We start from the raw sequence: 144,179 nt of genomic DNA on the forward strand, positions 1-144,179 counted from the left end.
GGCAGCAGGGCACCGCACCGGGCGCAGGCGGCAGCGAGCAGTAATCACAGTAATGGCAATGCAGTACTGGCGTACTAGCATTGGCAGACGTAGCGTGTAGTGTACCCTTTGATGTCGTTCAGTGATTTATCCAACCTTCCCCACTAACACTCGCCCCCCCCCCCCCCAAATAAATGTTCAGTGACAGCCCCCTAACTTTTCCACCGTGTACCCCCTACAGGGGGTGCCCTTGCGATTTCAGCTTTAGACACATGTCGGTAATGATATGTTAAGCTGTAATGAGGTAACTAAAATAATGAACTACCCCCCCCCCCCCCGAATTCTTTCCAACACCCTCCGTGCTTGGGACTCTGGATAAACCAACTGATGTCGTTGCGGGACCTGAAAAGTAAAAGGAACACACTGCGGCATTGTTGCACGGTTGACTATGAGGTAGACATAACGGCCGACTATATAAATATGCTATATTTCTTGTGACTGGTAGTACGTGTCGTTTCGATCGCCGTTCGTTTGTTACTATACCTCTCTATCTTCATTTGTGTTGCAATATATGTTGAAATCCTTGTCACCGATTGCATAGCGATAGAAGGAATTTTGTAACCTTCTGATTTTGATCATGGGTGTGCCAGGCGTCGATAGGATTTTCGTCAAGGAAAGCGGACTTCTGTTCACCTGGTTCACCTTCAGTAGGTTTCACTGTGGGCCTTTCCTTGGTTGTGAATATTGAGAAAAGTAAAGGAGTAGTACAGGTACAGGGCCGGCGTCTATACTTTCGCCTCCGGAGGTACAAGTGGGAAATTTGCCTTACCCCTCCGTATTCTTGATTGTCTTTCTCTCTTCTGTCGTCCTAAAGCGTCGGCCTCGTGGCGCCCCTTCAGCAGGGTGTCGGATCCAGACCATCCAATATATATAAACTGAGGTTTTGGATGGGTGATGCCCCCCCCCCCCCCCCTGGATCCGCCACTGCCCTTCAGGCGGGCTCAGTTGACAGCACGTGTGATAGGGGAGGAGGATATGTTTATTATAAAAATTATACCTATTTTTACACGGACATACTCAAATGCCGTTAAAGTGAAATGCAGTTCGACTCAACGGCAGTTGAGCAGCAGTTCACAGGCTGAACGGCAGTTCACTTCCCCTGCAGTTGAAAGCATCCGAACAAGGGTATTATACACCCTATCGCAGAAGCAGTCTTCAATTGTCATCGGAACCAATGGCCATCGAATATGCGCGCAGCGTGTCAACCTGCCACAGAGGGCATTGGATTCACTGCAGTTTGAGAAATCGACACGTTACACGCTTGGTGGTGTTACGCGCGTAATCCATGGTCATTGGTTTCAATGATCATTGAGGCCTGCCCATCTGATAGGGCTATTATACGTTTGTTACACGAAAATACTTAACTGCCGTTAAAGTCAAATGCAGTTCGACTCAACGGCAGTCGAGAGGCAATTCACAGTCTGAACGGCCGTTCACTTCGCCTGCAGTTGAAAGCGTCAGTGTAACAAAGGTATTATACCAATATCACACGGGCAATCTTCAATGATAATCGAAACCAATGGCCATCGAATACGCGCAGAGTGTCAACCTGCCACAGAGGGCATTGGATCCACTGCCTTTTGAGAAGTCGACACGGTACAAGCTTGGTCGCGACACGCGCATAATCGATGATAATTGCTTTCGATGATCATTGAACACTGCCCGTTTGGTGGTGGTGGTGGTATGCTTGCCGTACTGCCCATGTAGTGGTGGTCCTGGTGAAAGGGCTTGCCGTACTGCCCACGTGACAGGGGTATTGGCCTCACCAGCGCCTAATCAATGATCCAAGGTATGCTGACGTGTGCGTGATGTCGGCGTAGTTTAACGGTACCACACCTGATTGTCAATTAGAAAGCGTGAGGGTTCGATTCATGCCACCGGTAATCGCGGACAGCTAATTTGCTGCCGTCCTCCAGATGGAGAGAAACGAAAACCTGGCAGCGCACGAAAGCCCTCCCCCGGCTCCATCAGGAAATTTTCCATACAAAAATACAGGACAAAAATACTGGGGGCCTTCAACGTGTCCAAAATATTTGCCAAGCTTGTGGAAATTTTCAACCTTAGGTGAGATTTTTTTAAATAACTTACCTGGTGTAAGGGAATTCAAAATATTAAAAAAAAGTTAAAAACCGACCTGTTTGGTGGAACATGTTTAAAAGCGCTAAAACCCCAGTGCAGGGAAATAAAGGACGGACAGAAACATAGCACTGGACTGCCAAACCAAAAGATTTATTTCCAGAAAAAGCTCACCTAAATACCAAAACCCACAGGAGAACGTGGTCACAGGGCTTGGTAATGGTATTTAGGTGACCATACCAATACCGTACGCCGTGATGGTAGTCTTCAGCCGCCAGTGGAAGCAGAGGCGGAGAGTTTTCATTTTCCCAGGGGGGCAAGGGCGCACCGCGAAGTATGTACTCTGGCGGGGGGGGGGGGGGGGATATGTTGATTAAGAAAAAAAAAAAGAAAGGAAAAGAAAGCCAGATGGGGGGGATGTCGGCTTGTTATTCCAACAAAAAAGTGAAAGGGGGAAGAAAAAGGCAAAGAAAAGAAGAAAGCAAAAGAAAACAAAAAGAAGGAAAGAAAAGGAAAAGAAAAATGATGAACACAAAACTAAAGTTGAAGAATCACACACTCCGGCGGGATCCTATGATGTATGCAGAACTGGTATAGAAATAAGAGGAAGGAAGAACAGAAAAAACAAAACAAAAAGAAAAACAGAGAGAACGTAAACAGTGAACATGTGCACAACTGAAGGCTACGCCTTTGAAAACTGAGTGCAAAAGGAACAAAATGCACTGAATCCTCGGTGTTTGAGCCGAAATGCGCGCAATTTAATGAATATGGTCAACGAAATGGGGCAGCGGGAGTTGAACCCGCTCCCAACGGATATGCGTTCCGAAGATCCTACCGTTACACCTCGCAGCTGCTGGTACCTTTTCGACTGCTTCGTTTCATTGACCTGATTGCTTTGGGCGAAATTCAGTCTATGTGTTGTGTCATCCTCTGTGTTTCTTCGCCTCACCTTCTACTGTGATAATGAGTATGGTGGGCGGATACATATTTTACAAATTGCAAGATCAATTTTGGGGGTTGGTGCCTCTTCGCTCTTTTGACCCTGGCGCGCCGAGCCCCAAAGGTTGGTGTCAGTCTCTTAGCGGGACTTCCCGGGGGAGGCGGCGCCCCCCCTAGTTCATGTTCCGGGGGGGCAAGGGCCCCCGCGCCTATGAGTGGAAGCGTTCTACCAAGCCGTTAAGGTCACGGATCGGATGGTAGGCGGTTCCAGTGCGAAGGAAGTCTCCCAGTGGCGCATGCGTGTGACGGCTTATTGTGACGAGCTGCAGGCGATGCACGTTGGCGTCCTGATGCGAATATCCGCTCGGGTTCCCGGCCAGAGATACTGTGAAGTGATGATGAGTCTCATGGGTCGTACGGGACGGGCACCCTCGTGTGCGAGTGAGCGCAATGTGTCAAAAATCTGCCTTCGGAGGCTCACCGGAAGAAATTGTCGTGCGGTGCCATGTGAGACTTCACCACTGACAGGTACTGTCGCTGCAGCGAGGAGGATATTTCCAAATGTGTAACAGAGGATGGTGGTGGTGGTGATGCCAACGAAAGAGCTCGCCGTTGTCGACCTCACAGATGTGGGGCAACGTCACGACTAACGCTCTGTAGAGAATGTCCGTCCTGGGCCGACTTCAAAGGGAACTGTGCCGACATATGTCTGGCAGCGTATGAGGACAACCCACAGGAAAAACCCCAGACAGCACAGCCGGCACCGGGATTCGACCCCGTGTACGACTCCCAGTCTAGACGTGACATGGCCAGCACACTACCAATGAGGACGCCGATGAAGTGTCGTAGTTGTTCGTCTTCCTGCTGGTGTTTACCTATGATGTCAGCGTCGATCTTCTAGGGGACGTATGCCTTCTTTAGTGCAAAAGGCTCTGCCTCTAAGCATTCGCAGGAATGCTGCGTTTGGAAATCATACATGATGCTGTAAAACTGCGATTGTGATCATGTCAATATTATAACTGAAAAGAAAGATCTCGTAAGTTTAATACGAAATTTGAATTCAAAACTGCTTTCATTAGCCATCTCGTGGGACGTCTTGTTTGTGAATAAATGCAAGGCCCACGAGTTCCGGGGCTGGTATGGTGACGTTTCAGTTATGTACTCTTCTACAGTACGTACAAACATTGGGCTCCGGCTGCCTCTTACGTACATCTACGCGTTTTTCACTGTGGCTTCCAGTTGGTGAACCTCGCACCAGAACGCAGGGTTATCAGCCAAACGCCTTCTGGCACCACTTCGAAGTATTGTGCTTATGCAGTACTGGTAAGGTCCGTGCAGCGCGTTTCCATCAGAGCGCCTTAGTGGTCGTTGAACTTTTCTTTCTCACTTATATCACACTCACTTTCGGAGTCTCCGTTGTTAGCTTTGTACAGCTACACGACAGCATCTACAAAGCAACACCTGGTGACTGGTCAATCATTTCTGATTCTAAGAGCGGCCTTCAAGCACCACCCGTGGCCTCCAGTGGCCTTGTGGTCATAGTGTACTACATCATGTTATCGTACAATGCCGCTGTGGCAAAAGGCACACAATCGAGCTCCAGTGGATCCCCGGTCACATCAGCATTGCTGGGAATGATGCTGCTGACACAGAGGCACGTGATGCTCACCAACGAGGTCTCACGCAAAAGATATATTTCACCTCTGAGGATGCGAAACAGCCGACGTCGCTGCTGCACAGAATCGACCCGGACGTCTCTTACCGAATCCCTCCGCGGATGTCTCGGCCGCTCCAAACTTTGCTTCACAGACTCCGACTCAATGTCCCGTTGGCCAACGCATTTCTGTTCAAGGCATGCGCCCAACCTTCGTCGTTGTGTTCAACATGTGGTGTGCGTGAAGATTCGGAACATATTCTTCTCGAATGTGCGCGGTTTCGAACTGCACGTTTGCAACTTCAGAGATCCCTGGACCGCCTTGATAGCCGACCCTTCGACGTCGTGAAAGCGCTGGGGGAATGGCCCGCGATTCATCGTCAGGGTGCACAGCGCTCACTCAGCACCTTCGTTAAGCATAGGAGAGCTCTCGTCTTTTTAGACGTTTTTTTTTCTTTTCTCTTTACTAGACCTGGAGTAGCCTGTTCCGCAGTGAGCGGGCTCACATCTCCATTTTTTTTCATCCTATCATCATCATCATCATAATCATCATCAGCTGAAGCAGCAGCATCTACAAAAATACATCCGCTCAATGTTGAGCCGCCATTCCCTTTTGAGTTACACATTGGGAATGGAAATCCCATAGGCTCATTCTACATTCAAAGGATACTCACTAAACAAAGCTCCGACCCCTCAAGCTAATTACCAGGACGTGCACCAGCAATTCAAAGTAGTGCGCTCAAACCATGTCGTATGGTAACCGTTTGTGAAGCTTCGTCCTCCTGATATGTTTCGTCGAGGGGTTTACAAACACGGGCGAATCTCGTTCAATTAGACACTGACTACATTATCACGTCAAAGCAATCGGCGCTGAATTGGAAAAGGCCTAATTTCCGGCGATGCGCGTAAATTTTAGGAGCATGTTTGGGAGGCTGTAACCAAAGGACCAACGTGTGTCAAAGGGCGTTCCGTGAGATGAGATTTAGGAAATGCGATGCTCCATTCGCGCGGAGTTTACCGAAAGGCGCCATTTACCGAAACTTGTTAGCAGGGAACATGGTGTCGTAGGAAAGTGCACGTGGAAACCGAGTAGGTGAGGGAAGCGGGTATATTGTAAAGATTATCCCGTGGATGTTCGCTATCTAATTAATTAGCGATGAAGACCATGCGACGAAAGCCTTTCAAAGGAAACAAGCCCGGGTGGCACGAGTGTGGCTCGACCTTAGAGCAGACGCAATTGAAGAGGCAAAATCTCACGGCGTAATTATAAGCGTGGTGTAGGGACTTTCAATGCAACAACCACAGTCGAGGAGTCCGTGCAGCGAACAGGGCGACAGGAGTTGCAGGCATGGTGGACACTTGTTTAATCCGATAAACCACAACCGATAGGCCTCCTATCGGCTACATTCCTTCCCGTTTATTTGATTTCATAGGCATAACGCTCTATAGTTGCCTTCGTCTTCTCGTGCTTCGTCGTAGTTGAGGTACCGGACCGTTGCTATCCGTGCTGCTTTCAGCTTCCGTAGACGCAGGCGCAGGTGTTACCAGCGGGCTCTCTGTTATGCCTTCTGCCTGAGGCTGGTCTGCTGGAGCTGAGTCAGGCGGCTGCACCGTACTGGTCTAGCTCCCATGGTATCCGGATCGTTCTGGGAGCAGGAACAGGACATGTGCGTGAAACAATATCATCCGCATGCAAAAACCGCTCCTGCGTGGTTTTGAACCCGAACTGTGTACGTAGACAAGTCCTTTCTAACCAACTTGGATCGCTCGGTTTGTTCCCTCTTACTCAAACGTTGTCGCCTACTTCAAACTCCCTCCACGAAGTCCCATGTTGATGGCTTTGGCGTTGAGTAATACCTTATTCTTCTATCCACTTTGTTAGTTCTGGGTGCAAAATACTCAGTCTCGGCGTCCGGAAGAGAAGGAGCTCGGCCGGCGTCTTACCCGTTGCATCGAAAACGGAGTTTTACGGTATATGCGAACAGGAGCTGGTCCAGTCGATGTTGAATCGTCCCAGTCACTCCCGTGCATAGAAATCTTAAGGGAGAGAGGCTCCCGTGCGCTCCTCGTCCCGAAGTCGGCGTACTAGACTTCGCTTGACTGTCTGGACGAGTCCTTCCGCGTCTCCGTTGGAGGCTGTGTGGTACGGCGGTGTCCTCGTGTACTGCACAGCACTCGCTCTGAGAAAGGTTGATAATTCGTCAGACCATTGTCCGTCACAATTTGCTCTGAAAGTTGCGAAACTGTGCGGAGCTTTTCCACGGTGTTGGAAGCTGGTTGACGTCATGTACCGGACATCCACCCATTTGGGGCGTCAACAACAACTAAAACCCATTCCAAACCAGTTGTAGTATACAAAGTCCAAATGAATCCTCTGCCAACGTTTGGTTGGCCAACCCCACGACAAATATGACCATGTTTGTGCACCTAGAATACCAGTATTCTAGGTGCGGTGCACGTCTACCAGCGTACTTGACGCGCTAAGCGGCGTACGGCGCCGTTTGGTTCTACATTGCCCACGTTATTTTCTGGAGCTCGTTGGACAGCCTCGTTTCATAGTCTCGAATAGTCTGATGAAGTTCAGATTCTGCACGAATGCTTGTCACTGACACTATACAGGGTGTCCCAGAAAACGTGTCATTGAATTATAATAAAAAAACTACACCACCTAGAGTCATGCGGTCAATGGCATTTGTTCTTACTGGGTTTTTGCCACCTCCTCATGTGAATGTCGTGTAACGTAAGTTTAATTATGTAAATTTTTGCGAGCTTAAGTCGGAAATTTGCCTAGTAAAAGTCACGTTTTTACCCCACCAATGTGAAGAGCGTACGTCTAATTTAGTCAAATTAATGATAATTGACAGGGATATTCAGGAGCTATCCCGTCGGAAAAAATAGCCGAACATCATGCTCTACGGAGGTCGCACAGAATAGCGCACGATGAATTTTTCAGCGCAATCTTTGTCAGTCCGACGAAAGGAGGTTGGAAACCCAGCCCTCCCAGACATCGCGGAAAGAGATAAAACAGGCACGGCTTATCACGTTCGACTTTCGCTGGGATAATGCTTTCCCTCTCCCAATTTTAGGAACAGCTACATTTTCTACTATCACTCTGAGGGATGGCTTCGGAACCTCTTTTCGTCGCACTGGGAGCGATTGCGCTCAAAAAGTCATCGCGCGCTATGGTCCGGTGCTCCGAAAAGCATGATATTCGACTATTTTTTCCGGTGGGATAGCTCGTGAATATCACTGTGAATTATCATGGATTTGAGTGAATTCGGCACGCTCTTCATATTGGCGGGGTAAAAAAGTGACCTTTACTTGGCAAATTTCCGAGTTTAGTTCGCAAATATTTACATAATTTAAACTTGAGTACATGACATTCACATTAGGAGGTGGCAAAAACCTAATAAGAACAAATGCTGTTGACCGCATGATTCTAGGTGGCGTAGTTTTTTTATTATAATTCAATGACACGTTTTCTGGGACACCCTGTATATGCTCCTACCGTATAAATTTGATTCTGACTACCTCCTTAGTGGACTTTACGGCGTTTTTGTATTTTGTCTATTCTCGAATAGTCTTAAGAAAAGGGAAGTTGTTCGCTGAATACCTAGCACTAAGCCCTTGTTTCCTTTAGTCAACCACCTACAACGAAAAGCTGCATCTTTGTTGTACAACCAGTCACCAGGATTGGGGCGCGGTACGATGACTTACAGCGCTTCTCGTCTAGTTAGAGCAATCGGTGACTGTGAGGCTTCACACTATTCAACGATTCTTTGGCAAGTCTTTTCGTCGGTTGTCCCAAATCTTGTAACCCTCAAGTGCGTTTTCGGTCGTTTCTAAATGCGACCAGTCGCCGTACCGCGAGTTCCACCGACTGGGTTTCCATGGTTTTGATACCCGACTCGTTTGGGCATGGGCATGTGCCTTACCTGAAGAAGTGTCCAGTTCTAACGGGTATCTCCCCAGCAATGTCACAGCTCGGCCTATACTGTAGTCCTTTTAAACTTTGCTAAACTTTTAGCTGAATCTGTTTAATGAGTGTTCCTTGAATCGTTTCGCTTCATTCAGCGGCCAGCGAACGCGCATGCGCACAACGCTCAGCACGGAACGGGCTTCTGGAGCGGCGCCTCCGCTCCACTCGCTAACCGGAGCGGGTTTACGGAATTAAGGTGTCTCAGCAAATCAGGATCGTGTTTTCCATGGCGGTAGCCAATCACGAACGTGCTTTAAGCGGTGGTAGCCATGGAGACGAACCGCCGTCGTCTGCGAGTAGTGACTGAACGTCCCTGCGTAATATATGGGAAACCTTCACAATAAAGCGCAAACCGGTCCCATATCTTTCTCAAAACTGATTTTCTGGAAAGCGTGTTGTGTTTTTTGTCTACAGATTCAGGTCTACAGGTTCCAAGTTAGCTGCAATCATTTGCGAGTTCTTGAATTCGCAAAACGGCGAATCGCAGTTGCAGACGAATTCTGACTTTATATGTCCACGTAGCGAAGGAGGGAGAGGAGGCAACAAGTAGGCCTTCTGTCTCTAGGTGGCGTTGACCGTAAGCGGAGCGGGATGTAAACACATTCAGCTAAAACACTATAATATGCGAATACTTTCGCATATTAGACAGCTTCGTTCCTACCGTCTGATGAAATGAAGGGTGTACTGGTGTCTAACATTAGCAGATGAATATGTTAATATTACTCAAACCCCCTACAGTCAGAGTTTTGCATCGAATTAGGAAGTTTAGAAATATAGGAAGAACGTTCCCAATGCCAAAACCCATCCAACGCATTGCGTTGCCATATCCGTAGCAATGACGATTAAGCAATTTTTTTCCGCAGTATTTGCCAGTTTTTAATTTACTGCTTCCATCTTGGTAGAAATCTCCCGGCACGCGCCATTTGGCTGTGCAAGCTCATGTGCTCAGCAGCATCGACTTGGTATTCGGTTTCGTAGATATTAGTATTGAAATAACAATGCAGGCTTTTCCAATTACTTACCCCTACAGAATTGTAGAAAATATATTTGTCGCATTCTTTTGAACTATCAATAACTGCTAGATAACAAAAACTTCAGTGACTGACGTACATCAAATATAGCTTGGACTGCTATAAAATTAGAATACGAGTTCTAAAAATATTGAAAATCGAAGCAGCCAGCTTGTACAGTTGTACATATATGAAACGCGTGGTTACCAGCTTACAGTGCGTTTTTGCTTTCACGATTTGTGTTTTGGATTTACAATTTCGAATTGTACAGCTCACCATTGTGCCCTCGCCTGAGTCGGGGAATTATGTCCACTGAAATATATCGAATCAAATATGCTTATACTTATATTTACTTGCCGATTGGACCACTCAGAAATTCTCTCGTATGATCTTTTTTTAGAAACAGCAACACGAGCAGGCGTGTCAACCATCCTTACAAGTGCGAACCATTTTTTTGTCACACCAACGCATTCCTTCACTCCCTCCTACCCGCTCACCATCAAACTTTGGAATTCATTGCCCGAAGGAATCTCATCCATCCATGATGATCATTCATCCTTCAAATCGACAGCAGCGCATCACCTTACCTCGTATCGCACATAATCATCTTCTTATGTTGTATTTTCAATTGGGACGCTTGTCTAGACTGTCTGGCCTCAAAGCCACATTGATTATTCGGTGGTTGTTGTAATAATTTTCTTTTGTATTTCCTTCACTCATGTAATGCCTTCTGGCCTTTGGGGTTCTAACAATAAACAATAGACAAAGGGACTTCATACACAAATAAATCTGACACATGAGACAGCTTTCCTTTTTTCATTGATATCTTTATGCTTCAACAAAACATATAGAACATAAAAGATAGACCTTTAGAGTCCAAGTGTACAATATTTGACTAAATGTTTCAGTTGGCACAGTATTCACTTTTGTTCGAAATTGGTCATCATTTTGGCGTTATTACTTGATTGGCACAGCAGTAGCAGAAATATGACCCCGAAATAAAAAGTGATTGCTCACTCGATGCCTGCGGATATGCTCGTTTGTAGGTCAGTGTTCATGTTTGAGCATCGACTGAATGCGATATGCGTATGTACACTGCGTATGTAATATAATTATCATTTCGCTGGTGGAATGTGAGGACTAGATAGTATCCTTCGTGCGCTCTAATCTGACTAGGGGAAGCCATGGTGCAAGTTAGTTATACAAAAATAAAATGCATGGCACGTGAAAGATAAATTAGCTCTGTCCAAAATGTCTCCCGTAAACCGTAGGCTACGTTTCGTGATTATGTTTATGGTAAATAAATATTTGACGTCATAGTCTACTGTGACTAGTGGGAATATAAAAACCGTATACGTGCCTCTTCATTTTCTTCGACACGAGTGATGAAGGCATGGCTTTCTGTTCGACGTCTGGCCTGTGAAGTAGGTAAGGGCTCACTGTCCCTCATCAGAAACCGTACAAATTTATGCGCTTAATAAAATTATTTGAATCTGTAAAATAAACCTTCGTCCTTTTTACGTCCACGGAACGTTGCACAACATTGTTCAATGTTGCACAAAAGCACGCGCAAGAAAAAAGAAAACTGCATTACAAGCATGATGGGGAACTTGCCTCAAAATGTGACCTGTAATAGAATACAGAGCTGCAGCACAACAGCTGTCTGTAACAGAGGCATTGAGATACATCTGGATGATTATGAAAGTGAAGTGTTGATCTCGCCTTATAATATTGTGCACTCATATGCAGGCTTCATCATGTATTTCTCTCTCTCTTGAAGGAGCATTCTGACAACAACCAGTGTGTCCTTTTGTTAGAGAATGAAGCACAAAGTTGTCCAGGATAAAGGAAGGTCATCGTACTGAAGATAAAATGAACACAAAGACACATTGGAACCTATCTTGCCCTAAAATCTATCTAAAGATGTCTAAAGATAAGGGTTATCTAAAAGATCAAAGTTCATTCTACTGAATATACAAATCAAGCGGCGTATGTTTAGTCACCGGCAAAAGAAGAAAAAAAATATGCGCATAATATTTAGGTGCCGAAAATTGCTAGAGTGCTCCACTAAGCCACAAGAGTACTGAGCAGTCACGAATATATTGGCGTTTGAAGAATCGGTTCTGCCAACAACGAGTTTCTTTTCGACATAAAGCGACGCAATAATGAGCTATAATGTATCGCCTCTTCCTTCAATCAAATTGCTTTCCAATTTTTTAGACAATGCCGGACATGCCTGACATCCAAGACTGTTAGAATACGACAACGACTATCGTATTTAGTTTAGTTCTCTCGTCAGTCTCGTTAATTAAGAATTATAATTTATAAAGCGCTCCCGATATAACGATGTACGGATACAACGGTCATTGGCACTGTAATAAACGCACTTATTCACATATAACTTTTAAAGTTCGTTATGTCCGGGACGACTAGATCTAAAGCGGTCCGTCGCCATGAGCGCGCACTACTTGCACCCAGCAGTATTGTTACATTGCCGTACCAGTTGAAAGCTCTGTGAATTAGGTATTACTCGTCGGCAGGCATTAGCCCGCCCTACGCATCGACACAGTGTTCCGCACTTTTCTTTCTGTCCTGTGGAAGAATAAATTCATAGCCACTGTCCGCTTCTCCGGCCCAGTTCACTATAGGTCGTTCAAGAACTGAAGATTAGATGGTAAGGAACGAATGACGAATGCGAGGAGTTAATAGGAAGAGGTGAAGAACTACACGAAGAAACACGCCCCGTCTCACACCGTCGTCACACCTCGATGGGAACTATCCTTTCCTTCACACCGGCGACGTCACCACATGTGTCACTGATGACGCAGGGGTCAGTCTGCGAACACCCGTCCACTCGCTGCGTTTGGTCCGCCGCGTCCAACATTCCACTGTCTCCGTGGCAAAGCTCGCCAATGAGTGCACGTTTCTGGGCCATCCGTGTCTCAAGAGCAGACCTAGGCCTAACGTCGCTGCAGGACCGCTTAATGCGCACTTTCGTCTCTTTCCCTAACGACGCGCCGCAAAAGTAGGTTGAACACTCATCCGATTCTAAAGGCTCGTACCCGTTGAGGCTCGCGTTGAGCGAGAATGTCGAACCCCGTAGCCTGTTCAGAAACCCTCGGCTTGAAGCCTTCCGCGACCTCGTCGATGAACCACTGCTCTGCGCCGAAGTCCTGTTAAGGTCGTTCAGAGAGTGGCTTATGGACGATCTCCTGCGGAAGGAGGACGTCAGGAGAGGTTGCTCTTGTGAGAAGTTCGGTTGGCCCACATCGTCTGGTGACAGGTGAAGGTCGAGGTAGACCGCGGAGTCCGGGGTGATGTCTTCTGTGCCGCAGGATGCGTTTACGACGCCTGGACTAGTGTGACCGTGTGTGAGGTTGAGCTTCATATGGTGTGGGTCACAGAAGCGTCGCGCCGCGGTTCTGCAGATGATGGGAGAGACACTCCGGGCGCAGATTTTGTCGTGACGAGTTCTCAATCTGTAATGCATAAAAACATGTCGTTTGCACACCGACGTTGAAAATGCACTCGGTTTTACCATATGCGAAAAAGAACGTGCTCCTATTTTATGGCGTATATAAGAATCTGAAACGCACTCGACTTTTAATAAATACATCATACCTGGTGTCTTCCTGAAGGTTATGATGAGGGCAGCAAAATGGATGCCTGGCGTTGGCGCCCAAATAGAACGCCACGTCAAAGCTATTCGCCGCACTCTCTGAACTGCATGTGCTGCCAAACCGCCTGCTCCCTTGAAAATCCAAGACAGCACTCCCGGAAAGACCATCGTTCCTGGTAACGTTGCTCAGTTGGTCCGAAGACAAATCTGTGGTTTCCAGACTGCAGCCACTCATGCCTTTTGCAAGAGCCTGGTTCATGCAGCCGTGAAAGAAAGGTGACAAGCAGTCTTGAGCCGTGTCTTCGTCGTCGCACAGGGTGTGGATACTCGACCCCATGTGGGCCCTGAGGGAGTCGCTTTCTTCTTCTTCTTCCTCGTCAGTTACGTCGAGAGGTTGCTCCGGATCGTCGTCTTTACGGAAACGGATAAAGCCTTTCTCTTTGAACAACATCGATTGCGGACGAGATGACGTCGTCGAACGCCCTCCTTCGGATACTGATGTCAACGTTCCCACCGTTTTCAAAGTTGTACTTCTTCCATCTGTGGAAGTGCTCGGATTTCCACTCCTCGATTGCTTCGCAGACAGCAAAGAATGACTCACAGTCGAATTGCTCTGTACAATGGAGGGTCTCGGGATGTTAGTCATCGCAACATTATCGTCGTTTCTTTCAGCTGCCAGAATTGCTCCTGGGTTTTGAAAGCTCTGCGTCAACTCAGGACCGAGAGGATCCCATGGACGCGAGGAGTCGAGTGACGTGTTGAAGTTTTCGTTTCGAAATCCGTATTGCGCTGCGTATTGGTTCGCGTATGTTTCGAAATCAGGTACATCTTTGTTTCTATTACGCCTGAAGGCGTTGCACGGGTTCCAATAGGAAGGCGTGGTGTCGTCACTATTCTCGTGGTGTTTCGTTGGTTGGCTCGCGATATACAACATTGTCACGCACATGGCGATTTCTAAGATCCTTGAAGCGAAATGAAATCCCCACCAACACCAGTAGTCTGGCTTTAGCTGTGGAGGAACTCTGTAGATGGAAACAAGACCATAGGTTTGCAAGACTGTCATGACGAGCGCTAGTACTGCTGTAATCAACGCGACTTTAACTGACGTAGCAAGAGTTGGGCGTGGAAGTCTCCTAGGGAGTTCAGCTCCGTCGATGTGAAGCTTCGTGAAGGTTAATCGGATCATTTCACTCTGTTTCCGTAGAGCTGCCTTAAAGAGCTGCTGGAAGACATAGAAGTACGCGATGCTCAGGAGAAAGGTCCACATGAGGAAAAATACTTGACAAGCTAAGATCAACGTAATAGGTTTTGAGAAGAACCCAACGACGATGTCCGACGCAATTGAGAAACAGAAGTGAAAGACGACAACCGTGGCCAGGATACTAGGGCGCTGGACTTTCTGAGGGAGCAGGTTTACCTTTGTCGTGTTTAGCAAAGCCAGGAACATGACGGAACACGCCGATGACAGTGAAGGGTAGGCAATATTGAAGAGTAGGTAGGCCGTAACTGGATGATATTTCCCTGTAACATCGTAGGGATCGTACAACAGAAACACAGACCTGCAAGAAGCGGCTACAAGAATCATGATGTCGATAGCCACAAGGTAAGTCTTGTTTAACAGTCGGTCGGACCATCTGAGATGTATCAGACTGATTAGGCTGAACGTTCCGAGCAGAGCAAAGAGAGTTCCTAACAAGTACGCATGGTACTCCCAGGCAGCACCCCATTGTTTCTTAGCTTCTTTCAAGTTAGGGCCAAACTTCCAGAAGAATACGGTTCCATAAGGCATTTCCCGATATTTCTTGTTCAACGACGTCGACAAAGGTGGCACCTTCTTGACGACTGAGTCACTGCTGATCTTTTTAGCTCTGTCATCAGGATCAACACTCGGGCCAAAGTTCCACGGTGGATCATTTTGATGCGTTACCGGGCTTTTTGTTGCGTCTTCTATGCTGGAATTTGTGTTCTTAGCGACAGATTTCCTCTTGTCGGGTTTTAACGTGGTGGGAAGACGATTTTTACGGTTCCTCCCCCTAGAGAGGGACGATTTCCTTCGCTCGTTCCCTCCCCTACTACTTTTGGAGGTCGTCGATTCATCGATCAATGAAATCGTTCCCACCGTAGCGCTACCTTCTGTTGGCGATGTCAAGCGGCCACTTGTCGACAATGCTGCTTCTACTGTCGATGCCTTTTCCTGCACAGCGGGCAAATCAATAGCTGCCGTTGTAGAAGAATGCATTAAGATTTCCGTTAATGTCCCTGGTTGCGTAGGAGAAGTAACAGCTGTTTCTTCCCCGCATACCGCACCATGGCAATCCAGTGACTTGTTGGCGGTACGAGACAAGTTCTTCGTCGATATCACAGTCTGAGTGTCTGCGTCCGCCGTTAAGTTTACAGGCAAAGTCGAAGACGAATTAGCCAGCTGCACATCGACTTCCGTTTTCTCTCTCCCACCCACTGTTGGCACAGCAGACGCAGACTTTGACGTAACTTCCGTTGTCGTCTCGTCAGATCGTTTCTGTATCGTGTATTCCGTAGAAGGCGATGTCGTCGTGGACGTTGATGTAGTCGACGCGTGACTCGACATTTTTTCTGTCGGTGTAACCTCTTTGTTCGCGGGAGACTTCGAAAACCAAGAAGAGATCCTGGAACCCCATGCGGTATCCGATCCGCTGGGGCGACACAAAGTGACATCGTGAGACGCGAGAAGGGCAAGAAGGAAGAGGGCGTGTCTTGGGAAGCTCTGGAAGCCTCTCATGGCCGACGTTTGTGGCGTTTCGTCTTCAGCCAGCAGACATCACCGCTCCGTTCGGTTGGGTAGGGGCGACATTTCGACAGGGAAGCCAATACCTATTAGGCCCATTGGGGAGAGAAAGAAACGTCCACAAATCACCGCGAGGTCATTTCGGTGTTTGAAGAAGGCCGTGGGGCGATTTTTGTCCTGCGGGTGACAGGAACACGGGAAAGTACTCGAGGAAGAGCTCCTTCGTTGGAGGTAATGTGCGGTCGTACGCTGATGTCTTCCTGCAGGGAAAGAAAAGATAAGCATTAGTTCAGCTCTGAGTGTAAGCCAGAAAGAGAGACACATTTGTGGTAATAACACTTGGAAAGAATAGCGGGAGAGCGCGACTGGGATTTGTTAGTATTCATTAGCTAATGATCAGAACGCGTGGTAGAACAGAAAAGAGTGCATGGTGTATGGGACTAATACTTGTCAGCTAAGATGATCCTCGGAGGTACCGCCCAACACTTTTTTTCTGATACAGAGCACTGCTCTCCCAAGATACCCTCCCCAAGCAGGTTACCTCACGTTGTTTGTTGCTACAGAATATTATACTAGTCAAAACAAATTCAAATAGAAAATGCTGTACTGTATACTCTTAAACATTATAACCCCGTTTTGATCATCTGCTAAGAAAGTGATGCCGCAAGTTAGTCACGGTTCTAGTTCGTAGGGGTTCGAAGAAGATCGAACTTAAAAAAGTACCGTGTGACAAGAAGGACGTTCGACACGTTTGCGCATGCGCCGCGACCACATATATATTTGTCAGTTTTGACAATTTGTTTGACTTGCAAGAACCGACACGCTCCAATTACTTTACATGATTCGCATTCATTAATTGCCCCACACAGAAATAATCGTGTTTTTCTGCCCCTAGATTCCGCTACGGAATAGATAGCATATGCCCTGAAATGGTATCAAACCATTCGAACCTGCTCGAAACCGAAAAAAAAAAAAAAAGAAAACGAAGGTTCGTAGAGCTGTTGGAACCGCAAAGTTCCGTCACATTCCTGATAACAATATACGGAATACCTATTCAAGTAACTCAGGGCAATTCTCGTTGTTTAAGGAATACCTCCTCGTGTGCGACAACGAACGACAAAAAATTTAAAAAATAATTGGGAGTAGATTCACAAGTAAGGCGAGTCCGCCCACACTTGCGTGGCTACTGCTGCACGTACAGGTAGGACCGCGGATAATGTCGACCACTTGGGGTTGTTTAACGTGCGCAGGAAATCTCTGATACATGGTGCTGGGAACAATGTTTACCAACGAAAACAAATCCTTCATTGTCTCATGCGAACACAAACGTGCTTCTGCTTTCACGTTAACGGAGGACGGCCAGACATTCAGCCGAATGAATTTACTCCAGAAAAGACGCGAGTCAAGGCTATAACCGTTCCTCCGCTTGTATTACTTCGGGAAACCGAAAACTGCGCAAGTACCGTCATCTGCACCAGAACTCGTTTGGCTGTACCAAAAATGTTCTCCCCAATCTTCGGTCACGAACGGTCGACATGTCTTCCAGTTGTTTCCTCGTGCCATTTTTTGGCGCAGGCAGTCGTCGTTTTCTTCATCATATGGCGTGTTCTGCTTCCATTTGCACAATTAATCTCGGGATTTTCTCCCGCGCGCTTGCACGAAAAATACTCATCCTCATATGGAAGCTTTTCTATCTTTCTTCTTCTTCTTGCGCTTTGGCCTTCAAGCCCTTATCTGTGAAGTGATGTATGGGGCATGCGTCGGCGTCTGTGGGTTCTTTCGACAACACTGGCTTTTTCCTATTTGCTATGACCGAAGTGTTTGTTACTTCTGATCTCCTCCGCTATTTGTATTAATCCGGCTCTCGCATGTTTGCTGTGTCCAGTGATTTGTGGTCGACTATATCTGACCACCGACTGACAGTGAAAGAAATAAAATAAAAATAAAAAAGAACAAAGTAGGGAAAGGCGAATGTGAAACTGTTATTCCAAATCGAGAAAATAAGCTGAAATTGGGGAGGAAGCGATATCGCATCAGTTTTTCTAGCGAACGCCCTGGTTTTGCTAACTTGAAAGCAAAGCTTCAAGCCTTTCTGTTGTGACGCCAGAGTCCTCTCGCTTAGTGACGGGAAACTCCCTGCGAGCGCCTGGTAGGCATTTGCGACATGTCCTGTATGAGCCTGCACTCTCAAAAGAGAACTTACTGGCCTCGGTGGCTCAGTCGGTAGCGCGTTCGCCTTCTGATCCCGAGATCGCGGGTTCGAACACGGCCGAGGCCGCCAGCAACTTGGTGGCAGGGTACAAGTTGCTTAGACACGCCGTCCCGCGAGGGACGTTAAACACGAGGTGCCGTGTGATGAGCTTTCATCGCACGTTAAAGAACCCTCAGGTGGGCAAAAGCAATCTACAGACCGACCGCTGTGGCGTCGCTCATGATCTCAGTTGTCTCGCGACGTAAACACCCAATTATTATTAAAAAGAGAACTTTACCACATAACCCGCTCGGAGCCAACCAGAATCCCGAATAGCATCGTTCTCTCCCCTGATTTGTTGAAAACGGGAGGCGTACTTCTCTCTGCAACACTTATTTATTCATCAAGCCCCAAGGTCCTTGCGGACTTGTGCAATAATATGAATTGTTACAAAAAGGCGTGACAAATTAACATTACCAACACCGACCCTTTCTCCCGATTTGTTGAAAACGGGAGGCGTGCGCCTTTTTGTGGCACTCGTGCAGTGATATTAATTGTTACAAAAAGGCGTACGTCACTCGCTTTCCAGAAATCGGAAGCGTGACTCACAGGACCAACAGTGACTCAATCACAATAGTAGCTATCTTGCATAAACCGAAATTAAAGTTCAGAATGGCAGTTCTTTCTTGTAACGCGCTGTCACGCGCGGATGTCTTGCCGGAGTCTCTCCGCTCGCGGCAATAAACGTAGAATCGGTCTTTGTGTTTATTGCGACTAATTATGAACAATATCAAATTCAGGGTGTCGAACCGAACCCGAACCGAAAACCATACCCGAACCGTTATTTTTGCCGGAACCGAACCCGAACCGAAATTTTCATGACACTGTTGAACTCGAACCGAAGCAGAACCGTAAAAAATAATAGCGGTAACCGGTTCGCAACAAAACGGTTCGGACATAAAAGAAGTCAGCATAAGAGTTCCCCTCAATCCCTGAACGAGGACACATTGGTATCATCACACATCCATATCATGGATTTCGCATATTTTCAGCTAGCGGTGAAACGAGGACGTATAGTAAGCATACTTTCAGCGTCTTTTTTAACACGTTGGAGCGCAGCTGTCCTTGTGAGCGCCGCGGATAGCGCACCACGCACGCGGTGCGTCGTCTGCTCTTCTGAGAGGAGGCGTCACGCGGACGAATGAAGCAGGAATGGAGTAGGCCAGTTGCGTAGCTCTAGTTAGTTAACTAGCTAGTAAATTAGTAAAATAAATAAACCTTGGAGCTTTCAGCAACTCCCCATGGGTGCTACATGCTCCATTGCAAAAACTATAGAGCTATTACACACTCTGAATGAAAACCCTGAATCACAGCGGGATCTCTCACATACTCACGGGCACTCAATCAGTAGAGCGGGAAAACAAAATAGCACACTACAGATCTACGGTGCTGACACAGCGATACGGTGTCAGCAGTTCACACTAAAAGGGAGTTCGCACTTGGTGTTCACAATACAGTTGTGAGACCAGTCTCACTCAGGAAGGCTACCAGCAGACGGATTGCATTCAGTTGATTGCGCGAAGTATCCCAATAAGGACCCAATAAATGAGTCAGCTCCACTGGGCGGTCTGTCATGCGCAAAATGCCGGAAAGGAGTGACTGTCTCTCTGATCTGAAGTGGCAGCATTCCAGCAAGACGTGGCCGCCGTCATCCACCACATCACACTCGAGGCACAACGGAGGCTCAACCAGACCCATCCTGTGCAGAAGAGAACGGCAGAACGGGATGCCAACTCAAAGAGTCGCAGCAGGTCGGGGTACGACGCGAGGCATGAAAAATCTTAGGTTGGTCCATCTGTCGTAGAACACTCAAGTTACGGCTACTGTCTGCAAACCACAGTCTAGCTCTATGGGACCAATATGTGATTAAGTAAGCGCGCAACATTTCCCTTTACACGTGAGCAGTAAAAATTAAACAAGTCAGAAACATGAGATGTGGAGAAGGAGCATATGCAGAACGGTGCCTGTTTGATTGGTCATGGTTTGAAAAGTAAATGTAGTTCCGCTTATTGGTAGTACAATATGTCGTGACACGTTGCCTTTGTGTTGTGGATTAAGTGGTACACTAGGTTAAGTGTGAGCTAGGACACAGCAAGGCTGGCAGACTTATTTTCGACATGCTTCAGTACGGTTTCAGATCGATTCACGCTGCGAATGCAATGTGCCGGCAAGTACCATCGTCTATGTAATGCTGTCCATCTTATTACGCTTCCTTTAAGTGTATCTTGCTGGCACTGTGCGTTTGAAAAACGAGACTTTGGGAACAGAAAGTAGCACGACTACACCGCTTCATCACCGTGGGCTCTATTTGCAATAAGTGTTCATCCATTTATCCTTTCTCTCGCTAAAGGGAGTACCTGACCACTAAAAACGTCAGTGCAGACAACAGCAATACGCTACTAGCCACACATTTCCTGATAAAAGCAGCTTTATGGGAGATATAAAATGGAAGCGTTGAACTGGTTCACGAACCGGTTCGGGGCTGCGAACCGGTTCGATTTTTGGCGTGACCGAACCGGAACGAAATCCAAGCAACGCGAACTCGAACCGAACCCGTATTTTTTGCGGTTCGACACCCTGACCAAAATACTATAGTACTAATCTGGCGTAGTCGGTACATTATCAACGGGAGTAGACAGCGGTGCACAACGTTTGTGCATTGCTGGTGCTGGCTACTCCCTTTTATATGAACAATATATGCCATCAACAACAATACGCTTAGGAGTTGCCAAACCAACGAGGCATTCTATGTTCACGAGGAGAGACCATGTCAAGCAAGCTGCATTTGTAAGTATAAATGTGTAATTCACGAATGTTATCGCACAAGAAGTTCAAAACGACCCACAATGCATAACACCGGACAAGAAATCGGGGATATCGAGTCCACTTGCTTTCGCATCGACGTGAAAACAAAGTAGGGCTATGCTAATAGTTACGTCAAAGTCGAAGCGGATACGAAGCGAATAGCGTTATATGTATAAGCGAACCGAATGCAGCGTATATAAGTGATATATGGCATATCGGTCTTCGCATGAAGCTACACTCACTTTGCTTTATCGCCTTTCTTGTGATTACGTTTTTCGGATGCCGTGTGTTGCTCCGAAACTATTTGAATCTATTCAATTCCAAAGGGCCATCCCCTCAACTCGAAATGTGAATATAGAATTCCATATTCGATTTGGAACTCGAATCGAATACTACACAATTATTCGCTTCGGCATTCGAAAAATCTGAACGTTGGTACAGCCCTAGAAAAAAGGTATTAGCGTGAATAAGCTTGTATTCACTTCTCTTTGTTCTCGTTCTCTCTTTAAGACGAGATCATCAGCGATTTTTCCGTGTAAGCCTTCCTATCCCATTGAACGTGATTAGTACGCGCGCAGCACAAGTACACACTTACACGTTATGGCGGTAAGGGCAGGATCCCCGGGCGAACTCTGGCAACGTGGAACGGTGCATATGCGTGCGAAGAAAACCACGCTCCCGACTTCGACAAATTTAATTAACGATCCAGCCAATATTGTACGGGGGCTGTTGTTTCTGGCCTTTCTTGAGCTTAATGCAATTAGGTGAGGCACGTCTGTACGAGCACGTCCCCAGTATTGCAGCCGCTTTCATTAGCAGTGTGCGACATCGACGTGCGTTTTCCTTGCATGTGGCTGCAGGATACAATATAGTTATTACTCTGCTCGAGAGCGTTTCGTTTCTCTGATAAGATTTTCTCGTTCTCAGGGAGTTGCTCGGCTACGCTAACCAAGCAGTTGAAGCACTTGGGAAAGTCTAAAAAAGCAGTACTATGCCCCTGTCACACGGGAAGTTTTTCAACGATGATTGAACCCAATAACCATTGAACATGCGCGTAGCGGCACCAAGTGTGTAACGTGTCAACTTCTCAAAAAGCATTGGATCCAATGCTCCCTGACAGGTTGACATGTTGCACGCCTGGTGGCGCTACGTACCTGTTCAACGGCCATTGGTTTCAATCATCATTGAAGACTGCCCGTGTCACAGGGGTATTACACTCGTCTGATAACTGTCACCGGTTGTCACGTGGGTGAGCTGTCGTTCCGCATAACATTGTTCTCTCCCCTGATTTGTTGAAAACTGGAGACATACGCCTTTTTGTGGCACGTATGTGGTTCCGTTACATGTCACAAAAAGGCACACGCCTGGCACTTCTCGAAAATCTCGAGTGATAAATCAACTGGCGTTACTCTGTGCAATGGTTGTCCTGAAGGACGCTGTGTGGTGAAGCTTCGTTTTAACAGCGTAGGGTAACATTTCGGAAGTAACCTTTCCAACTAAGTCAAAGAACGTGCAGCGTCAGCACACATCCAGTCGGTAGACCATAATAGTTTATTCACGTCATTCATTACTCGCACAGTACTGACACACAGGGCTCCTATCGCGCGAATGATATCTCTGCCCATTCGACCTCTACACAGCAACACTCCAACATGCCCTAACGACGTTGCAAAATGTCCCTTTCACGGAAATCCCGTTTGAAACGTGCGATAACGATAAGCCAACCCCTCCAGCAATTCATCACTTCAAAGTGCCATTTAAAAGTTGCGGTAGAATTCCAGCGCAGACGAAATGTTCCCCCACTCTCTGGAAATAGAGGGACTTTTGGTGGCCATTAGCACGTTTGAGCAGCCATCTCCAACGGTGTGGTTTCCAATTTCATTCCTTCGCCGCTGGGCCCATGTCGGGTTTTCTAATGCCCTTCGCAGCTGCTCGGTGTTGAATGCATTTTTCTTTTTTCCTTTCGTTTTTCCCCCGTTTGGACATTTTGTTTCGCTGTCGTATTGTCGTCTGCTTTGAAATGCGTGTTTTGTCTCGAAAGGTGCCAGGAAGGGAAGAGGGAACCTCCTTACGAATTTATTCTCGGCCTCGTTACCGCACTGCTCTGGCGTATAATTTTTACTTGTTGGCTCATTTCGAAATCAGGACGCTGTTGTTTTTCTACGTGCGTTCAGAGGGCGCCAAACTTTGGGGAGCAAGTTCGAGAAAAACGCGCCGACCTCGGCTTGTCGTTCCTTTAACGAGACCCGGGCCTGCGAGCTGAGCTTATTGCTGCTTTCCGTGCTGATATCGTGCGACTTCCCTCTCTCTTTTTTTTAAACATTGTCTTCGAGTCGACTTTCGTGTTGTTTACGCTTTCTGATTAGTGGAAGAGGGAACTTCCTGAATATCAAGCTTAGCACAACAGCTGCAGTTCTTACGAAGAAAACTTCTGAAAAAGAAAAGAAAAACACGGACTAAAATAATACCACAAATATAAATATATAAACGGAACGGGAAACCTACATCCGGGAATCATGTTAGAAAGCTGTGGAAATCGAGGGTCGTGTCGTGTGCAGCTTCACTTTTTAATTTTATTCTTTACTCGTCTTCGATTTTGATGTTGCGAGCGCTTTCGACGTGTGAAATTCCGTCGCATCGAGCTATATCGTCATTTCGACGACGATCGGAATGTTTTATTTTTTCCCCTCTGTTTCCTTTCTCGGAGGGTGCGATAGAGAGGAAGGGCATTCGCGAGTGATATTAAAACGGTTGCCTGGACCAAATTCTTACAAACGCAGACGAGCTGCTTTGACGCCCGTGCAGCAGCTGCAGGAGAATCAGAAAGAACGTCCCACGGTTTTCGAAGCGTCAGAAAATTGAGTTTTTCCCGTTTCCGCTCGGAGAGATTTTATCGATATCTCCAGGAATAGCGTAGTGCGTCCAAAACGCAAGGCGAAAGAAACGGGCCGTTGACAAGCATGCACGGTCGAGGATTCTTATGGTAAACAAGTTGGGCGAAAGACCAGGTCCTCCGAAGAGAGCACCTTCTCATGACGATAACACTACGTCGCATAACATGCTGAAGGCCAGCCAGTGTTCAGAATGACATCATCTTGTGGAGTGGGGTGTCGTTCTGCTTCCTGATTGTGGAAAACGATATGCCTTTTGTGTAACACTGTATATATATACACACACACACATATATATATAGTGAACGTTGAGATAAATGGGAGACAGAAGACGAAAGTAGGGAAAGTAACAAAAAAGGGTTTATTAAAACTTAGAAGTTATAAAGTTAGGGGCGATGTCTCCGTTACGGCGGAAGTTCCGCCTTCTTCGCGCCTACTTTGCGGAGCTTCCGCCGTAACGGAGACATCGCCCCTAACTTTTATAACTTCTAAGTTTTAATAAACCCTTTCTTGTTACTTTCCCTACTTTCGTCTTCTGTCTCTCATTCTCTCATTTATCTCAACGTTCACTATAATTACGTAGCCGTCCGACCCAACTCCAACTTTTCAAGATATATATATATATATATATATATATAAAGAAAACGGATGTAGAATGAAGGGTGGAGATGCGTAGAGGGTGCGTGAGTTCGTCGGAGAGAGCAAAGTGTTAGAGTGGTCGTTGAGCAAGACCCGCCTCCTGCAGAAAGAGATCAATGTTTCTTGCTTTAGCGGAACGTTCGGCATAAGAACCACCGGGGTAGAGGATGCCCGCTAGCCAGAGCTGGATTGAGAGAGGTGGGCTTCGCGCGCCGAATGGTATTCTCTGCATTTTCGCAGGATGTGCTCGATTGTTTCAGGTTGTTGACAGTGGCCACAGCCGGCGTCACCCCTAGAGCCGATCTTGAATAGTTGAGAGTTGGCAAACACAGATCAAGTGCGTGGCCTATGCAGCATGGTCTGTATGCCTCGGTCACAAAATGGCGTACAAAACTCCTCGTCAGCGAATCAAGAAAGGGAGCGATGTCGTTCCAATACTGATTGACCTTGAGTGTGTTACGCGGACAAGATCCGTTTTTAGAGCGTAGCTGGAGTATTTGCTGTGGTCCTACTGCAAAACTGCTGTTTTGTTTTATTCCGTGTTAGCGGAGCGAAGCAACTGTGACTGTGACTGCGAGCGGCGTGCAGACGTGGACAGGCGGAAAGAGGACAGCAGGAAGGAAGGGGGAGAGGGCAGAGGGGAAGGCTGCTGTCATCGCAATTTCAGTGCGAGATTTCTGCATATCCGTCATCTCCATTTTTCGGCAACTGTAGCTCTTCTGTGTGCGTCCACCTTAAAGGAGAAATGAGGTGCCATTTAACGTGGTTGGTTTGAAACCCTATCCCACCTGTCAAGCTGTCCATCGGGAGTTCCCATGCAGCATAGTTTCTCTGTGCGGTGTATTATAAATGTATAAGTTATAACTGCGCAATCAAATTTAGAAAGAAGAAGAAGAAGAAAAAAAACAACAACAATCGGCCACGGACGGCCGACACGATCCTCGCGTGACGTAGGGAATGGAAAATTAACAATATTTGTAGCTTTAAATGAGCAGTGAAATTATATTTAGGCTTGCACTAGCAATCCCTCAGGGGGGGCTACCACACAAAACATTTCTGCTTAACTTATCTTGTCGCGGGGCAATTCAATTAAAAAAAAAAGCCCTGAAAAATCAGCCATGGGTGGAGCTGCGTGACCCTGCTTACATGACGTAAAGAATACAGTGTGACGTAGGAGCTGCGTAGCTAGCACCCGTGAGAGAGTCACACGATCGGCACTCCCATTGCGTTCCCTCGCCTCAGCCGCGTGAATTTGTGACGTCAACCTCTCTTGTTCTCTTACGGGCTCTGTGAAGCAGTTGAGAGGTTTCAAGATGGAGTGCAGATCAAAGACCTTTCCTTTTTGTGTAAGGACGCTTGTATCTTTCAGTTCATCACTACCACCATATATATCCGCGTTGTGTGTTCGTCGTGAAAACTGCCACATGCAATCCTTTAAGACTAACTTAAGGTGCCTAGTACACGTTGTCACGCGCTGCTTATAATCTCTACTACGCGCCACTCTGACAAATATGGCAAAACAACGAGAACTAGCGGAAACACTTTACCTACCCAGTGATCTCTTAATCCGCAGAAAATCGGCCACTGGACGAAGGAGTTACGCCCCCTGGCGATCATTCTCGACAGAACTCCACTATCCATCTTGTTTCAATCGTTTCTTTCTCTCTTTCACTGCGCGTCACGTGGTGTCTTTTGTGGCTCTCGCAGTTCTTTTCGCGACACCGTCCGGATTAGTCTGGGTATATTTTGGAAGGATTCTAAAAGTCTTATGGGCCTCTGCGGACCGCAAACAGGCAGAAAAAATGTACTCCTATCGCACATTAGGGAACGAGGCTGGGGACCCTGACGACGGAGGAGTGCCGGAACACGGTGGCTCGCAGAATTGACACTTCGGAAGCTCGTGCCATGTAGAAATAGGGAACGATAAAACGGGTACAGTCGTAGGCTTGCACTGGGACGGTTCACTTCCTGTCCCATATTTCGACTCCAACAAGAATCCATACGAGAACACATCGAGGCAGGCGGCGTCAGCTTACCGTAATCAAAAACTGTGGAAGCTGAGGCCTGCACACACACACACACACACACACAGACAAACACAACGCAAAGCCACCAACGCCTAAGAACATAAAACATGAAGTCCAGTTACACAAGTATTGGTTACTTCCTATTCTAATGTACTGTCTACATCTACTGCCTGTTAGCGCAGAGTTTAAAGAACAATCCAAGTAGCGAAAGTAGTGAGGCCGCGCGCGCGCGACAAGAAATACGACACAGACCTGATGTGATCCCATAATTTGTCGTTTCTTTATAATAATATTTGATTTATTATTTATTTGATTTATTATTATTTATTATTGCACGCTGTGCAATAATCGTCGTTACGAAGTTAGAGCCTGAATACCGTTAACGTGAAATTAAATAAAAGGCGCATAACCTTTTACGGCACCACGGAGTGAGCACGTTGCTGCCCTTCATGTTTTTTTTCTTTCTTATTTTCCTTCTTCCAAAGGCTAACGCGTGACCTAAGAAGAAGAAGCTCTTTCCTCCAGAGAGAGAGAGAGAGAGAGAGAGCGTGAAAGAAAGAAACGTCTGGCTGCGCCGCATACGTGACTTCGTTCCGAAATGACATTCCGGAACCACTGCGTCTCCAAAAACGTGAAATTGAAGCTTGTTGGCTGGCTCCCTCAATTTCGTTTTCTTCGAAATTAGATTATTTTCCGTACGAATTCCCCGCTCCGTGCCTTTTCTCGTTTTGGAACCCCCCCGTGTGTACCGCATGGGAGTATGTGAAAGTGAACAGTTCGAGAGTCTTCCGATCAAATCAACAACAGCCTCACTGCAGTAGAATTCCGTGAAGCAAGGCGTGCATCGGACAGGCTACGCGTAAGAAGTCTTTCATAATCGGTGGATCTGCAGACGCAGTTTAGAATGTTGTGCCATCTTTTACACTTTGCTTCCGAACCATACGGTATAAGTGAATTAGATGCGGGAAAAAGGGCTCAGACTATGCCACCGTGATTGGATTATATAGCCTTTTCTTCATGCGCAGTCTGCAGGCATAAGCAGCTCACCCAAGTGTAATAAATTTACTTAAAAAATTAGAAACGAATGTAGATCTATGTGAGCTCGTCGTAATAAGTTCACGCTATCACGGCAACTTCGTGCAGATAAGGTTTATCTAACGCTGGTAGGAAAACGCGTTAAAGTGCCGCTCCGGATTAAAAACAGATAATTTATTTTATTTCGTATTTTAGTCAACCTCGCTAACAGATTCAGTGCGCAAAATATGAAAGCCGTCAGTGAACATTACGAACTTTCATGGGTTTCCGAAACAACCCGCAAAACTTCCTAGTTTCGGTTTCTCCAAGAGCGTGTGACATCATCATGTGCTCTGGCGTCTATCTCCTAGCAACGGAGCAGGTATTTTCCTGGTCTCCGCTGTCCGCCCCACGTTGGAAGACGGCCAGTAGCTGCGGTGAGGAGACGGAAGGCGGGACCTCTGAGGAGCAGACGGGTTGCAAGATGGGTGGCAGATTACGCACATAGTGACAATATACTTCTCAAAACTCGAAATTAATTTTGCGATGCTTTGGCGCACAGAGAGAAATAATATTCTGGGATAATACTGTCACACGAGCTGTCTTCAATGATCATTGAAACCAACGGTCATTGAACATGCACGTAGCGCCACCACACGTGTAACTTGTGAACCCTGTTGGAGACCATTGGATCGAATGAATGCTCTTTCACAAGTTGACACGTTACAGGCTTAGCGGTGCTACGCACATGTTGAATAGCCACTGGTTTCAATCATCATTGAAGACTGCCTGTGTGGCAGAAGACAAGTGCTGGGTGTGCGTTAACACCGCGTTGCAAATGCGACTGTAAGCGGCGTACAGACCTGGATAGATGAACAGAGGACAGCAGGAATGAGCTGGAGACGAGGAGGGGGGGGGGGAGGGGGGCTGTTAGTATTCGTCTTGTGAAAACTTGAAGGGACAAGTGTGCCGACTCCCGCCTGGAAAGTGTGCAGGAAAACCCGAGGAAAACCTCAGGGAGCGCAACCGACGGTAGGAGGGGGATATGTTTATTAAGAAAAAAAAAAAAAAAAAAAGAAGAAGAAGAAAGGAAAGGAAAGGTCAGCCAGACAGAGGTCTGCTTGTTATTCCAAAAAAAGAAAAAGAAGATAAGGAGAGGAAAAACAAGGAAAGGAAAAGAAAAGAAGAACAAAAATTGAAAAATCACACACACGGTCACACAATCACAAGGAGCTGACAAGGTTCGAATCGTGGAGAAAGCGGAGGAGCGCAGTGGTGACGGCCCACTGAGTCGACTGAAGAACGGGACCCAGTAAGGTAGCCAATGTTATAGTGCTGTAGCCAAGTTGGCATACATGGCGACAGAGGACGTCACGGTGCAAAAGGTGTTGCCGGCAGTGTAGGGCGCAGTGGGGAATATCAGCCACCACGCCCCAGCTAGTACAGAGGGGAGTGCAGGCTTGACCCACTTCGAACAGATGCAGCGGTGTGCGGGCGACGGTAGGACTCCAACCCATCAACAACGAGCAGAATTTCACCGCATAGCCAACCGCGGTCTTAGTCAACCACCATCCCGAATGACATACTTCTGCCCCATGGTTTGTTGAAAGCGGTAAGTGTACGCGTTTTTGTGACATTTATACACAGTTATGTTGTCACAGAAAGGTATACGCCCCGCGCTTTACAAAAGGCAGGAGAGACAACGGTATATATCTATGCACTGGTTGATCTTCAACGTGTTATGCGGTGAAGTTCTGTTTTAAGATCGTACACTGTGCCATTTTGTGTACGGATAGACACCGAGCAAGATTATTCCCACTTCGATCTATCGCCACTGGTACCGACTCGTATTTTGCGCGAATTCTCGTTGTACACGACAATCGCACAACGCCGTTTAAACGTTGCCTGAGGAGAAGCGTAAAAGAATGCAATGTACACAAGTATCCAAGACGCGATGAAAACCTCGAAAGAAAGAAAGAAAGGAAGAAGAAGAAAAAAAAGAAGTATTGAGATTAAGATATGAAGAGTAAACATCCACTGGTAGGAGCACCAGTATCACAGTCCTCCCAGTCTGGCGAACATACACATTATTTCAAGAAATAGAAGAACGAAAAGCGAAAGAACATCGCTGTTTGGTCACGGTATCAGACGGAAGCAATTTCAAAGGCTTAGCCACCCCTCCTCTCGCGCAACGACTTGGAGAGGAGGGAGCAGAAATTGGCGAGATATAGCTCGCACTAAAAGTTTCACGCGGCTTCGTTTCGTTCCTACAGAAGGCACACAGCTGCGTCCGCTGGACATCGGGTGGCGGAAAAGTGTAGCCTGGAGCTATGGGAGAAATCGATACAGTTTTAGCGAGAACGCTAAACGTAACACATAAAACACGCGAAGGTCAGTGAAAAAGAAAACAGATGAATGGCGGAACTTCAAAATATCAGAAACGGTGCGGCCTCAACCGTTTGAAGAGAGGGGCAATTTTTCTTGCAGGTTGCTAGGAAGTGAGCTCTTGCGGTTTACAATGGGTTGCGGAAAGAAATGGGCGAGAAACGTGGGTGGACGTGATTAATAGCTGTTGTTGTAGTATTAGACGCTGTGTGCGATTGAAAGGCCCAAGAGTATGGCTTTCAAGAGTGCCAACGGAAGCGGCGTTACGGTCAACGTATGAGTGAGTTTCCCAACTCTACACTATAAAAACCGGACTTCACCGCATGACACGGTGAAGGCCAATCATTGATACCGCTATCAGAACCAATTTTTGGAAAGCGCGGGTCGCACGCCTTTTTTGTGACGATTAGCATAACTGTCAGAAAAAAAGGCTTACTCCTCCCGTTTTTAACTAATCGGGGGCTCAACGATGTCATTCGGGATGGCGGGCGTCTAAGATGAAAAGATTGACGACTGATGATGTTCGAATCTTGATGGCAAAATCGACACGGTCGCCGTGTGGCGCCTGTAAAGGGTACTCCGTTGCAAGCGTACTAATACTGCGGAGAAGCCCACTTGTGGCCCAACCACGTTTCAAGAAGTGCAGTTCCGAGAAGCGGCTATCAGTTCACGTCTTACGCAAATTATATAGTTTTTATTAGCTTGTCCATAAACAGCGCGATGGCCTTCTAATATGGTACAATGGTTTAAAATGGTAATGGTTAGAAATGGCAATGGTTAAATGGTTAATGGTAAATATGGTAAATCATGCGCTCAGACATTCGCTATATAGGCACCTAAGAGACAAATGTTAGTATGGCTTAACACAGACGTCATTCGAAACTACTATGTTCGTTGGAAATGAGTGCGGCTTCCAGTATACAACGCCGACGCAACTACGTCATGACAAGATTTATGAGTGCGGATGAATAGAGAAATTCAAGCCTTAACTCATGGCTATTCTTCTGCCCTGAACAAACGCTGCAGAGTAGGAATCCAATGATAGCACCAACGACCAGACTACCCGACGAAAGCGATTGCTTCGAAATTCCCACCTGCCACTTAACGCCGTCGCCAAAGACGTGTAGATAATGCCGCAAAGCTGCTTAATGGCGTCATCTCAACCACTCAGCGGTGAATTGCCAATTATTCGCTTCGCCGAGGCCAACCTACGCTTCGATTGCCTCCCGTGAAACAACTGTGGAGGCACCCACAGATGTGGAGGGAGCTTCTGCCTATCAGAAGACCAGCACATTTTGCAAAAAGTTGTCATCCAGCGGTGATCATTTAAAATTGCTCCCGTACTTTGCTGGTCCAACTATGTCAAAAAAAAAAAAAAAACGGAGAAGATGGCAATACATTAGTTAGAACGCCCAACACACACACACACAAAAAAAAAGGAAAGAAAAAGGAAAACGTTCTCGATTATATATCGTGTACAATAAACCATACGGAACTAGACGCGGATGATGATGACGGTAACGAACCGAGACTCATTTAAAATATACAGGTAGAACTTTGGTTAACAACTCAGGCAATACAAAAGAACTCAGATTAACATGAGCATGTGGACCTCGTTCCAAGTTCCACATAACCTCCGATATCTCGTGCCGCATTCAACTCTCGAAACCTGGATCGAACCTATTCTCTGCAAATTCACGTTTTCTAGAACAGGAACCTGGTGGCATTGTTCTTCATACTCGCCTAGGTTAACGTCAGTATCTCGCGTTCACAACATAGAGGGAGAGAAAGCGGAAGGAAAGGCTGGCGACGAGAAGAATGCTAGGTGAGAAGGAAAGTGCGATGGGATGCGGTACTCTTTAAGGGTGTATAAACCAAAGAAAGAAAATTTGGAGGGGCTCTCTCCCCATTGGAGAAGTGCGCAATGTCATGGGTGACCATTTACTTTAGGTGACATTTAAAGAATATAGATAGTTGATTTTATTCGATTAAGTTCATGTAGCTAATTATCAACTAGCTTCATTAATAAGTCAATGATTAAAGCTCTACTTCTTTTAACTCTACACCAAACCGTAACGCCAAAAAGTTGGATGAAATTTCTTAAGTGTCACCAACACTGACGACCGGACCGGAAAAGAGTTAATCCTGCGTCGAAACATATATAGTACATTAATGTTCATGTTGAACTATTGAGTGTAATATTGAACTGTGAGTTTTAGTTCACCGGAAAACGTTCACGGTAATGACTCCAAAAATGGCCGCCGTCACTTTGCTGATATTTGATTGGACAGCTTCCTTCATCATATCGTTTCCGTAGAGGGCTTCCTGTTTACCAAAATTCCCCAAATGACCGACCAGCTCGCGTGGCTCAGTGGTTAGCGCGCTGACCATGTCAATTCGAGACTGGGAGGCATCCATCCGGGTTCGAGTCCCGGTGCCGGCTGTGCTGTGTGAAGCTTTTCCTCGGTTTTCCTCAGACGCTGTCAGACATATGTCGGCACAGTTCCCTTAGAAGTCGGCCCAGGAGGCACATTTCCCCCAGAGCGGTAGTCGTGAAGTTGCCCACCTCTGTGAGGCAGACAGCAGCGAGCTCGTTCAGCACTACCACCACCACCATCCCTAAATGACCGGTACAGAACTATTCCTAACTGACACATCCTATTTTTACCTGACCATTTCAAAGCAGCATTCGAGCATATCCCTTCAGAGCCAGTAGTGTATCGTCGTACTCCGTCGCATTCAACGACGGTTTCGACCCATCGGCATCGAACAAGCGCGGCTCCAATGAAGCTGCCGTGAAAAGCCAATTATGCGCTTCAATGATTCGGAACAACCACTTTTCTCTCGTGTAAATGTAAGCGCCATTCGGGGAAAAAAAAAAAAAACTACTGAAAATACAGAAGGGAATTATATCTCTCATCAGCGAGCGCTGTCTGTGAGGTTGTTTCCGATTTCGTTGCCTTTAATTTCGTTATTTAGCCATTACGTCGGAACGCGCGAGTGAAGATTGATGTTACTTATTGCAATAAAAAAGCGAGCAACAACGACGGACTCCAATAAATAGGAAGTGGATACAGGTCGGATGCTAAGAAAATGCCGCCAAATTGAACGTATTCGTTTAGCCTGCGAAGCGGATCGATTAGACGAAGCTATTATATTTTCTATTTGCTTTATTTATTTTCTCTGAGTTATTACATTTTTTTTATTTTGCTTCTTTGTATCGAGGAGGCCTTACCTTTAGCAATAAAGTAAAAATGAAAATTGTGTTGCGAATACACCAAAACATTTTACTGTGTAATTCGCGTTCTGTGCCAGTCCTGCAATTGCGCTATCCGATCATGCGTTTCAGGCGCGGTAACAGTAGAAATAAATAACAGTAACTGTCGAAAAGTGCGGATTCGCATTAAACCTAAATCAATCCCACTATATTTACGAACTTATGTGCGTGTGTGGCAGACCAAATGATTCTCTCCTACTTCTTTCTTTTTTAACTTCATTTTGTACATTTGAGCTTGTACACTTCAATATCAAAGTTGCCTGAGAAGCTGCAAAACAGGTCAAGTATCGCCGAGTCAGGCTGTAACAAAATTCTGAAAATCTGTTTCGAGTTATACGTATCCTACGTACACCGGAGATATTGCGACTTTCTGCGCTCCCGAAGCCACGATGACTCAGCACTTTTCTTGCTCTTTCCAAAACGCTGTATCATGACGTTACATGATTAATCTAAGAGGAAACGGCAGCACTCTCGAAACTTTTCCCCGCGATGTCAGCAGTGCGAAAGTTTTGAAGGGCGCTCTCTCATTAAGCTTTCCTAATTAAGGGATACGCAGACAAGGAGGAGGAGATGGAGGAGGGCGCAACCGTCTGTCATTGCAATTAGGACTACGGGAAGAAGAAATGGTGCCAAAATAATATGTGCTCTGACACGAATGATTTCCTCGCTGGTTGTGACGACGATTTTTTTCTTTCTTTCAAGCACAATGTATGATAACACGCGTTTCGTCTATTTGATTGCGTCTAGTGCAGCACACTGATATGTCATCAGATGGATTGAATAGGATTGAAACAAAAAATAACATGGCGATCGTGGGGTGGGGGTGGGGGATATGTTTATTGAAAAAAAAAAGGGGGGAGGAAAGATTAGTCAGGCGTAGGCCGACTTGCTATTCCTTCAATAAAAAAGAAAAGAAAGAAAGAAAAGAAACACACATACACACAAAAGGGCCTTAGAGGCTGGTCGAGTGGACGGTGGCACGGAGAAAGCTCAAGAGGGGTAGTCGTAACCGGCCCCTGGTTATGCAGGACCGGGCCGAGCAGGGTGGCCAAAGTGACGTTAGGGTAGAATAGTTGTCGCAAGTAACGTTGGAGGATGAGTCTTTGTGAGAGGTACCGGTTGCAGGATGGGAGGCAGTGCTCAATGTCTGCTTCCACACAACAAGTTGCGCAATTGGGGGAGTTCGTCTGGCGCATTTTATACAGGAGTGAGGGTGTCCGTTCAACGTTCATTCGAATACGATAGAGGAGTGATTCTTCTGCTCTATTGCAACGGCAGGCAATAGTAAAGTCCTGCGGGGGGTCACGAATGCGAAACGGGCTGCTCCAGGTATTCCAGATTGATGTCATATCAATGACATTACGTGGGAGGTCCAAAGTGAGCAAAGGAGGCGTGTATTCTTATGTCACACACTGGAAAGATAGAACTTCACTACAAAACACGCTCCTACCTAACCGTCATTCAGAATATACTTATAGTCCTTTTCCCTGACTACATAGTTGAGAAAAGGAGGCGTACTGCTTTTTAGGGCACCTTGCATTCGAAGTAATCGTAACAAAAAAAAAAGGAAGAAAAATGTAGGTCGCGCTCTCTCGTCAAACGAAAAAACAAAAACAAAAAAAACTCTTTAAATATCCAGCACAAGGAGTAGGAAGAACGAGCCAGTTAAAAGACGCAGCCCTCATTTACTCCTCTCACGCAAATTACACGAGCCGTATTATTATTTCATTAGCCTTATGATTATACGCCATGTACTTACCCTTAGCAGCCTTAGGCATCCGTGGTAAATTGCGAAAAAGTAGCACGTAAGGGTCAACACAAATTCGTATTAGGAGTCGCCGCGACCGAAAGTCCTTGGCACGAGGCATGGACAAACAGAGCTAATTGAATCTCCGAATCTTTCATTTACACTGAGCGTTCCTCTATATCAAACAACCTGCTTCCCGGGTGCTGTAATGAGTCAAGTGAAGCGGGATGTGTTGAGTTTGCCGCTTTCCACCTCGCGGCTCCCGCGGCTAATTAGAATGTGTTTTCTTCGGATGTTCTCCTATTGCTCCGCTTGCTGTAGCTAACCAGTCTGATCAGCTAACCAGTTTTTTGTTTTGTTTTGCAATAAACCTATATTCCCCCCCCCCCCCCCCCCAGTCTGAAGCTATATAGGCTTAGGCAGTCGTGGGCAAGTTACTAAAAAAAGTAACCAAGTAGCTAGTGTGCAAAAATAGTAACTGAGTTACAGTTAGTCTTTGTGAAATGTAACTAGTTACAGCTGCATTTACCGCTGTAAAAGTAACTTAGTTACTTTAAAGCTAAATTTTTAAAAAGTCGAATGAATGTAACTAAACAATTTGCTTCGAGCTTGTACTGTCCAGAGTTACACCGTGTTATGAACAGAGGATTTCCTATGAGCCTATTCTCTAAGAGTATGAGAATTAGTCTAAGGCCATCCTGGCTGCGTATGGATCACATAATTACTCGAATTCCTAGCTGGGAAAAACGGCACTCTCGAGACAAAATGATGCTAGAGAATTGACGCGTGGGAAATATTGCAATATACCTGAGTAGCTTAGTTACAGTTACATTTTACAGTTACCTTAACCGAAAGCGGTAACTAGTTACAGTTGCAAGATACCTTTGTAGAAAAATAAGTAGTTACTGCAAAAAATATCTAGCACAAGAACGATGAAAGGTCTCGTCGACGTCCATGGAAGGCACAAACGGTGCAAAAATCCAACACTGAAGTTTTCAACTTATTTAATGACACAAGCTTTCATTAGCAGCCTACATTTCTTCAATGCAGACCGCTACATGAAAGCTTGTGTCATTAAATAAGTTGAAAACTTCAGTGTTGGATTTTTGTACCGTTTGCAAAAAATATCTAGTTAGAGTTACAATTTACTCGCAACCTATAGTTACCACCCAAGATTGGGCTAAGGATTCTCGCGAACTATTGCCTGATGTTGAGAGACTATGGGCACATTTATTCAATACAATACATGTTTTACGCATGTTATCAGTACAGAGGCCGCACGGCTGTGTTCACAGATGGTTCGTCTACGTCGGACGGCTCCTCCGCTGCCTTTGTCGTACCGGAAGAGTCACTCTCATGTGGGTTCCGCCTGTCACATCGCATTACGTGGACCTCTGCGGAGCTGTATGCCATCTTGTTATCTCTAAAGTCTGTCTCCAAATACCCTCCCCGCTCCTGGGTGATATACACGGACTCAAAATCAGCCCTGCAATTTGTAGGAACCATGGGCATCCGCGGCTCGTTGGCCCCGGTGATAGTTAGTATCCTGACGGCGCTCAAGGTTCACGGCGGACAGGGACACCGGGTGACCCTACAGTGGGTCCCCGGCCACACTGGCATTCAGGGCAACGAAGAGGCAGATTTGGCGGCTGCTGCGGCCCACCGTATCTCCAGAGCCGTGCCCATTATCCTCTCCAGCGGAGATAGGCGCTCCTACTTGTCTGCGTTGGTGTCACCCTTGGCCCACCAGCAATGGCTCCATGACATCACTCAATGGTCGCTCCTCCATGCAGTGGACCCGTCATTATCATTTAGGATGCCAGGTAGCTTCCCTTGAAACTTTACGACACTCCTGCGGCGTCTATACTGATAGCAGAGCCTCCGGAGCCAAGACGGAAACGAGGAACGACTGCCCGTGTTGAACGATTAGCACGAAGTGCCTCGTGAACGTTACTTCACGAGTCCTTTATTTTCATCACAACAGCAAAGCAAAAGAGAACAAAGTGATGATGGGTGAAACTGTGAATTGATGCAATGAGTGCTTACAACATTCTCCCCCTCACGCTCATTCGTCAATTCACGGTGAAATGGAAAGTCCACAATGTACGGCGCAAAAGTTGTTCTTGATTCCTGATACCGGTTTCGTCAGGTAGTCGGCTACCATTTCTGTAGTGGGGATAAACGATACCTGAAAAAGTCCATCTTCTATTTCTTTCCTAGCAAACAAATATTTGAGGCCGATATGTTTGGACCTTTGGTGTTGGACGGGGTTTTCAGAGAGCTTGATTGCAGATTGATTGCCACAATATAGTGCTGTCGCATCTTCGCATAGAGAGTCAAATCCCAGCTCACATAAAAACATCCTGAACCACTTCCCCTCCTTCATGGCTTCACACAGAGCCACATACTCAGCTTCACAGGTCGATAAAGCGACTATTCTTTGTTTCGTGGATTTCCAGGAGATTGCCGCTCCCGACATTATGAATACAAATCCACTCTGAGATTTTCCACATGCCGTATCTGAGTTCCAACTAGCATCCGAATACCCGTGAAACCGGTCGTTGTTCGCTTTGTACTGTAGGCAAAAACTCTTTGTCCCTTGTAAGTATCTCAACACTCGCTTTGCCATTTTCCAATGTTGGATGGTGTAGGACGTGTTGAATTGGCTGAGGTAGTTGACCGCAAATGCTATGTCTGGTCTTGTGCCCTGCACAAGATACATGAGGCTTCCAATGAGGCTTTGGTAGGGAACGTCCGGCCTCTCTTCCACCTTTTGTTTCTTGACGGTGTCTTCTTGGCGGGTTTCCATGGGCGTCTTAATAGGCCTGCATTCGTCCATGTGATACCGATGCAGTATCTCGTCGATGTATTTCGTCTGGCTAATACTAATTGTCTTCTCGTCCTGGTTTCGATGAACCTCGATGCCGAGGATTTTTGTAGGATCTCCCAGGTCTCTCAAACTGACTTTCTGGTTTAGAAAGCACAATGCCGTCTGCAGCACTTGTTAGCGAGAAGTAATATGTCGTCCACATAGACTCCAAGTATTGCTTTGTCTTGACCTTTTTCTTGTACATAGACGCACCTATCTGTTTCCAATCGTCGGTAATTTGCTGTTGTCAGTATTTTATCCAGTGTGCGATACCATGTTCGACCTGCTTGCTTGAGTCCGTATATAGACTTGCGTAGGAGGCAGACTTCCCGTTGGGCTTCTGTTGGATCCGTGCCTGGGGGTAGTTCCATGTAGACCTCCTCCTCCAGTTCACCGTGGAGATAAGCTGTCTTAACATCCAATTGGCGCATCGCCATGTTTCGTTCGTTAGCGAGTGCTAGCAATGTCCGTAGACTGGTTAATTTTATAACTGGTGAGAAAGTTTCGAAATAGTCCACGCCACGTTCTTGTGTAAATCCCTTTGCTACTAGTCTTGCCTTATACCTTTTGCTTCCGTTACTTTCGTTCTTGATACGAAAGACCCATTTGCTTTTTACCACTTTCATTCCCTCTTTTCTGGGAACCTTTTCCCATGTACACATCTCTTCATGGGATCTTAATTCTTCTTCAATGGCTTGTTGCCATTTGTCGCGGTCTGGTGAGGATAAAGCCTCTTCGAAACTCTGCGGTTCAATTGGGGTGTCGCTAGCTTTACGACAGTAGTCCGGCTTTGTTGGATCTACGGTCAATCGGTCCGGTTTTTTGCATAGTCTCTTAGACTTTCGACCTTCAATGTCGTTTTGCGAGTTCCTTATGTCAGGTTCGGGTGCGGTTTGTAGTTCTTCGTGACATATTGTCAATGGAACCGTACTGGAATCTCCAACGACACTTTGTTGCAGAAGTTCTGATCCTCGTCTATCTTCCCAAAAGAAAGGTTTCCTGCTGAAGAAGACTTGGTCTTTCGAGGGGTCGTACAGCCTATACCCTTTTCGGTCATCACTGTAGCCCACAAAGATGCAGGACTTGCTTCGTGAGTCCAACTTGCGTCGAAGCTGCGAAGGTACCGATGCGTTGGCGATACAACCGAAGATTCTAAAGTAGCTCACAGACTGTTTCCGCCCGGTCCAAATTTCCTCGGGTACCATCCCATCTAGTATTCGCTTAGCGCAGCGATTTCTGACGTACACAGCAGTGTTCATTGCTTCAGCCCAAAATTTTTCTGGCAAGTTTGAGTCACGTAGTAGCGTCCGCCCAGTTTCAACAATGGTCCTATTAGCCCGTTCAGCTAAACCATTTTGTTCTGGAGAATAGGGAACGGTCCGTTCGTGTATAATGCCCTTCTTCCTGAAGAAATCCTGTAATTGCTTGCCTAGGAATTCTCCGCCGTTATCAGTCCGTACGCGTTTTGTTTTGTTCCCAGTTTGGGTTTCCGCCATACGTATGAAATGTTCTATCTCTTCAGCTGCGTCGTCCTTGTGCTTGAGAAAACGAACAAATATTTTCCGGCTGTGGTCATCGACGATAGTGAGAAAAAATCTGCTACCGCCTACCGAAGCTTCGTGAAAAGGACCGCAAATATCCATGTGTACAAGTTCCAAAGTGTTGTCTCGTCGCCCTCCTACGTTCGGGAATGAGCTGCGCGGTTGTTTTCCGTGGAGGCAATTGATGCAGGTAATGACATCTCCAGTCAAGTTTGGGAGTCCCCTAACAGTATTTAATCGTTGCATCTCAGTCAACGTCGAGTAGTTGACGTGCCCCATACGCTTGTGCCACAAATTCTTCAGGTCTTCTCTAGATGCGCGGGCATGTTCTGGGTCTGGTGGGATGGCCTTGGCATACAGCTTGTAAATGCCGTATCTGTCTTCGGCGCTGAAAACAAGTTCCTCTTCGCAATAGACTTTGCATAGGCCGTCGCGGAAGAGAACCGTGAACCCATGTTGTGCCAGTTTAGATACGGAGATAAGATTATCAGCCATCCCTGGTACATGAAGTACGTTCCTTGCTGTCAATGAGTTAACCTTTCTTCCAATCGTGACTTCGAGTTTAACGTCGCCGACTCCCAGCGCTTCTATTACTCGTCCGTCTGCGAGTGTCACTTTTCTCTGCTCGCTCTTGTAATTCCAAAGCACGTTCAGGGATCCTGTCATGTGACTGCTTGCTCCAGAGTCGACCGTCCAACAGTCGTTGGACTCATTATTTTCGCAGGTACCGAAAGCATATTCGCTGCGTGAGCCTTGTGTTGGGACTTCTTCACTGGTCGAGTTCGCTATCCTCGCCGTCTGGTTTGGCCTGTCCCCTCTTCTGTTGACGAACGGTGAAGGGTTTCCTCTCTTTAGATTGCGCTCTCGTGGTCCCGACGAACGGCATTCTCTGGCAAAATGGCCTGGTTTACCACAGTTGTAACAATGTAGTTTATCGATCACTCGTGGTCCTCTGTTCATGACTCGCGCCTTGTGCGCAGCTTCTTCAGTGGTATCCCTCCGCTGTCGTAGCTCTTCCTGTACTATGGCGTACTTCACTCTCTCGGGCGTTAAATCGGATGCGTTACAAGCATCAAAACTCCTGGCCACGTTATAGTAAGCCTTCGGGAGCCCCTGGATCGTTAGTGAGGCCACTTCAGCGTTGTCAATCTTCTCACCTAGTACACGGAGTTGCTCTGCCAAATATTCGACGCGCTGCATATACTCAGTAGCAGTTTCCTGATTTTTCCACTTGGCGTTGTTAAGTTCCCTCTTCAACGTCAACACCCGTTCAAGGACTCGACCTCTGTTCACTTCCTCGAGCTTTTGCCAGACTCCTTTTGCCGTCGTCTGGTTTATCACGTAGCTGGTCTGGTTCATTCCGAGTGACTGGACGATGACATTCATGGCTTCTGCGTCGCTTTTGTTCCATTCTCGAATGACTTCAGACGTAGAGGTTTCTTGAGGTGACCTCGAGGAGGTTGTGGGCTGTTGAGGAGGATCATCCGTGATCACATGCCATAGCCCTTTGGTCTTCAAGTAGACCGTAACCTTGTAGCTCCAAGTCGGGTAATTGTCTTTATCTAATTTCTCCAGTTGACTCACTGCCTGCGTCATCCTTTCTGATGCGTCGGGTACCGGGGTCGCTAACTGGTAGATAAGTCCCGTTACAGGGTTCCTGGGCCCATAACCATTGATAGCAGAGCCTCCGGAGCCAAGACGGAAACGAGGAACGACTGCCCGTGTTGAACGATTAGCACGAAGTGCCTCGTGAACGTTACTTCACGAGTCCTTTATTTTCATCACAACAGCAAAGCAAAAGAGAACAAAGTGATGATGGGTGAAACTGTGAATTGATGCAATGAGTGCTTACAACATATACGACTCAACGTCGCCGACCTTCACCTTGTGTTCCATGTTAAGCTGGGTTACAGTAACACGGCGCTGTGCCTAGCTTGCCGCCCCCAGGCTACGATCCTCATATCATCGAGGACTGTGAGCGGTACACGTGTGAACGCCGGGTACTTCGACGCCAACTTGAACTCCTCGACCGTAGACCATTCAGCCTGTCCAAAGTACTTGGCCCAGGGAGCTCCCCTGCGCGTCAGTGCAGGGCTCTTCGCTCCCTTTTTGCTTTCATGCAAGCCACTGGACTCCTCGAAGAGCTCTAAACAGAACTCCGACCTGTCGTCGCTTCACTCTCACCATAATTCATCCTCTCATATTAACTACTGTGAAGTGGGGTAGGGTCCTGTGGCTACCACGGGGAAACATCCCATGTCATCATCACTTCTTCATTGCCATAACTGCCCACGACCACACCATCGCTTTTCAATGGATTCCGGGTCATTGCAGAATCTCTGGCAGCCACGTTGCCGACGCTGCGGCAGCGGCCGCTCACCACCAGCGCAAGTGCGTCCCGATTGTACTCCCAAGGGAGGGATAGACGGTCCCTTCTTCGTGACTGGGCTGCCACCTTATTCGTCGAACATTGGCGTTGTGATGTTCCTGTCAGTACGATACTGGGAATGGTGGACCCAACATTCTCGTGTCGCTTCCCGTCATCTTTACCGCGCGTCATTAAGTCCCTCCTAAATCGCTTACGGCTGAATGTTGCCTTAACACCGTACCACCGTTACATGATAGGGTGTGCCAGTAGCCCCCTGTGCCCGGAGTGTGGTGTGCCAGCGTACAAAGGACCATGTGATCATCGCATGTGCCACTTACAGGAGGGAGCGTCACTTGTTGGCAAACACGTTTGCGCGGATTGACAGCCGACCCCTTGACCTCAGACTCATTTTGGGACCATGGGACACACGAAAGCAGATGTCCGTCTTGCGACCCTGTATCAAATTCCTTGAAACTACCTGATCGACTCCCTCTAAGACCCCGTCAGCGTCGTCAGCATCATCCTCATCACCATCCTCTCACTTTTCCCCAATAACAATGGGGTAGCATTCTGCTCAATGAGCGGAAGACATCCCCATGTCATCGTCATCATGTATCTCTCTCTCTCTCGTTACGAACGACATTATTCCGACCGTGTAACGTGGCGAAGTTCTGGTTTAAGAGTACAGGCAAGGACGTTGATGTTGATGATGCTGATGTTCACGAAAAAAATGAGAGGGAGAGGTTAACGTATTCTTTGTTCGTGGAGATATGTCAGTAGCACGGAGCTGTAATATTTCTTTTCGTTCTTCGCTTCCCTCGATAGCACGTACGGAACCTGCTGTCTCCCGAGCCCGGAAGCGCTTCCCTGGAAGCTACTCATGCTTCTGAAATTTGGAACTGAAGGACACACTCCCTGGCTTGACACGAGCCTTTGACGGTCAAAGAATATCACGCCCCTTTACTGCGCAAGATATGTAGCTGTCGGTACGATGCCCTTTCAGTAGAAGTGCCCAAGCAGCAAAATGTACTAAAAGTCGAGTGCAATAGGGGTGGACGGGTAGGTGGAAGACCTTGAACAGACTCGTGAAACTAAAAAACATTGACACATGTTAGACACATACCGTCCACCCCTATTGCACTCGACTTTCGGTACATTGTGCTGCTTGGGTGGTTATACTATCGCAGTCGCGATAATTCGCGAATTTGCTAAGCGGTACGTTTAGGGAATACATCGTGGGTCTTTGAAATAAATTCGCGGCTTTACATCGCGAAACAACAGTGATCACCGTATGTGCATGTGTGTGTGTGGGGGGGGGGGATATTTATTAGAACAAAGAAAAAATGGAGGCACGTTCTACGCGATTGTACCATATGAAACCTGCGGTGCTTCGCCAGGAATCGCCTCCTCCCATCGTCACTCATGTAGGTGTTGTTGTTGTTCGCCAGGATATCGGAAATTGTCGGCACCCACGTGGAATCAAACGACGCTTCCTTGGTGAACTTCACGCGTTAGCGATCAAGCGTACACTGTCACGTTACTGAGTGTAGAATCTATGTCCAGTATAGTGTAAACGTATCGTGAAATACGCGTAAATCACTACATTACAGTATACATTGTTGTAGATTTTCATGCGTACCTAAATACATCGTCCGACTTGCAACGATAGCAGACGACACGGAAAAACGTGTCACCCGAACCCGGCCTATATGAGAAACACATCTATGCACGGAGCACTTCTGACATTAGCTTACTGATTCAATGGCCATTTCTGCGGGGCAAGAACTCGCACACCGCAATCATGCATGCATAAAAGGAACGTAGGTGCAGCTCCGGTTCGTTTACCTGTACACACTTCAGCGCGTGAGGGATAATCCCATTAGCAGTTGCAGACGAGGACTGAACAGAGACGACATCGTGGGACTAGTTGAATACGTAATTACGTAATACCAGCCGGTAGCCATAATGAAAGATGCTCGACTGAATGGCAATTAATAAGCCCATTATGGAACTGCGCCCCGCCACTCGGAGCAACGTTCCATGTTTGCAAGTGACGTTTGCGAATAACTCTGGGATGTTATAAGAAGCTCATTAGAGATTCTATATGACGCCGTCTACATGAAGCGTGGCGAGCGAGGATGGCGTGTGCCTTTTGACGATCGGGCGATACGGCTAATTTGAAGCGCGTTCTCCAAGTGAGGGCAAGCTTAATGGCGATCTATGAAACCGATGCTCTAATCGGCTCCGTACAGCTGAACTTAGAAATCGTCGCAGCATTAAAGGTAGTGCGGGGAAGCAGTCGTAAGAGAAGTTCCAGAGAAAGTTGGATTTGGTGCCTTATGTTATCCACGTACGCTAGAGAAGCGATGATATCGATGTTTGTTGTTAACATTATTCTCGATCAATACCATCGATGTTTTAAAGATATCGAGATTGCATTGCATATTGACAAATATCGATAGACGTCGATATAGATTGATAAAACATCGATATTTTTCTCGCGGATATAAATTATCAATAATTTCATCGATGTGATCGATATTTGGTTTGAGATCTCGATATTTATCGACGAATGATCAAATCATTTATTGTCAGGTGTAACGAAAATATATTTGTATAAGGGGAAGCTGGCCAAAAAGCGGCGATATAGCCACTCGACAAAGGTGCAACCCCCAAAAGGCCTCTCGAGCACCGACAAGGCACAAAGAGAAAAATTCGATAACCTAATGGACTTTGATTAATGCCAATTTGACACGAAACGATTACTTAGCAATGCGAACTGCATACGAGTTAACAAACACTCTAACAGAAAATTCTAAACGAAGAACGCGCGTAATACAGTTGCCGAAAGACCATTTACATTTACACCACCAGTATAATAAGCGCTTAAAACCCTGAGAAGAAAATGAGATCCCAGCTGATCGCCGTATTTAAATGTGGAGACCTTCCACCGCTCAACAACAACAATAAATGATGACGATGAGATGGGGTGTTTCACCGCTCGTTATACGAATATACAACCCTGAATACATGAACACAACCCTGCCACCAGATTCATTGCACATTATGCACTTTCACCGTATAGCGGTATATTTACCAGCTTGCTCGTGTGATTTCCCGAATAAATGAACATGATATCGCATTATTGTACACAAAACCACCACCACCTTCACCACCTACTTATGGACTGCCCGGACTACCAGCGGGAGCGTGCGATATTGCAGCACGAACTGCATGCGATCGATCATCGCCCCTTTACCATAGGCAAGGTGCTGGGCCCATGGTCCAGTCCAGCTCATACACGCCAAGGTCTGCGTCACCTCTGGGACTTCTTGTCATCAACAGGCCTCTCCACCCTGCTTTGATTACCGGACCCCTTATCATAATCATCATCATCTCTCATCACGTACAAGTGGCACTGGGGCAGCGCCCAGCCTGCTGGCCGGCATCAGCCCCATCTCATCATCGTATCTCTATTTGTGTGTGTGTGTGTGTACACAAAACGCATCGCTCAAGATACGACACCACATGGACAGACGACGATCTAACTTTTGAATGACGGTTTGTTCGGAGCGTGTTATGCAGTGAAGTCCTGCTTCGAAAGTGTAGACACTTTTGCCTGACTCTTAACCCCTTCAGGCCTCGTTCTCTTCCAGATCGTCCCGGACGTGGGTCGCCTTAGTATGCATTACATTGATCTTTCATGCGGGCAACATGCCTTCAGAGTATCACCCGTAAAGCTTTTCTCCCCTTCCGTTTTTTTATCCCTAGTTCAACAAACACCAGGCGGTGACTAATGATTCGGGCACGCCATAACGGTCGACTTGCCAGACGTCCAATTGGGTAATTATTGCGCCAGAAGCATCTAATCTTCCTCCTCTGTACGGTCCTCTGTACACAGGGGGTGATGAGGACTCCCCCACTTCCCGGTATGCGTGCTACAACGCGCGAAAGCGGGTGGAGTTCGAATTGCGAGCAGCTCATGTTTGCCGGTTGCTTCTGTTACGCTGGAGCTATAATTGGTTCATTTGTTATTCGGCAAGAGAAAGAGAATTTAAGGAGGCATTATCGCCGAGTCCAAGTAGGGAATGACGACGACGGATTCGTGCACCATAGTATCTTCCAATGTCGCCACCTACATCATATTTACGCATTCATTTGCAATCAGTGGTGAAGACAGTGGCTCTCAGTACCCTCCATGATCTCTGCCATGCCCAGTCATCTGCCTAACTGTTCCTGGCCTGCATGGAAGGAAAAGGGATACAGCCCCGTGTGTCGCCAAGTAGTTTATCCTGGGCATAATGAATGATAGTATGATGTCAACGTCGGTTTTCACTGACGGGTCATCTACTCGAGATGGCTCGTCCTCGGCATTTGTCATTCCATCGCAGTCAGTCTCCTGTGGTTACCATCTTTCGCACAGAACATCTACGTGTGCCGAGCTCTACGCCATGCTCTTTGCTGTGCAAAAAATATCAGCCAGCCCTGCTCAGTCCTGTGTCGTCTTTACAGACTCGAGACCCGTGCTACAGTGTGTGGACAACTTTGGGATACGCGGCTCCCTCAGTCTTGTCTTTGACACCCTGCAAGTTTATAAAAAGGCGGTCGTTGCAGGGCACACTGTCGCATTGCCGTGGATCCCCGGACATGTCGGCATCAGCGGTAATGAAGAAGCAGACAGAGTTGCTTTGAGCGCCCATCAGCACGCAGCTCTGTCCTCGATAATGACGTCGTCCGGTCGCCCCGGTAGCTCGGAGACACCTCCTTTCGACACCCCAAGATGCAGGCTCAGTGGCAACACTCCCTTCTCTCTGCTGTAGACCCCCCACAGTTTCTCTTGAAATTCCTCCGCGACTACCGCGTCCTTGTACTGTACTCTTCCACCGCATGAGGCTGAAACTTTGCGTTTACACCTGCCTTTAAACACCGTCTCGGCTCTACCTCGTCTTCCCTCTGTCCCGCTTGTGGAGTGCACGGCCACCTCTGCCACGTCATCGAGACTTGTGGGCAATACCATCAAGAGCGTGCTAGCAACGTATTGACAAACGGCCGTTCAACCTCGCGAAGATTCTCGGACCGTGGTCGAACGCTCCCCACCAGATGCAAGACCTTCGTCTTCCTGCGGAGTTCTTGCGCTCCACTGGTCTGGCGACGAATCTCTGAAAGTGCTCCCCTCATCACCATCCCCTCATCTGCTCCCAATGTGCAATAGGGCAGTGTACCGCCACAGCGGCGATGAATCGCCCACCTCATCATGATCCGATGTATGAGTGTGTGTGCAATGAACCTTCGGTTTACGAACGATTAACGGTCCCGGAAAAATCGTTCATAAATCGATCATCATCGGATCAAATCGGATTCAGGAGGTTTGGAATAAGGAACGGGAATTGTTTTGATGAAAGAGGGCAATCTTCATAAAGCGAGGGAATTCGTAAAGTGAGGGTTGAATGTATTTTGTTAAAACGGCTATATACGGGGTGTCCACCGTAACTCTAGAAGTAATTTTTAAAACTAGAAAAATCATTTTCCCAGTTTTAACCAATGGCGATGTACTCAACGCATAAATACATACCTTAAGAGGACGCAGACAAGCTTCTGTGTCGATGCATTAAGTAACTTTCGCTAATTAACTTTTTAATTATCAACGATAGAAGATTGACCCAATGAGAACATCGAGTCCCTTGGAGTCACTGGTAACATTGCCGTTTTCAGAACAAAAATCGAAACAGTTATAGCGCGAGGAGAGGGTCTGGAAATAAGGCGATCTGGTGGTCGTTTTTCGACGCTCAAGTAGAAGCGCTCCCGTTTTCCTTTCCTCTGTATGCGGGGGAGGGAAAACACTGTCGCAGGGGGGACAGATTGCATGGTGTCACGACTGTGTCGCTATAGTCGGCCCCGGACTACTGCTAATCAGCAGCGTCATCGCAGGGCACGGGCAAACGTCATCCGGCTCGTGCACGGAAGCCAACAAAACTGGGGAGCACGAGAGCTTATGGTCCTCTTGGCTGTTCTGGGCCCTCTTCATGCCTGCCAGAGTTTCCGCCTTTGATTAAAATCCAGATTCTGGACCTTTCCGTGTCTTCAATTTGGGGGAAGGAATGCATCAATGGAGACAGATTGGTGCGACAGCTTTTTCCCACCCTCGCATACACAGGAAAATGTAAACGGGAGCGCTTCTACTTGAGCGTCGAAAAATGACCACCAGAGCCCCTTATTTCCAGGTCCTTTCCTCGCGCTATAACTGCCTCAATTGTTGTTCTGAAAAGGTAACGTTACCAGTGACCCCAAGCGATCCGATGTTCTCATTGGGTCAATCTTCTATAGTTGATAATTAAAAAGTTAATTAACGAAAGTTAATTAATGCCACTGAAGCTTGCCTGAGCCATCTTAAGGTGGACCTTGAGGCGTAGAGTACATTGCCTTTTGTTAAAACTGGGAAAAAGTGATTTTTCTATTTTTAAAAATTACTTCTAAAGTTACAGTGGACACCCTGTAGATCCCCCACGAAAGGTGATACGAATGCTGATAAGTGTAACTGTCGAGGCACCCACCCAGTGAATGGTGTACAACTTCGTGGTACAGCAGCGAAAGGAACGATGACAAAGACAGACACGACAGACGCCCGCTCTGCAGGTTTGTACGTATTTAGAGTATTGTATTTAAGATACTGTATTTTAAATACTATTTGTGGTATCTTGGTATCTTACTCATTACTTTTTCGGGGAAGTATTTGTACTGTATTTCAAATACATTTTGTGGTATCTTCTACTCGATACTCTAACGTCTTTTTGGATCGCCTCTCAGTTTTCCATTTTCTCTTCCTTTTCTGCTTTCTTGTTTTTTTGTTGTTTTTTTTCATCATTGGCAAGCTCGCTCTGCCGGACGATTTTCGAATATATTTTCGGAAACCGATAATAACATTTCAGTCAAATGCAAGCTTTGCTTAGCCGAGAAGAAGACGCTTTCGACCGTGAAGACATCAAACTCACGTATTTCAGACTCAAATGTGTGTCATACTCACGTTCACGTACTTTTCTACGACGCCTACCGAAGTATCTTAAGTGTATCTTAAATACTTTCGGAAGTATTTGCTACTCTAACTTAATTACTTTCATTTTGAAGTATTTATACTCTATCTTAATTACAATTTTTCGGCAGTATTTACTACCTTATGTTAAATACTTTGAGGTATCTTGTACATGTCTGCCTCTGAAACGCTGCATCAGGTTTGCGGCTCGTATCGTGCCTGTCTTTGTCATTAGTGAGTTTTAGTATATCGTACTCTATCACCTTTGCGTACGTAAGGGATAGCGTGGTGGTTCTGCGCAATGCGCAAAGCTCTCTTTATGTTCTTCGCGTGCACAGATTCACCTACGCTATGCCTTTTCGTACGCAAAGGCGACAGCGTACCATATATACTAAAACTCACTATTGCTCCTTTCGCCGCTGCGCCAAAGTATGTACTAACCAACACACCTGCTGTTTCAATGGTTTACAACACCGACATGCATTCACAATATGCGATTTGCAATAAAGCTTATGAAGGTGTTATGTAAGCCCAGAAGAAAGACGCAGGAGCTTGAAGGCATCATGATGTACATTGGAATATTCCATCGAAAACAACACAATTTGTTGGAAGATGCAAAGAAAGACACAAAGAACAGGAAAAGAGAGAGAGAAAACAAACAAACAAGCGTGCTTTTCTTGGGTCGACTCCCAATTTTCGTACAGATCAGAAAGCAACCCCTAACATATCACATACGTTGCCAGATGATCACGCTCTGGACCGCTAAATTTCAGGGAACCAATTTCACGAAAAACTGAACAGACAGGGAGCACACGGCAGCGTAAAGTGAAAAAACGGCATTCACGCATTTCTTTTGCCACCTGCAGCATGTAGACAAGAAGGACACCTTCTTAATTCGTGTCTTCGACGAGCCCAGTGCCCCAGACCTCTTTCGTTAACGTCTAATTGTTCTCGGTCACTCTCTCGGTCTTCTTACTCCGCTACTCCTTCGAGATAGTTCGTAGCATCTTCATGCCACACGACACTGTCCCAATCTTCCGCCGTGTAGGAAAGACCTGGCAATTACGACTCGACGAGGTAGGATGGAACGGACCAAAGCAGACAATAGCGCCCATTGGGGCGTTTCAAGAACTTCGATGTCGCTTCCGGGAACTCAATCGTGTTCAATGTTCCGACGATGACTATAGTGTTCCGGGTCCTTGGAGTTTATTTTTTGGCAAATTCGGAAGAGCTTTTTTCCTTTTTTTTTTTCTTCTGGATATTCGCACATTTACTTCCTACCATTGGCATATTATCCGAACTTCGGAGGAAAGGCGACGGCTGGCTGTGTTATTTGTAATTTTGATTTTAAGTTTCCGTACTTCTTTCCGACTTCGTTGCAACTGCATGGAAATGTTGTAATAACCGTCAAATACTCTTACCCACCGTAGTGATTCGTAAACCATCTCAAAGGAACCACGGTTCAAAGTGACTTGGGCAGGCAAACAGAGTCGAACTTACGACGAAGCTCAGGAGGTGATTTCAGTTGTCCCGCACTCTTAATGGAGCGTCAAAGTGCAAAAATATCTCCTCGCGGAATGAAAGATGCCGTTACCTTGACACCAACATAAAAGGAACGGGAGTCATCCGTAGCGTCGTTCGTTATTTATGAGCAAAAGAAATTTAAGCTTTCCCTCTTCCTCTTCTTCTCAAGGAGGCCGATAATGCGCAGCGGACCCTCATTGGACTCCTCAAACGATTTGTCCAATCATCGTGGGAGATCGTTTGTGGAGACCAATCGGTGGCCTCTACGCATTGTTGCCCAGCCATAAGTCGAAAGAGATCTCATTCATAAAGACGCGGGATACCCAGTTTGGGGGGAACCCCGTGTTGCGACACTTGAGGAGGCACGAAGTGCACCGAGAACAGCATTGGCATTGGTTGAGCAGAAGAATGATGTTTCTCAAGTTAACGTCATAGGTAGGAGTTTACAGGATCTGAACGTCTACAGTAATATTACGTAAACGACGATGGACAGTTTCCTATGTCCTGTGAAATAAACATGGACAACCGATGACTCCCCTGGCCTCAAATTTCATTTATCCGTATCATTTATCCCACTTCTTCCTGCTGTCCTCACACCATCTGTCCACGTCTGTACGCCTCTCATAGCCACAGTTGCTCCGCGGCGCTAACACTGTATATAAAAAACGAACATCTTCGCTGGGAACGGCGAGTGCCAGATAAGTGGTAGACGTATTGGGTGTTAACACTTCTACCGCATGTCCACCATCGTTTGGGCTACAAAAATACCTGCGCGTCTCAATTTAGCATACCTCTTGTCAATTTAACGAAGCAACTTAGGGAACCCATTAAAAAAACTCAGGTTCTCATTCCAACATAATTTCCGCAACCACAGGCTGGTCACAGTGCGCAATGTGATAACCAACCACCCTCTCCACTTTTCCGTTACACCTCTACACCGCATCTCTTGGCGAAAGCGGAAGTCGCAATAAGACGAGCCAATATCGTTCTACTTCCTTCCGGAAGACACAGAACGGATCACCCGAGATCTCCTTTGATTAACTTTTCTCCGTTCCTTCTGAATTCCTTCTCTTATGAGACTTTTGCGCGTTCGTTTTCCTCCTCCTTTCCCCTGTGGATGTAGCTTCCCAACGACATTAGAGAACGAGGAAGGAGAAAAAATAAGAACGAGGGAATTCAAAAGAACAGTTGGATGAATAGCAATGCGATTTCTTCCAGTATTAGTGCGTCGTCTGCGAGACAAAATGTAATGCGATGCTGTGCCCTTTCGGACGCCAAGCCCAAGATGATTGCGTCTTGGGCGATACGACGCCACAAGAGTGAGAGGGATTGGATTCTTCGTATATTGTAAGCATGCATTCGCCCCTTTTAGTGAGAAGCCAAAGTGAGGCCAAGCGAGGTCCGAGGGGGACCACACTCATCTCGTACACGGTTTGTTGAGAGCTCTATAGGAGTCAATTTACACATTGGTGGTGGCATACTCTGACGCACGACCTCACCACGTCACATCCTGAAGGCCAACCAAAAGCTGCGCACCGTGTGAATGTGTGGGAGGCGCTCATTATTTAAATAAAAATTCAAATGAGTTTCGTAAAAAAACAACTTCTAAAGCAGGGCGCTGTCGGCAGTAAAGTGGCTACTACCCCTTTTGGGACCTTCAGTGGACGCCTTTTAGAGAAAAATCTGCTACTGAAGCGGGTCATTTGTGGCAGTATTTAATTGATTTCGATTTACATATTTTGTCGCGGCTGGTCGCGGTGAAGCGCAAAAGGACGTAATTCATTGGTGTAAAGTCATAATTCATTGGTGGATAAGGGAGTGGAAGAGCGTCCTTCCGCTTGATGATCCGCTTCGGTGGCAGATTTTTCTCTAAAAGGGGTCCACTGAAGTCCCAAAAAGGCGTAGTACCCATTTTAATGCCGACGGCGCCCTGCTTTAGAAGTTGTGTTTTTTTACGAAACTCGTTTGAATTTTTATTTAAATAATGAGCGCCTCCCACTCATTCACGCGGTGCGCAGCTTGTAGGTGGTATCGGAAAGATACTTGTAAAAAAGAAAGTTCGTCGATTGGTGCACCCTTTCGCGAATTATTTAGCCCGGGGATTTAACTGAGACACACGGTATACTCCTGCGGCAGTGACGAGTAGGTTACAATAACTTCAGAGCATGCACAAAAGTCTCCACAGTGTCAACATTAACAACATGTGCCGGCGAGTGGTTCCATTCAACGACGGTTTGTGGGAAGAAGCTAACTCTGTAAATACATAACGAGTATAGACAAATATCAAAATTTGAAGCAATCGATGTCAGCTGAAAGCTGTTGGAATTGGTATTTGTGTCTTTCCTCGTTTTAGCTTTATTTCCTTGTCCATAAGCAGCGCGATGGCCTTCTAATATGGTACAATGGTTAGTACAAAACAGTGGAAAATTAAATAGTTAAACATTGTACAATCAAAAACATCAATGTCACAAATTTCATTATTATAAAGACGCTGCACACGGGCCAGGGGACTCAGTGAGCTTGGAACATTAAAAACACGACACCGAAGGAAAATTCTCATTAGGCTTGTACGCTGCGCATCCTGGATTTCCCGTGCAGTAACAGATAAACAAAAAATTAGTGTGCTATGCGATGAAGTTGTTTTAAGAGTGCATATAAAGGTACATCCGCATACCTACAAAATCTTTCTACGCTTTCGAGTACCACATCCCTTTTGATCGTAAACTCTTAACACAGAACTGTGTCACAAAAAGACGTACGCCTCCAATTTTCAACGAACCAGAGGAGAGAACGATGCCATTCTGGATGATGGTTGCTAGGAGCGTGCTATGCGGTAAAGTTACCTTTTAAGAGTGTACCGTTCAGGCTGCTATGGCACACGTAAGAACACAAGCTGTCCATATAGGTGACCTCACCAAATGGCAAATTTACACTCAGATTCACGCGTCGTGAAAGAAATCAGCGCTGTCAAGCCGCTATCAATCAATCACAGTGACGTCGATAAAACAGCACGCAATAACCGCACGCACTCCATCATTATGGAGCTCTCGCCAACCCCTCTGGTGTCGAGAAGAACAAAAATGTTCCTTGGCGTCGTGGGTGAGCGGAATAAACATGCTTATAAGCGCCGGGAAAGTCACTTAAGAAAACAGTGAAGCGCAGAAACTGGTTGGACGCTTATAGCGTTTTTGCGTCAACCTGCTGAGCTGTCTCCGCTCGCGTCGTTTCTCTCTCGTTAGGCGTGCTTTTGGCGTGTCAATCCGTGTTTGCTTTTGTTGGGCCGCAGTCGAGTTTAACGTAGGCTTCGCGTCAGGAAATGCGCGTCGAGTAGACACGACGCCACTTTTTCGTAATATTGGTTGAAACATATCATGTTGAGTGGCCGCGACTATCGTTGACATTGAAGAGAGAGAGGGCTATGAAAGAAGACACGAGTAGTAAAACTGATAAAAGAATCTCTGAAGTCACTCGATGATCCGTAATAAAGCTGCGTATGCAGTGTATCACTGCGTTTACAAGCGACAAAAGCATATCGTATCGAATTATCGCAACAAGTCCTCTCCGACGGGGCCACGTCAACCAATCCGCTGGTCGGGATAGGTGCGAGGAGGTGCGATAACTCGATACGATACGCCTGTCGCATTCATGTCACCGCGGCTGCACGCAATCCTGCGGCGAAAGGCAGAACCAAGAGGCACAGCGTTCGCAACTGCCATCAACTGCCATATACATCGATGTCCATACCTCTGTTGTACTACTTCATTGATTCACCGCGCAAAGCATGCTGGGTGGCCCAAGCCGACGCATTTTTCCCGCTTCTTGCACACCACAGCAAAATATAACCTCGAACCGGTCTTCTCGTGACGTCACATGTTTGTAAACAGAGGATCGTCCATATAACTGAACAAAAAAAAAAAAAAAAAGAAAGGAGAAGAGGAGAGCGAGAAAGAGAGAGACTAGCGGCTACATTATACGGCTGGCACCCAATTTCAGCTTCCCTGTTCGTTGTTGAACCAGCGTCACCTAAAACAAGAAAGCTGCTTATGCTTACTCATTGATGTGACGTAGTGATTAAGTGCCTGTCAATCGCAATCGTGCTTTCGGTGGCCGTATCCATGGAGACGAGCCGCTGTCAGTCACATGGGAAGCCGCTTGTAGCGTTTTCGGTGATTGACTGAAGCAGACGACATCACGACTTTAAGGTGCGTCCTCACTATCCCGATCGGCATAGTGAGCCACAGATAACGTACAGCGGGGAGAGCCGATCAGCATAGTGAGGAAGCCAGGGTGTCGAACCGAAACGTTTTGCGTTCCGGTTCTATCATAAACGGTCCAGTACCGGTTCTGCTCCGGAGCAAAAACATAAAGGTTCATACCGGTTTTAACCGGTTCCGCTTCTGGTGGACATATTCATTCCCAGAAAAAAAAAAAAAAATCAATGCTGCAAAATGTAAACCCGTTTATATGCATACATCGTATTTAATATTAATAGGTAGCTGTGAAATTGGTAGCTCCTGGTTCCTGTAGGTGACTGTCTGTTCAAATAGGCTTTCTCTTTTCTTGAAGCGCATGATACAGACGGACTTGTTTGTCGTGATGTCATACGTAAAGTACTGGATTTCTTGCAGGATTGGTGCGATCGCGTCCTATCCGAACGCCTGTTGCTGCTTGCTCACCAGCAAGCACTACCGCACGAGTACGACGCAAATTGAGGAACACCGTCATTCACAAACGCGCTCGACGGCTCCACTTTCTTTTCTTCGTGTCCTGTCCACAAAAGAGGCGGCACTTCGCACGCGCATGCCTCGCGGATACGTACATGTACTCAACTTCGCTGCTCTCAAACAAGGGACACGTTGCGTGAGATTACCGATAGAGAAGCCGTTTCGCAGCACCCTTGGGTCGCACATTGGTAGGGAGTCACAACCGGTCACATGTACGTCTAAGTCTATGTGCGCGAACGATAAAACGTTACAAAGGGAGCCTAAGGGTCATAGTCTACCGACATACATTGCACAGTTACCGTAATCCTCGTAAAGTATCCCTGACATGACTTCAGAACACACTACGACAGTTTCATTCGCCTACTCGTAGTCCAAACCGGCGAAGCTTTTTCTTGGACCGAAAACCGTTAAATAAATTTTTCGGCTTCCCTCCTGAGCGAAAAAAAAACGTATACGGTTTCGATTCCGTTCCGGTTCGCACCAAAATAGCGTTTTTTTTTTTCGATTTTCGGTTCCGGTTTTCGATTCGCTCCGACACCCTGGAGGAAGCATTCTTTACGTGTCCATGTGGCGAAAGAGTGAGAGGAGGTATTAAGATGGCACCTCCTCTCATTCCTTCCTTCGTGGCTGAAGCAAACGCCTCCGTTAGCTCGTTGCATTTCTCGTGGTGGTTCTTGGAGGTAGCGTTGGGTTCTGCGCGGTCTACAGGACAGATTTTCCTGTAACAGTAGGACAGCGCGTTTCCCTCGCAAAACGAGGGTCGTACTTCAATGGCGTACTTCAATACCAACTCCCCTGTCCCCCACTCCTTCGGGCTGTCCTCTCTCCATCTGTCCACGTCTGTGTACTACGCTCATATCCACAGCTGCTTCCCGGCGCTAACGCGGGATTTAAGGAAAAATCTGAGATCTCGAGGAACATCTTGAGATAATTCGGACAACCCTGAACGAAACGCAATGGAAGACAGAACACCGGCACCCTGCGCACAGCAAAAGTGAGAACTCGTTCTGGGCAATTGCCGACGCAGAACATTTTCGTAAAATCACCTTCCGTCCACGAAAATGACGTTGCTTTCCTTTTCCGCCCACGCCTTAGTACATTTTGTCTGGCTGCGAAATCCGTGAAAGCACCTGTTTTCTCTTCCATACAGCCTGTGCGAAATCCATTCACTCCAACTCTTTTCTCCATTCGCGAAGCGGCAAATGATGCACCGCCGTGCGCGTAAAAAAGAAAAGAAAAAAAGAAAAGAAGAAAAAGAGGAAAAAACCGACAAAGCAAGACGAAGTTGCGAGCGACATCTAATGACCTGAGCGGAGGCTAGCGCCTGGCACTCAAATCAAGCAGTTCCCAACAGACTATACGGCAGCAAGACTAACGAGCCCAATTTCGACAACCTTTTTCGCTTCTTCCAAAAGACCGAGAGAATTCGTGCTCTCTTCTAGAACGGTTCACCCATGTTGTTGATGTTGTTGTCTTTGTGCCATACCTTTCGTTCTCGCGTTCTGTGTTAGCGGACGCGCCCCCACCATGGCGAGTTCTCTTCTCTATGTTTCCTCGGTGGCGGAAAGCAATAAAAAGCGGACAGTGAATTCACTCAGCATTCAGCAATATAACCACAGTCCATCACATGGTGTTTTTCCGAGCGAGAGATTCTCTGCTTGTTTTCCTGGTGGTTCTCAAAATGACGGTGCAGTGAATTATGCGTAAAGTACTGTGTTGTACCCGCTACCAAAACTAAGCCACGGAGAATACCCGTTATTCCACTCAAAAGTAGCGCAATACTAGCGCCGTTACAAATGTTGAAAAAAGGAACTCAATACCGTTGCCGCTAATAAATAGAAGTAACGCAAATACTCTTCCGTTACTTTTCCGCTACCGTAACGTTCTTTTTTTTTTTTTTCATTGAGCGTATCGTTTCCCAGTCTATCTACAGACTGTGTTGTATTTATGCACCGTCCGTGTGGTCGGTATGCAGCATAAAATATACCATATCATGCCGCGAAAGTTGATTATCTCATGTGCTTCAAGTTAAGATTATGCATATCTAAGACATAATTTAATGCAAGTTCAACCGGCGCTGGTACACTGTGCACGTACGTAATGCGCATTGGTACACTGGCGCTTCGCACCGGGTTGTAGCTTGGGGTGAGACGATCACGGAGGTATTGCGCTGTGTTCCAGATGCATTTTGGTGTTCATGTTCCACACGATACCACATTTCGTTTTTACGTACCCCGAACAATAATATCGCAAAACACAATCTGAAATGTGACATCAAGGAGCTCACAATGGCTTTCCAACTCATCGCATTACAAAAACTATAGCTTCATAGTCCATACTGTGTGATGACTAGAAGAAAATATACAGAAGTACAGAGAAAAGCACAGACACGCAATCCGATAGGCCCTGAAATGTTAGCAAATAATAGCGTCATTCCTGATCATATACCCTATGGAGCTTAGCTTACGAGTATAATAGAAATCGAAGAGGATTGCCAGGCATGTTCGCATGGCTCTCAGGCGAACAAAAGGAAAGAAAAGAGAAGAGAAGAAGAAAACGCTTCGCCGAGGTCTCGCTTTTTCTCTGTGTCCCACGTTTTCCATTTCATGAAAGTAGGGATAGCAAAGAAAATGGTCGCTGCTACCCAAATTTCAAACGAGTTTAAAATATGACGGAGTCGCTACTCTGCAACTGAAAAACGGTAGCGAATACGGTAGCGGCGATATGCACAACACTGGTAAAATGCAAGCTTTATTTCAGCTCGCTTCGCCCAATGCATACCAAGAACCTGTTCTATACGCTAATCGGGACCAAGCTGGCATGCCAACGTTGAATTTGAAGCGTACGATATATGTGGAATGAGTGACTATATCTGCACGCGTGAAGAAAATAGGAAGGAAATAAAGAAAGTACCTATATCACAATGTTGCGGTCTTAGCGGAAATACGTTGGCCGTTCTACGAAGTACAGCAAGGCAGCCTACAAAGTTGAACTCGGGTTAAGTCGGGTTTGGGGCACATTGTGTGTTGCGCGTCGTATGGGGTACCATTAGTGCGCCCTCTATGCTACTAATACCTGGTACTATATATTGACACCTGGCGTATAGGCTTCAAAGATATCGCATTCCCTATATATCTTTGTTAAGCGGTCGATAGCTTTCTTTGAATTTTAAAAGCCCTTTTAGACGTTGTCAAAGAGATGCTTCCTATTCAGTGCTACGCTGTACATTAGCCACAGGTGCATTGCAGGTACATCGTTCAGAAAGGACTCACTTACTCACTTTCTGCGCAGCCAGCATAGACCCCCGACACGCAGTTTATCCTTTGAAATCCGACTCCAAAGTCCACACTGGCGCTCTCCATGGAGCTCAAACCCCGCGCTTCAACCGTTCTCGAGGGGTGAGTCAGAGGCTGACGTCACTATGTTAGAGAACCCCTAACCTCTTATTGGAGGGAAACACATTGACGTCCTTATGCGACCTCTCGTTCCTTTCTTCCTCGGTTACTTCCATCAAAGTCACCCTCCTATGCGGTGGGGGAGAGTCCAATGTTGACTGACGCCATACTCAGTATGCGATGCTCGAATGCGAGCGCGCGAAATGATCACAATGCAAATTGGGTAGTGTCCCCCCGCTGCGAGAAATGCAAAACGAAAGAGAGAGAAAGTTATAAAATGAAACCATGCTGAAAGAGGGTGGGAAAAATAGCGCGAACCCGGTCGGGTTATGACTGGCGTCTGACAAAAGCACTGTTTGTTTTCTAGGCCTAATAGAAAAGAAGGAAGTCGTGTTGCAGACGAGAGTTTTTCTCTTCCACGCAGACTGGACAACGGAGGCAGCGTGTATGCGTCCCACGTCATATCAGTGCGCCACCCGTAATATGTGTTCCAATAAGTGATGGAACATACGCAAGTCCTTGCTGTTGAATTTCTAGCCTGCATCGCGTTGCTTCCGGAAACACCGCAGCGTGAGCAGAAGACAATACGAAGAAAGGCTGGAACTTTTTAGTGCCTTTCCGAGTTTATTGCGCTTGAGTTTTCCCATTCCTTGATGCGGGTTAACTTAACGGGGTAAGAAATCTGAATAACAGATTTTGCTCACGCGATCTCGCTTATTTGGTACACACTTATTCCTTTCGTTGTTGTATACATCCTTTACAATATATCCAGTGAAGAACAACAACAAACATGTTTTTTTCCCTTGGTAGCGCCGCGAAGCAACTGTGGCTAAACATATGTTTCAAAGCGTATGTTCACACAATTTCACCTCGCGAAATGAAAGATGCTGTTACCTTGACACCAACACAAAAGGAACAGAATTCATCCGTTGCGTCGTTCGTGATTCAGGAACGAAAGAAACTACAATGCAAGATTTCCTTCTCCCTCTCAAGAAACGCGACACCGCGGAAAGGCATTGGTCTCCTCAAAAGACCTCTTGCGATGATTGTACAAATCGTTTGCGGAGACGATGAGAGCAATGAGAGCAAGCTCAGTTTTGTCGGGGGGGGGGGGGGGGGGGGTATATAGGAAATGTGTTCTGGGGTCGCTGAAGCCCTACAGCATAAAAAATGTAGAGACGTAGGTGTACCGAAACTTCATTGGTGATGGCGAGACTACTAGATCTTCATCTGCAAACCAACGGCGTTCTCTCGTACAAACAAAACAGAGAGTAACAACACAGACAGATTTTGGTTTACCTTTTCGCCAAACACTTCCACCCAGCAGTGTACCAATTTAATTTCGTAAGCATATAGAGATGAGCCACGAATGGGAAAATTTTACGAAGAATAAAGATAACGTATACGTTCGAAACTTCCCCCATAAAGGCTCATGGAATGATGTCTGCACGGGGCACGTACTTTGAGACACAGTACGTAGTCTTTCAGAAATGCGGCATAATATACATGAAACAGCAGGGGGAGCGTAATGACATCACGTGCATCCATTTCCTCGAATCGAAGCCGAGTTGAGGATTTCCCCGGAGGATGGCTATCCCTGGGACAATAACGGACTCTCCTTCGTCATCGACTGATGCTTGTGTGATAACGGTGGAGGCAAGCACGGGGGAGACTGAAGGAGAGATGGTTCATATTTAAAAGTGCTCCGGTACGTTGCAGGTAAACGTGTACCCATAGAACTTTTTTTTCTTTTTTTCTTTTTTTTTTTCTTTTGCGGCGCCAACATACCGGAGCGATATGTATAACGTATTCGGAATGGCCTCTTAGACAAATTATTCCGTGCGCCCGTGGAACATCGTTCTCTTGCCTCATTGTCATATTTTCGAATGGTATGCAGGTAGTTTCGGCAAAATTTATTTTATTGCTGTACGGCACGAAACATTAGATACTTTTTAAATATATTGTGCGTGAGAATAGGGGACTCAAACCGTAAGCGCTAGAATGCACGCAGCGGCTTCTCTTTGCGCATGGATTATAGAATATGATGTAGATAAGAATAATGGGAATAGCGAAATGCATAGCGGTGCGCTCGCGTTCTTCGCTTGCAACGGCGAATTGCTGCCAATGTTTTAGGCAATTTGCAGACGACACACCTACCAGGGAATCTCGTCAGACACGAGAGCGACGCAATCCAGCGTTGAAGCCCCACACTATTTTCGAAAAACAGCTTGCACACCCAAAACCCAAACTGCGGTTTGGGTTCAGGGCATCAGCAGTGGCGCTATTTTTTTGGGGGGCCCCAAAATGATTGGGTACCCTGTGCTAAAACTTCCTATTGTCCCACGAATATGTTTGTGTTGAAATGTTGGAGCCGAAACGTTGATCAGCTCTTATTGTTTGCTTACTATAGGCGCGTTCCTTATCTTTACCTTTGAGGAAAGAGAGGATGCGTATTCATATAATGACGATAATTCCTGGCTTTACGTTCCGAGACAACTATGATTATGAACGCTCGGTCACTGGATTCTTTTTATGCACCTGGCCTCACGATTCTTCGAACAGCCCTGAGATATCCAGCACACAGCGCACCACGTTTAACGTCAGCCACTGACGACGAGTGCCTAAGCAATTCGCGCCATGCAACTCATATAGGCTTCCTTTCTTTCTTTTTTTTTTCCGTTAATGCACGTACGACAAGGACTACGAGGGCAGCTTCCACACAGGCCTAAGAAAAGCTGTTGTCTGTTCAGTACGGTATTAGGTTAAAACTAGAGATGGGACGAATCCAAAATTTTTCGAATCCGAATCCGAATCCAAGGAAGGTTCTACGAATCCACGAATCTTACGAATCTTTCGAATCCTTTCTTTAAAAAGAGTTTAAGAAGCCAGAAAAAAAAACAAAAAAAAAAAACAGCACATCTAGTGAAAAATGTTTTGAAGCAGAATATGATACCTTGGCTTGATGAAAACCAAATTAAAAAATGCTTCAGTTTCAGGAGAAAATATACCCATATATAGTCTCGTTAAATGTAATTTATTTAACATGTTTTTCGTCGACTACAAGAAATGTACATATTCTCGAGTCTGAATTATTTCCATAAAACTAAGCAACAAGTAAAAGCAAAAACAGGTTACTTTTAAAGTTGTAATCTAACAGTTTTAGCCATTGTTATCATTGTTGGGGCGCATTATGACCGCAGTTGTCAATGCGCTAGAAAAAACGACTCATCATCATCATCATCAACAACTCTTTCAGTTCAGAGCAATGTCAACAAACAAACAAGAAAACACCTGTCGGCAAATGAGGCTTTCGGCGACTCCAGAGGCGCTCATTTGAAAAACCAACAAACAAACGTGGTTGGTGGATTCGAAAGATTCGATTCGCCGTTTTGGGCAATGGGATGCGGATTCGCGAACCTCGAATCCCTGCCTAGGATTCGCGGATTCGGTTGGCACATCTCTAGTTAAAACTGTTTGATGATGATGATGATGGATAGAAGAAAAAAATACTGTACTGCGATTACGTCCACGATCCAGATCGACCACCTGGACAAGTACCATAGGTACCCAACTAAAACACGCAGTACCCAATCAACTGATGTACGAGTACCTACAAGTGAACAATTTGCGATTCCAGGTGAACTCCTTGTAGCTGCGCGCTGGCTCCAGAATCTCCCCTCTTAATGCTATGTACAGTAAGCCATTTAATAATATGGTGCTATCTCTGCTCCTCAACAATAACGTAAAAAAAAAAAAAAAAAAACAGCGAACGAAACGTGGAGGCCTCGATGAACGCGATATCATGGCGCACAACCCCGATCTGCGTGCTGTACCGTTACTTTTGTGACGTCATACCCCCCGTGTGCACTCGAAACAATGGACGGCGATCTTCGTGTAGGGATTTAGGGAAGCACGTGATATATGGAAGAGAGGTGAGATTTAAAAGCGTTCGTTATTAAATGGTGATGAAACCACTGAGTAAAAAAAATGCGGCGTTGGAAAGAAAAGCCATGCATATGTGAAAATGACTGCGTGTCGAGACTTTCACAACTGGTGACTGCTTATTATTCGGCTTGCTTCTCGGAAGCGACAAATGGGCGCAGTGATGGAATAGCAATGGATGGGTTCTGGAGTCGCACGCGCTATAGGAGTTATATAATTGGAGATTGCTTTTCGCTTCACGCCTCTTTGTCCGATTATCCGAAAATTCTGTCGAATGCGTTTTCTAGCGAGAAACGCGAAAGCTATGCTTTTTCTTCTGACATTCATAATAGTGAAGTCAAGCGCTTTGTGTAAACAAGAAGCAGCGTCGTCAACGCTGTTCATGAGCCAAGCCGCAGTTTGGGTTTCGCTATTCTTCCAAAATCGCGTTGATACCAAAAACTCGCCCCAAAGTGAACTCTCGTCGCAGAAAGTTGCGAGACAGCTCGAGGAAAACGAAAATAGCGGAAGAAGCACGCAGCGTGTAACAAAATTCAGCAGTGCAACCTAACCTAAAGTTGTACTGTCTGGGTTAAGGAATGAGGGTACGTGAAATTAAGTGCTGCGACTACCGCGTGATGGCGCTGCAATAAACGAAAGGTGCTTCCGTTTAAGGAGATTGCGTCTGTTATTCTAAAGCCCAGTCGTGGGAAAAAATCTGTTACAAGCGATCTCGTACCGATCCATTAAAGAGTAACTGTAATTAATAACTCTTTAGAAGAGCGCAGCTGGTATTCAACATGAAAGTTGTTATCTGAGAAAGAGTTATTAATCACAGTCACTTTTATTTTATTTGGCAGGTAAGTAGCTACTTGTAACTAAGTAATACCATCGTCACATGGGCCGTCCTCAATGAGCATTAATTAAAACCAATGGCCATTGAACATGCACGTAGCGCCACCGAGCGTTTAACGTGTCGACCTGTCAGGGATCCGATGTTCTTTGAGAAGTTGCTACGTTACATGCTTGGTGGCGCTTCGTGTATGTTCAATGGCCATTCGTTTCAATGCTCATAGAGGACGTACTGTCCGCGTGACAGGGGTATTACGTCCCAAGACTGCTACAAGCTCCTTCAGCGATGACACGCGCTATCTTACCCTTATCAGTCGCAGCGACTATCTGCACTATTATTCTAGGTTTGCCTCAATAGGATTGCAGCTTGGAGAATTCGAAAGTGTGGGAAAGGCGCATATCCGCATTGAACCATCACTGGACGACAGTGTCAATGGGAGGTGATGACTCGCCGTGACTGTGTGGCGACGGTTCATTAAGCACACATTGTCCCCCGACCTTCCTGTCTCCTAATGGACCAACACTCTGACTCCCTCTCTTCGGCCTGACAGCACTTATGGAACGCTGACTGACTGACGCTCGCCCAACTAATTTCCTTGCGTCTCAGCGGATATACTATACGGCATGCTCTTGGGGTCAGTGCTCACTCTTCGTCGTACGGGCTCTTATGACACAAACGTGCGATGTATGTCTGTCGGCGTAACGTACACGAAAAAAGTTGCGAACATATACAATCAATTCTCGAGAAAATTCTTATACGTAGAACAGGTTTGTGTCGCCAAATATTGTTGGTGCAGTTTTAAAATTTTCGATGCAGTAATACCGGCTATTGCAGGCGGAATTTGTATGCCGTTCCCATAAAAGTCGGCAGTGCTAGTTCAGCAAACTGTCCAGTGTGTGCATCTGTGGAAAACACGGAACACATCATTACGCACTGCACAAGATATACATCCCAAAGAGAAACATTGAAGTCTGCTCTAGCCCGCTTGGACAATAGAGCCTTCGATATGGTCAAGGTGCTGGGTGTATGGGAACCCAAGAAGAGAGACGCGGCGTTATCAGCGCTTGTCAACTTCATAGTGAGCAGTGATATGGAATCTGTATTTTAGGACCGCATTCTAGGCATGTGTCGTCGAGTTCCCCATTCCTGTTAGTTTCTCGCAATTCAGTTCACTTCTAGGGGATGTAGCTGCGCATGTGCACGTACAGTTCGGTGACTGGGAGGGGTGACGTCTTTCTATTTTTACCTTTTCATCTTTTCAGTTTTCTTTCTCATTTCATTCATTTCCTTTCCTTTGTGGGAGTAGCAGAATTCGTCAGGTGACGAATTCAATACATTCCGTTTTTTTCTTCTATAATCAAACTCAAACTCATCAGTCCTATCCCGCCAATCAACCATGTTGCCGTATATAGTACCTTAGAAGAAGGAAAGTGCTCTTGTATCATATAATATTAAATGTTTATGCGACGCTCATCTTCTTCTTGTGACCTTGTGAGCTGTCAGCTTTGTAATTCCCTATCTTAGATTGCGAGCAAAAAGAGTTCGGTTGCGCGACTGTCATGTGATGTAGGTGAAAGTGGGGTGAGGATGTGGTGGTACGCACGCGAGCAACGGGACAAATCCTATACAGTTTCTCGAATCACAAGACGAAACACGAGTTCTACGCTGAAACGGACCGTTACTCCATAGCGGGCATGGGATTCTCCACACTTTGCAAGCCGTAGCATGTAACAATTCTGCACGAACAATCAATAAGTACACGCATTTGCCTCCTTCCTGTCACGTACAAGATGGATATCGGACACGGGCAAATATATACCCACTATATTAGGACTTCTATGCAAATCGATACTGGCCAGCGTATAGCAGGCTGTATTGGATCAACAGTCGTAGCGCAAATTGCCTGCAGGTCATTAGACAAACAAAACAACACAAGGCAAACGTTAGACCCGTGGGGATGAAAACAAGAGAAAAAGACACTGTGCGCTTCGCCCTCAAATAGAGATGCTAGGACATGTAATTTTCGAGTGTAAGATAGCCGTGTATACTTGTAGCATTATTTTCAGACATATTTTAGGCTAAGCAACATAACGTTCGAAGAAGCAGTGGGGATACATATCGGAAAAGTAATAAAGAAACAACAAAAATTCTACCTTGTTAGTGGCAGTCGAAATTATCTCTCAGGTTTGGTGTAACAGATGCAGAGTACCGCAAGGGAGGCGACTGCTGCGGGAAAAGAAAAAAATAAAATAAAAGAAGATAAAGAATGAAAAATATTGTAACCGGGCGAACGTGGCTTGGAAGAGAAAAGTTAGAACTAGGAAGGAAAAAAAAATCAGAAAACAATGTTAGCGTAAAGGTATCAGCGTTGTTAATGGAGTTATCAAATTTAAATTACGAGATTAGTCGCGCGAAATTAAAACGAATTAAATTTGACCAATAGAGGGGATGTATCGGAAGTTAGGGGTGGTTAAATGTAAATCACAATAGCGCTGGCACTCTTCTCGGTTGCAGGGGCGGATCTAGAGGGGGGCTCAGGATGACCTGAATCCCTCCTCAATTTCTGTCGTCACATGGTGTTTAATGGACCTAGACTGTGTATCTACCATGCTCGCCAAAGCCGCGGACCCCTCTCTCAGAAAAATCCTGGATCCGCCCCTGCTCGGTTGTTGGTTTTGATGTGGAGAATTCGGTCATCGAGTGGGACAAATGTGGTGACTCCTCTAATAAGTTCACAATACAAAGACAACCAAATATCGAATCTACTGCAGTGTACTGTTCGTACAGGTATTTGTTACATTTGCATATAGCATTGACCGCTGTACACTGTAAGTGTAATCAATCAATCGTCCACATTGCGAACCACACTTGAATGGATTTCCCCTACGTATTAGAGAAACAAAAGGAATGCTCTGCAGGGGCTATATTTTACCATTACGGGCCATCGACTTTACCTTATCTTATACTCGTGAGCTTGTATTGTGAAGGAATACACATAGCAGCAGTAACGATCGAAAGACAGTAATCAGCGACCATGGGCTAGCACTAATATCCAATCGGAAGGCAGAACTGGTCGCCTAATTGGTTGAATATTGCCCAGCTGTTGCACTAATGAGAATATAAGGGCAGAAGCGGAAGGAGTCACGTGACTAATCAAATGACAAATTACTAGCTCTCCACTTCTCGGTACTTGCCGGTCTTTGCACGGTTTACCTTACATGGAAGATGACTGGAGAACGCATCATAAGTTATCACGCACGCACGCACGATGAGGTGGGTGAGTCACCGAAGTTATAACTCGACATGTCTATCGTCCCTCTGACTCTGCAGTAGGTATGCAAATAAATACCCCCTCCCCCCTCCAGAGGAAGAGTCCGCTGAGAAATAAGCAGGGATACATATTCTCTGCCTTGCTGTTTTGTTGGTAATATGCTCATACGCGTCGTAGTAATAATTATTGTATTTGTTGTTAACTGTACACGACACTGTCTATTGTGAGACATTAACCTGATTTGATTTTATTTTGTAATATTTTATTAATAATAACGATAATAATTAGTAATAAGTGTGCACTATACCCTATACGTAATTGTGTATACATCAGTATCATTTGTGTTGGTATTGTTGCAGCCGAGGCTGTCTTCATCTTCTTTTCCTACTGTCACCATCATCAAGGTCAAGAAATAGTTATTAGCTATGTTTAGAAATGATGTGTATACGCTGTAGCAACAATGCAGCTGGTAAAGTGCAAACGTAAAATGCTCGCATTATATGCTCGTAAAATGCAATCCCCCTCATATTATACCAGCAGAAATGAGGTAGCATTGATCCTGGAGCTCTATGCTAGAATTGGGAATGTATTTATGAAATTATGATGCATAGAACTTTGCTTTCGCACCGAATTCGACTACAGTCGGCGTCGTGTGGTGTTGAGAATTCGTGGCATCATCATTTCCATCATCCTACATAACGTATTTAATTTGATAAATTTTCGCGATCACAGAGGGAGTATATGAGAAATTAGGAAGTACATCACGTACTACTTCGTAGGTATCGAACAAAAACGGGGAGTACTAGAACAAGTCATGTTCACTTGTAAGGCTCGTACCTCATCGCAAGATTAATAAAACAAGAAAACGCACTAAAGAAATGCAATACTTCGAGGGTAAGACGAAGGAGAAAATAAGCAAAGGGAAGCCCTCCAACCGTATGTCACGCACCAATCAATTTAGCCTCTCCGCCTGAGATGCACTAGAAAGAAGTTGGAAGCACTTGAAGTGCACTCCACCAACCCATCCAAAAGCTTCAACTGTCAGGTTCTCGCAAAATAGATATATACTACCATCCTATTGGAATTCTCCTCACAAAGGGAAACACAAATGTGCTTTGTATCCGTTTTGTGTGCTTTTATGTAACTACGTAGGTGCCTCATGTCGCCATACATGGCTCCCGCTACGTAGCCTGCGAGACCCAATTTAGCGTCCGAGGCGTCGCTAAGACCTCCGTGATTTTGTTGCAGCAAGAGGGCTTTCGTCTGGTATGTTTTCTGACTTGTCCGAGTCTTCTTTCTCGCCTTGTTTGCTCTTTATGTCGGTTAGATCCTATACGGCGCGACTGCAGAAAAAGAAAGAACCTCGGATCGTTGCTGGTACTGAAAAAGCTTTCCCGCAGAGTTCCGTTTCCGACTATAGTGACGATTTGTCGTGACAGCGTACTTCAAGTTCGATATAATGCAACCGTGTTCGCTAATAGGAGTAGGTTTACTAAGAGGCCCACGTTATGCGTTGGTATACGTATGACTCACAAAACTAGAGCATGCGCAATGCGGGCGCATACCGACACCCGTAACATAAATGTCAGTATTTAATCGTGATGGTGGAGAGGGGGTTGTTACATAGAAAGAGGCTCTGGCAGAATGAAGCTCATCCATACCTCATCGATGTTTCGTCGACAGACGTCTCGATATTTTATCGATATGCAACAACATTTACCTATATACGTATCGATACACACGACGGAAACATTGTATTTTATCTATATTTATCGCTACTCAATAAGATATCGATACTCTTAAAATATCAATGTCGCTCTGCCCGGTGTGTGCTTTATTCTTTTTAACCCGAGGCTGTCGACAAGTATAGGCTAGAATAAGCTTACAGGTACTTGTTCACCCCCGTGCCCTTTCACTACATAGCGTCAGGGATCGGAACCGGAACTGAACCCGAACCGAAAACAAAAAAAGCCGTTATTTTCTGACGAACCCGAACCGAACCCGAACAATTTTTTTGCTTGTCCTGAGCCGAACCGGAACTGAACCGAAAAAAATTGATACGGTTACCGGTTCGGGAATCGGTTCAGAGGTGAATTAATTGTACTACTGACCGACCTTTTTTTTGCTCACCTGAAACGGTTATTTCACACCTTTCTCTTACAATCGTGTACGGTGAGCGTAAGCTTGCTTGCATGTAGCAAAATTACTGCCCGTGGACCGGTTAAACCGAGGCCGAAAAAAAGTAACTGTTCCAATCCCTGTAAATGCCCGGACCGCTGACAGATTTTTTTTGTCTGTATGTGCGGGGGGGGGGGGGGGGTTCTCCCTGAGCCGAACCCGAACCGATATACCTGAACCGGTTCAAGCTGATAATTTCGGTTCAGCGGAGCTAAACCCGAACCAAACCAATATGCCCGAACCCGAACCGGACCGAAAAAAATACCGGTTCCGATCCCTGCATAGCGTCCTGCGGTGTCGGTGTTGGCGACGCTTCCGGAGCAATGATCGTAGGACTGTCGAGGTCTCTTTGGCACTAAGCTATTCGGTGTTCACCATTTTCTATTACAGTGCGCTTTGCACTCTTCAACCGCAACCCGCTAGCCATTTTCCCTGAGTTACGTAACAGTAGATCATCCCTCGGTAAAACACAGAAAAGTCGGACAGAAAAAAAAAGAAAGAAAGTGAAGCCTTACAACACTCAATTGCGCATTAGTATTAACTAATGACAGTCGACCAGCTCGCGTGACATAGTGGCTAGGATGATCCCCATCCACGCCGAGACTGGGAGGTGATGCGGGTTCGAATACTTGCACCTGGGTTTTCCGGCAGTTTTTCCAGACGAGTGTCGGCACAGTTCCCCCTGAAGTCAGCCGAGGACGCATACTAACCCCTCTGCTGTCCCCCACTCCTTCCTGCTACCCACTCGCCATCTATCCACGTCATACGCCGCTCATAACCAGAGCTGCTTCGCGGCGCTAACACGAAAAAAAAAAAAAGAAAGAAAGAAAGACACTCGATAAAAACGCCATAGCGGCGAGACTGAAACGGAGTGCTCACGAATTGTCAGTCGGAGGTGCTATCATTACGCCATGTTGGCGACCATCAACATACTGGGCCACGAAATACTGAAGGCGTTAGTAGTAGACTAAATTCATGTAATGCGTCATGATGCGTCAGTTCAGATGTAGAACTTAGAACTTTAAATACTGCAGCAACAAATGTATAATGTATCCCACTTAACACCAACAGTAGCTTGTACAGCCATTAAAGAAAAACGTAAGAAGGAAAACCATCGCCACCCTAACCGCTCGTTCACTCGCTTACCTTCGTTTTTCGTGTCTTTATCCCATTTCTAACACGCCGTATGGAGTTAGATATCACCAAGAACGTCCGTAGAAGTCTGGGAAGCAGCACTTTGGAGCACTGCATTTTTCATTGGGAAGCAAGCGGCGTCGCCGGCATGTCACGAGCTCTAAGAAGTACGTAGATAAGGTACAGGTATGTCGGAGTGTATCTGCCGACTGTTGCGCACAGTGGCCCGGAAGTGGGGAGAGTTAATTTTTGATAAGACACACATTTTCCTTTGCCGCCAATGTGAGGCGAACGTGATAAATGATTCCTACGGTGACTAAGCCATTTCACGTACTACGGCCTCTCGTTTTGTTGCTTCGATAACTCCCTGCCCGCCTACAGAAATAACGCCGTTTCCTTTTCGCTATCTTTCTGTGGAGCGATGATATTGAACGAGGTGCTTGGGGTCCCGGTGGCGTAGTCAGAAAAATAGTTCGGGAGGGGTTCCATACGGGGACTTCACATGGGGAGGAGGATTTCACCCTCGTCTCCTTCTCCCAAATGCACTGCATCACGAGAGAGAACGATAGCAATGTCACATCAGTCAAGCAATGCCTCCATACCATTACGTGACCGACTCTATGCAGTGCGAGCGGCCCCGCTATGCCCGTATGCACACAACGGAGCGCAGAGTACGTAAATCATACCCTCTCACCCCCATGGCATCTTGCCGATGTGGTTTATTAAAATACGTGTCCGAGGATCACGCAAGGTATACACGCAGCATAGTTTATGCGGCAGCATCATATTGTTCGGGCCATCACCGCACGAGGGCGCGGCGAGCGGTTGCGCGCATCTTTATACGGCCCGTAATGCCCTTCCATTTATCTCAATTTTCTTTCCGTACAACGACGACTAGTGCGTATATTTATATATGCCATATAGCCCCGCAATTTTGCTCCAACATGATCGTATACTACACATAGCTTTGAGTATCTTTCATACTCTCGTTTTAATAGCCATTCCGTGCGGTATTGCGTCCGGTGCTGGTCGGCTGTATTGATGCAGACGATGTAATGGTTCATAACGTAGATCGAAGGAAATTTCCTCTTCCTGTGCAGCCGAATGGCTCGAGAACGAAGCTTTCGGACAGAGTTGTTCGCAACAGGATGTTCATGGGCACGATACCGGATAGGTATATACAGGGTGGTGCACCAACCATGATAGAAATTCATAGAAAAAAACGTAGGCCGCGGAGAGACGTGCGGTCAAGGAATTTTTTTCTGCCAATAACTTTTGCCACATATTGCTAACATTTTTATTTCATTTCAATTGACGGAAAGTTAATTTCTTGAATTGAATTCCGAAATTTCCCAAGGCAACCTAACGTTTTCTTTGCGGAAATGGGTTCCCCGTGGTCATTTTACTCAGTATAGCACATAATCCCACTCGTAATGCAATGGCAATTGGCGAAATAAATTCGCCGAAAATCCGTGGAAATGAGCCCTTGGCTGCGCCTCTTTTTTGACGGCTCGTAGTTTGAGCGCAAAGCTGCGAAGAGAGGTGGTTACACTGACACGCCACATGAGGGGGGAAAGGGTTACACGCCGTCGGGTGACCCCATTTTTGATAAGGTAGCTCTAATTCCAGCACTCACCGGGCGTGTTTGTTCCGTGGGTAAGGCTTGTAACCCTTTCCTTCCTCGTGTGGCGTGTCAATGTAACCTCCTTTCTTCGCAGCTTTGCGCTCGAACTACGAGCCGTCAAAAAAGAGGCGGAGCCAAGGGGTCATTTCCACGGATTTTCGTCGAATTTATTTCGGCAATTGCCATTGCATTACGAGTGGGATTATGTGCTATACTGAGTAAAATGACCACGGGGAACCCATTTCCGCAAAGAAAACGTTAGGATGCCTTGGGAAATATCGGAATTCAATTCAATAAATTAACTTTCCGTCAATTGAAATGAAATAAAAATGTTACCAATATGTGGCAAAAGTTATTGGCAGAAAAATATCCCTTGACCGCATGTCTCTCCGGGAACTACGTTTTTTACTGTGAATTTCTATCATGGTTGGAGGACCACCCTGCACGCCACGCTACTGGCGCTACACTCTACAAACAAAACTTCATCGTCATTCAAAAGGCATCGTTTCCTTCACTGATTTGCCGAAAATCGGATGTGTACTCCTTTTTGTGACACTTGCGCAGTTGTATATATAAAGTTTATTACAGGTGCGCAGTGATTGTAAGTATTACAAAAAGGCGTACGCCCCGCGGTTTCGTCAGTTCAGAAGTTATAACTGTATTATTCGGCACTGTGGTTGGGCACAGAGCGTTTTATGGGGTTCAGTTTTTCAAGTTCAGTTCAGTTCAGTTTTTAGAGTGTACAGTTTCGGGTATTCAGACGAAGATAAGTGACTGAATGTCTCTGTCACTCATTGTTCTTATTGTACACTCTTAAAAATGAACTTCACCGCATAGCGCGCTCTCAGCCAACCACTATCTCGAATGATATCGCTATGTGCCCTGATTTGTTCAAAACGGTAGGCGTACGCCTTTTCTGTGACACTTCATACTGTCACAACTGTCATAACTGTTCATAACTGTCATAACGGTTCATAACTGTCACAAAAATGGCGTACGCCTCCCGTTTTCAGCAAATCAGGGCAGATAACGATATCATTCGAGATGATGGTTGGCTAGGAGAGTGCAATGCGGTGAAGTTCATTTCTAAGAGTGTAGTTAGCCATTTTTGTTTTTCTAAGTGATCTGGAGTAGCCGGCTCTCGTAATGAGTGTCTATTTCTCCTTTTTTTTTTCTTATCAACTCAACTCAGAAGTATTTAAGGACTTCTTTCGAAGACCACATAATGCACTGGGGGCCGAGCACTGCACGGGATGGTATGACTTCTCATAGCTGCAACGTAGAGCCACGAATGATAATTATCACCATAATCATTACCACTCCAGATTGTGGAAAGCGTGGGGCGTACAACTTTTGATGACAATAAACGTCACTGCCCAAGTGTCACAAAAAGGAGTTCCCTTTTCGTTTTCAACAAATCAGGGGAAGAACGATGCCATTCGGGATGGTGGTTTTGTTAAGGTGGCCGTTATGCGGCGAAGTTCTCTTTTACGAGTGTGCGCCATCTTTCAGATCGCGTGACAAGAAAGGAAAAATCTTCAACCCGCAACGTGCGTCGTCTTTCATTGGTCTTTCTGTTCGCTCTTCGTTTGTTTCTACGTGTCTGGGTTTTCCTCAAAAGTTTTCAGACATATGCCAGCACAGTTGCCTTAGAAGTCGGCCCAGGACGCACGTTCCCCAGGGCGTCAGTCGTGACGTTGCCCACCTCTGTGAGGCAGACAACGGCGAGCCCTTTTCACCACCACCACCATCTACGCTGAACCCGCACTGGTATACTACACTCAGCTGCACGAAAACGACCAGCTGAATTCGCTAACTACAGCGGACGACTGACATACCGTGAATGTTACTGGGGTTCCCGCCGTCCAGCGCTTTTTCCTTTCCGTCCTTATATTCATTCTCTTTCCTCGTGCAATTACGAGAACTGTAGTGGCCAGCCGTGAGCGCCGTACTCTAATTTTCATTTTTTTTCCTCGACCAAAGCAGCCAATTACCAGTGTAAGTACGGTATAATTATGGCAGAACACAAAATGGCACTATTACTACTTTTGCTACGGTTTCTCCGTTCTGTCTCGCGTGGCAATTTAGAAAACAGAGAGCTCTCACTGCATAATTTTCTCTAAAAGATGAGCGAGAGAGAAGAGGGAAAAAAAAAGAGAGCGACTTTCAAGATGTTACGAGAAATTGGCACTCAGGCTGAAGCGGAGGAAAAATCAAAGGAAAGCGAAAGAGACGGACAGAGAGAAAAATATACGGTGTCCTTAGCGTCTAATTGGAATTCCACTCCGCGGTCGAGAAAATGCTTGCGAGGATTGTTTTTCTTTCTTTCTATCGTTATTTCCCCTTTTCCCTAATTCCTTCGTCCCTATTCGGGAAGTCCGGATCCAGGAATTTCGGGGCTTGGGGAAGCGATGAGCAGCAGCACGAGATTATGAGCGTGCTTTGGGAGGCCTTCTTGTTCGGAATTACACCGGCATCCTTAATTGCGCGTTGGCCGTTTCTTACAAGGACGTCACAGTTTCGAGACGTTTGTACGTTAGCTGTTTTTTTTCCTTTTATATACACTTGTGAGGGGGACATTTTATATGTAAATTTCCATGCAATGTTGCTGTATGCTTCAATTGCAGTTTCGTACACCATAAAAAGGGAGCTTCGCTGCATAACAAGCTCTGCGCCAGCCATCGTGCCGAATGAATTGAAGCCGTATCGGCCCTGACTTGAGGAAAACGTGAGGCGTACGCCTTCTTGTGACAATCAGCATGACTGCACAAGTATCGCCAAATGTTATTCTTCATGGTATAGACACCCTGGCGCTGCGGTTGTAATTTCCGAGTATGAAACTAACGGCTCTGTTTTCCACCAAATCGATGATATTTGTGAATGCATCCTGACCAGAACCCTATGCGGAGGCTGCATATTATAACTTTGCTGAGACAAGAGTTGTATAAAATCCCGCCTTATAGAATACTATATGTATTCTGTCAAATGAATACACGTCATCAATATCTGATCATCGATCTGATCATCATCGGCTGAATACTTTCTGTTTAACAAGTTAAATTTGCACATTTATTCCGCTCTACTACAGAGGTTGCACGAAAGAAATGCCGCCCTGATACCGACCTCACCCGGTGCAGCTATAATAGCTAAACCATACGTGTGCAACACACTATTAAAATGTACTTAAAATACAATACTAAATACTGGAGAATGAATAATGTTCTTAAGATACAGTACAAATACTTGGAAAAGAACGTAATTATAGTATAGTAGCAAAGAGTTCAAAAAGTATTTAAGATAGGCTAAGATACTTGAGTACTGGACACGAAACTAATTATTTAAGCATAGTCGTTAATGGCTCGTTCTACACTCTTAAAAATGAACTTCACCACATAGCACGCTCCTAGCCAACCATCTTCCCGAATGACAACGTTCTCGTCCCTGATTAGTTGAAGACGGAAGGCGGAGCCTATTTTGTGCCGTACATAATGTAACAAAATAGACTCCGCCTCCAGTTTTCAAGAAATCAGATGCGAGAACGTTGTCATTCGGGATGATGGTTAGCTAGGAGCGTGCTATGTGGTGAAGTTCATTTTTAAGAGCGTAGGAGCTGCATTTCGAAATGTTCATCAGTCAGCCTTTCTCTTTTCTTTTTTCTTTTGAAAAATAATCTACAGTCTTAAAAATGAACTTCACCGCATAGCACGCTCCTAGCCAACCATAACCTCGAATAATATCGTTATCTGCCCTGATTTGTTGAAAACGGGAGGCGTACGCCATTTTTGTGACAATTATGAACCGCATAAGTGTCACAGAAAAGCCGTACGCCTACCGCTTTGAACAAATCAGGGCACATAGCGATATCATTCGAGATGATGGTTGGCTAGGAGCGTGCTCTGCGGTGAAGTTCATTTTTAAGAGTGTAGCTAGTCTCTTATACCCTACACTCTTAAAAATGAACTTCACCGCATAGCACGCTCCTAGCCAATCATTATCTCGAATGATATCGTTATCTGCCCTGATTTGTTGAAAACGGGAGGCGTACGCCTTTTCTGTGACAATTATGAACAGCATAAGTGTCACAAAAAAGGCGTACGCCTCCCGTTTCCAACAAACCAGGGCAGATAACGATATCATTCGAGATGATGGTTGGCTAGGAGCGTGCTCTGCGGTGAAGTTCATTTTTAAGAGTGTAGCTAGTCTCTTATACCCTACACTCTTAAAAATGAACTTCACCGCATAGCACGCTCCTAGCCAATCATTATCTCGAATGATATCGTTATCTGCCCTGATTTGTTGAAAACGGGAGGCGTACGCCTTTTCTGTGACAATTATGAACAGCATAAGTGTCACAAAAAAGGCGTACGCCTCCCGTTTTCAACAAACCAGGGCAGATAACGATATCATTCGAGATGATGGTTGGCTAGGAGCGTGCTCTGCGGTGAAGTTCATTTTTAAGAGTGTAGCTAGTCTCTTATACCCTACACTCTTAAAAATGAACTTCACCGCATAGCACGCTCCTAGCCAATCATTATCTCGAATGATATCGTTATCTGCCCTGATTTGTTGAAAACGGGAGGCGTACGCCTTTTCTGTGACAACTATGAACAGCATAAGTGTCACAGAAAAGGCGTACGCCTCCCGTTTTCAACAAACCAGGGCAGATAACGATATCATTCGAGATGATGGCTGGCTAGGAGCGTGCTCTGCGGTGAAGTTCATTTTTAAGAGTGTAGCCACACGGCAAACCTAATGCATTAAACGGATTGGCAGTAACTTCACCTCCTAACCAACCATCATCTCGAATGACATCGTTCTCACCCCTGGTTTGTTGAAAACACGAGGCGTATGCCTTTTCTGCTAAATTATGTCCTGCATAATTGTCACAAAAAAGGCGTACGCCTCCTGTTTTCAACAAATCAGAGAGAGAACGATGTCATTCGTGATGATAGCTGTTTAGGAGGTGAAGTTACTGCCAATCCGTTTAATGCATTAAGTTTGCCGTGTGGCTATTAGTTGTTGTCCTTCTCCACAATGCACTGAAAAGAGGAAGAAGACCATGGAAGCAAGGATACTTTGATGATGTACCTAAGGGTACCCTAATGTTTCGCGTGTAATGGGGTAGTGTACTGCTCTCCAGTGGTGAATCGCCCCAGGTCATAATCACAATTTATTTGTTGTTGTTGTTGATGATGATAATGATGGTAGAGGAAAAAATATGGAGATGCGAGCCCGCTTACAACGGGACAAGCTACTCCAAATGTAATACAGGAAAAAAAGGGGGAGACGAAGAAAACGGTACCTTATTAAGGGTAACGAAAAGGGTACCTTATTGTGAAACACCTCATCACATTGTCATTCATGTAGTAGTAGTAGTAGTTGTTGTTGTTGTAAAACTGAATATGCTGCAAAGACAAACAAACAAATGGAGAGGTAATAAGAGTACCGAGTGGAAAATAGAGAAAAAAAAGTATTTGAAATAGAATAAACATACTTTTCGAGAAAAGTACTAGGTAACATACTAAAATAGTAACAAAAGTATTTAAAATACATTCTTTTGAGTACGGTACTCAAGATAAGTGCATGTCAGAGCTAAACTCACTTTTGAACGAGGACAACATTGAATGCTCGCGTGACGTCGAAATATTTATTCTCAGACATACTAACGCTCTTCTCCATAACACTGACTCACTTCTATTTTCCGCAGCACACGCGAAATGATGCACGCAGAAGGACCAGAAAGAAAGGAATGGCATATGCGCTGGGAATCCAAGAAAGAGAAGAAAAGTGAGCTGCAAATGGCTTATTGAGTGGGCACAATAAGAGTCCGGGCACAAGGGGTGGCCGTCCTTTTAATAAGAGACCCATCCGTCTACGCCCTCTCTTTGTCGGCTGCGGTGGCAGCAGCTGTGCACTTCCTATGTTGTTCACACTGGCGGCGGCGCATTCGAAATGACCCTGCCGAATAAATGCTGCACAATTTGCCGACAGCCAGACAGGCATGTAATAGGTAGTGTGAGCGGAGGCTGATGCATGCGTTGAACGATTATTGTGTACGTGCAAGTGAAATGGACACGATACAGCTTGAATGTGGGTGATGTAACGGGTACATAGGGTGAGATTCTAATGCGGTCTTTTCGTGGGCGTTGTGCAGAATGGTGTCCGGTGGTGGTTTGATGAGGCGGCGGCTGCACGCTCTAAGTCAACATCAATCCGAACGATGTCCTTCTCTCGCGATGATTGGTCGAAGATGTGTTCTTGCGCTTTTGTGGGACACCTGGGGTTGCCTCAGGCGCTGTCAGACATATGTCGGGTCAGCACAGTTTCCTTAGAAGTCGGCCCAGGACGCACATCCCCCCTCCCCAGAGCGTTAGTCGTGACGTTGCCCACCTCAGTGAGGCCGACACCGGCGAGCTCTTTCATTAGCACCACCAACATCACCGTGGGACACCCTTTTGTACGAATGAGTCTTTATCCACAGCAATCTGTTTCTTTATTCTCTTTTGTACGAACGAGTCTTTCTGTTTATTTTGTGTTAGCGCCGCGAAGCAGCTGTGGCTGTACAGCGGCGTACAGGCGTGGACAGATGGAAAAAGGACAGCAGGAAGGAGTGGGGGTATTAGGCGTCTTGGGCCAACTTCAAGGGGATCTGTGCCGACATTCATCTGGAAGGGGTGCCGGAAAACCCAGGGGAAAACTTCAGATAGCGCAGCTGGTGGTACGATTCGATCCCACCACCTCCCAGTCTTCAGCACGACCTTGGCGACCTTGGCAACCACCAACGACTCTTTAATCGGCTTGCCCATGCCGCTGGTCTTGCACCTTTGTGGACGAAACCCTTTCTTCATTTTCTCTTTATTTTATTTCGAGTTTCTATTCACCACAATTTATTTGTTTCTTTGGGACACTTTGCATTTGCGGTAATGGTCACCAAATGGCGTAAGCCCCGCGCTCTCCACCATTCATAAGTGACAACACTAATATTCTGTGCAGTCGTTGGCCGTGACCGCATAATGACACCCGAAAAAAAAAAAAAAAAGAATGGTTACGCGACAGAAATATGAGAGGCACGTTGAGCTCGCGCGACTCCTCAAAGTTAAAAAGTACTCTCGTAAAACTAATTTATCGACTATTATGTACTCTGGACCACAGAGCCGTCGCGAGGCGAGTTTGCGCCCAGGGCAGGGTAAACGTGAAGCCCCCCCCTCCCTCCCTCACTGCCGTCAGAAGCTCTGTAGACAAGGAAAACGCTTATTTGCACTGCCGTGATCGTAAATTCAAATTCTCTTCATTCCCGCTTTATACTGTCCAACCAACCTGCCAGGGACTGCCGTTCGACGCGCTCTCTGGCGAGGGCGCCCGGGGCGGCTGCCCCTCTCGCTCCCTCCCCCCCTTCCTCCATCGCTACTGCTCTGCTGAATCATCTACTAATGTGTAAAATTTGATAAGGATGTGCATCGATAATCTAGTGAAACGAAAAAAAGGCACAGCCGCGCATGCAGTTCTGCTCAGACTGCAACGCATCATTTCTCTGACAGCGTCTGGTGCTCATGACGGCGTTCTTTCACTGTCATCCTTTTCTTCCGCAGCAAAGACATACCTCACACCTGTCACAATGTCTAACAAAATCACCTTATGTAACCAATATAGCCTAAATGAAGGCGCAATAATCCGCAGGGCTACAATACCCTGCAATGATAACCCAGATAAAGGCTGAGTTGCTACAGGATCTAGCTGAGTCATCGTGAAGCGAGAGAGCCTCGCAGCCAGCTCCTTCAATATCTAAGACACGAAACGGAACTGGAGCTTCGACACCTCCGCAGCTATTACGAAAGGAAGCGAGAAAACCTGGAAGAACGATAATAAGAAAAAACGAAATCGAAGAACAGTGGCGCCTTCCAATCGAAGTGCGAAGCTGCAACCGTTTCTGTTCGTTCCGCATCTTCTCTTCTCTTAGTTCTTTTTCTTTTCCCCAGCCCTCCCTATCTTCCTCACACAGATATAGTGGCCGACGTGAATTTCATTTACTTCTCATTCTCGCTCTCGTTCTGTGCCTCTGGCGTCGCTGACGGACGTGTGAAATTTAATCAGGGTTCGCAACCAATTTGGGTAAATCCTGTTTGCGAAGGAGAAAAATAAAAGAAAGAAATATTCCCAGTCAGTAGCAGCCGTTACACGATAACAAGGCATTTATGGGAAGGGAGCTCCGCATTTCCCGAAGGCAGAGAATCTGTGACGCGCGTGGCGTTCGCTGAATACGCAAGGCGACACTTCCATTCCGAGGAAGTTAAACAACGCTGCCTCGCTCGAATATTTGTACGGCGACGATAAACAACAGCAGCGATCACGAGCATTGGGGAAAATATTACGCGAAAGCGACAAGAGGTGGAGTAGGGTAACGTAAGAAAAAAAAACAAAAAAAAAACGCATCTTATTGGTTATATTTGAGAAGCCACCTTTCCATGAAAGATGAAAGATGAAAGTCACTGAAAAGGTTACCCAGCTGTAGGAGTCGAACCCACATCTTCTGGATTACCGATTCTGTATTTTGAGGCTTTGTATGTATTTGTCCCTTCTATGTTGTTCCAGCCTCAGAACATCAGTTCTTTCAAGTCCACCTTTCCAGTTTGAGACACGCAATGACGTCACTCAGTAGCGCAGCCAGGAAAACACTTCAAGGAAGGGGGGGGGGGGGGTCTACAAGAACTTTACATGGAGGAGGAGGAGGAGGATTTCACCCTCCTCGCTTCCTCTCTCTCAGACTCTTAACACAGAACTTCACCTCAAAGCACGGTGCGGGCCACCCATTGCTCTTGCGCGGAACGATACTGTTATCACTCCTGATTTGTGGAAAGTACGGGGCGTACGGCTTTGTGTGACGATTAACATAACTGCATAAGTGTTACAAAAAGGCGTACGCCTTCCGTATCTATCCTATCAGGGGTCAAAACGCATAGCATGCTGTGCGGTGAAGTTCTGTTTTTAGGGTTCATGCTGTGTGCGAACCATTGCCACGAATGATAGGGTTAGCGCTTCTGATTCGAAGACAGAGGGGGACGTACGCCTTTTTGTGTCAGTTACCATATATACAAACTGACGCCCCCCTCTCTCTTTGAATCAGAACCGACTCCCGTATCATTCGCGGCAATAGCTAGTGCACAGCGTGCTATGCGGCGAAGTCCTGTTTTTAGAGTGTATACGTAACTGTCTCCAGCTACATATTTCTCTCTTCTTCTGATGTTGTAATTAGATAGAGTGTATAACTTATTAGAATTGTGAAAAGAAAGTTTGATGTGACATACAGATTTCTGCTTTGGGAGCATACTCCGAAGAAAGCTGAATAATTTTGTATTCTGTGGAACATCTTGATTACTTTCCCCCCAAATTCAATCTTTCTATACGTATTAAACACCAGCGCATATTTTTCTCTACTGCTATCGTCATCATCGTCACAAAAAACCAGCGCGCGCCTTGCGATCTTGTATCAATCGGAAGGATGTCAACGTTGTCCTTCCAAAGAACTAGGCTTTTCTAGACCATATAGCAAAAAATCCGGCACACAACGGAATACGGATAACACACATAAAGACAGGCAGAGCAACAGATACATCGCAAAACCGCAGCGAACAGGAAATCTTGCTATCAGCGTGGCGTGAAACGGCACGTCAACATTCTTGCGTTGAAAGAGCAGCACACGTTCCTGACAATACGATAAGCCGAACAAAAGGAAACAGTGCGCCATCCAATCAGAATGTTTGTCACTACACGTCGGTCCAATCAGGGGTACGCAAAACAAACACGGGCCCTGCTGGAAAATCCCAACGCAAACTCGCTCATCCTTGCACCGCGGTTTCTGCAAAACAACAACGCAGGAAGAACAGAAGACAAAACGCGTTGCGTGGGACGTCAAATAGAAAGCATTTCTTTCTTTCTTCTTCTTCTTCTTCCTGTACCTACGAGGTGTCAGAGATGTGAAATAACAGAAGCGATGTGACTTTCTCGTGATGTTCCAGGCTGGGAAAAAAACGGGAAAAGAAAAGAGACCTCAAAGAAGTCTGAACGGTACCGCGTTTAGATGGATGCTGCCAACCGTTTCCCTGGAGAGACACGGAAAAGTCGTCTTCTGCTAGATCTTCGTGGCTTACATAAAGATGCAGACGACAAAGACTGATCGCCGCACTGCGGCGGCTCTGTTCGCTTATGGACACTGTGCCGTCACCTGAGGACAGGTGGCACCACAGTACTCCATTCTTTCATTCATTCCATCTATTCTTTTTCCACACGCTTCTTATTTTTTCTTTTGACGCACATTATGGTCACCGATGGCAAGATGGAACTGTCCGGTGGGGAAAAGAAGGTCAGATGATGAGAATTGAATAGCCTTCTGCGTTCAATTTCATCTGATCGCGTGACGGGCTACAGCAATGGAGGATGACCGGTGAAGGTTGGGGAAAAGTGCTGTGTGTGCCTGTCGTGATGCTATATTGGAGATGGGGCCTCACGTGAGGGCGTGAAATAAATGAAGAGGTAAGGTTTAAAGAAGGACGCATGATATGTTCGAAGAGGAACAGTCGCCCACGATTCGAATAATTACCAAGGGTTAAGAAAATGGCATTTAGTATTGTTCCATATCTTGCTTAGTTCGTGAGGCAGTAGGTGCATTCTTTTCGCTTGCACCTCCTGCACCAGATCTGAACTGGGTTATTTGCGTGCTGCACTTTCCTGTTGAAAAGAAAGGCATTACTAATAAAGTTCCTTTCAGCTAGAAAGTGCAGCTCCCGAAAACCCGTCTTGCGTGGAATCCAAGGTAGTGCAGTCCAGTGCAAGTGAAAAGAATGCGCTTAGTGTATTGCGAGCCAGCATGTTAACTATTTTTAGCTGAACTGCGCCTCCACCACTTAAAGGGGCACTAAAATGCTTGCACAAGTTCTCTTCAAATTACGTTACACGCTGTGTTAATGTTGCGCTTACTTTGATTCCGTTATGAAGCTACAATCAGAATTATACCGGACTCTTTCTTGCCTCGGTACAAAGCAGTGAACGTCGCTTCAGCTTCAGCTCGTGCATCGGTGCTTTTAGCCCATGCTGCGCGTGCCACGCCATGGAGCAGTTCCGGCGAATAACATAGTGCGACTACGAAGCGAACTGGTGTCGCTGTCCGAAGGACGCGAATATACTATTGTTGTCACTAGAACATTTGTGATTACTGTTGTGGGCCACAATTCAATAAATAGACGATTTCAGAAATTGCATGGATGGCCCGCCAAAGAGCGCCGTGTTGCGAATGCCCCACTGCACCTTGGGATTTAGTTTTCACAAGTCAGACAGAAGGAGAAGAGCGCAAACGGTTTCGGTTTTCCCTCCTTCCTTCGAGCAACAGGCAGGCAAGCACGAATGCAAACCATTTCCCACGACGCATTGCGCGATGCGGGTGACTTGAGCGACGGAGGGCCCCGTGCGGAGCACAAGGGCAATATCTGCATTGGTATTGAAAGATGCAGCAATGCGCGTCGTGCCGGGCATGTACACAACACTACGGCCGGATCCCTTCCAAATCCGCAGGCACGCGACAGGCATGCGCTTCTTCTTCTGCTGTCTGATTGGATGCCGCCAATCTTAGCTTCCTGATGATCCATTCGTCGCCGCCAAAGACGGCTTTGTTTTCATTGCGTTTTTCTACTAAGCGGTAGCGCTGTGTGAACTAATTTTGCTCGCATTATATTAACTGAAACACGGACTTTGATTTGAAAACAAGTTGGTTCTTCATTTCAGTGCCCCAACAAGACCTACAGAAGACAGAAATGGCGAAGTAGCGAGATCTTGAAGGCGCGTCCTGGTCCTGTCCTAGGAAGAGCTCTCGTTTGCCAGCCACTGAAGATTCGTATTGCTATGGGCACAGGCTGACGTCACGTCATTAGCCACCCGATTGGCCACATTGTCACGCTCTGACGTAAACCCGACTCACTCATTCGAATGTCGTGTAATTCAAAAACCTCTTGCGAGTGCTAGGCTTTGAGAAGAACGCGTGATATCAGTCCTACCAAAACGGAAAATTCACCGCGGAACAACAACTACGATGACGATTAACTAGGTACTGAAGGAAGAGCCCCCCCCCCCCCCACCCCACTCCTTCCTGCTGTCCTCTTTCCATCTGTCCACATCTGTACGCCGTTCATAGCCACAGTTGCTTCGCGGCGCTAACATGCAAAAAAAAAAAAAATCAAGGAGGAGGCTTGTACTGTCCCTGTAAATCTTCGTTTGCTGAAAGTATTCTTACTTATCCCATCGATTTCCATTCCCAATTGCAGCTGTGGTGTTTCTTTTTAAGTTACCGTGCAGTCGGTCCCTTCTTAACCTTGCCATTGTTTACAACAGAAACATAAAACGGCGTGGCACCTGAAGACGCCAATAAGCCGTTTTTAGAGTGTGCTAACGTGCTAACCAACTCCCCCGCTACTCCGAGGTTTTGTCAATTACCAATTAATTAGGAGGCGCCTTAGTAAAACGCCTTGACCAAACAATAAATTGTTCAAAATAGGCAATATAATGGCAAGCAGCAATGTCGTTCATATTGCATATTCCTATCGCATGCACATTCAGATTATTGCAGTATGTAAGCGCAGTGAAATATAATAATATGACAAAATTGCGCGAAGGCGCGATTCATTTCGCTGCTGGCGAACGAAACACCCACAAATGGTGATTAAAATGTCCGAATGTCATATTTTCGCGCGTCTCATTTTTCTCGCTTTTCACCTCGAAATAACTGTTTAAATAACACATCCGAGCGAAGGGACTCTGCGGAGGAGACTGCTAGCTTGACACGAGCTCTTATTAAAATTCATGAGCCACTGAGCCGCGCTGCCAGACAAGAAGCGCAGAAAATACTAAAAAAGAGCCAGTCCCCATTTCGCGGTTAACAATGAAAGATTTATCAGCGCTCCAGCAGAGGGTGTAGGATAAAACCAGGGTTCGGAAAAACCCGGGTTTTTTTAAAAAAGCCCGCCCCAGTGGGTTTTTTCGGGTTTTTTGGGTGGGTTTTTCGGGTGCTGGGATTTTTTTTTCGAACTGCTGCATATGATACGCAACAGCCGTTCTCCACCTATTTTTCATGTTTCTGGAAGAAATAATTGTTTGCCGCTGTCGAATTTACGGTAAAGGAATCTCCGAAGCAGTCGTCCCTTTTCCTTCTTTTCTTTTTTTTTCCTTCGTTTCTGTATTTCACCCGCGTGTGGGCTTTATTGGGTTTTTCAGCCCGGGTGGACCCAAAAAAACCCGGGTGGGTTTTTTTAAACTGGGTCCATTCGGCGAACCCTGGATAAAACCCGCTATCTCACTCGGAAATGTCCTTAGATTTAGTCGTGAACTGAACGATAAAAAACAGCAACGGTTCCCTTCTGTTGGGAGATCGTGCAAACACGAGTCAGAAAGAGAAAATAAAAGATAAACAGGCGAGGTATATAGAGCCGTGGGTTAAGAGGATGAAAGACTTAACGTGACATGAATTAATAATCTGGGCAACGGTGATACCCGGTACAAAGTTACTCTGCAGGTAATACCGGTGAATAAATGATGGGGATTTAAAAGGGACATATGCACTATAAGGTCGGAACTGCGCATTATACTTATATGTATGTAATGGGGAAATGCTAAAAAGTGCACAACTTCAGTGAGTGCCGCGCAGCTAAGCGGAGGACATTATTTCTGCAACAGCCTTTGAACGCTCTAAGTTTCAAATCACACTGGCAAAGCTTTAATTAAAAGAGAGTCAATATATGAGACCGTCCTGTTGACCGACTGGTTCAATGACAAATCTCCTAGAAGAGATAGCCACATAAAGCTCATTAGTGAATCTGTGGGGCATGCAAAGTGTTTAAAATATCCTTGGGCACAACTTGAAGGATGTCGTCGAACGTCCCTATCAGATATTTGTACCCTGAGCACATTGCTACGGATAAGCACTATGGGACTTCGCCCCTTCCTCAGTCCTGTGGTCATTGAATTTCTACAAGTATACAAGAAAGCAAGCGCACAGGTCCACTCTATCGTCTTCCAGTGGATCCCGGGTCATGTGGCACCAGCGGAAACGAGGACGCAGATCGAACAGCCGCAGGCGCGCACCAGTACATCCGGCGTGTCCCCATCATCTTGTCTCGGGGGGATCGCCGTTACCTCGTCTCAAGCCTCACTGGCCCCATGATGCAGTCTCAATGGCAACGTGACATCACCACCCACTCTCTGCTTTACTCCGTTGACCCCACATTGTCCCTTACTCTCCCCCGCTGAATGCCGCGTTCCTTTACCACAGTCTTCCACCGCATGAGACTTAATGTGGGTTTTACACCGGCTTTCAAGTACCTCCTGGTGTCGGCGCGTCCAGCCTCTGTTCTACGTGTGGTGTGCGCGGTGACCTCCATCACGTCCTCCTGGTCTGCGGACAGTACGATCGCGAGCGTGCCCTCATGGAAACTGCTTTCCAACGCGGCGATCAACGCCAGTTCGACTTAGCCAAAATTCTCGGGCCATGGTCGGACCCCTCACATCTGATGCAAGGCCTACGAGCTGTTGCTGAGTTCCTCTCCAGCACTGGGTTAATGGACGAACTCTAATAGGACACCTTTCCATCATCATCACTTTCTCATCCCTTCCACAAGCGCAATAGGGCAGTGTACCGCCATAACGGCGAAAAATGACCCACCACATCATCATCCCATTTATGTGTGTGCGTGTTTACGGATAAGCGGGACATGCACAAGTGTACGGGTACGAAAAGCGACGGAAGTACCACGTTCCAACGTGAGTGTAGTCAGGTTAAGAATTGTTTTACCACCGTGCATTATTTCTCTGCCTGGATATCACAGAACACAAGAACTGTGGTGTCCAAAAAAAGGGAGCTTTACTTTTAGGCCGTGGCATGTCATATGGCAGCAACAACAATAACAACAAACACACGAAGTGGCAACGAACGAGTAAATCTACCACTCACTCCAATGCCAAAATAAAGTTGTTACCACTCAATTTGTGGCTCGCTACTCCAGCGCACTCTGGTTTGTACACTCTCAGAAAAAAGGGTCGAGCAGTTACACCTTTTAGGAGGTAATAGTTGTCGCATATGTTGTGCCTAAAAGGTTGCAACGTTCTACCTGCTACCTACGAATGATAAGGCTACCGCTTCTGATTTGGTGAGCGAGGGGAGCGTACGCCTTTTTGTAGCAATTTGGATATATGATAACTGCTTTTACCACCCTTTATCAGACGCTATGTTGACATAGGTGGTAACTATAGAAGTTACCACCTTTTCACACCCTTTTTTTTTAGAGTGTAAGAGGTATGAAAGGAAGAGGGACTGGGTGAATAATGATACTACATCCAAGTCCTTGGTATGACATGAAGCCCTCATGACCACATAATGTCAGTGCACAAAGGCATAAATGCCACAGCGTGAGTCCAGTTCTATACCAAATAGTGTAAATGAGGTAAGTATCCCTCAAATAACTGCCGGAAGAAAAAGCAGTGTGTGACGGTGCCCATTATATTGGGCTGGGGAGCCAAGGTGACGACGAAGACGACGACGTAAAAGGCGACGTACTCTATATGTACTCGTTAAGGGCAACCTCCATGGAGCGAATGTACAGCGAAAAGGCTGCGAACTTCGCTCAGCGTCGGACGCCCTGCGCGAGGCGTCAAAAATGTGAGCGTCCACCGCCGATCTGCATGGGCCAGATATTTTCGCCCAGCGTCTGCGATTCAGGAAGCGTCAACTGCAGATGTACCAATCAAAGCGCTCTTCCGCTACGAATCTACGCCAGATCGTCTGCACGTGATCGTCTGCTCTCGTGAATCATCGTCATCGTCCTCTTCTTGCAACTGGATGCTGTCGTCTGCTCGCTGTTTCGCCAACTGCATCGCTAGAATGTGGGGCATTCTCTGCCAAGAAACATGTTTTCCTTTCGCAGTAGTTAATATGCCTTTCGGTACATTACTGGACGCATCTTTTCAGACAGTTGTGAGATTTAGTTGCAAAATTTGTGACATTAAATGCATTTTTTCGAGCAACTGATTTCACTAAGCTTTCACCTTGTGCTCTGGCAACAGTGACATCACAGCATGACTTCCCGACGCCGTCCGCTGGTTTTTCGTCTCGTGGAGCTGGTGCCAGCGAACAACTGGCGTCGGAACGCGAGCGGCAGTCTGCCGCGCGAACTTCGTTGCAAAAAATTCTCTCCATGGAGGTTGCCCTTATGCATCGATACGATCCTGCTTTCCTTTCCAATCACTGACTTCGAGGAGGCCCATAGCTTCAGAGAGGCTTAGCTCAAAGGAGGGTTTCATAAGTGATGGATGGCTGGAAGGCTTTCTGACGGGACGTCGCTGTTTGGAAGCAAAGTCCATGTCTGCATAGACACTGTGGCTTTAGGAAAGCGGAAGGGTGCTCCAGTCACGATGGTAGGACGTCGTCTCCCCAACAACAGTACTGTGGGATCACGCTTCAAAAACATTATCTAAAACATGGCTAACAGGCTCTCAGAATGGCTTGCAGAATCAAAGGGGAAAAGTGGTTCTCTATACCATAGAAATTTTCGCTGACCATCACCGTCGCGTACAGCGCAGCTGTAAAACGAGATGTAGCCATCTTTCAGAATCGCGGAGGGAGCAGAATTTCATTTGACCATCGCGGCTGCCTTCTTTAAAGTGACCGTCCGAATTCAAACGAAAGCTGAAAAACGGCATTGCGTGCTTTCGTATGACGCTCTGCAAGACACATTTCCAATTCCAAAACTTTCCGATAACATAAACTCAACGGTATTACGAATGAAAACAGTCCTCAATCGCCTTTATCTCAGACACACTCCTTCGTGACATCCGCCCCAGGTGCGGCATATCATATCGTCACTGTAAAACGCGGAGACCGGAAGTGAGCACACCGTTCGTCTGTCTTGTTGATTTCAGGAACTGCGACGTTCTGTTTTGATGATTTTTTTTTGCAGCATCTACACGTAAGTTACAGTGAAGTTTCACAATAGCCATAAGGCCTGATGATGGCTTCAAATAAAAAAAAAGAAAAAAAAAAGAAATAAATGTATAACGCAATTGTCTTGGCAAAAATTTATTTATTTAAGCTTTCATTTCACTGTATACAGACAGTGTGGAAACCGGAGACAAAAAGTCGCTAAGGCCGGGCCTCGGGCCCAAGGCAATGACAGATGGCTGAAAGCAAATCGTCTGCGTTCTTAACGTCCAGGTGAAACTGCACTAGCGATACAGACCCTTTGAAAGACTGAGCTAACCATAACGTTAGGCAACTGAAACTAGCAAAGCTGAAACTAAAACAAGAACAAGGAAATCAAGCAAGTAAAGAGAGACATATAATTCAGGACAATAACGTTCCTCTCAGCTCTTATCCTCTGAGATTTACAATGGCAGGATTTTTTTAGAGCATAGCACAATGATATTGCACAACGTATTGCAGACCGTGTCTGGTAGCCAAGACTTGTGCGCGCGCTGCTAGCTATTTGTGCTTCTGTCGTGTCTATACCACCTGCTTCGGCCCAGGAGGGCTCCTAGTCTTAAAGAGATAAATAAATAAGACTCGCAAATCGACTCGCTGCAAATATGCAGCCCACTAATAGAGAGACGATAAAATTCACCGAGGCCAGGGCCAAATGTACAAAATATTATGTGGCCTCTTTCTGTCAAAGACGTCCGTGCGGTGTTAGGCGTAGAACTTACTTTAGTGATATTTAATTTAGTAAATTAATAGTATTTATTAGGTAAATAAACTGGTAATTAACAATTAACAAATTTTATTTATCCCCACACCAAACAGTAGCGTCAAGACGTAAATTCAACGTGAAAAACCAGTTCTCCCGGTATCTGTAGAAGGTTCGGCACGGAATCGCCATGATCTACGATCTCTATATTGTCAGTCAAAACATGATGCGTCGCGCCAATGTACGGCATGTTTAGGTTCCGTGAGAAACAAGGACCTATTCTAACGCGGCCATGAATCATCTTCCTGTTTTGAGACGCAGCGAAAATTAACTCTAAGTAGCACCGATGTCGACGTCCGTTCAAGTGTCATGCCACAAGTAGCGCTAAGAGTTTGAAGAACCGCGGCCGAATTAATTACTCGAAATACAAGACGGAGTGACTATCACTCATCTTATGCATGACGAAGACCGCCCGTCGAGCTGTACCAGTCATCCAGTAACGTCACTCCGTTTTCCATGGTCAGTTAGCGCAGCGGGCTAAACGAGGAGTTAATGCTGATGAATCACGTAAAGACTAGGTCAGGAAATATCAGCTCATGTAACTAGCGTTTGTGAATCAGGGTCTATGCATCCGTAATAGCCCCCAAAGAATCCGGTGGCGTTGGGAGAGACTGAACGGTGTTTAATCTCTACCGCACAAAAGGCACGGAATAATAGCGCCCGGAGCACGCCGAAATCGGTGGCTGTCGTATCAGGTGTCACTCGGAAACCGGCATCACGACTGTATAGTCAGAATGTGTAGATGAGTTGAAGGTTGATGAGGATGACAAAGAGCTATGAAGGTTGACGACGCGTGCTTTCCGGAACGCGATCCACAATGTGTGCAGAGCTAGGCCTGCAACGTGCAAAGCAATGCAACAGGGTACCCCCTTACGGAAACTATTCACCGTGCGTTGTGTTGATTATGTGTCAGAGTCGCCCTACGACAGGAAATATTGAGATTTTGGCCGTCGTCGGAAAAACGGGAGAGCGCCGTGAATCGAACGACGCTCCTGTGGGTCAACCTTACGGCAACCTATCTATTGCTTACGACAACCAGACATGGTCGGTGAAGTGAAACGTCGAAAATCGGAGGCATAAAGAGGAGATCTGACTGTTTTGCGCGGTAGTTAGGGTTCGCAGGTTGGCATCTTGTGTATGCTTCTTCGGAAGCTACCCAAATGTCCAACCACCACTCCCCACGTAGCAGTATCTGAGGCAATGAAACGTAGAGGACGAACACAACGTACCGTAAAAACGCCCAGTTGCGTACCTCAATTCAATTTACAATTTACTCGAGAAATATACCGCCCACCACCAGTGTGTTCATCTGTGTGAAGTTGAGAGTAACTGGCAGCGATGTAAGAAAGAAAGTTGTTGATTATGCGTTTGTGGTCCAGTGTTTCCCTGCATGACTATATATATATGCATGTGGACGAGAGGGGGTGGGATATGTTTATTCAGAAAAAAAGAAAAAGAAAGGAAAGAAACGAAAGGGCTGCTATATATGACACTTTCGGGTAAACATAAACAAGCCCCCGCCACAGCTTCCGGTTGCCACGAAGACTTCCGGTCCTTCCGCGACTATCGGACGCTCAGAACCAGCCGTCATGCAGAATTATATCTTTCGCTTTCCTGATTTGTTGAAAACGGGAGGCGTACGCCTTTTTGTGGCAATTTGAATTGCCACAAAAAGGCGTATGCGACCCTCTCTCTCCTCAAATCAGAAGCGATGACTGTATCAATCGGCACAGTGGTTGGCGCAGAGCGTGTTTGCTGCGAAACCGGATGTCGTTTTGGCACCAAACCGAGAGCGGTGAAAACGGCATGGATAGCACCGTAATAAAAGCCGATGTTGTGAAACAACAACAAAGGAACATCTGACCGGAAGTCGCAAGGTGTAGTTCCGAAACCCACCGCTGGCGCATTCTCATCAACTATCAGTATTTAATCAACCCTCCCACAGAAGCGAGTTGGTTAGACGGAGTCGACTTATAGCGCAGGCATTTCAGTATTTTCGTTGGTTCTCCTCATCTGGATACCACATTAAGACTTTGCGACCAGTACATTATGCTATCAACAACAACAGATATACGACTACTGTGGCATGAGGTGTGTCATCGCTGTGGAGCAGGGCCCTAACTCCATTGCATATGTAACAGAGGGGATGAGGGGATGAAGTGAAATGAGGTAAGTACTCGAGTCGATCACGGAACAATTGAGGTGTCCTCGGTTAGCTGTGCTATACCGAACAAAAGGAGGAGAAAACGAAGAGAAAAAGATTAAAAAAAAACACCAAAAGAAGCGTCTGTGGGTCTTTGATAAACAGAGTATGAAACCAGAGCGTCTGGAGCAAACCGGCAGTCACCAGGAACTCCAGAAACATTTCAATACTTCGACAATGTTGCACAAGGTTCTTAGAAGGGACTATAATTGCAGCCATATACCTCTGTCAAAGGGCAAACTGAATGGCTTCCCCAGCGAATGACAGTCGCAACGAATGTCATTCGTTTGTCTTGCATCGAGCTCCACGAAGAAACAGAATGCCATTCGCAACTGATGTCACTGTCGATAACTATAAGACACCAGGGCCAAACATATGAAGCATTATACACTGTTAGAAGAAAGGGTATGTAAAAGGTATAAAAAAGGTATAAATCAGATCTAAGGTACCACATCTATACCTCATTACCACTGTCTATACCCTGTTTAAACCATGTGTGAGGTATAGATCACTGAGGCTCCCACGGCAGCTGATGGTATAATAAGGTACTTCACTATTACAGTTATACCTTCAGCGTTTTGCATACCTTTTCTTCCTCAACGTGTGGGATTACATTAATTTGTGACGGGGACGATATTTCAGTTAAACAGTAAGTTAATTAAAAAAACATGGTCGGTAATACAGTAGCATTCTAATTAGGTTGGGTATATGGTCACATCTAGAAGCCTATTATTTGCTCCCAAAATAACTAAGTCTACACGTCCTCACTAGTTAAGTTGCTTTCCGGGCGAAGGATGGTCTCCACCATGCGTAGACGGAGTGTGTTGTGTTGTTTATGTATCTGTTCTCCAGCAAATGCCAACACGACTGCTCCTGGAAATATTTTTCCTAATGTTTGTGGTGTTGCTTCTTGATTTCCAAGTTGATGCTAATTGTTACTTCATTTCTTTCCTCTCCGATTCACGTCCATGCTTTGTGAGTTTGTGCGCGAGCGTCTCCGCTTCTTTTTTTAGTTTGGGGCAAAGCTGGGCTGGGAAGCCGCCACTCAGGTATGAAGCTGAAATAAATCGAATATTACCGTTTTCCGCAATTATACCACAAGGTCTTCAAAATATACCATCTAGGAGGTATATGTTTATACCCTGAGGTGCAAATAATATACCTTCAGGGAGGTATAAAGATAGTATACCTTGAGGAAGGTACAGCGTTTATACCTCAAAATGTATTGGCCCTGGGACAAGCCGTTTATACCCCAAGAGGTAAAAATTTAGGTATACATTAGTTCGAAACTAGGAAAACATTAGATTATTTTACAAAATCGTTGCGTTTTCGCCGACACTTATAGTTGGCTAAGTATCACAAGCAAAGGATTTGGCAACATGGCGGCTGGGAATGAGTGTAGTTCTCCGAAAATCAGTGTTAAGCCCTCCTTCCTTCGCGTCAAAAGTTCTAAAATTCCTGATAGAATATTGGAGTGCAACTTTTCATTCGTCTTTGATTTCTTCAAACGGTTTATCGTTGCTGTTTTTGCTACCTCTCTACTGCGACGGTATACGCAGTCGTTACGAGAGGGAAAAATGAATGAGTTCCCCGAACTCATTCACTGGGCGAATGCAATTCGCATGTATTGCCATTTGGTTTCATCGTATATGACACGGAACGAATGTCATTCGCTGGGAATGACATTCAATTTGCCGTGTGACAAGGGTATTAGACGGGTTCCTGCTGACAGTATACTCAAGTGAGCACGGAGTAACCGCCACTCCGTTGCGTAGAGCTCACATTCTATAAGGTTATGCTCGGGGCATTATGAGTTTTTCTTTATGTGAGAGAGCAACGGAACATCTTCGAACACACCTCTCTCACGTGTTAGCCTAAACGACAGATGGGGTTCGAAGCTTGGCGCCAAAATCTCTCCCCTCTTCGTGTATAGGTACTTATCCACGCAGCCGTATACTCCATCCTGTGTGAGACCCGTAACACCTGGTGAGCACAAAAGCGACCGATCGCTTCTCCTCGGGGCGGGAAGGAAGACGAAAGGGGAAGCGGCCGTTGTTCAACATTTTTACGCATCAATGGAACGTCCTGCTCCCCATATATACAGGGTGTCTCAGTTAAATCCCCGGGCTAAATAATTCGGGAACGGGTGCACCAATCGAAGAACTTTCTTTTTTACAAGTGTCTGTCCGATACCACATACAAGGTGCGCACCGTGTGAATGAGTGAGAGTCGCTCATTATTTAAATAACAATTCAAATGAGTTTCGTAAAAAACATAACTTCTAAAGCAGGGCGCCGTCGGCATTAACACGAGTACTACCCCTTTTGGGACCTTCAGTGGACAACTTTTAGGAAAAAATCTGCCACAGAGGCGGGTCATTTGTTGCAGTAATTAATTGGTTTCGGTTTACATATTTTTGTCGCGGCTGGTCACGGTGAAGAACAAAAGGACGCTCTTCCACTCCCTTATCCACCAATGAATTACACGTTCTTCAGCTTACTTCGCAACGGGCAGCGTACACGGGCGCAAAGTACCCTTCAGGACGACTGCCTCATGACAATGGAAATCTATAACACTTAACGAGTCGTAGCTTGTTTTGAAAAGGTACCCCTGGAGGGTACAGTATAGAGACGCTTACGAAAGCGGGCATACGTGAGGCGGCAGACCACACTCCAACCTCACTAATGAACCACCGATGTCAATAAAGCGCGGGAGAGAAAAAGTCCGAAGACCGGGCATAATTAGAATTTCCCTAAGGTGCCCGGGCGGGACGTGGAAGGATCTCAAGAAAATTATCCAACGGAAGCCCATTACGAGTCTCATATTGCGTTCCATTCTTTTTCCTCTCTTCATATTGGAAACGAAAATGTACTATTGACTGTAGCGTATGTAAATATTCCACAGAATCGGAAAGTTTCGCAGACAGTCGATCGATATGGGAGCTTTATGTCGACACAAATGTATTCGTGTTTTACAACGCCAAAGTGTAGATAGCGGGTAGAGACTACGAAAAAGAAGAAACACTCGGGGGACTGAGTACCCCGTACCCTCGCTTCATCCGTTTAAATGTATTGGCTCCGTGCAACTGGGAATATATGCAGACTCGAAACAATATTGATGTGCTCGCACGAATGCTATTGATACGGCAGCAAATATATGTAGAAACGATGAACGAGGAAGCACCCGAGGACACGATAGTTAGCACGAGATATATGATATGAGGTGATGGGGCGAATAGCGATACTACATCCAAGTCCTTGGTTGACATGAAGTCCTCATGATCAGATTTCAGCGCACAAAGGCATAAAAGTCAGTGATTAGACTAAGGACAACGTGGGATGTACGTTATCGACAGAAGTGTTATTATTAGTATTATTAGTTATTATATATTATTATTAGTAGTATAGTATTAGCATTGTTATCATTACGTTATGTATGTAATACACAGCCACAAATCAAGTAAATTGAACAGTTTGAAAGAAAAAGGAAATTGTTTGTTTGTTTGTTTATGTCATTCCTGCCCAATGTTACGGTGCAGCAGTAAGATACGTTTAATCATAATCGTCAAGCAACTCTATAAATACACTTTGCAGACTTTACGTCGAACCTGACTATAGGTTGGGCACCACATTAAATTCTTGTCCGAAACAATTTGCAAGTATAAAGCATAGTACGATGCGCGTTGGTTTGTGACACAGGCATCACTCTAAGAAAACCCGCACATATGTATTGTAACTTGACACGACTTATTTCCAGGGACGTAGGATGTCACTCACTTATTTCGCGTATAGAGTATTTTTCCAAGGACACGTCGTTGCAAAACTGTGAGCAACATGTTGTAACAATATTCGAACTACAGAATGACATAACGCATAAACAACAACTAATTTCAAAACTATACAAGGAGTGAATCGTATATCGACATATTAGCTTGGTCTTTCAAACCCTATGCATCTCATATTGACCCAAACATGTGGAATCGAAACGAATATCCTTCACTCGAGCACCATTCCGTTCCCAGACCTACGTACACCGCGAACACAAACTGCTCAGTGCAGTATATCTCGACCTGCACCCACCTGAAGCCTCCATACCATCAGCCTCTCTATCGATTCTTCAACGTCCAGACCAATACAGCTCGCGAGCTTCCAAGCCTCTTGCAATCCACAGGACGCTCCACATCTTGCCTTGCCAGACGCATCGGATTGAACGTGCTCCGAAGTACATATCAATTCGTCAACGTACATACGAGTTTGTGCGTTAATCGAGTAATTGAAGCACTGATGTATTAGGGGAATGTTTCTGAAGTTTGGGAGCTCCAGAACACGAGTCACGTGAACACAGTGTAGCAATAAGAAGAGCAGGTTACAAACCGAGTGATAGGAACGCCGTTCGATTTTGTTCAATGTTGGCAATGGGTCAGTTTGTAGCAGCTACTGATATTCTGAGAAATTATGTCAATTTAGATATGGCGCCTTGTGCGATACCTCGTGAGTACATTGTGGGCGGTAGTCTGTGTACAACTGCAATATACTGGGGATGAAAATATTGAGGAATTGTGCGCGAACACAGACAATAACATCGACGATGATAGTAATAAAAATAACCGATATTTATTATCATTTTGGCAGATGATTTATTTCTCAATTTACGACACTTTTCTTTTTACGTTTTTACAGTGTTGGTGGATTGTTTGAACTAACTTGTAGCTCCGTATATCACATAGCATATATTTCATTGTGGGTCATAAAATCAGTTTTGTCGAAAGCATACGTGGAATTTTCTGAGCACAATTTATAGGCACGCACCTAGGATTCTATAACATATTGTAAAAATATGCACATAGCACGCCATTCTTCGGCTCGGGAACTGTCATTTTTAACGGAAACGTTTCTTAGCAGATGGTAAGTGCGGAAGATACCCATCAACTTCCCCAGAACCGGGCAAGCGTATTTACCCGGTTTACGCATCTGAAGATCACGGATCACTTCACGTTCTGTATAGCCTGCTATGGAGAGGAGTATCCTGCCGAGGTATTTGCCGTAGAGCTGTTAAAGTACGTTAGATAATAAAAACTAACCTCATTCCGTGCCCATTACCTGAAGCTCACGTAAAAAAAAAAAAGAATAAATAAAAAAAAAACGAGTAAAATAGGTAACGGTTCAAAGGGACATCCTTCAGTATCAGACAGGAAAATACCAGGATCCAGATCCCACCTCCATAACAACGCAATAACTGCGTCGCACTATCCCTCCTACCTCATCCTATCGCCATCCCTCAAATCACACCACGAAACAGCGCGCCACTCGTCGTGTCCGAGAACTTCAGTGCGACATACCTGACTCAGGGGTTCATGACACGAGCAATCCTTCTTCAATGATTCCAGCGAGACTTATCCGCAACCAACGCTCAAGGGAGCCGGACTCCGACTAGAGTTCGCGCGCCGCTGCTTCCTCCAACATCCTCCTAACCACGACGCCAGGGAGGCGCTCCGATCGCTGACGGAAGAGTCTATTGCATCCCGCTCTATTGAATGCCAGGACAGCAGAAAGGGAGGGTGAAGTAGACGGGAGGGACAATGAAGGGGTTTCTTTGTCATCGCACGCGCAGAGTGTTTTTGAATAAACAGCCCGCGGCGTGAGCACTCACCGTTCAGATGCCAGCGCTCGGGATGGAGCGAGAGAGCTCCAAGATGTTTAGATTGAGAGGCCCGGTCTCTTCGCGATTGATGGATGAAAGCGCTAGGTGTGCTGAGTTGGTGCGCCACCTACAAGAAATCTGAAAAGAAACAACGTTCCTCCGCCTACGTGGCTCGTTTGTGGAGGTCCCAGAAAATAAAATAAATCCTGTGGCGCGTGTGTTGGACAGAACCCAAAAAGAGAATCTCACGGACTGTTCTCTGCAGGTCTTCGTTAGAGGACGTGATAAGCAAGGTCGTGAAGATGGACAGTACAGGCCTCTTGTATACATGATGCTTATGTGCATGTGTACGTATATGAGGGAAGTACACTCTTAAAAATGAACTTCACCGCATAGCACGCTCCTAGCCAACCATAATCTCAAATGATATCGTTATCTGCCCTCATTTGTCGAAAACGGGAGGCGTACGCCTTTTTGTGACAATTATGAACAGCATAAGTGTCACAAAAAAGGCGTACGCCTCCCGTTTTCGACAAATCAGGGCAGATAACGATATCATTTGAGATGTTGGTTGGCTAGGAGCGTGCTATGCGGTGAAGTTCATTTTTAAGAGTGTAGCGAGAGGTGTAGACCCCTACCCGAAATGTTGTAGACCATGAATGGACGTCACCATTTCTTCAGGGAAGAGCCTCAGGACTAGAGCCGCTCTCGTCCGAAGAAGAACAGAACAGAAGAAGAACAGTCCCTATTCTCTGCAGCTCAGTTATGTTCTTCCTCGGCTCTGAGACTATTCTTCTTCTGGAGGATCGTATTTCTTCCAGAAAGGATTGTTCCTTGTGGAAGAAGTACAACGTACAAGTGAAAGGATGAAAGAATTGTTGTTCTTTCAGAACAAGAACAAACTCTTTTGGAAATATCTCGTCCTGAGGCTCTTGCCCTCCTAACCGGTTGACTGGATTTTCTACAATTTCTTCAGGTTTTGCTAGCTCTGGGGATTCGATGAAGCGCTCAAGAGATCAGCACATTGCTCAACACCTAGTTATCACTATGTCAATGTGCTTCATGCACGGTGACATTGATGAGCCAGTTTCCTCCTTTTTTCTATACGTCACGTTCATCTCTCCCCACCCCAACTTGGGGTTCAGAAAAACGTTCCTGGCTACGCTTTTGGTGTACACTCTAAAAAGAGAACTTCACCGCATAGCACCCAGTGCTCCAGCCATTGCCAAGAATGATAGGGTAATCGCTTCTGATTCAAAGAGAGAGCGGGGCGTACGCCTTTTTGTGGCAAATTGCGTATATCCCAATTGCCAAAAAAGGCGTACGCCCACCTCTCTCTTCGAATCAGAAGCGATAACCATATCATTCGCGGCAATGGTTGGCGCACAGCGTGCTATGCGGTGAAGTTCTGTTTCTACAGTGTATATGCACATGCTGACCGTAACATAGAAAGTCTTGAATACAGAAAACTTGGCAACATGATGTGGATCGTTGCTTCTGCAAGCTCTACACTCTCAGAAAAAAGGGTAGGAAAAGGTGGTAACTTCTATAATTACTACCTAGGTCAATGTAGCGCCTGATAAAGGGTGTAAAAGGGTGGTAAACGCAATTATCATATATCCAAATTGCTACAAAAAGGCGTACGCCCCCCTCACAAACCGAATCAGAAGTGGTAACCCTATCATTCGTGGGAGAGAGTGAGGTAGCAGGTCGACTTTGCAACCTTTTAGGCACAACATATGCGACAAATATTACATCCTGAAAGGTATAACTGCTCCACTTTTTTATTTTTTTTATTTTTGAGAGTGTAAAGCTCTTGTGGTGCAAATAGAAGTCAACGTGATGTGGTTGTTGGTTGGTTGGTTGATATTTTGCCTTTAAAATCGAAAAAAAAAAAAAAGAAACGCAGTGTCGGGTGTGTGGGCACTAAAACGAAGTACACTCTTAAAAATGAATTTCACCGCATAGCACGCTACTAGCCAACCACAGTCTCGAATGATATCGTTATCTGCCCTGATTTGTTGAAAACGGGAGGCGTACGCCTTTTTTGTGACACTTATACTGTTCACAATTGTCACAAAAAAGGCGTACGCCTCCCGTTTTGAACAAATCAGGGCAGATAACGATATCATTCGAGATTATGGCTGGCCAGGAGCGTGCTATGCGGTGAAGTTCATTTTTAAGAGTGTAGATGAATCTTCAGCTATGTTGATCATCAACAGTACACTAACAAACTCTCGGTTCTTTCCGAAAGGCGCGTAATTTCACGGGCATATGAAATTTCCATAAAATATCCATCTCGAGTTCAGAACTAGAGCCCTGCACGGGCCGACTTTTCCGGGCCCGACCCGGCCCGGGCGCATCGAAAAATGGCCCGGCCCGACCCGGGCCCGGACCTTCATATTTTTATGCGGCCCGCCCCGGTGACCCAGTGACTATAGAGCCCGGCCCGGCCCGGCCCGGTGACCCGGCGAGTAGATCCCGGCCTAGTATTTCCAGCCGCGACGTACGCGTTTCTGGCGATTATCAAACAAATTTATAAGTAAATTTATAAGGAGAGAAGATAAACATACAAGTGATGGCGGTTTAACACCGTAACCGCACGAGACCAAATTAAATCCAGAACGCACGCGGGCATGGGCGTTATCGTTACACTGTCAAGATTTTGCGGAGGTAGAGGATGCTGTCGACAAACTGCTTCTCCCAGTCCCTACCCCTCTCACCAAGCTTTGCCAAAGTGATTATGAAATACGTGAGCAGTGAGGAGCAACGTAAAGTGGCTTTAAGAATGTTCTAGAGGGTCGAATCACATCCATAATGCAGTGTAGCAGTGCAGCACCTTCATCCACATCGCTGGTCTGGTCATCCACATCGCTACTGGTGCGAGGCACCATCTCACGAGCACAATCATTAAACCACCAGTTGGGCTCTCGCCACTAACCGAACAGGTTGTCGTTATTTAGAGCTCCCAACATTGGTGACCCGAACGTCGAACGTAAGGATCGAACATCGTCCTTAACCGCCATGTCCGTCGACCATCAAGCCCACCCGCCGCCTCCATCGAACCCATCCTTATCGGCAGTGGCTGTCAAGTTACCACAATTTTTTGACCGCAACCCGGCCGTGTGGTTTATCCAAGCGGAGGCGCAATTTCATCTCGCTGGCGTAACATCACAACTGACGAAATTTTACCACGTCACCTCCGCCCTCACCCCAACTGCGGCCGATGAGGTGTACGACGTCCTCGCCAACCCCTCGCCAACCACACCTTACGACCAGCTCAAGCAAGCCCTCCTGCAACGCACCACCTCCTCCAGCCGGTCCCGCCTTCAACAACTGCTATCCGCTGAAGAGCTGGGAGACCGCCGCCCCACACAGCTACTTCGCCGAATGCGGCAGCTGCTTGGCGACAATTCCGCTACCATGGACGACGTTCTTCTCCGTGAACTATTTTTACAACGTCTGCCACAGAACGTTCAAATGGTTCTGGCAACAGCAGCGAACATGTCACTCGACCAGCTGGCTACGCTCGCAGATGCGGTTGTTGAGGTCGCCACCCCGTCCATCGCTGCCACCGCTGCACCACAACACCCCGTTCTTCCAACACCGTCTGCAGCGGCAAGCCCTTCTGGCTCTCCGCAATTAGAAGAGCTTTGCCGCGAGTTCCGCGCGCTTGCCTCTCTAATTGCAGCATCACATGCTCCACCGCAGCAAACTCGTCAACCCTACCGTCGCCGCCGTTTCAGTCGGAGTCCACGGCGCTATTCTCCCAGCCGCTCGAATAGCAGAGACCGCGACGGAAGCCTGGCGACGACGATTTGCTGGTACCATCGCAAGTTTGGCGCCGAGGCCCGTCATTGCCTACTACCATGTTCTTGGCAGCAGGGAAACCCGCCCGCGGGCCATTGATGGCGACCAATGGTCCATCCTCCCAGTCCAGTCGCCTATTTTATATACGGGACAAAACATCAGCCCGCCGCTTCCTTGTGGACACCGGCGCGGAGGTGAGCGTATTGCCAGCGAGCGGAAACGAACGACGACAGCCACCTCTCTTCCACCTCACCGCTGTTAACGGATCTAAGATCCCCGTGTACGGTCAACGCTCCCTCACGTTGAACCTGGGTCTCCGCCGTGTGTTCCGTTGGCTCTTCCTGGTTGCGGCTGTCTCTCACCCCATTCTCGGCGCAGACTTTCTTAATAACCATCAGCTGCTCGTCGATATGCGCAACCACCGACTCATTGACTCTGCCACCAGCCTCACTGTCTCCGGCATACGATCGTCCCATCAGTCTCTGGGCGTGTCAGTCTTTCAAGCTGACGGTAATCCCTACCTTGCCGTCCTCAAGGAGTTCCCTCAACTCACGCGCCCACCAGATTGGTCGAAGCCTGTCCCGCACAGTGTGGTCCACCACATCGAGACAAAAGGTCCTCCCGTCTTCTGCCGCCCCCGTAGACTACCGCCGGAGAAGCTGAAAATTGCGAAGGACGAATTTGACCACATGTTGGAAATGGGCATTATTCGTCCATCATCAAGCAGCTGGGCCTCTGCTCTCCACATGGTCCCAAAGAAAACCGGTGACTGGCGGCCATGTGGGGACTATAGAGCGCTTAATCGGGTTACCATCCCCGATCAGTATCCCATCCCTCATGTCCATGATTTCACGGCATTCCTTCACGGCGCGACGATTTTCTCGAAGCTTGATTTGGTGCGCGCTTACCACCAGATACCCGTTGCGGAAGCCGACATCCCAAAAACAGCCATAACAACACCGTTTGGCTTGTTCGAATTCCCAAGGATGCCCTTCGGGTTACGGAATGCCGCTCAATCATTCCAGCGCTTCATAGATTCCGTCACCAGAGGTTTGCCATTTGTTTTTGCATACATCGATGACATCCTCGTGGCCAGTCACTCCGAAGAGGAGCACATCATCCATCTGCACAAGCTTTTCTCTCGTCTCTCCGAGTACGGAATTATTATTAACGCCAGCAAGAGCGAATTTGGCGTCTCCTCCTTGGACTTTCTGGGTCATAGGATTTCTGCGGATGGCCTCACACCACTCCCATCAAAAGTCAAGGCAATCGCAGAGTTTCCCCGGCCAACATCTCTAAGCCAGCTCCGCAAATTCCTGGGATTAGCGAATTTTTATCGCCGCTTCATCCCGCATTGCGCTCAGATCCTTCGCCCATTGGAGCAGTTCCTCACCACCAAGTCTCCAGCGTCCCAACCACTGGCCTGGACTGCTGACTCCATCACTGCATTCGACAGAATCAATGTTGGGAGCTCTAAATAACGACAACCTGTTCGGTTAGTGGCGAGAGCCCAACTGGTGGTTTAATGATTGTGCTCGTGAGATGGTGCCTCGCACCAGTAGCGATGTGGATGACCAGACCAGCGATGTGGATGAAGGTGCTGCACTGCTACAGCAGTATCCTTTGCTTGTCTTTGCAAAATATGCACAGGAATGACGCAAGTGCATGATGATATGAACTAATGCATCTCCATTATGCGGAATTAGCTAGCTGCGTGGCCCGGCCGGGCCTGACTCTCGGGAACATAGTTGTCGGCCCGGGCCCGGCCCGGCCCGCGGTGCTGGCGTATTTTGTCGGCCCGGGCTCGACCCGGCCCGGAGCAGACAGCCAATAACAAGCCCGGCCCGGCCCGCGGGTCGGGCCCGGGCCCGTGCAGGGCTCTATTCAGAACGACTTCTCATCACAGCTTTCTCCAGGAAAAAAAAAAAAAAAAGAGGAGTTGTTCCGCCGTACCGCCGTTCTTAGAAAATAGTTGCAGAAAGCATTCTTACCTGGAAATTAAAACTTGGCGAACGTCAGCTTGGAAAATCATAACTGCGTCGTCGCACGCTTGGGGGGGGGGGGGGATATAGGTTTATATTTGGGGGGGGGGGATATTTCCGTTTCAAGAAACGGAAACACTCTAAAAACAGAGCTTCACCACATCACGCGCTGCTACACCGGGTGATTGGAACAACAACTACTACTACATGAATGATGATTGGATGAGGTGATTCATCGCAACAATTGCGGTACCATACCTCAGTACAAGTGGGATAATATATGAGTGGAATGACGATGAAAGAGATGAGGCATACAAACACGCAAATGAGATATCACACACGCGGGTGCGTCGTTACTGATGGGGATAGTATAGTTCATCCGGTCGGCCACTGGATGATTGGGATATCGCTTGTGATTCGAAGAGAGAAGGAGGCGTACGCCTTTTCGTGTCGATTGTCATATCAGCAATATACCGGGTGTTTCAGTTAAATCCCCGGGCTAAATAATTCGCGAACGGGTGCACCGCGGGTCGCCGCGACCAGCCGCGACAAAAATACGTAAACCGAAACCAATTAATTACTGCAACAAATGACCCGCTTCGGTGGCAGATTTTTCTCTAAAAGGCGTCCACTGAAGGTCCCAAAAGGGGTAGTACCCATTTTAATGCCGACAGCGCCCTGCTTCAGAAGTTACGCTTTTTGACGAAACTCATTTGCATTTTTATTTTAATAATGAGCGCCTCCCACTCATTCACACGGTGTGCAGCTTGTAGGTGGTATCGGACAGATACTTGTAAAAAAGAAAGTTCGTGGATTGGTGCACCCGTTCGCGAATTATTTAGCCCGGGGATTTAACTGAAACACCCGGTATATACAGGGTGTCCGGCGAAACCTGCGGCTAAAAATGCTTCCTTATCTTCCGTCACCCACTGATCGTCCTTTGGATCGTCCTTTGGATCGTCACCCAACGATTAATTACTCGAAAAAATCACTAAGTGTCGATGCGGTCTTTTTCCTGCAATAATTTTCGCTGAAGGGCCCGATGCGTAAAACAGAGGTTCCATAAGCGTGCGAAGTAAAACTTAAAAGTTAAGATGCTTATCTAATTAGCAAGCGTATGCAAATGAGCCGCTCACTTCTCAGTGCATGGACGATGTCCCAAGGATCTTTACCAAAACGAAATTCCTTCGATAGCGCCACCTGTTGACGAATTATTCAGCCACGGAATTTTCGCCGGACACCTTGTATAATGTTTGTGTGTGTGTGGGGGGGGGGGGGGGGGGTCACAGTACGCGATCTGCATCTAATACTGTGCGTCTACCAGGGTTGCGGAGTTGCCACTTCGGAGTTGGAATGATTCCGAAATCATTCCAGATTTATCAGAGCCTGGAATGGAATTGGAATTGAATGGCGGGAACTGTCCTGGGAATGGAATGGGGATGGAATTGGAATTTGAATCGTCTGGGTGCTCCGGTGGTATTTTTTATTTCAACCCACTGGTTTCTGCCCACGCGCCCTTTGCACACACGCACCTCACCTGTGGTCAAGAGCGAAATAATATTGTTGAATATTCGGCATGTATAAACGGGGCTACCTTTCTCCTTCATTTCGAAAATAATAATACATGAAAGCTCTCCGCGGTCACCCGTCACCCGGCAGCTTCAGCAGAAGTACACTCTTAAAAATGAACTTCACCACATAGCACGCTACTAGCCAACCATCACCCCGAATGACAACGTTCTCGCCCCTGATTTGTTGAAAACGGGAGGAGGAGCCTATTTTGTGCTGTGCATAATGGGCACAAAATAGGCTCCTCCTCCCGTTTTCAACAAATCAGGGGCGAGAACGTTGTCATTCGGGACGGTGGTTGGCTAGGAGCGTGCTATGTTGTGAAGTTCATTTTTAAGAGTGTATACACTCTTAAAAATGAACTTCACCGCGTAGCACGCTTTTAGCCAACCAGTATCTCGAATGATATCGCTTTGTGCCCTGATTTGTTCAAAACGGTAGGCGTACGCCTTTTCTGTGACACTTATGTGGTTCATAATTGTCACAAAAATGGCGTACGCCTCCCGTTTTCAGCAAATCAGAGCACATAAGGATATCATTCGAGATGATGGTTGGCTAGGAGCGTGCAATGCGGTGAAGTTCATTTCTAAGAGTGTAGAACGAGTATTTTCCACAGCTTCCCATATTATGACAGCACAGCGAAATTGGTTATCTTATCTTAGCAGGCACCTCTTTCCAGCACCCAATGTTTGTGAACCTGTACACACGATATCCCTGATGAGCAAGATTGCTCACATGTTCGAATTGAAATTAAAAAAAAAGGTTATCATCGCAGTTAGTAGTGTATCAATGTTGTTGTGATATTAGGATCCTTTCCCTCATCTTGTCTTTGTGCTTTTTCGGTGCTGGGTAATGCCAAACTCTTCTAACACCGCTGGGCTAGTCAGTACAGTTACCTTTTTCTTTTCCACTTTTTTATTGATGGAATTAAAGGAATGGAATGGGGTTGCCGAGCCATTCCAGGAGTGGGAATTGACCACACCTTTCTGCTCCGAGGAATTGTAAGGAATGGAATTATCACAAATCTGGATTCCTCGGAATGGAATTGGAATGGAATTGGTTCCGCAACCCTGGCGTCGACCGCGCCCGCAACTACATGGTCTTCGCTCAGAAACTCTACGGCAATGTTTGCTTGCGGAAGCCAGGGGGAGTGATCAACTGCCCCCCTTGACCCATGTGATGGCGCCCCTGTCACCCTCTCTCTTCGAATGGGCGATAACCCTATCGTTCGTGGCAGTGGTTGGCGGTGAAGTCCGGTTTTTAGAGTGCAGCCGCTCACCATTCGGAATGATATCATTCAGCCCCCTGATTTGTTGAAAATGGGAGGAGGCGCCTATCTTGGAGACATCATGCATGTCCGAAATAGGCACCTCCCCCTGTTTTCAACAAATCAAGGGACACAATGATATCATTCGGAATGGTGGTTGGCGGAAAGCGTGTTATGGGGTGAAGTTCCATCATCACAGTTCCCTTAGAAGTCAGCCCAGGACGCAGATTCCCCAGGGCGTCAGTCGCGACGTTGCCCACATCTGTGAGGCCGACGACGGCGAGCCCTTTCACCATCACCACGACCACCACCACCATCCATCACCACCACCACCATCTGTTTAAACAGTGGACACTCTTAAAATAGGTCAGAACACACCGTTATTCAGAATGACACCGTCCATTTCTGCCAGACAAAAAGAAGTTCTTACTGTACAACACACACTGCAAACAACAACGTTATTACAACTTTATTACACTGCGATTTACACACACGCTATTGTCACTTAGTCACGAGCAGTGTCATGAGCATATTTCTTGCATTTGCAAAAAGCTATATTCTGGCACTTACGCTATAGCCAAGCTAAGATTTCTTTTCCCCTTGCATAATCTTAGAACAAATAGAACAAATTATTATGATGATGATGATGATGACGATGACGACGACGACGAACAGAAGAAAAAAATGGACAAAAGTTGTCATATTGGCAACCCCCAGTACGCCTACGAAAAAAAAAAGAAAGAAAATTAAAGGAATGGCGGAAAGAGAAGGGCCGTGTAGCGGCTCTGCACAACGCGCTAGGTGCTCTGTCCCTCGTACTCCTGTGTCTCTACTAAACGGTCTTACAAAGCCATGAGCGCGATACGCCCCCCCCTCCCCCCTCGAAGTTTCAAAGGCGTCTCATTGGCTTTTCGGGGTCCCCTTCCTTCATACGTCACGGAGCCAGAGCAGCACTTACGCGCTCCATCCTGCAAGCTGTAGCCTGAGACTGCATCAAGAGCGCCACGCTCCGAAAAATGAGATTTCCCGTTTAGTAAAAAGGAGCGCGCTCCCAGCGCTCTGGAGCCGGTACTTAACGCGCCCAAGGAGTTCCGTCTGTGAAAGGAAACCAAGAGCCACAGTCAGAGCAGAGAGACAAACACAGTGAGTCACGAAATAGTGTTACAGTTATCATAATCTTAAGGAGGAACGTTTGCTCGACCCTGAAGAAATTATGGGTCCCAGATACTGCAGTACACACTCCAGAAAGCACTTCAAGAAGTTCAATTAGACCGAGGAACAGTTACGCATGATATTAAAATAATAATATATATATTGTGCATAATAATATAATAAATATATATTGTGCAACATGATTACATGAAAAAAAGAGTCAACACTACTTCTTCCAAATGCCAAAGAGAGAGAGAGAGAGAGGTGGCAGACAAAGTGCTGAAGGCATTTCGTTTATTTCCTCGATTGCATTGCATTAAATATGCAGAAATTGCTGTCTGTCGGCCAAGCTGCTAGTCAAGCTCGTTCAACATAGCATTTTCCCACTCTCCTCACCACATCTTCTACAAGACTTGGGGCGGGTTAAGTAGCGTCTCCCGAGCGCATTGAGCGCGCTCGTTTTTACTAAACGGGACGTGTCCTTTTGCGGAGTGTGGCGCTCGCACGCTCCTATACCCAGTGCCGTGTATGCCAAAGGGAGTCTGGCCATTAGGAGGAGCCTAAAAAAGAGGCTCGACCTGTCAATCAAATTCAGCGTTTTTCATTGGCTGCTGTTTTCTATGCGGGCCGCCATGACACCAAAATTTTCCCGGAAATGGCGGCGTAGCTTGGAACGGCGAAGCGAGGATTTCATGACCAATTTTTTTCACAAATTACATGAATTGTATTCCCTAAGTGTAGATTCTGTTGCAATTATCTTGCAAATCACCTTTAAGTTACGCTCCAGTGTCGATGTTTGCCTGAAAATAACATGTTTCGTCGTCCTTGTTAGGCCTAGTAACGACAGCAATCATAGGCAAATAGCGAGGAAAACGCTATGGATTGCCAAAAATTTGCATTTTATGATATAGTTTTATTCATGTACGCACCTTTGCCCATTCTCGATTCAATCATATTGTGTTTTATAGTTAAAATACGTATGATACAGGCAGTCTGTTACAACTAGCGGTTCTACCGACCAATCAGTTCTGCTAGCATGCATACTCTTAAAAATGAACTTCACCACAAACGGGAGGCGGAGCCTATTTTGTGTCATTATGCACGGCACAGAATAGGCTCCGCCTCCCGTTTTCAACAAATCTAGGGCGAGAACGTTGTCATTCGGGATGATGGTTGGCTAGGAGCGTGCTATGTGGTGAAGTTCATTTCTAAGAGTGCACTTCTGCCTTCTGCTATTCTGCGTCTTCCCTACATGCCCCTCTCCATCCAGATGGTGCCGTTAAAAGTGGACGCAAAATCCATAATGTTGCTTGGTCGTCAGGGAATATCCTATTCAATCCAATCTAATCCAGTTTCCCGAAAATGTCGGCACCCAGTGTATACAGATAATTTATAGCTTGGATAGCCTGGGATTAATAGCGAACTGTATTTTGCCTCGTGATTGGCCAGAGAGCTCAAAAAGTGGGTGGAGCTCCAGATATAGGCAGGTCCCATTAATGGCCAGACTCCCTTTGGCATACACGGCACTGCCTATACCCAAAGGTCGGAGTGCTTCTCGCACTTTCTACCCTCCTCTCCGGTTGGACCACGTACACCTAAATTAACATTTTTATGGCTGCAGACACTCAGATCGGAAGACTGCTCTACGGGAAAAGAACATTCAGTGAGACCCATATAGAGGTCTAGAAGCGCTCTCCACAGGCAATGTTCACACGCAATGCTCTGTTGGCATAAAAACCCGTTTAGTAGAGGCTCTGGAGCGAGAGGGACAGAGTGGACGGAGCGCGCTCTGCAGAGAGGTTACTTAACGCGCCCCCTATGGGAAGTAAACTCTGAGCTGATGATAATGGGAAAGTCTAGTGGGACAAATTGCGTTGATGTGAGTAATCACGTGTACTTGCTTTTGAAACCTTACTTACACTCTTGAAACAGAACTCCACCACATAGCGACCATTGCGCAGAATGATATCGTTATCAGTTTTCCTTTGTGGAGATGCGCAGGGCATACGCCTTTTTGTGACAATTACTATGACCCCAGAAGTGCCGCAAAAAGGCGTACACCTCCCGTTTTTACCAATCAGGGGGCAGAGTGACGTCGTTCGGGATGGTGGTTGGCTAAGAGCGTGCTATGCGGTGAAGTTCTATATTTAATTCTCTGACCCGGGTTCGAATCCGGGACCGGCTGTGCTGTCCGGGTGTTGGGGTAACGGCAGGATCGGTTCGTCGTTGTTGGCCACACAGAAGTGGGCGTCGTCTTGACTGTAGAGAGAGAGAGAGAGAGAGAGAGAGAGAAAGAAGACGACGGATGGAGCACGGAGGATGAAGGGTGGAGATGCGTAGAGGGTGCGTGAGTTCGTCCGTGAGAGCAAAGTGTTAGAGGGGTCGTTGAGCAAGACCCACCTCCTGCAGAAAGAGAACAAGGTTTCTTGCCTTAGCGGAACGTTCAGCATAAGAACAACCGTACCGGAGTAAAAGATGTCCGCTAGCGTTCCAGATTTGTTGCAAATGGGAAACGTGCGCCTTTCTGTGACACTTATGAAGTTATGTGAATTGTCACAAAAAGGCGTACGCCCCGCGCTTACCAAAAATCAGGAGCGATAACGGTATCATTCCGTTCAATGGTTGGCCTTCAGCGTGCTATGTGGTGAAGCTCTGTTTTAAGAGTGTGGGTTTTCCTCAGCCACTTTAAGACAAATGTCGGCACAGCTCCCTGTGAAGTCGGCCCAGGACGCAGGGAACACCCCTGCGATAGTCGTGACGTTGCCCGCCTGAGCGTGGCCAACTACGGCAAGCAGTTCCATGGTCACAACCACTACCACCACCACCACTACCACCACCTATATTTAATTACGTGTAAATCTAACCATTACCATCTATATTTAAGAGTGTGCTTGTTTTCCGACAGACACTATTGGTCTTGTTTCACTGGAGGATCATGCCAGTAATTTTGTAGTAGTATTTTTGTGCCATTGTATTACTTTTCCAATGTTAATCCATTTCCTGTCTTTTCTTTTTCTTTTTACTGTTCTGTAATCATTTTCATTTCTGTCATGCGTTCTCCACGCAAGACCCTTGGAGCACCACAATAAATAAATAAATAAATAATTTTGAAACTCAGTCTGCTGCTACGAACTTTCCTATCCAGTGTCTTTCGTGCCGACGAATGTGACCACGTACCGCCATGCACGTCACGTACTCAATTACAATATGGCCACGAAGAGCTTCTAGAATTGCTCAGCATGACGCAGAGAAAATCATGACCAGGGGGACGGTGTGATGAGAGCTATACGAACTCGCGAGGGACGACGGTGTCTTAGATAATATGTGAAAGGAACAAAGAGGATTAAGAAATAAGTGAGATTGAAAAAAAAAAAAAAACACAAATAGAATAAGTGGCACACAGATATTGAATCGAAATGATGGAATGATGTAGGAATGGTTGCCCAGATAACTAACTTACAATTACAAACACAAGGCCTAACGTAATGAACCTTGGGACAGGACGAGATATCTGAATGTTTTCTTGAAGCAAATCGGACAGCTATGGCACGTTTTGTGGGCAAGATAAAAGGCGAACTCAACGCATAAGGTGCTTCAGACTAACCTACAGTGCGCTGTGATATGTTTGTATTATTACATTACTTTCTAACCACACAGAAAAATGTCATCGTTTCATTTCGTGCTGTGTTTCGTGCAAAAACAATAACAATAAACATCAGCCAATGAAAGTTAGCATAATAACACTTATCAGTAATACCCGGGGCAACAAAAAGGAGCGACGGTATTCAGTTTACAACGTTATATTTCAAACAGCAGTTTATTGAAAAATGCACGCACTGAAACAGCGTTATTTACTTAAACATGTACGGTGTAGCGCGTAATTGTTTACTGAAAGCGTGTTCTAGGCTTGTTAACTGCTAGTGAACGCTCACCTGCGTTAAACGCCATGGCTCCGCTCTAATTCATTACAGCGTGACAAAGCCCCGAACTTCCCTCCAGAGCGACGTCTTTGTCGTCTGCTCTAGAAAGCAGCCAATTACGATATCGGCCGACAACCCCCCTTCTGTCGTCTGCGAAGCGATACTCGTCTTCTGTTTTTTGTTTCCAACACTATTTTCAATCGGCAAGATTAACGGCGTCGTTCACAAAACCGTTCGTCGAGGGGGCGACCCTCCGTTTTGATCTCCACTATCGACCACGGGAATATCTGCTCTTGTACGAGCAGGGGGAGGGTAACTATATGCAAATGAGATGAGGGAGAGTCGAAATAGTTGTAACATGCCACCAACAGTGGCGAAATGAAAGTGTCGGTGGAAGCACCGATATTTTATTCTGCTTGGTTTTGTTTCAGCCTCTTAAGATGCAAGATGCTCATTTGCCGTGTTCGCAATGTTGATCGCTTCGGGGGGAAGAAGGCAGTTAAATCGACAAGTGGATGCTTGGCGCAGCTTCGTGGTTTCTATAGTACGCTGTATGCATTCATTGTTCGCTGCGGAAGTCGCAGGGCCTCAAGTGGATTTTGTTTTTCTGTCTGACCGGCTGAAACAAAAGAGATATCACAAAAAACGTAAATCCGATGCTAGCATAGAACCATCCAGTAGGCCTGTCGTTAAGTGTTGCGTGACCATAAAGCAATACGCTACGACAATTTGTCTTTACGGAGAGTAGAGGGTAAAGCTTGAAGAAACCACGTGACATAGTGTCTGTCCAATCACGATGCAGCAAAAGAGGCTGTTTGTAGACCGGCATATATGGGTCCACAGAAGAAACCACGTGCGCCCTACCTTAACATGTTACCCTCTTATTTGGGAGAGGGACCAATGAGGTCGCTCCCCGAGCTATAAGGGAAAGAGGAAATGGGGGAAGCTGCGCAGACAGCTCACCAGAGAGTTTGTACAGTTAGGACAGCCTGTGGACAGTGCACATGTTCAAAACATTTTTGTGTGTCAAGAATATATTTAATGAACAGTTCAAGATATTGGTACGTATTCTGCGACAGCTCCGGTGTTAGGCTTAAAATCATTCTCAAGAGATTGCTCGTTTTGTATCCTTTTGTTAGTTGTGTGAGTGTGGTTTTCAAGTGTGTGTTTCTAGCGCTGAACGGCTTACAGAGTGTAGCCGGGTCTCGTAGGCTGAGACGCCGGCAGAGCAATGGATGAGAGCCAGGACGACCGCATCCTGGTTTTTAAGGTAAGAGCCCCTCAGGGGTACTTTGGGAAGGATGTTTTGGATGCGTGTAAGAAGGTAGCCCCCGGCAGGGTCCGCGGTGCACAGAATCAGGGTTATGGCTTCTATGAGGTAGTTATGAACGATATGGAGGGTGTCAGGTTACTGAAGGAAGAGGGAGGTGTAGTGATTGGTGGAAAAAGGGTAGAAGCATATTATTTGGGAGCGAAAATGCGAAGGATAACTGTATTTCGATACCCCATTGATTATCCTGATACCGACTTGGAAAAAGAGTTAGGACAGTATGGATTGGTGATCAAGACTCAAAGGGAAAAATATGGTGGAGAGCATGAAGACTGCGAAACTGGAACAAGATTGGTGATGATGGAGCTTAATGGGGACCTGCCAAATTTTTTGACGGTGAGGGGTGTCAGAATTGAGTGCCTGTATCATGGGGTCACACGGAGATGTGCGAAGTGTGACGCAACTGATCACCTGGCTCGTGATTGTAAGGCTCATAGATGCCGCTGGTGTGGGTCTTATTACGAGGTGGAGTGCGGGAAATGCAAGAGAGACTTGGCAAGAAAAAGGAACGTCCCGGCGGATATAAGGCCATCGGCTTGGGGAGGTGTGGTTGAGCCAAAGAGTACGCCATGGGTGTCAGAGGAGAACTTTCCAAGTTTGGAAAGTACAGAACAGCAGGAAGTGCAGCAGGAGGTTGTGGTGGATGTAGTGGGGGGTGGAGGTGTAGATGTAGTGGATGATGTCAAGTTGGACACCACAGTCGTAGAGAAGGATGGAGAATTTAAAATTAAAGAGGTTGTCAGTGGGAAGGAACAGAGAGAAATGGGGGCTTGTGATAAGCAGCAAGAGGTAGGAGAAAAAGGTTTAGGGGAAGAAACGAAGGTCAGCAAGGAGGTGGAGGGAAGCATAAATGATGAAAGTAAGGGTGAAGGAACGGAAGAAAAGCGAGGGTCAGAGGTTCGCATGGGCAATGCTGAAGATGAAGCAAGCCAGGACGATGCTTCCTCAGTAACAAGCACAACCTTAAGTGTGTCTTCAGTGTCACAAATTACATATTCTGACAGTGGAGAAAGCTTCCACACGATGGTATCAGAGGAAAGTGAAGGACAAGAAAGCGAGGAAGTTGACAAGAAGGGCCGTGGTATGGCTTTAAAAAGGAGAAGGGTATCTAGGAAGGCAAAAAAAGGTGGTAGAAAGGCGAAGGATGATATTTAAGACAGAGTTGTTAAGTTATTACTTGGTCAGGCAGTTCAGTTTCCTCCACTTCACTCCAGTCCATTATGACGTTCAAATTCCTAACATTTAATGCAAGAGGATTTAGAAGTAAACCGAAACAAAATGAAGTAATCCAACTATCGAAATTTTTGGGAGTTAACTGTATCCTAATTCAAGAGACGCATTGGCACAAACAACAAGAAGCAATGGAATTCGATAAAATATTTAACACAAAGTCGTACTGGAGTTATGGAACGCACAACTCAAAAGGGGTTGGTATCATTTTCCTACAACCAAGGAGCATAAGAGTACTTAAATTCGAAAAAGACATCGGTGGTAGAGTAATTACAGTGGATATAGCCCACGGAGGAGGAGTACTTAGAATAATTAACGTGTATGGGCCAAACAGAGCAAAAGAATCGGAGGAGTTCTATAAAGATGAACTTCCGTATTATTTTATTGGGGCTCACAATTTTATACTTGGTGGAGACTTTAACTGCGTAACTGATACTATAGATACATCATCAGGAAAACATTCCAACAGTAGTGGTGCTAGACACTTGGAGTGGGCAATACAAAAATTCCAGCTACAAGATTCGTGGCCAATAGCAGGTGGGGGAGGAACGGGCTTTACCCGCCTCAATAAAAAAGGGGGAAGTAGAATCGACAGAATATATATATCAAGTCGAATGGCACAGAAAGTAAAAGACGTTAAAACTATCGAAACAATTGACATTTCCGATCACAGGGGTGTCTTGCTGGAAGTGACAGAAATGGGGTTTCCGGGTTCCCAACGTCCATGGAGAATGAATATAAAGTTGCTCGACCTCCCAGAAGTTGACCAAGAAGTCAAAAACATAATCCAGAGAGGGGTCAAGGATAGTGACCATACTTTTATTTGGTGGGATAAGCTGAAAAATACTGTAAAAAAGTGCCTTAAGGCCTGGGGGAAGAAAAAAGCGCATGAGAAGCGTGCAATGACGCACAAGCTCCAGGAACACTTGCGGCGGTTGCAACAGTTCGGCGTGGGAGTACTCTCCGGTGTGAGCTACACCTCCGCCAAAGATCACCTCGCACTCCTGAGGGAGGAAAGGTGGGAGGCGTTGAGGTATATGGCGGCGAGGGACAGTCTAGAGAAGGAAGCCTGGTGCTCCCGGAGGCTCCTCTCTAAACATCTGGCTTTAGCGCAACCGCCCATGGAGGCCCTCATGACCAAGAGCGGACGAGTCACCAAGCAAAGTGAAATAGCCATTGTGGCAAGAGAGTTCTACGCTAACATGTTTGAGAATGGACTCACGGCAGGTGATTCCTTCTGCGGGGGAAAGGCAGGAAAAGGCATAGAACTTAGCTGCAAGGAGGTGCAGCAGGCTGTTAGAAGCCTGAAGAATGGGAAGTCGCCGGGACCCGACGGGTTTCCGGCGGAGTTCTACAAACGGTATTGGGACATCCTGGGCCCCTCTTTGGTGAAGGTGCTTAATGGTGCACTCCAGAAAGGTACACTTCCAGAAACCTTCCTGGAAGGAACGGTCACTCTGTTGTGCAAGGACCAGCAGCGTAAGGAGGAGTTGGGCGCCTGGAGACCCATAACGTTATTAAATTTAGATTATAAAATATTAGCAAGGGCAGTCGTGGGCCGAATACAAGGAAATATGGAAGAATGGGTGTCACTAGCACAGGGTGCTGCAGTTAAAGGTCGAAGAATTCAAAGGAAAATATGGGAGCTAAGAGATGTTATAGAATGGACAAGCAGAAGGAGAATAAAGAGTATTCTCATGACGTTAGACCAAGAAAAGGCATTTGACCGGCTTAAACACGCGTATTTAAGAGATACATTAGAAGGAATTGGGACGGAAAATCCAATAATAAACACAATAGGAGCCATGTATGAAAACGCCAGGAGTAGGTTACTTATCAATGGGCAATTGGGAAAGAGCTTTCAGGTCAAAGGGGAGTAAGGCAAGGTTGCCCCCTTTCTCCCCTGCTGTATGTGTTAGCCTTTGATAGGTTATTACGAGGGCTGAACCAGTCTGAGGCAGTGAAAGGGGTTGGATTACCTGGGGCAGTACAGTGTAAAACCATTGTGGCCTACGCAGATGATCTCACTATGGTAGTTCAAGGCGAAAAGGAAGTTGAGAAAGCTCTAGAAGTAATGGAAGAATATGGGACAATGAGCGGGGCGAAAATAAATAGAGACAAATCAAAATTGATATATTTAGGTGGGGAGAAGCCGAGGAAAGATCTGGGCTTGAGTATTGTGGAGGAGACCAAAATCCTCGGAGTCAGGTTTAATAAGGACGGGGTTTCACACAACAATTGGATGCAGTTGGAAAAATACGTGGAAAAATTGAAGGAAGAGTATGTTGAACCGGGAACGCCACTTACAGCTCGAGCGCAGATTGTCAAAAGAATTATGATACCGAGATGTGCGTACCTGTTTTCTGTTGCTTACCCTTCTCCTGAAATATGCCGTAGAATTGAGAAACTCTGCTTTCAGTTTATATGGGATGGGAAAACGCAATGGGTAGCGCAAGAGAAAATGAAACTGCCTATTGATGTTGGGGGCCTACAGATTGCTGATCTGAAACAACTGTCAGAAGCACATGCTTTACATGGAATATATAGGATGTTGGATGGCAAGGACATCGCACAGCAGGTGACAAAATTTTGGCTGGGAATAAACATAAGACATTTTCGCCAACACGGGATAGATCATAGGAGTCCAATGTCGGAATGGCAGCCAGCAATTTATGAAGCAGGGAAGCACACTTTGCTGCAATTGAAAAGATTAGACAAGAGCAAAGACTACAGCGGAAGCTCAGTCGCTGAATTATACAGAGATCTGAGGGGGAAAGAAATAGAGAAATATCCATCTACAATAACAGCGGAAGCTTGGAAAAGAATTCTTAGTTACTGGTTAGAAGGCAAAAGAAAATCATTCCTGTGGAAAATTGCGCATGAGGTCATACCAGTGAGGGACAAGTTTTATCTGTGGGGTAAAAGCCGCAGAAGAGACTGCGAGCTTTGCGGTCAAATAGAAACGGTGAGGCACGCCGTCTTCGAGTGCAAGGTACCGATGTACCTGTGGTCCTGTTTTAAGAAATATTTTGGATTAAGTAACTTGACATTTGAAGAAGCTATGGGAATACATGTTGGGAAAGTAACCAAAAGACAACAGAAATTTTACATGTTAGTAGCAGTCGAAATCGCATATCAAGCTTGGGTAAACAGGTGTAGAGTGGTGCATGGTGGTGACTGCTGGGGTAAAGAACGAATGAGAAATATAATCAGCTATTACGTACGAACTTGGCTTGGGAGGGAGCGGTTAAGGTTAGGAGCAAAAAACTTCTCGAAACAGTGGCAGTGTAAAGGGTTCAGGGTAGTGGAGGGTATTATTAAATTTAAATTGGCAGATTAGTTAAATGAATTTAGAATATACTACCGCCGCAAGACAAGGAGGAGATCTATCGGAATTTTGGGGTGAGTTAACTGTAAAGCACAGGAGTGTTGACGCTCTTCTGAAGCACACGATACAGCGTTACACTCAAGTGCAAAAGCAATGGGGCAGAGTTTTAGAACTGGCCTCAGTTGTTGATTTGGTTGGGGAAAATAAAGCAAATCAGTAAATTAAGGATATAGGGAGTGGTAGGCTAAAAGATAAGGAAGATGGGCTCACTAATTTTGTGACTCATCTAATCAGTCAACAATACAAGATATTGGTACACGTTTTCTTCAAAGTGGAAGACTAGTTCTTTCCGCACACTTCAACCGTATATTACAAATTAACTTTACCGCATAGCACGCTCCTAGCCAACCATCATCCCAAATGACATCGTTCTCGCTCCATGATTTGCTGAAAACGGCAGGCGTATGCCTTTTTGTACCACTTATGCAGTAAAAAGGCATATGCCTGCCGTTTTCAGCAAATCAGGGAGCCAGAACGATGTGCTATACTGAAATTCATTTTTAACAGTGTACTTAAGCAACGCAGTAATATCAGAAAATGCGTTAACGCTCGAGTGCTTAAATTGGTTTCTTTTTATTTCGCAGTTTCAGGTCCTGTAAACCCACCGTACGACTCCAACATGTTGTAAAAAGATGTCACTTTGTTCGGAGTCACCCTGGAAGCCGGCTTCACCTTTCTTATTATCGTAATGCGGTGGAGCACCTTAGCAGGGAGAGCTAAGCTCCGCTCATTTGGATCATTTTGGTTTGGTTAAAAAAGTACCCACCCTATTTTCTTGAGATGCTCGTCTTTATCTCGTTTTTATTACCTTATGACGAGCTCTTGAAACCAGTAACCTTCTTAACTCCTTTTCTTCCTGGTACGCAAAAACGTTCAAGCAATATCCACCGAGATACCTCATCCTCTGCAGAGAAGACTGCTCTCAAGAACCACATGAACAAGATAGGAACCTTCCTTGCGGTTCAGCGGTGATAACGGGACCCCTCATGGTCGGAGCAGGAGATTGCTATCTCTTTTCTTGAGGTGGCTTTGAGCTTGTCGTTCTCCTGCCAGACGAGCACGAGCAAAATGACACCTAGATGGCGGCGGCGATAATGATGATGATGGCGATGCGGGTGATGGTGATAGCGAGAGTTTCGTACAAGGAAGGGGGGAACGCACCAATTTGTCTCTCTGGTTGCCGGATGAACGGGTTCACAGTATTTCTCTGCACGCACGTGTATCTGCGGGTGGGGGGAGAGACTTCCTGATATCGTCGTTTTCTGCTTCATTTCTTGGCTTCCAAGGGACAGAAGGTGTTTGAAGGAGTTTTTTTTTTTTAAACTTCTTTGTGTAGCTGGTAATTTGAGGCACTTTCTTTCTCCTTCTCGCTCAAATGAATGCAAAAAAATAAAAAGAAAAGAAAAGAGAGAGACAGAGAGAGAGAAAAATTTCAGCTTTCTTTTCGTTCATCTTTTACGCGTGTGTGTGTGCCATCGAGACTCGTTCTCGGTCGGGTGACTTGAGTGGGCGCGTTAGAGGGAAAATTACTTGATCCTGCGAGTCAAGCGAGAAATATATACGTCTTGTCTTGCCCACCTGGTGTTCTGTGGATGACAGTTGTGTTTCTTCGTATTATATAAAGCTCGCGCCATGCACTGGCGCTCTTCTAACAGGGATTGCAGGAATGACCCGTATCAAACGCGACATGCTTCTTCGCCAGAAAAATATAGGCTGATTCACCTTACGTGTAAGTCTACTTCCAATTAAATAATATTTCTTATTATTATCGTTACGTGTTTACAATAATTTAGCCATTGTGTCCCTCCACTTGCCGTGACGACAGCATAGAAATAAACACGCCGACGAATTCAGGCGACAGAATCGTATTAGGGATTTTGTCGAACACCGACGAAAGACGAGCCACCTGTTCACATCCGGGTTCGGTTTTACGATGACGTAAGCAATAGCTGCCGATGACGTAAGCAATAACTTTTAGGAACCGTCAGCAGGGGGGGGGGGAGGGGGGGATTCCACCGAGATAAAGGCGACAAGTGACTGTTTTGAGGTATCCTAAAGCATCATGTTGCCTCTCGAATAGGTGGCTTCGGTACTTGGCAAAAAAAAAAAAAAAAAAACAAAGAACCGGAAGCCGATGACTGTGACGTCGTCTGCAAAATCGATTCCTATAAAATTCAATTACAGATAAGCGGCTTTTAATTAAATGTCAATATTTTAGCATAGATTGAGCCTAATCGTCTGAAGAAATGATGCGACACCGTTTTCTTAGCTTTGTTTTGGGTATACGTACTTTACTTATAAGGCTGGTGCATGTTCCAGGTGTAGAAATTAGGGGTAGTAGGAACAACACATGATGTTGACAGTATTTCTTTAAACTAACATTTCTTTAAACAAGCACGCAGGAAGACAAATAAATTTCGCCCACTGAATTTGCTTCCACCTGTTTAATGCATTTTACACCTATAGGTTTACAAATATTCCGTGTCATGCGATCTGCAGTTCTTCAAGTTAACAACAGCGAATTAGCTGTTCTATCAATAATGCCTGCCAGAACCGAAAGAACTAATCTACGTTCGCGTGATAAATTTATCGCAGTCGCCGTGGAAACAGCGCACGTACGCCGATCGTCGGTGAGCACCAAGAGCCCCATCCTGATGACTAACTTCTGAGAAGTAGTGATCAGGGATGCGGAAAATTTCTTCGAACGTGTAAGATAAACTCTCCTAACGAAATTTAGTAGGCTCTCGATTATCGGAAGCAGCTTCGCGTTGATTGGTCGAAAAAAAGATGAACGATGCGCATTTTTCTTTTCAAGTTCCGTTTCCGAGCCCGAAAATTTGTGTAGATCGGCGCTTGGTGTACGAAGTATATAGGAGAAAGGTAATTTGCTCACTAGATTAAACGCAAAATGATATATCGCTTTTGCTTCGGCTTCGCTTAGAAAGATAATGCGTACCATAGTCGCTTCTTTTTCGTTTGGTGTGAGTGAAGGTATTGCGTTATTGGAAAGTTTATTAACACTCGCGAACATCAATTGGTTTGAAAGTGTTTCTTGCTGTTGTGCCATGTCCGATGAAAGAGAACACAACACTGTATCTGGGTAAGTATAGGTGGATGTTTCATCGGATTGGGGCGATACCATTGCCAGAGGTAATGTGATGGAAAATATGAAGTTCAACGAAGTGATTACCGAAGTGCCACATTTTCTACAAATATGCGGTGGTCGCATATTTCTGTCCTGACTGGCTTTCCATAACTCCGACTTCCTGACCGTGTACTGCCTTCCGACAACATCTATGTAAGACCGTCGAACCTGTCCCGTTCGGGAGGACGTCATTTGATCGTGATCGGGTGCTTGGCGGTCAAATTTGGAGATGAAGTGCATTGGACGCGGTGAAGATTTGTTTTCAGGGTGCATAATCAACATAAGTCTGGATCATTGATCGATCGTTCCTAATCGTCTTCTATCCTCATTTCCTCATAATCTCATCTCATATGTCAGCTACAGTCGTGCCGACGCGCAGAACTGTGAGACCAACAACGGTAAGGTGTTCACGTCATTACCACCACCACCATCTATACACCGCTACCACCATCCCATCAATCATGCAATCTTTTACCCATGAAGAAGACCGAGAGACACGGACACAGAAGGACGACACACGTAAGTTCTCAGCGCTCTGTGTCTCTGTGTCTGTGACTCTCGGTCTTCGTCATGGATCTATACCAGCTAGCCTGCACCCTCTCACTTGTTTCATTAATCTTTTACCAATGCGCAATCGTTTCTTCCATAGCGTTGAAAAAGTAAATGTAAATCAGGGCTGGGCAGGAATACTCAAAATTTGTATTATAATACAAATACATAATACTATTACTTCCCTCTATTACTCAAGGAATACTAGTAATACTTTTGTGCCGTGGCAGACAGTTATTAGAAAAGGAATCCTAGACATATTTCTGAAACCACCGGTCCGGTCACCGCATGTTTATTTCAGTTGATTGCACTTAAGAAGAAGCATCTTTTTGATAGCAGAGCCTCCGGAGCCAAGACGGAAACGAGGAACGACTGCCCGTGTTGAACGATTAGCACGAAGTGCCTCGTGAACGTTACTTCACGAGTCCTTTATTTTCATCACAACAGCAAAGCAAAAGAGAACAAAGTGATGATGGGTGAAACTGAATTGATGCAATGAGTGCTTACAACATTCTCCCACTCACGCTCATTCGTCAATTCACGGTGAAATGGAAAGTCCACAATGTACGGCGCAAAAGTTGTTCTTGACTCCTGATACCGGTTTCGTCAGGTAGTCTGCTACCATTTCTGTAGTGGGGATAAACGATACCTGAAAAAGTCCATCTTCTATATCTTTCCTAGCAAACAAATATTTGAGGCCGATATGTTTGGACCTTTGGTGTTGGACGGGGTTTTCAGAGAGCTTGATTGCAGATTGATTGTCACAATATAGTGCTGTCGCATCTTCGCATAGAGAGTCAAATCCCAGCTCACATAAAAACATCCTGAACCACTTCCCCTCCTTCATGGCTTCACACAGAGCCACATACTCAGCTTCACAGGTCGATAAAGCGACTATTCTTTGTTTCGTGGATTTCCAGGAGATTGCCGCTCCCGACATTATGAATACAAATCCACTCTGAGATTTTCCACATGCCGTATCTGAGTTCCAACTAGCATCCGAATACCCGTGAAACCGGTCGTTGTTCGCTTTGTACTGTAGGCAAAAACTCTTTGTCCCTTGTAAGTATCTCAACACTCGCTTTGCCATTTTCCAATGTTGGATGGTGTAGGACGTGTTGAATTGGCTGAGGTAGTTGACCGCAAATGCTATGTCTGGTCTTGTGCCCTGCACAAGATACATGAGGCTTCCAATGAGGCTTTGGTAGGGAACGTCCGGCCTCTCTTCCACCTTTTGTTTCTTGACGGTGTCTTCTTGGCGGGTTTCCATGGGCGTCTTAATAGGCCTGCATTCGTCCATGTGATACCGATGCAGTATCTCGTCGATGTATTTCGTCTGGCTAATACTAATTGTCTTCTCGTCCTGGTTTCGATGGACCTCGATGCCGAGGATTTTTGTAGGATCTCCCAGGTCTCTCAAACTGACTTTCTGGTTTAGAAAGCACAATGCCGTCTGCAGCACTTTGTCGCTGTTAGCGAGAAGTAATATGTCGTCCACATAGACTCCAAGTATTACTTTGTCTTGACCTTTTTCTTGTACATAGACGCACCTATCTGTTTCCAATCGTCGGTAATTTGCTGTTGTCAGTATTTTATCCAGTGTGCGATACCATGTTCGACCTGCTTGCTTGAGTCCGTATATAGACTTGCGTAGGAGGCAGACTTCCCGTTGGGCTTCTGTTGGATCCGTGCCTGGGGGTAGTTCCATGTAGACCTCCTCCTCCAGTTCACCGTGGAGGTAAGCTGTCTTAACATCCAATTGGCGCATCGCCATGTTTCGTTCGTTAGCGAGTGCTAGCAATGTCCGTAGACTGGTTAATTTTATAACTGGTGAGAAAGTTTCGAAATAGTCCACGCCACGTTCTTGTGTAAATCCCTTTGCTACTAGTCTTGCCTTATACCTTTTGCTTCCGTTACTCTCGTTCTTGATACGAAAGACCCATTTGATTTTTACCACTTTCATTCCCTCTTTTCTGGGAACCTTTTCCCATGTACACATCTCTTCATGGGATCTTAATTCTTCTTCAATGGCTTGTTGCCATTTGTCGCGGTCTGGTGAGGATAAAGCCTCTTCGAAACTCTGCGGTTCAATTGGGGTGTCGCTAGCTTTACGACAGTAGTCCGGCTTTGTTGGATCTACGGTCAATCGGTCCGGTTTTTTGCATAGTCTCTTGGACTTTCGACCTTCAACGTCGTTTTGCGGGTTCCTTATGTCAGGTTCGGGTGCGGTTTGTAGTTCTTCGTGACATATTGTCAATGGAACCGTACTGTAATCTCCAACGACACTTTGTTGCAGAAGTTCTGATCCTCGTCTATCTTCCCAAAAGAAAGGTTTCCTGCTGAAGAAGACTTGGTCTTTCGAGGGGTCGTACAGCCTATACCCTTTTCGGTCATCACTGTAGCCCACAAATATGCAGGACTTGCTTCGTGAGTCCAACTTGCGTCGAAGCTGCGAAGGTACCGATGCGTTGGCGATACAACCGAAGATTCTAAAGTAGCTCACAGACTGTTTCCGCCCGGTCCAAATTTCCTCGGGTACCATCCCATCTAGTATGCGCTTAGCGCAGCGATTTCTGACGTACACAGCAGTGTTCATTGCTTCAGCCCAAAATTTTTCTGGCAAGTTTGAGTCACGTAGTAGCGTCCGCCCAGTTTCAACAATGGTCCTATTAGCCCGTTCAGCTAAACCATTTTGTTCTGGAGAATAGGGAACGGTCCGTTCGTGTATAATGCCCTTCTTCCTGAAGAAATCCTGTAATTGCTTGCCTAGGAATTCTCCGCCGTTGTCAGTCCGTACGCGTTTTGTTTTGTTCCCAGTTTGGGTTTCCGCCATACGTATGAAATGTTCTATCTCTTCAGCTGCGTCGTCCTTGTGCTTGAGAAAACGAACAAATATTTTCCGGCTGTGGTCATCGACGATAGTGAGAAAAAATCTGCTACCGCCTACCGAAGCTTCGTGAAAAGGACCGCAAATATCCATGTGTACAAGTTCCAGAGTGTTGTCTCGTCGCCCTCCTACGTTCGGGAATGAGCTGCGCGGTTGTTTTCCGTGGAGGCAATTGATGCAGGTAATGACATCTCCAGTCAAGTTTGGGAGTCCCCTAACAGTATTTAATCGTTGCATCTCAGTCAACGTCGAGTAGTTGACGTGCCCCATACGCTTGTGCCACAAATTCTTCAGGTCTTCTCTAGATGCGCGGGCATGTTCTGGGTCTGGTGGGATGGCCTTGGCATACAGCTTGTAAATGCCGTATCTGTCTTCGGCGCTGAAAACAAGTTCCTCTTCGCAATAGACTTTGCATAGGCCGTCGCGGAAGAGAACCGTGAACCCATGTTGTGCCAGTTTAGATACGGAGATAAGATTATCAGCCATCCCTGGTACATGAAGTACGTTCCTTGCTGTCAATGAGTTCACCTTCCTTCCAATCGTGACTTCGAGTTTAACGTCGCCGACTCCCAGCGCTTCCATTACTCGTCCGTCTGCGAGTGTCACTTTTCTCTGCTCGCTCTTGTAATTCCAAAGCACGTCCAGGGATCCTGTCATGTGACTGCTTGCTCCAGAGTCGACCGTCCAACAGTCGTTGGACTCATTATTTTCGCAGGTACCGAAAGCATATTCGCTGCGTGAGCCTTGTGTTGGGACTTCCTCACTGGTCGAGTTCGCTATCCTCGCAGTCTGGTTTGGCCTGTCCCCTCTTCTGTTGACGAACGGTGATGGGTTTCCTCTCTTTAGATTGCGCTCTCGTAGTCCCGACGAACGGCATTCTCTGGCAAAATGGCCTGGTTTACCACAGTTGTAACAATGTAGTTTATCGATCACTCGTGGTCCTCTGTTCATGACTCGCGCCTTGTGCGCAGCTTCTTCAGTGGTATCCCTCCGCTGTCGTAGCTCTTCCTGTACTATGGCGTACTTCACTCTCTCGGGCGTCAAATCGGATGTGTTACAAGCATCAAAACTCCTGGCCACGTTATAGTAAGCCTTTGGGAGCCCCTGGATCGCTAGTGAGGCCACTTCAGCGTTGTCTATCTTCTCACCTAGTACACGGAGTTGCTCTGCCAAATATTCGACGCGCTGCATATACTCAGTAGCAGTTTCCTGATTTTTCCACTTGGCGTTGTTAAGTTCCCTCTTCAACGTCAACACCCGTTCAAGGACTCGACCTCTGTTCACTTCCTCGAGCTTTTGCCAGACTCCTTTTGCTGTCGTCTGGTTTATCACGTAGCTGGTCTGGTTCATTCCGAGTGACTGGACGATGACATTCATGGCTTCTGCGTCGCTTTTGTTCCATTCTCGAATGACTTCAGACGTAGAGGTTTCTTGAGGCGACCTCGAGGAGGTTGTGGGCTGTTGAGGAGGATCATCCGTGATCACATGCCATAGCCCTTTGGTCTTCAAGTAGACCGTAACCTTGTAGCTCCAAGTCGGATAATTGTCTTTATCTAATTTCTCCAGTTGACTCACTGCCTGCGTCATCCTTTCTGATGCGTCGGGTACCGGGGTCGCTAACTGGTAGATAAGTCCCGTTACAGGGTTCCTGGGCCCATAACCATTGATAGCAGAGCCTCCGGAGCCAAGACGGAAACGAGGAACGACTGCCCGTGTTGAACGATTAGCACGAAGTGCCTCGTGAACGTTACTTCACGAGTCCTTTATTTTCATCACAACAGCAAAGCAAAAGAGAACAAAGTGATGATGGGTGAAACTGTGAATTGATGCAATGAGTGCTTACAACACTTTTCAAATACGCCATCTTCTAACGATCGTCTGTTTGGTCTCGGGAGAAACTGCCGAGACGGTCAACCCGATGCAGAATTTATACCCTGCATAGCTGTAACAAGGAACACTGCATTCTATGGAAGACATTGTGCCTGTGACTCAAACCAGGAACCAAGAGCACTGTGGTCAGGTTGTTCAAATTTAGGCTACGTGCCTTCCTGGAACGACAAGTACTTTACGGGTTAACCCTGGAGAGTCCAGGAAAAAAATGGCAAGATCACGACGAAGTGACTAACTGACAGTTCTCAGGGCATTCTCTCGCGGGACCAGGTGTGTGTATCTACAATCCCCATTTTTCTGCCTTACTTTCTGACGCACCTACCCTGGCTCCATTCTATGATATGACCTCCTAAGGGCTACGGGTTGTTCACCCAGAGTGGAGGAGTTTCTCAGAAATTTGAGTGAGCCAGCTCCTGTAATCGTCCCTTAATTGCACGTTGAAGTGTGATCCTGTCTGTTGGCAGAACAAGGTCGTGTTCGTAGGACCGGAATGGTACCGAAAGCATACACGTGTAAGACCCATCCCCTCAGGCAGGACAGGTCATAAGTATTACGAGTTTTGCAGTAATACAATGCAAGTAATACTCGATTTTTTTTGTATTATAATACGTAATACAAATACACTTATCGGATGGGTATTATAATACGTAATACAAATACTCTAAAGTATTACAGTAACGGTATTATAATACAATGCATTTGTAATACTGCCCAGCCCTGATGTAAATAAACCGAGTAGAATTTTACGCGTACGCAGCTAATGTGCGCGCGGCGATTGATATACTATCAGCCGGACAAAACCAGCAATAACACAGAATGTCGCTTCACAATGACCGCAACAACCACTCCCTAACAACTTCGCGAAGACAGAATTAGACAAAAGATAGAATAGACATTACGCAGAAATGGGTTCTACGCCACTGCCATTATCGCCATTATTGAGTAAAACCACAGCGATTTAGGACACACAGACAAGTCCACCTCGACGCGAAGGCGGGGAAGGAAAACGCGGAACGGCTACGCAACAACAAAATCACGACGGGTAAACTAGCAAGAAAAGCCTGGAACGGAATGCCCAATTACTGGAAGCCGGAATGTCGTCGTCTTCTGCAACGTACATGAGAACAGAAAGAGGCGATTCGTCAACGCACAGTCGTCCACAAACGCAATCTACTCCAGCCATAGACAGAGGGAAAGCACGACAATGTGTGTCTATGTGTGTAGGGGGGAAATGCAATACTGGTAGCAGAAGGAAAGATTCTTCTCATATAGGGAAGGAACGTGATTGCGTCCTTCCGCCTTTGTCAGGGACTGCAGCGGGAATCCCTCTTAATGATGCTTCCTCCACTAAGTGGAAAGGTCGGGAACAAAAGAGGTATAGGAGAGGGTATGTTCAAATGAGAGAGGCTGTGCACGACACTGTGCGTAGGGTTGGGTACAAGAGTGAATGCTAAAAAGTAATGTCAGGTACAGCACGGAGGATATGCGACAAAGGCCGCCATCTTTCTTTTTTTTTCTCTCTTTTTGTTGTCTCTCTCATACAGAACCACGCAAGTGAACTCATTACATCGACAAAACTAAAGCCTGAGAGCTCTGTGAATATACCCATAATGCACGGTATTTGATATTTCGAACAGCAACTGCTTTTCTACAACCAGCCTCTGTTCGAATTATCGGCGGATCCCGGTCTGATGCTTTTGCTACCATCTTCGGTTGTTCTTCTGTTCTTCCAGCTGCCTTTCTGGTCCTGTCAGGACTATACGCTCTACATTTAGGGCTACGTATATTACGCATGTAGGGGTACTTGTGCGTAAACTAGGCATGAGCGAATCGGCATCTGAAACTTGTAAAATCTGCGCAGCTTTGAATAGTTTGTTTAAGGGGGCAGTAAAGTACAACAATTTCTCCTCGCAGAATGAAGGCTGCCGTTACCTTGACACCAACACAGAATGAACGGGACTCATCCGTTACGTTGTTCCTCTCCTTCTCAGGAAGGCTGACAATGAGGATCGGGCTCTCAGTCGTCTCCGGAAACGATTTGTCCAATCATCGTGGGAGATCGTTTGAGAAGACCAATCACAGGCCTCTCCGCATTGTGACAATGTTTCAAATCGACAAATCGTTTCCGGATACGAATCCGGCTTCTGAAAAGGGAGAGGGAAAGCTTAAATTTCGAACGACGCAACCGACGAATCTCGTTCCTTTTGTGTTGGTGGAGATAAAGGCATTTTTCGTTCATCGAGGAAAAATTTTTGCACTTTAGGTACCCATTATGGACGGCTCTATCTGCCTTCCAAAGCTAGAACACCAGGCTAACGCACAGCAGTCCATGTACATTTCCAACACACTCAACATCGTCTCTCCTTGGGTATGTGTAGATGTGTTCAGACGGTACGTTCAGTACTAGGATGTAACACCAATGTTTATATTAGAGATGGGTCGAATGCAGAATTTCTCTAATCCGAATCCGAATTCAAGGAAGGTACTCCGAATCCACGAATCTTACGAATCTCGAATCTTTCGAATCCTTTCTTTGCAAAGAGTTTAAAAAGCCAGGGAGAAAACATTTCTACTGAAAAGTGTTTTGAAGCAGAATTTGATATCTTTGTTTAATAAACAACAAATTTCGAGAGAAGTCATACCCATCATATACTTCCTCCTAAGTGTAACTTATTTAACATGAATACATAAACTCAGGAGCCTGGATTTCCTTCATAAAACTAAGAAACAACCAAAGCGAAACCGTGTTACTTTTAAACTTCTAATATCGGAGCTTTATGTTGCGGTCTTGGCGCGCCCCGGGGACCGCTGGCCAAGCAAGCTTGGAGGTGCCGATTTTAAAAAGAAACAAACAAACGTGGTTAATTGGTGGATTCGAAATATTCGATTCACCATTTTGGGTACTGGGATTCGGATTCCCGAAACTCGAATCCCTGCCTAGGATTCGAGGATTCGAAGAATCGCGGATTCGTTTGGCACATCCCTAGTTTATATAAAAGGTTCTCACACGTAAATAAAACCACATCTACAGAGGACTGCTTCCAGATTTTTTGACCTTATTCATCCCAACGTGACCGCTCAAGAAGGTGGCGGTTTGAGTAATCGTCGCTCCGGATGCAGAATGAGGGCTGCAAAATAAGTCACTATCAAAGAAGACAGCAGACAAAGAAGAACTGAAAGGATGGGAGTAACTATAGGTGGGACCGGCCGTTGTCGCACTCATTTCACGACCTGCTGCCTCCATTAGCGCTCTCTCTATTCTCTCTGCTCGTGTGCTTCATCTTCATCGCATCACATACCAGAGAAGGAAGAGCAAGTCATTTACGAATGATGAGTAACCTAAGTAATGAAAGTGAGTAAGTCACGTAACAGCTTTAACAATTAATCCAACGTTGGACACGTAGATTGCATAGATTAGGTAGGATTCTGGATCAGGTACGAGTATGTTTCCAGACGGCTCCTGCTGCAGTTCACAGTACATCACTCACTATCCCCCTAAAAGAAATAATTATAAAAAGCCATGACGTTTCCGCAACCTAATGCTGTCCTGTTAGGCCGCACCTTCTGAGTGTCTCTCAATTGCACCCCCCTACCCCCCCAAGTGACCGTATTCTGTCAGTGGCATCTCAGTATGTGTGTCAGTGCTGTCAGTAGGAATCAGTAATATCATTCAGATTCATAACATTGTGCGTTCCGCACGAAGAAATGTGCATTTCCACGAAAGTAGGCAAAAAAAAAAAAAAAAACGGGTAGGCGGGTGGCTTAGGCCAAATTTCACAGTAACATTTTTCTCGGCAGTGTTTTTAAAGGAGCAAAAACGGGTTCATACGGAGCCCGATTACCTTGAGGTTCTATTTTTGAAGCAAACGGACGACAAATACGGTAGTATGAATCCGGCCTTAAAGGCATATATCTTCAAGAGATCGGTTATCCTTCGCCTTTCGTGTGACACATATAGGAATAATCAGGCGCCAGCGCTTCAACTTGGCAATCATCAATATTCCGGAGGGGACCCCAAAAAGAAAAGGATTTTACCTTCCCTCCTCTTTATATGATGGCTCCAAAAAGGAAACGCTAGAGTGGAAAAGGAAGATCCAGTTTCAAAGGAAACCCTAAGAAAGGAAATAGAAGGAGAGAGAGAGAGAGAGAGCAAAATGAAGAAGAAGCCACTTGTGCCAGCCAAGGGAGAAAACTTAAGTGAAAAGGGAAGGGCTGTCACCGAATGCGTCGCCTCCCAAATCAAGAACGATGGTCGAGATTTGCCCGCGCTGGGGTTCTGAGACCTGTGCGGCGGAGGACCAGGCAGGCTTCGTGCGAAACCTCTTTTCCCTCGATCGTTGCGGTGTACGGGCGTTGCATGAGATGTAATACAGAACGTAGAATTTTATGAGATAGCGCGTGGCGTTGAAGAAAGGAAGCCATATTGGGGACGAGTGTGGGAACGCTAGTGGTATTAAGGGAATCGAATATGTACGTTTGGTTCACCACAGGCCGACAAGCCGAACGTTGAACTTGTAGGTAACATTTCCGTGAGTATGAGGCGAAGACACGAAGACAAGAGACACGAAGGGACAAACTCAAACCAGCAAAATGAAACGTTTATTCCACCAGAAAGTCTCTAGGTATGAGAAAGGAGGCTCAAAAAAGAAGGCACCAGATTGACCGACGGTTGGCTAACACGGGGCTGGCTATGGATTATTTCTCCGGCCACCAAAATGACGCGGGATCTGTCATCCTTTAGACTGCGCAGAACTTGGCATTGAGTTCAAATGGTCATTTTGCTGGTTCGAGCTGGTCCCTTCGTGTCGTCTTTTCCTCATACTCAAGGAGATATGTTAACATTTCAGCAGCTAGCTTTGCCTCTTACTTCTTTGCTCAACATATGGAACGTATTTAGCAAAACATACACTATCCTGTTTACCTGTCTGTCTACGTGGGCAACATTTTATGGCCTTCCTGTACGTATAGCCATGTGCTGACATTACACGATTCCTCCCATATTTACCGCAGTCAGCTCCTTAGAGTCGCCTGTCAATTGTATTCAGTGTCGTTCTATACGTGAAAATCATATCACATGCTCACCCAGTCGCTCCTTACATGTTCTATAGAACTTTCACACAAACGTCAAGCTGAGGACCTCAGTTGTGGATGTAATCCTCCTTGTAATTTGATAGGATATATCTCGCGTCGCCTACAAGGTGCAGCCTCACACACACAACTTATACAAGCAGTATCACTCGTGGCATGTAGCTCGTGGCACTATATAACTTGTGACATGTGCTGGGTTTATGCCTCCGTCGCAAACACTGCCTTGTTCGTCAACGAAATCAACGTCTTTTTGACCTGGTGTGCGTCAAAAGAACCCAAGATGGTCTACGCGTATTCGACGTCGTGGTATTCGCAGTCCTATCCCGCGGCACGTGCAGAACGTCACCACACTAGGCTAATACACTTTACGTGTAAATCTACTCCAATTACCTATATTGAAATGGCAACAATATTAACTTGACGTCACATTACGCATGAGGTGTCACATGACCACCTAGGAAAAACTAGGCTGGTCGGCTAGTTGAAGAATAATCTAAGTGTGCTGATCGGACGGAAACTAAACCGGTCGGCTAAACTCGTGCCCTGTGTGCCCTGTGTCCTGTGCCAACGACTCTGCAACAGCATTGGGTATTTTCTGGAACGCGCTTAACTATAGCTTTACCAAAACTGTATAAATACTGAGTGTCGTGGAAGCGGCGCTAGTTAGTAGTAAGTGTTCCTTACGATTTTTTGCTGCTTGCTACAAATTTTTGGGTGTGGCAGAATTTGTGTCTAGTGGCCCTGGGGGCAGAAAGTAGATGGATAAGGGGACCCGATGTACACGCAGTATTTGAGTTTTATACAGGGTGTTCCACCTAAAACGTGTCACAAAAATATATTAAAAATATACTTTTCATCAAACACATACTCACTCGTAACTAATATTCATAAACACTAATTTTCCAACAAGTGTAGATTTTTGAGTAAATATGCTTGTGGCACATTACGTGAAACCAACTGGAGATACAGCATCTATGCATACGCAACCAATGGCGGTGTAAGTTGCAAATAAATAGTCAACCGATAAAAATAAAAGTCAAATAAATGAAACGTATAAAGTTGTCTGACCTGAGCATCAATTATTCAAAATTAGCCAGGCTGGCGGACATGCTTCAAAGACTCCACTGGCCACGTGGAAAAATTGCCCTTCCTGAGAGACACGTTTTTTAGATGTTTCCTTACTGAGAATATTCTTCGATTAAACGAACAGAGCAGCTGTTACGGCCATCATTTAACCATAGCTGCGCACTGGGCAGCAGCGAACCGCATAGCTCAATTTGCATAGATTTCTCATATGGCCCACCTTAAATCATCGTGCGCGTAGGCGATACTCCTTGTTTTCGCTCGCCTTCCATGATGTAAAAAGTTGCCTCCAACAGTTCAGCGAACATACGGGAGGTGGGCAACGAGAAAAGGAAAAATCTTTGAAACAAATGGACGACAACGATGAAAAAGATTTTAACCCTGTTATCGAATTAGTTTTAGTGCATCGTACGCTCTCGCCTTTGCGTACGTAAGGGATAGCGTTGGTGGTTTTGCGCACGCGCAAAATATAAAGAGAGCTTCGCGCATTGCGCAGAATCACCACGCTATCCCTTAGGTATACGCAAAGGCGATAACCTACGAGGCACCAAAGCTCCGCTTCCGGTCTCACGTATACTGACTCGTGTAGTACTTAAAAAAAATCGCTGACTTTTTCTTTTTTTTTTAATTTTAAATTTTCAACGTTTCGGATGTCACTGTATCTCGTAATATACTCTTAAGACAGAGCTTCACCGCATAACACGGTCCTACCCTACCATCATCCCCAATAACATCGTTCTGTTCCGTGATCTGGTGAAAACGGGGGGTGTACGCCATTCACGCAGTTATGTTAATTACCACAGAAAGGCGTACGCCCCGCGCTTTCCACAAATCAGGAGTGCTAATGGTATCATTCCATGCAACGGTTGGCCTTCGGAGTGCTATGCGGTGAAGTTCTATTTCAAGGACATTGCGCATACACTGTTAAAACAGATGGCGGTGCTGGCGAAAGGGCTCGCCGTTGTCGGCCGCACAAAGATGGGCAAAGTCACGACTGACGCCCTGGGGGAATGTGCGTCCTGGGCCGACTTCTAAGGGAACACGCTTTACCCCAAACAGAACTTCCCAATTCATTCTGTGTCCTGACTTGTTGCAAATGGGAGGAGGAGTGTATCTGCGACACATTATGCGTGTCCCAGATAGGCGCATCCACACTCTTAAAAATGAACTTCACCTCATAGCACGCTCTTAGCCAACCATAATCTGGAATGATATCGTTATCTGCCCTGATTTGTTGAAAACCGGAGGCGTACGCCTTTTTTGTGACAATTATGAACAGCATAAGTGTCACAAAAAAGGCGTACGCCTCCCGTTTCCAACAAATCAGGGCAGATAACGATATCATTCGAGATTATGCTTGGCTAAGAGCGTGCTATGAGGTGAAGTTCATTTTTAAGAGTGCACCGCCATCTGTTTGAACAGTGTAAAACACAATGCGAAAAAGCAACCTTGCACACTCTACACTGTTAAAACAGAACTTCACCACATAGCACGCTCCTAGCCAATCATCATACCGAATGATATCATTCAGTGTCATGATTTGTTCAAAACAGGGGGGAGGCGCCTATCTGGGACAAGATAATCTGTCCCAGATTCATTCCCTCCCATTTTCAACAAATCAATGCACAGAATGGTATCATTCGAAATGATGGTTAGCTAAGAGCGTGCTATGCGGTGAAGTTCTGTTTTAACAGTGTAGGACTAGCACATTTGCGAACCTCGGTGATTTTTATGCTGAACGATCTACAAAAACTCGCAACATCGTCCGTTTGCTCTAGCAATTGGGCGTTGCGCAAAGAGCCCTCTACCGTATCTCTCATCCACAGTGCACGTCGGACTCATTCACCCTGTACTTATCCCGTCTTCAACCCTTCACCCCTTCCTGGCTATGGTCGTGTCGACGCCCACTCGCGCGTGGCCAACAGCTCCCCCCTCCCCCCTCGGTTACAAGAGTGTAAAGCTCGAGATTGCGTAAAAGCGTAGTACGAAGTACACTCTAAATGTTTTCACACCCCTAAATGTGTAAAATGGGTGTAAAATGGCTGTACACCGGAGTAATACACCCTTTGTGCACACCAAAAATCTGTTTGAGAGCTCTTGAGGGTGTAAGAGGTGTATTACACCCTTTTCTGGAAAATCCCGGTGAGGGTGTAGGATACCTTTTTGTGTTCTTTTGCAGGCAATGCCTAAGACTTGTCGAGAGATAGCAAGTGATACCCTGGCTGTCACACGGGTAGTCTTCAATGACCTTTGAAACCAATGGGCATTGAACATGTGCGTAGCGCCACCATGCGTGTAATGCGTCAACCTGTGAGGTAACCTGGTTCCAATGCTCTTTGAGAAGTTGACACATACGCGCTTAGTGGAGCTACGCGCATGTTCAATGCCCATTGGTCTCAATGGTCAATTGGTCTCACCAAAGTGTAGAAGTTTCTCCTGGCGGAATGAAAGATGCCGTTACCTTGACACCAATACAAAAGGAACGGTGTTCATCCATTGCATCATTCGTGATTTATGAGCGAAAGAAACTACAGTTTACTATTTCCCTCTCCTTCTTCAGAAGCGCGACAATGCGGAGAGGCCTCGGATTGGTCTCCTCAAACGATCTCCCGCGAGGATTGGACAAATCGTTTGAGGAGACCAATGAGAGCCCGCTCCGCATTGTTGGCCTTCTTGAGAAAGAAGGAAAGCTTGCGATTTCTTTCGCTCATAAATCACAGTCGACGAATCACGTTGCTTTTGGGTTGCTGTCAAGGTAACGCCCGTTTTAGGAAAGTTATGCGCAGATATTTGTCGATATGTGAACCACTGGATGTCAGCGGCCTCCATTGTGCAATTATCCCAAATTCCAATTGATTCGGGCCAAGTGAGAGGGCATCGCTCGAACTCCGAGAAGAAAAATGACAAAGAAAGCGCGACAGCAAGAAAAGCGGAGAGCTTGTCGAAGTCGAAGAGGTGCGTCTTCATTACCCTTTCAGACGTAACGCAAACAAACGCACAGAAAAGCCTTTTTTCCATGACCCCCTGGTGTGCGCCTGCATAATGGCTCTGTCTGTCTGTCTCTCTCTTCGGGGGAACCATCCGCAACAGGTGGTCCCTTTATAAAAAATGGGTTCCCCACTGACACCGACCAATCGTGGTGATATCTCTTCGTTTGTCGAGTCCTTCGTCCCTTTCCAGCCTGTTGCTGTGCGAGGCCTCTACACAGAGTGCAACGACATGCATCTTCATCGTCATAACAAATGTGCACAAACACGATGTGTAACCCTAAGTAGATGTCAGTTGGCCTTCATGTCAGTTGGTTTCATTCTACATATCAAGGCTAAGCCATGTTTCAGACTTTAAACTGGCATTGCCGCTGCAGTACACCGTGATAAACCGTGACTTTGGTTATGTCAATATACCTATTAACGACCTATTTCCACATTGCAATCAAAGTAGCTTAGTGTTTCCTAGCCGTTGCCGCCAAGATGCATACTATGGATGTGAAAGTTCCCTATTTTGTCCGTAGTAGCATAATGTATAATGCGATTTCTTTTCAGATGACTAAAGAATAAATGGGCGTTAGACTCATAACCACATCTCAACTCGTTCGACTACCGACACTACGACATGCGGCAGATAACAGCGAAGTACTACGAATATGGCCATCCCGTAGTTCCATGAGCATCAGTTCCTGCTCACCATTGGTGCACATAAAAAAAAACAAGAAAAAAACATCCTCTTTTCAGCAGTACAAGTCTGACTTTATCACATTTATCATCGAGTAATCTTGCATATCCAGTACGTTATGTGCTTTCTGTCGTAGTTGTGGCAGTCATTTATCCTCCGCAGCGCCGCGTAACAACGTATACGTTACGACAAGCACGCTGCGAGCGAGCGATAATCTTGCGGAAAATTCCAATGAGCAATCCCTGAATCCGCTGCAGAGCAAGAGAATCGGCACAGGGGGATCCAGCCGGAACCCGCCAGCGGAAAACAATCGAGCTGAAGCCGCTCCAGAAAAAAAAGCCTAGCGGAAAGTAGCTGCCCGCATCCAGCATACTCAGCGAGTGGCCCCGACGCTCGCAGTTGCTCGGCATCGCATGATCCGGTTGCATCCCGTTGCAAGCTCTCCTAGCGGAGCAGAGGAGCGCTCCGTCGTGGAGCGAGATGGTCCTGAAACGCCCAGTGAAGCACGAGAACTCGCTCCGGATCGACCGTTGAATTCGCCAGTATTGCCCAAGGGAGAGAACAACAACAACTTTATTTGAATGATGATGATGAGTGGGGAGTTTCGTCGCCAGGGGCGATACTCTACCCCATGACCAAGGGAGAGAAGGAGCTGTGATAACAACAGTAAAAGCAACAGCAAAAAGTACATGAAGTGACGATGAATGCGGCAATTAGATGAGCTGTGAGCAGAGGATTGAAACCTGCGCGACTTCTCCAAGATACGCTGATGTTGAAACTGCTCGCTGTATCCCTCATTGAAAACGAGTTGAGCGGCCACGTATAGAGCCCTCTTTCTTACCCTTACAAAACCATCCAGCCATCAGCAATTCATCCCCACACCGGTGTCATGTGCAGAGCAATATGCCTGTGACTTGGGTATGGAAACCTGCGTGAAGACAAATGTCGCCTAGACTGCAAACGTTCCGAAGCATAATTCAAGAGATTTTCATCGAATGGAAGGATAGCTGTTTTGTCAAGGTTCTATGCGAAGATTTGAAATGTGTCTGTTTTCTTGTTGCCTCGAAAATATATTTTTAGCATTTATAGGGTCAACTGCGCCTGTATTCATCAGAAATAATGACGCAGAAAGAAAGAAAAAGAAAAACAGGCCGAACATAGACAAGGCACATGTACAGATACAAACTCTAATCTGCGCTTATAACAAAGAGTGTAAAGAGTGTCAAACACGCATCACAACGCGAGAGACATTGAATAACATCAAACAACGCACAAACCGGCCCAGTCACGGGCACCCGGACGGCGTGCACCAACGTTATTAGTATCTTGAAAGCTGTTCCCTCCCGGCGTATTAATGTGACATCTGAGTTTCCCCTATCTCCTTTCCTTCCGTTCAAATATTTTCTGAATATCTTCTTTCTGTTTGGCGGAGCGGTGCCTGAAACCCGAAATCCGACAGGTTCAAATGAAGAGGTATTTTTTTCGTCTGCCTTCTCTCTCCCTTTTACCTTGAGTCTTGCACAATCAATAAAGACGGACGTGGAGCGAAAAATCGAAGCGGTTTCTTTACTCTGGCGCTGTATCCTGGTTATCAAAAAACATCCTGCGCGCTTCCACATCCTTTGTCCGTCGAGAATTTAATTTTAGCCCGGGTATTGCGAACGGAAATAAAAACTCAAGGATGGCAAGAGAGACAAAGAAGTGTGATGCCTCCTGACGGTGGATTGCTGAACATTATTTATATACCTACATTACTTTCTCTCTCATCTTTTTGTATGTCTCTTTTTTTGCTCTATCGATTTTCTAGATTCCTGTTGCTGGTTTCACTTTCATTTCTTTACGCGTTTATTCTTCGGTGGAACGCAAAAAGTGTTTCGGTGAAAGCAAAAAAAAAAAAAAAAAAAAAAAGAAATAAATAAAAAATCGACAGACATTTTTCGAAAAACGTTTCTGGGGAAACGCGTGGAGTGAATCTCTCTAAATGTGTGAACGCACTCAACACAGCGAACAAATATCTGCTTTATATTCGCATGTGCGTTTCGATTGTGTTTGAGCCCGCTTTGCTCCCGACAGAGTAGAAGTTGGTTATTCGATCGCTTTCGAAAGCTGTTTGTCGTAGCTGAAAAAAAAGAAAAAGTAATTTCTCTCGACTGCATGCATTGCCACAACCGTTATTTCCTTTCGTGTCTAAGCTAAAGAAAGTTTATGCGATGTTTAGGAGGATCATTTGCAATGCTGGGGAATACATTTCCGGGTCGTGGGACTAAAATGGGGAGTAATTGCAATCCAGGGAACTAAGCTGTTATTACTCCGCAGTCTACTATTTTTTCTCTTCTTACAGTGTACATACAATGTGTTTCTTGATGGGGTCTGTTCTACTACACAACCATGATTATGTTTATGATGATAACTGGGCTGGTTTACTCCACTACACCTACCCAAAGTTGGCTAAAAACGAAAAAAAAAAGAATGCACGCGCACAAATGAGAATACTGAAAAAAAAAAAAAAAACAGGGAAAGGAAGAAGCCACGACGTAGGGTGAGTCACCATTTAGTTGAATGACTCGTCATGTGTCCAGAGGTCACGAACTATATTTTTTCAGTTCGGTTTCTTCAAGGAAACTTTGGAGCGCTTTCAAACCAGCCGCTTACTGCGGTGGCCGAGGAACTAGAATGTCCACGATGTCAAAGGGTCGGGCGTTTAGACGAGCCAAACTTGCTTCTAGGACTCTGCAGCTGCCAACGTGCTTGGAGCACCAGAGGAGTATGTTGCTGCGTGTCCTCTACGACTTCACACTCGCTGCAATTGGGCTTGGCCAGTTTCTAGTACAGTCGATCGCTGTATAATACTGTTCGGGACGCGGTTAGCTAAAATCGTCTGTCAGTACTTCCCCGTCCCATATTACCTCTGTTGCGCTTGAAAGTGTTGTGCCAATATTGCATTTGAAGATGGACAATGTGCCGCCCGTGTTTTTTACTCGAAAGAAATAGTCTTGCAACACCTGGAGATTTGAGATGAGATAAACGACGGAGTGCCGATTTTAGACAGTCGTGTCCCCTAGAGTACACTCAATCAGCCGATGATTGGACTGCTTGCACTGTAGTCTTGGTGGATGCGCCTTCCATGCCTTCGTCTCGGACATCTCTCTTTTCGTACGTTTGGCTTGGCCATTGTTCGTTATATTTCAGCCATTTAGGCCCTTCCCACCATATTGCGGATGACCGCAAGGCCCGTGCTTTCACTCCACGAGTCAATAAGACAGCCGGGTTGTCTCCATATTTGCTTTGTACTTACTTTTCGTATTTCTCGCACACTCTTGGATAGTGGCCTTATTCATTCTAATGCGGAAAGATGTATCTCACTGATTGTCCCAGCGTCGGTCGCTCATCGTCCGCTGCCAGGATCGAAGACGTCTCGCTGAAGGCCAAGTGGAACTTCACTTTGGAACTGGACAGACGTTTTTATATCTCGGTTAGCTGCTCTAGGCTCTTACAAGATGCCTGTTATATACCTGTGTCGTGCTACCGAAGTCCATCTATGTTGATCCTGGTCAGGACACCATGTTGTAGGACAAGGATCGGCGTAGAGACAAGAACACTTTAGTTTCTGCTGTGCGTGAGCACACGGAGCGAGAGGAGCGTAATCTCAGATCCCATAGATCACTGCCTCCTCTTCATCGTCATATGTAGCCACGACCAATACCACAATCCAATACCAATACAACGTCATATGTAACCACGACTTTCATCTAGTAGAGACCTGACCAGCCGACCGGGAGAGCCCTGTCAAGGGATAGATACGCTACTGCTCCCTAGAGGCGCCACTTACCATTATTGGGGGAGAGGAAATAGCATGTTAATGTCATCGTTGACACTGTTGTTCGTCTGATACATACTCTTGCTACTGCTTGCTCTTCTACTGCTTGCTATGTACGTGCTACCCTCTCCTTCCTAACATGCGTATGGCCTACCATACACTGCCGCGATTTCGGCAAATCACGTGATAAGAAAGAAAGAGTGCCAACTAGCGCCAAATCTCATAGCGAAGCGGCTACCGCAAGAACTACTACCTCGGTGCTTGGAGCTTCGCGCATGTCCCGGTCTCATAGTAGTATAGTAGGTCGTGGTAACAACAGACCCGAATGGTGTTGCACAGGGTTATGAGAAAGGCCTAGAATTGGAGAAGGCTCAAATACTTCCTATTGATCTTATTCAATTGAGGCCGAAATATCTGTCTCTCCGCCACAGTTGTAGCATAAGCCTGCGTCTTGCGCAGGTTTCATAGAAGTGAGCTGGAGAGCCTCATCCCGTAAAGATTACAGACGACCATCGCTAAGTCAATGTAACCCCAGGCGCCCGTCTTGAAATCCTTGATTACACAGCATGTCCTCTGTAATCCCGCCTGTGTAGCCCACGCAGTGGATGCAGTAATCACAATCGTTCGGAGCACTCGCACTTTCCCTAATTGCTGTCTCCTCATTATCCTGCCCATATTGTTCCCGCTAAATCTCTCCATTCCCCCCATGGCTGTGGATTGCGTAAAGGACGACCATAGGCTTATGTTACTCCACTGCGAGACACAGCTCGCGATTCAGAGTAAGGGGGGGGGGGATGCGGGTAGACGGCCTGCCTTTGACGCACTATTGGAAATTTATTGCGCTTGCGATGCAGCAATTGATTTCGTTGTTGTACGCATTATGATGCGTACACCAACGTTATGTGGAGCAGCGTTGCCAGCGTTGCCAGGGAAATTTGCGTGACCATTTTACGGTGCACTAACTTCACCACATGACACGACGAAGGCTATCCTTTGCAGAGAATGACGGTGCTGCGACTGCTCATTTGTGGAAAGCGTGGGGCATACACCTTTTTGGGACAAATAATACCCCTGTTACATGGGCAGTCTTCAAATATCATTGACACTAATGGCCATTGAACATGCGCGTAGTGCTGCCACTAAGTGTGTAACATGTCAAATTGTCAGGGACCAATGGATCTAATGCTGTTTGAGAAGTTGAAACGCTACACGCGTAGTGTAGTGGCGCTACGCGCATGTTCTATGGCCATTGGGTTCAATGATCACTGAGGGTGCATGTATCACAGAAGCATGACATAATAGACCTCTCCCTGTTAGTAAACAAATGACGTCATAGTGTCCGACAGCGCCACCGGTTTGGTAAAGCTCAACTATGCTCGAAGCAATGGGGCGAACAACGTCGCGCCCGAAAGCCACGGTCTTGAGGGGATTACAATCGTCACGATGATCCCTGAAAGGGACGCGACCTTCGGTCCTACTTTTCTTTCAATAGGAGGCAGCGAACAAGTGCGCATTCGTGGAACCCAGCTTTCCCCTTCCTATCTGTTTCGGTTTCAGTCTGTCTACCAACGTCATGATGACGTTTCTCGGGTAGAGGTAAAAATGCGTATGTGAGTGTTGTGATCAAGTAAGATGAATACCTATGAAGCTAATGCGTACGACCCTTATGAAAAAAAAGAAAAAAGAAAGAAGAACAAATCCGGGGAGAGAACGATGTCATTCGGAATAATGGTTGGCTATACGAGCGTGTTGTGCAGTAGAGTCCTCTTTCGTTTGGGAGGTACCCGGGTTCGGCCCGGGTACCCGGTGCCGGCTGTGCTGTCTGGGGTTTTTCCTGGGTTCTCCTCAGACGCTTTCAGACATATGTCGGCACAGTTCCCTTAGAAGTCGGCCCAGGACGCACATTTCCCCAGGGCGTCAGTCGTGACGTTGCCCACCTCTGTGCGGCCAACAACGGTGAGCGCTTTCACCACCACCACCACCACCACCATCCACCTCTTTCTTTTTTTGGCTATAGTCGTGACGACGCCCACTCCTGCGTGGCCAACAACAGCGAGCCGATCCTGCCATTACCCTCCCCCCCTCCCTCTTTTAGGAACGTGGACGCAGTGTGAAGACGCGTTACATAGGGCAGCGGGGGACATTTGCAGGGTTCTTCGCAGTGAACGCAATGAAGTTCGGTAATGTGCAAAGGTGCAATACATGACGGGTGCAACATGACAGTGTTACTTATGTGATGGTCGACTCTTGCGTAGTTCAGAAAGAAGTACGACGATGGAAATTGAAGCTCTGAGGCTGGAACACAGAAGAAAGGACAAGACACAAAGCCTTAAGTGCCGAAGAACAATGAAAGAAGGAAATCACCGAAAAAATTAGCCAGCTGCAGGACTCGAACCCACATCTTCTGGATTGCCGGTCCAGGGCTCTACAAATTGAGCTAAGCTATAGCACACCTCCCCAACGAGGAGGAGGGAGGAGGAGTGTCGTTGGGAGGAACCCGAGAGGTCTGCCTGCCTGATTAGGCGGCATGTTTCTCGGGAAGGGAAAGGTGGTGGAGAGGAGGAGAGGAAAGGGTGAAGTGGAAGACCGAGCGGAATCCGCTCGGGGGGAGGAGAGCTGCGTCCATGGGCCGACTTCAGGGGAACTGTGCCGGCATATGCCTATTACACATCTGAGGGAAACCCAGGAAAAAGGCCCAGGCACAGCCGGCCCGCGGATTCGAACCGCGAACCGCCCAGTCTCCAAGCGCACGCGTTACCGCTGCGCCACCGGAGCTGGTCACCTCCCCAACCACTTCCAAGGGTGCGTCATTTCAAGGGACAAACCGCAATCCACTCCACTCATTCCACTTTCACTCTCACATGTTTTCTCACCCACACGCACACTCATACGACGGGGCTAACGCAAGCAGCATCTGTTGAACACGATGGAAAGTGATGTTCTGAGGCTGGGCATGCCGACATTCCTATAGAGTGATTACTTACAAGACTCAAGGGAACAGAGGTACGAGTATTCACGGTGTAACAAACAAATGGAAGCTTTCTTACGAGACAACGCTTATTAATCGATACATACATCCGGGAACCGAATTCGGTTACCTATTTCGTACGGCATGTATGTCCAGAGTCCTTGAAGCGCCCTTTACGAGAGGAAGCCAGTGAACCGAAGCGACGTAATGAAGCGAGGCCGAGCATATTATTGATCCATTCACTCGTATACCAATCTTCCCTATTTTCCTTGATCCTAAGGATAATAGAAGGCGTCTGCCTTTTGTCCCAACCACAGGCACTGCTGAAAGACTGGGAACTTGCCTGCAGGTGCAGCTACCGACGGCCTTCTTTTTCTGCTGTATAAAACTGGCCTGTTTCGTAACTTGCGTGTGTATAGATGAAAAGAGACAGGCCCTCATAGACGGTATCGGCCCAATAAGAAACAGCAGACTGGCCGGATGTATTGATTTAATCTACGGCTTTAGTAAGGCAGAAGAATAGCATTGTGCGTTGGTTGTTAAGGCGACAGCTGCGAAGAAGAAGGCATTCCTTTAGCGGTTTTGTGTGGGCGCTCCAGTTGGAGTTCTGTCAACCATGCGTTGCACGGGGTCACAAAGAATTATTCGGCCAGCAGGTGGCCGTTCCGAGGATGATTTACTGCTCTGTGACTGATCAACATTATTTTTTAAATGCACAGTAAGGCTGTAGACAGGCCGTTTATGTTGACGGCGTAGTTTTATAGCTCAAATGTTACAGATATTTCAATTTGCTAGCAAAATTGTGGCAAAACGGCTCGGGCCGACGTCTGGTGGCAAATAATCCCCAAGTCGTCAAGCAACAGTGATCTATGTTCCCGACTGACTCGGTCTTCATGGCTACGTAGCCGACACGTAGCTAACTTCTTTTACTTTAGACACAGTGTTATGCGCGTGCAATGTAGTTTTCCGTCGTACTTGAGGAGCAATGCTCAGTTGGTCACCACATCGACACAGTGTTGCCCGTAGTTTTCAATTTTAATTTTCTAACATACTATGAGTGCAGTTGGGATGAAAATTATGACGTCAGAGTATTGCGGGCTGAGGTTATCGAACAGATAAATCCTCTGGGGGAAGCGACATTAGTCCAAGCAGTCAAAGTTCTGAACAGTCGGGACAGGTGAGAAAAACTGTCAAAGTATAGAGAGCTTCGGGGGTGGTCATGTGACGTGAAGTGGCGCCATGCATTCCGAGACTTGTGACGTCATCGAACATCGGGCCAATGACGTTAGTACAGAAGGAGCAACACAACATGCTTTAGAATTGCAATGGCCATGCTTCAACGAGCCGCCGATACGGCTGGCTGATAGCTCAGCATCAACGTCCCTAAACTCAGCTCAACTCGCTCCTAATTCGCTGGAGACGAGGATTGTAACCCTTTGCGTGTACGTAGTGTGTCATGTTCTTCTCGCTCCACCATTTCGTTCTGTCCTATCCGTGGGGTAAGGTACCATGAGTAAGGTACGATGTAAGGTTCCACATATTTTTCTACTCTTCTCGTGAATTCGCCTCGCGGTTGACAAGTGAAGTCATATAGGCAGTGGGATGCGTCCTCTCGGTCGAAAAGAGCGGAATTAACCATGTGTAACCATGGAAAGCGCCGTTGTTAATGTTTCACTACGATCTAAATTCATTGTCTTCGGTATCCTGCCATTTCTCTTTATGCTATTGCAATCGGCGCGTCCCAGACTGCATTGTCCCAATATACTGTTTCTCTATGCGAAGCGGAAGTATCACAAAATTAATTTATAGCTTTGAGGAGTATGACGTCATAGAGTCTGCAATGCGTCTGGCAACATTGGCCCCCGAAGGTCGATTTCAGGAAATCCCAGTGCCGCTTGCGCACGCGTTGCATCATGGGCACTTACTGTCATGGGGGAAGAGAGAACAGTCCTTCTCGTTTCGTTTCTCCTGACCTTGACAACTTGTGGACAATCGGCCGAAAGAGGAGAAATCGAAACAGTTTGGGAGACCTTCCCCTCGTTTCTGATAAACAAGTTCCCATAGTCCAAAGCGGCGCTCAGCTCTCTGGGAGTTTCTGAAGTCGTCTATTGTGGGATTAAATATAAGTATATTCCTCCAAGACAACGACTCATTTATTTTTTACTTATACATGCTACGTCCTCCTATTTACGCCCCCCCCCCCCCACACACATACACATGCTATCTGGTGACAACGTGACCTTTCTCCGGTTCTCTAAGCGTTTATTCACTGA

General features: G+C 46.2%; 2 protein-coding genes across 4 annotated transcripts; one reads left to right on the plus strand and one right to left on the minus strand.

The window, feature by feature from the left end:
* Positions 1–11,441: 11,441 nt before the first annotated feature.
* Positions 11,442–96,942, minus strand: LOC135396387 (uncharacterized). Of its 3 annotated transcripts, none has more exons than XM_064627328.1 (3): positions 96,858–96,942; positions 13,319–16,340; positions 11,442–13,176 (listed from the first exon to the last, which is right to left on the minus strand). In XM_064627328.1, exons 2-3 carry the CDS (start codon positions 16,072–16,074, stop codon positions 12,456–12,458), a joined length of 3,477 nt encoding a protein of 1,158 aa, XP_064483398.1. In that variant the 5' UTR covers positions 16,075–16,340; positions 96,858–96,942; the 3' UTR covers positions 11,442–12,455. The 3 variants fall into 3 exon arrangements, with proteins under 3 accessions (XP_064483398.1, XP_064483397.1, XP_064483399.1); XM_064627327.1 differs by lacking the exon at positions 96,858–96,942 and adding an exon at positions 69,934–70,133; XM_064627329.1 differs by lacking the exon at positions 96,858–96,942 and adding an exon at positions 65,492–65,562.
* A 3,157-nt stretch (positions 96,943–100,099) lies between these two features.
* On the plus strand, positions 100,100–101,945 carry LOC135397718 (uncharacterized). The gene has a single exon (XM_064629324.1). It carries the CDS (start codon positions 100,184–100,186, stop codon positions 101,066–101,068), a length of 885 nt encoding a protein of 294 aa, XP_064485394.1. The 5' UTR covers positions 100,100–100,183; the 3' UTR covers positions 101,069–101,945.
* The last annotated feature ends 42,234 nt before the right edge of the window (positions 101,946–144,179 follow it).

The sequence above is a fragment of the Ornithodoros turicata genome, chromosome 6, assembly GCF_037126465.1.
Source record: "Ornithodoros turicata isolate Travis chromosome 6, ASM3712646v1, whole genome shotgun sequence".
Classification (NCBI taxonomy): Eukaryota; Metazoa; Arthropoda; class Arachnida; order Ixodida; family Argasidae; genus Ornithodoros; species Ornithodoros turicata.

Bases quoted from the DNA above. Each gene is read 5' to 3' on its own strand.
- LOC135396387 (XM_064627328.1), bottom strand. From the start codon at position 16,074: ATGAGAGGCTTCCAGAGCTTCCCAAGACACGCCCTCTTCCTTCTTGCC. The intron at 13,177-13,318 runs GTATGATGTATT...TATGCATTACAG, and splicing joins AACCTTCAGGAAGACACCAG to ATTGAGAACTCGTCACGACA.
- LOC135397718 (XM_064629324.1), top strand. From the start codon at position 100,184: ATGTCCGTCGACCATCAAGCCCACCCGCCGCCTCCATCGAACCCATCC.